General features: G+C 37.7%; 2 protein-coding genes across 9 annotated transcripts; one reads left to right on the top strand and one right to left on the bottom strand.

Annotated features, from left to right (window-relative positions):
- Positions 1–19,027: 19,027 nt before the first annotated feature.
- METTL21A (methyltransferase 21A, HSPA lysine) lies at positions 19,028–33,223 on the top strand. Of its 6 annotated transcripts, XR_010021507.1 has the most exons (6): positions 20,474–20,579; positions 20,737–20,899; positions 21,266–21,441; positions 23,252–23,363; positions 26,226–26,298; positions 31,341–31,429. XR_010021507.1 is itself a non-coding variant. In XM_063077183.1 (5 exons), the coding sequence occupies exons 3-5, from the start codon at positions 21,295–21,297 to the stop codon at positions 31,736–31,738; spliced, it is 657 nt and encodes a 218-aa protein (XP_062933253.1). In that variant the 5' UTR covers positions 20,376–20,461; positions 20,737–20,899; positions 21,266–21,294; the 3' UTR covers positions 31,739–33,223. The 6 variants fall into 6 exon arrangements, 5 of the variants coding, with proteins under 5 accessions (XP_062933272.1, XP_062933253.1, XP_062933262.1 ...); XM_063077183.1 differs by lacking the exons at positions 20,474–20,579; positions 26,226–26,298 and adding an exon at positions 20,376–20,461 and having other exon boundaries at positions 31,341–33,223; XM_063077165.1 differs by lacking the exon at positions 26,226–26,298 and having other exon boundaries at positions 31,341–33,223.
- A 5,414-nt stretch (positions 33,224–38,637) lies between these two features.
- CREB1 (cAMP responsive element binding protein 1) lies at positions 38,638–102,300 on the bottom strand. Of its 3 annotated transcripts, XR_010021505.1 has the most exons (10): positions 102,109–102,300; positions 84,918–85,039; positions 78,888–79,034; positions 78,029–78,073; positions 72,030–72,130; positions 68,499–68,641; positions 63,699–63,881; positions 61,633–61,783; positions 44,162–44,731; positions 38,638–42,895 (listed from the first exon to the last, which is right to left on the bottom strand). XR_010021505.1 is itself a non-coding variant. In XM_063077138.1 (9 exons), exons 2-9 carry the CDS (start codon positions 85,029–85,031, stop codon positions 44,587–44,589), a joined length of 1,029 nt encoding a protein of 342 aa, XP_062933208.1. In that variant the 5' UTR covers positions 85,032–85,039; positions 102,109–102,300; the 3' UTR covers positions 43,561–44,586. The 3 variants fall into 3 exon arrangements, 2 of the variants coding, with proteins under 2 accessions (XP_062933208.1, XP_062933221.1); XM_063077138.1 differs by lacking the exon at positions 38,638–42,895 and having other exon boundaries at positions 43,561–44,731; XM_063077151.1 differs by lacking the exons at positions 38,638–42,895; positions 78,029–78,073 and having other exon boundaries at positions 43,561–44,731.
- Between the last annotated feature and the right edge of the window lie 38,347 nt (positions 102,301–140,647).

The raw sequence follows: 140,647 nt of genomic DNA, 5'->3' as shown, positions 1-140,647 counted from the left end.
CATAAATGTCTTTTATTGGGTGAAGAAATTCTCTTCTATTCCTAGTTTGTTGAGGGTTTTTTCCCCCATTTTTTTTCAAAATCACTGAAGGGTGTTGAATTTTGTCAGATGCTTTTTTCTGTGTGTATTGAGATGATCACATAGTTTTAGTCCTTTATTTTTTAATATGGTGTATTACATTGATTTTTTGGATGTTAAATCAACCTGATATTCCTCAGATAAATCCCCCTTCAATATGGTATATAATCCTTCTTAAGTATTTCTGGAATTATTTTTCTTGTATTTTATTGAGGATTTTTGCATCTATATTCATAAGGGATATTAATCTGTAGTTTTCTCTTTATAAGCTATCTTTGTCTGGTTTTGATATCAAGACAATACTTGCTTCATAGAATGACCTGGGAAGTATTCCCCCATATTCTAGTTTTTGGAAGAGGTTGTAAATTATTAGTATTAATTCTTCTTTAAATATTTGGTAGAATTTACCAGTGAAGTTATCTAGGCCTGGGCTTGTCTTTGTCAAAAGTTTTTAAATTACTAATTCAATTTCTACTTATTATAGGTCTACTCAGATTTTCTATTTTCTCATAAGTCATTTTTTTCTATTTCTTCTTAAGTCAGTGGTTTGTGTCTTTCTAGGAATTTGTCCATTTAGTCTAAATTATCTAGTTTGTTGGCATACAATTGTTCATAGTACTTCCCTTATAATCTTTATTTTTGTAAGGTTGGTGGTGATATCCCCTTTTTCATTTGAGTCTTCTCTTTTCTTGGTCAGTCTAGCTTAAGGTTTGCCAGTTTTTTTTTATTTTTTCACAGTGCAATATTTTGCCTCATTGATTTTTCTGTTTTTCTATTCTTTCATTTATTTTTTATATGCTTGTTATATGTTTTTTCTATCTTATGCCTTTTTTGTTTGTTGCTTTATTCCTCAATTACTGCCTGCTTTAATGTTAAATAGATATTTTCTAGTGTGCCATTTTTATTCCCTTCTTGTTTCTTTTACTATTTATATTTTTAGTTCCTTTTTTTAAAAAAAAGTTATTGCCCTGGGGATTGCAATTATCATCTTAACTTGAAACAATCTAGTTGGGATTAATAGTAGCTTCATTTCAATGGTATACAAAAACTTCACTGCAATATAACTCTATTTCCTCCATCTTCCTTTGTCCTTTGTACTATGTTATAATATAAATGATATCTTTCTACTTAAAAGCTCATGAACACAATTTTATAATTGTTGCTTTATGCAGTTGTCTTTTTTTTTTTTTTTTTTTTTTTTTTTTAAAAGATGACCGGTAAGGGGATCTTAACCCTTGACTTGGTGTTGTCAGCACCACGCTCAGCCAGTGAGCGGACCGGCCATCCGTATATGGGATCCGAACCCGGGGCCTTGGTGTTATCAGCACCGCACTCTCCCGAGTGAGCCACGGGCCGGCCCTATGCAGTTGTCTTTTAAATCAAATAGGAAAAGGAAAGTGTTACATACCCACCCACACACACACACCTCATTTATACTGCTGTTTATATTTACCTTTGCAGTTATCTTTATTGCACTCTGTATTTCTTTGTGTGGATTTAGTTATTACTGTTTGGTATCCTTAAGGAATCCCTTTAGTATTTCTTGTAGGGCAGATCTACTAGTGACAAATTTTCTCATTTTTTTGTTTATCTTTGTTTATATTTGTTTACTTGAATGTTTTTAGCTTATTTTTGAAGGATATTTTGATGGATGTAGAATTCTTGTGTGACAGTCTTTTTGGTTCTGCACTTTGAAAATGTCATTTTACAGACTTCTTGCCTCCAGTTTCTGATGAGAAGTCAGCTGTTAATCTCATTGGCAATCCCTTGTACATTATATGTCATTTTCTCTTGCTGTTGTCAAGATTCTCTTTGTCTTTGTCTTTAAATATTTTAACTATGATGTGTTTTTGTGTGGATCTCTTTGGGTTTAAATTACTTGGAGTTTGTTGAGATTCTAGGATATGGAGATTAATTTTTTTCATCAAATTTGAGTTTTTGGCCATTATTTATTAAAATATTATTTCTGCCTCTTTTTTTCTCTCTTTGTGAGACTCTCATTATGCATATGTTAATTTTTATTTCCTCTTTCAAAATTTTTAATATAGGCATGGTATGGGCTGAATGTTTGTCATCTCCAAAGTTCATGTGGAAGACTGAACGACAATGTGGCAGTGTTGAAAGGTGGGGCCTATCGGAGGTGATTGGATCTTGAGGGTTCTGCCCTCATGAATAGATTAATTCATTAATGGGTTAATGGATTAATGGGTTATCATGGGTGTGAAGTGGCACACCTTTATAAGGAGAGCACATGAAAAAGCTCCTTTATAAGGAGAGCACATGATGAAGCTCTTGCCACTCTCACCATGTGATTGTGTTGCCACAGGACAATGTAGAGAACTTCCACTAAGAAAAAGGCCCTCACCAGATGTGTCTCCCAGACCTTGGACTTTCTATCCTCTAAAACTGTAAAAGATTTTTGTTTCTTTATAAATTACCCAATTTCAGGTATTCTGTTATAAGCAACAGAAAACAAACTAATACAAGGCATAAGTACTCTTATAGGTGTATTAATATAGGTGGAATTGCTAGGTTATGACAGTGACATTAAGAATTTTGATAGAAATTTACAAAAAAAGGATTTTGATAGAGGCTGGCCAGTTAGCTCAGTTGGTTAGAGCGTGGTGTTATAACACAAAGGTCAAGGGTTCAGATCTCTGTACCAGCCAGCTGCCAAAAAAAAAAAAAAAAAAAGAGAGAGAGAGAGAATTTTGATAGATATTGCCAATTGCCTTCTCAAAAGTTTATAAAAATACATGCTCATAACAAAAATGTATGAGCAAGTCCATTTCTCTTAGGGATTTTTTTATTTATTACACTGAAGATGCTTTTTAAATACTGGATGAGATACTTATTTTCCACTGGGCTGTAGTTCCTTTGCTGTGTCTGACCACCTCTCAGAATCTTTCATCAATGCTGCTGGGTATTAGACCTGAAACTGAGTAATTTGTAAAGAAACAATATTTATTGCTCACAGTTTTGGAGGCGATGAAGTCCAAAGTCTGTGGAACACATCTGGTGAGGGCCTTGTTGGTGGAGGGTGACAGCAACACAGGGTGTCCCATGGTGGATGGCTGAGCAGAAAGAGAGAGAGAGCTTCTCATGTGCTCCCCCCACTTTTTTTTTTGACTGATAAGGGGATCGCAACCCTCAGCATGGTGTTGTCCTCATGTGCTCTCCTTTTAAAGCTGTCAGAACCATGCCCTCAAACACCATTAAACCATCAAATGGATTAATCCATTCACTGTGGCATGGTCCTCACAATCTAATCACCTCTTCAAGGCTTCATCTTTCAATTACCATAATAGAATTTCCCACCCTCAACAGTTACAGTGGGGATTAAATACATTAAACCTCGGGGGAACACAATTTAAGCCATAGCATTCCACCCCTGGACTCCCAAATCTGGTGTTCTTCTCACAAGTAAACACATTCATTCCATCCACAAAGTCTTAATTTGTTTCAGCTCAAAAGTCCAAAGTCTCAAGGTCCCATCTGTGAAATCAAAACAAGTTATCTATTTCCAAGATACAGTGGTGGGAGAAGCATAGGGTACATATTCAAAAAGGGAGAAATAGGACAAAAGAAAGGGGTAACAGGTCCTAAACAAGTCCAAAACCCAGCAGGGCAGGCATTAAATCTCAAAGCTGGTGAGTCATGTACCTTGACTCCATGTTCGGCATTCTCTGCACACTGGTGTGGGGATTGGGTCCCCCAGTCCTTGGGTAGCCCCATTCCTATGTGTTTTAACTCTCCTGGGCTGTGTTGCATGCTAGTAGCTCCACAATTCTGGGGTCTCCACAGTATTACTGCTCTCATGGCTCCACCAGATACGGTATTGGGGTTTTTCTGTGGCAACTCCAACCTCATTCCCCTAGGCATTGCCCTAGTGAAGGCTGCCTGTGGTGACTCTGCCCCTGTGAGAGATTTCTTCCTGAATGCCAGGCATTTCCATACATCATTTGAAATAGGGGTGGAGGCTCCCAAGCCTCCATAGCTCTAGCATTCTGTGAGCCTGCAAACTTAAGCCCACATGGATGCTGCCAAGGCTTCCAGCTTGAATCTTTTGAAGCTGTGAGCCCACCCACACCTGGAGCCCATTTAGCCACAGCTGGAGCAACGGGGGTGCAAGAGCAGCATCCCGAGGTGGCCCTGGGAAGGAAGCCCATGGAGGGCACCTCAGGCCTGTTCCCCAAAACCATTCTCTCTCACTAGGCCTCTGGGCCTGTGATGGGAAGGGCAGCCTTGAAGATCATTGAAATGCCTTCAAAGTCTTTTTTCCATTCTCTTGATAACCCCTTTCTTCTGTTCTGATCTCCTTAGCAAATGGTCACTAGGCTATACCATTGGTTTCCTCTCCCAAAGACAGCTTTTTACTTTTTATGTGGCCAGACTTGAAAGTTTTCCAACTTTTTGCCCCTCTGCTTTCTTTTGAACTATAAATTCTGGCTTCACATCATGCCTTTTCTGCCATAACTGAGCATAGCCTATCACAAGTATCCATCTAGCTTTCTGAATGCTTTGCTGCTTAGAAATTTCTTCTGCCAAATACTCTGGTTCATAACTTTGAAGTTCCACATTCCATAAAACTTTTGGGCATGAACAGAATGCAGCCAAGTTCCTTGCCAGTTTACAGCAAGGGTGATCTTTGCCCCAGTTTCCAATAAGCTCCTTTTCATTTACATCTGAAACCTCCTTAGAATGGTTTTTACAGTCCGTATTTCTATCAGCCTTCTGGTTACCACCATTTAACCAGTCTCTAAGAAGTTCCAAACTTTCCCTTGTCTTTTTGTCTTCTTCTGAGTCTTCCAAACTCTTCCAATCTTTGTCCATTACCTAGTTCCAAAGCTTTTTCCACATTTTTAGTATCTGTACAGCAACATTCCACTCCTGGTACCAATTTTCTGCATTAGTCCATTTCTGTTGCTTATAACATAAGTACCTGAAACTGGGTAGTTTTTAAGGAAAATTTAATTTTAATTTAATTTAAGCAATAATTATTGCTTACAGTTTCTGAGGCTGGGAAGTCCAAAGTCCAGGGAACACACCTACTTCTTGAGTTTCTCCTAGAATCATCCCTAGAAAATAATCATGATGTAGAACACATGATGAGCATATTTCCCAATGCTTTTTTGTCTGTTCTGTTTCTCACTAAAAGGAAGTCTGTTCATTCTTTTTTTTTTTTTTTTTAAATTTTTTTTTTAAGTATTTTGTTTTTATTTTTATTTTTTATTTATTTATTTTTTTGTTGTTGTTGTTTTTTCGTGACCGGCACTCAGCTAGTGAGTGCACCAGTCATTCTTATATAGGATCCGAACCCGCAGCGGGAGCGTTGCCGCGCTCCCAGCGCAGCACTCTACCAAGTGCGCCACGGGCTCGGCCCGGAAGTCTGTTCATTCTAAAGTACCTCTGTCTCAAATGCTCAGCTGAGTTTTGACTCTTCTCTAAGTACTTAAGGCCATGAGGAGTATAATATTTTATACACTGTTTCATTAACTGCTTTTTCCCACTCAACCACCTCATGTGAATATTTTCCAGTGTTTTCAACAATACAGTTCTTAATGGCTGCATAGTAATTCATAACTGCAAAGAGAAATATGAGTTTGGTCATTTGGTTGGTTCCTGATTTTTCCCTATTATATGTAACTCTGTAATGATTATTAATAGGATTTGGGAGGGCAGAAGCCCTGTCCATTTTGTTCTTTCTTGTGTTGTAGCATCTAGCACAGAACCTGTCTCGTAAACGACACCCAGTAAATGTGTAGAATGAAAGTGTTTGAATAACAAGCCTTTATGTATTTAAATCTTTATTCACAAATTTGAGTATTTCCTTATGAAAAATCCTCAGAGGAGAAATTGACGAGCAGGTGGATATGTATATTTTTCGAACCCTTAATCAAACTCCCTGCAGAAAGATTTTGCCAACTTCCACTCCCACTGGTATATGTGGGAATGCTTCTTTCACTACCCTGGCCAACTACTGATTTGTATAAATCTATGTAAGCGATGGTTGAAAAACAGGGTATTCTTACAGTTTTAATGCACATTTCTTGTAAGACAAATGTTGAACTTTTTATGTCTTTTGCTATCTCTCTCCCTTGACCAGCAGAAGCACAGCACTTTGGGAAGGAGAGCTGGTCTTTCTGAATCCCAGGTGCCACGGCCTGGGGCTGCTCAGTGAATGAGAGAGCTTTTCTGTGACTGTCACAATCTACCTGCCTTTGAGGCAGTCTCACAGGCAGAGGTCTAATTGTGCCTTGCTTCTGGCAGGTTCTCCTTTTCCTGCACCAAGACCCAGGCAATTCAAGTTTATCTTTTGGATCTTAGGGACTCAGGTGTGGGCCCTTGCAACCACCACCTTCTTTGATGTACACCTTTCTCTAGGAAGATAGTCTCCAAGTTTTTTTTTAGCTTTGCACCTATGTTGGTAAAAAATTTTCAATCATGTCTTCCCAATATATCTCTATTAATAAAGTCTATACATGTACTATAACACTAATGTATTAAGTATATATAAATCTGTTACACAAAACTCAACATTTGAAAGGGTGAGAAGAAAAAGATACACATAACTGGCAGTTCCAACTTTTCTTCCTGCTCAGTGATATTTCCTTTTGGATTCCCCCACTTTGGAGTCCACTGCTCTAGTGTATTTGCAGAAAAGTGGGTTGTCTCCTGTCTGAGAAGATGAGTTGCATATATATTTCTTAGGGTGCTACACTTCCTCAGCCACTGACCAGCAGGCTGTGTAAACCAGCACTTTCTATGGAGTGCCATAGAAGAGTACTTTAAACTACTTTTCAGTAAACTGAACCCAGTGCCCTCTGATGCCAACTTTATAAAATGAACACATCCAGAGAAGTAAGCACTTCTGGAAGTCTTTCACATTCTCTTATTCTCCACTCTCTTAGAATATGTAGCTAATCTGCTTGTTCAAAAATTGCCACTGACGTTTGAGTAAAGGAAAGCAGCAGCATGAGCCTAATCAGGACCTGTCCCACACTGCCATATTTAGCTTCCCAATGGTCCAACTGAGTAAGATATTCACGCCACATCATAGTGTGTAAACATGTAAGGTCTCAGTACAAAAAAAAAAAAAAAAAGCAAAATAATGTAAAAATTTAAGTAAAATAATAAAAGTAACCATATAAAATAGAAGTTATGAGGAAATTTCTTTACAGAAAAATTTACTACCAAGTATCTTAAAGAAAGGGGGCTGGCTGGTTAGCTCAGTTGTTTAGAGCATGGTGCTGATAACACGAAGGTCCAGAGTTTGATCCCTGTATCAGCCAGCCACCAAAAAAAAGAAAACAAAAAAAAAACAGAAGGAAGAAAATCCTCTAATAGATTTTAGTTGAAAACTAGGGGAAAAATGGGAAAGTTAGGACCAGGGCTGACTGATGCCACCCTGAAGAACCACGCTATATGTGAAAAAGAAGGAACTTCGGATCCAGACAACTGGATTTGAACTAGCTTTGGACCCCAAGCTTGCCACGTCTTAGCAGTGTGACTTTGCCATTGAGATTTTTGGTGTAGAAAGAGGGGATAATCATCTCCTTGCCCTACAGAAGTATTATGAAAATCCAGCAAGACAATGCCCACCAAACCATCTTGCATGTGGTAGGTGCTCAATAAATGTTTGTAAATTCTTTTCTCTCTTTTCTGTTTTTTCCCCCCTGCCATGAGAAATTCTTTTATGCCTGCTTAGGCTCTAACTTGAAAGTTTGTCTCATGTTTTTTTTTCAGCACTGATGATGTAGAACACTTTTCCTAAAGTCGCTTTAGCTAAAAAAAAAAAAAAAAAAATCTTAAATGTAAAACTTCTATTTGAAAAATCTATGCTCTATTTGATCATCTCCAAGCCCATAAAGCAACCAGATGGGTTTATTTCTGATGAAGGGTCATGAGTGTAGCCTCAGGCACTTCTGCAACAAAGTGAGTGGCATCATAACCATTTTTGGCACCAGATGATTTTTTTCTTTTCTTTTTTAAATTATAGGTAACTCTGGTGTTCTAGAAATTTACATACACAGCAAAACACATACCCACACCCACTGAAAAACCTGTCTTGGGAGAAAGCTTTCCCATCTGGCTCTTTCTGTTCAAATTTTCTTTGCTCCTGATTCAGTTCTGTAAATACAGGCTTATATTTAGCCCCCTTTTGATTCTCCATATGTTCCTTCTAAAAACATTTCTTGTTAAGGAACTTTAAATAGTTGCTCTCTTAGAGAACTACTGACTGAATGTGACCCTATGCAGAAATGCGTTGTCTGTCTGTTGGTGGCCTTATGACTAATCCAGAAGTCACGGAAGCCCCTCATTGAAAGTTCTCCTGCCACATACCTCTCCTGCTTTTCTGGAAACCTTGATGACTGATGAGGGTCAAAAACGGTGTCTGAGGAGGTTGATTTTGTGTCCCCGGGTGTTCAGCCTTTCCCCACCTTCCTTCTTTGGCTAGTGTTGCTCTGTGGCATGGAGTGGGGAGTGCGCAGCCAGAGGATGAGAAAGGTCAGGTCATAGCACCACAAGCAAGAGGATAAACAGGAAGAGATAGGTTAGCTCTTGTTGGCAGGGAGAGGCCACAATGCTTAACCTCACCAGAGGCAGGGCGGGTCTTGAGTTTTCCAGCCCAAGCCAGGGCCTCGGCTCCAGACCCGCAATTCTTTAAAGGAGCCAGTCACAAGCCTCAGGCTGCAACTGCTCTCAGGGGAGCCACTTACATTTGGCTGAAATAGCAGGCAGGGAGAAGGGAAAGGTTTCAGAGTCACAGGCTACTTCCACTTTCTCTAAAGCTGGATTAACATTACCTACTTTGCAGGGTCACAAATGTGCATGACATCTACCAGATGTTCATCTCAATGAACCTGATGACCATACCTCAAACACTGGCCCTTGGACTCCACTTGGCTACCAGTCTGCACTTGGACCCCTTCTTGTTTTCCTGAATTTAGTATCTTTCTTATCAGCACATCTTGGATTCCCTTTCAGTTCTTTGTCTTTCTGTTCTCTTGCCTTTGCTTTCAGTGCTCTTCATTCCAGTTGATTTCCCCCAGTAGATGGTGGGTTCTGCTTACTTCTCTCCAGAAACTTGTTTTGTTTCCACGGTGGCTGAATGTTACTCTATTCAAATGTTCTTGAGCTGAAAGGCCCTTGAAGAGAGTCACCAAGATTGGGGGAGGACATCGGGTATTCTTTGCCTGGCATATTAGCCTTTATCACTCCAGAGCGGGGACCATGTTAGTGAGGAGTGCTCTTTCCCCTCACTGGGAGCTCTGTGTCAGTCCAGGCCTCTCCTGATGTGTGGCTCAGTACCATCCTTTTTCCTTCTGGGAGCAGGCTCATGGGCAGAACCTGCACTCTCTCCTGCTCCTCTTTGCTGTAAGAACTACAGGGAGGCCTGCCCTGATCCAGTGTTGCTGTGGCCCAGCTGGATAAGTCAGCTTGGTATCCATAGGTCCATCTGCCTGCAGGTATCAGCTATGACTTCCATCCAACTCCTCCTGTCTCCAAAAATAAAGGGGATATTTCTGCCTTCAGCTCTATTCACTGTTTTATTTCTCAGCATGTTTAGAACCCAGAGGAGAAAAAGTGAGATGCTATTTGTTGGTGCTCCCTCAGAGACTCTAGCAGTGCTGGAAATGAACGAACCTGGCGAGGGTAAGACAGCAAGGAGTAGAGAGGACTCTGAAGAGTCCTGAAGAGAGCGTTCTGCCCAAAGGAGGTGGAGCCAGCTCAGCCCCACCTCTTACTATCTGGTGGGTATTTGGATCCACTTTTGTCAGATATTTCACAATTTTCAAAGAAAGCTAGATTTTTATTATCTTTATTTTATAATCTTGATTTTTATCTGATATCTCCCTACTTTTAAATGTTGCAGGCCACAGCTGTCCAGAGCCTGCCAGTCTGGGATGCCGCCTGCGCCTGCCTGGGTCATATTTGCATGCAATTCCACTGCTGCTCCCTTACATCCCACCAGGGAACTTGAACTCAAAACGGCCTGCGCCATCTGAGAAGAGGCACTGCTGTAAATTTATAAGTTCTTTTCATTGGATGATTTCTAGTCTCCTTTTGATGATATCTTTTGGCCTAACTTAGTTAAAATGTATTCACTTTCATAATTACACACAAATTAACATAACAGTGCAAAAAGACAAATGGCTCCAACCCTTTGCTTGGAATTGTCAAAAGATAGGCAATAGTTTCTTGCCCAAACATATATCACACCTGTGGATATTACTGAACCCCAGGTTAGTGAAATGCATACCAATAATCAAAGTAAGTACTAATTGTGAGGCACCGTTGTTGGAGTCAGTAGGACTGAAGCCATACTGGGACCTAAAACTGCATGGGCTCTAAAAGATTTTGAAAGGACTCAAGTTTTTTCTTGGCATACATTTCTCTGAGTTCCCTCTTTTCCAATGATTATTTGATATTTTGAACTTTTGGTTATGGGGCAAGATGACATTATTTACATAAATGTTAAGTTGTTTTCCGGTCAGCCTGGAGCTGCAAACTTGTCACAAGACACATACTATCCAGACCCTGAGAAACCAAAGACATCAATAAAGCTATGCTGATTCCACCCCAAATCAGTACCCCGAGCTAACAGTAAGGATGGGGATGGAAACCAGACCTTGCGCCTGACTCTTAGCAGGGAGCCCCTGTGGCTCACATCTCCCTCCCTCCTGCTTTTCATTTCCCACGTTCCATTCCCTCAGAACTGTCTTTAAAAATCCCTCAGTCTGGGGGACTCTGGCCATTCTCCTTCTGGTATATCTGAGAGATGGGTTAGCCTAACATCTCTCCTCAGGTCACCAGTATTCCTGAATAAAAACTGGCTTCCATTTTCACCAACATTTGACTTGTGAGTTGTTTAATTCTGTTTGGGGCAGGCAGCTTGGATTTGGGACCAGTAACATCATCAACTCAAAGATGTCTAGTAAGTAGAATTTGAACTTAAAAACTCTTGTAATGAGGTGGGCAGTAATTTGGTGTGATGGTTTTGTATTGTAACATTCCATTCACTCAACAAATATTTATTCAGTATTTTTCATCTGAAAACCACAGATGTGATTGCAAAGTCCACCTGAACGCAAGACTGGAAACTTCTCCCCAAGCTGCTGCTTCTGTTGTGCATCAGGCATGGCTGCAGTTGTCACACAGCTGTGAACAGATGTGATTTCATCAGCAAAATGAAAAATCCAAATGTTGCTATTAATTCTGCACATTCCTTTACTGTAGTATTGAGCAGCTGCCTTGTTCTTTTTTCTGTGAAGTGAGGTCCTGTGAAAACACTGAGAAGCTAGAGAAGAACTTAAGATGATGAGCACAGTTATATTAAGACTCCATATTGTAAACTGTTATTATCCCCCCCCTAACTTAAGTGTTCCTGTTATGTATATGGTTATCTTTCTGAGGCACCAACTTGAGCTTTCTTCCTTAAGGCTTTTGTGTTTTTTTGTGGTTGTTTTATTTGGCTGGCCAGTAAGGGGATCCAACTCTTGACCTTAGTGTTATCAGTACCATGCTCTAACCAAGTGAGCTAACCAGCCAGCCGTACCTTAAGGCTTTATGAGTAGCCTTAAGACAACTCTTTAGTTGTGTATTAGTGCCACCTAGGGCCACCAGCCTCACCCTGGGGTCACCCAGGGTTCTGTGACTCACACAGAGGAGTTGGGTAGCAATGATGCAGAAATGCCTCTCCCACAAGGTGTAAGTTGTTAATGGGGTTTTGGTACATGAGAGGTTTCAGTCTTGTGTTTGACTTACCCTTCAGACTTACCTTGAGTGCCACTTCTTTGTTTATGCCTGGTCAGCTGGCAGTTTCTCACTTCCGCCTGGGGGCTTTTGCACTTTCTGTTCCCTTGCTTGGAATGCCTTTCCCCTGGCAGTTCAGGTAGCTGTTTCCTTCTAAACTTCTAATCTTTTAAGTGTCTAATCTTTTAAATTTCCATATAAACATCATCTCCTTAGAGCCTTCTCCTTCCCCCACTCCAATGGCCTGCTCTTGTATATTCGTGAAGATAGGCTAGACTGCACTGCAGTAGTGAATAAATTCCAAATCTCAGTGGCTTAACACAACAAAGATTTATTTCTTGCTCATGTCACAGTCCAGTGTGAGCTGAGTGGCTCTCCTCCATGCCGTGACGCAGGGGTCCAGCTCCTCTAGTTTGGGAGGAACTAATTGAACATTGTGGTGATAGAGAATTTGGACATATTTTCCCACTATCGAGAAAGAATAGAGTTGAGGGGGGAAAAAAATAGAAAATTGAGGCAATTTCTCCCTATCTAGGGCATGCAGATGAGGAAGAAAGGGCTTTCAGGCAGGGGCACTATGGGCCACATCCTCTGGCCAGAACCCAGGCATATGGCCCCAGTTATGTGAAAGGGGGGGCTGGGAAATCAGTCTCCCTTTACATAGATTATTTTATTTAGTCCTCACAGCAAGCTTATACAGTAAATAGTAATGTGCTCATTTTACAGATAGGACATTGAGGCTTAGAGAGATTGACTAACCCAATGTTACACAGCTAAGAGCCAGGATGAGAACCTAGGGCACCAGGCTCCAGAGCCCACCCTGAACTCACCCTCTGTACTGCCTGAAGATAAGAAAATTGGTAACATCTCAATTATAGAGTTATATTCACTGTTAGAAAATCAGAGTTTTGCAAGTATTATTATTTATTCCCTGAATAACAGTAGTTTAGACAGAGAAGATAGTTTTGCTAGGAAGGCTAAGGAACAGTTTAGACCAGTGGTTCTCAAAATATGGTCTGCAGCTTCTGGGGAACCTTGATACCTATTTAGAGGATCCATGAGATCAAAACTATTTTCATAATAATACAAAGATGTCATTTGCCCTTTTCCTTCTCATTCTCTCATTAGTATAAATTTTCCAGAAGCTCCCTGACATGTGATGATGTCATTGCTGTGATGTTAATATGTAATGGAGGTATGGGGGTTACTTTTGTCTTTCCTCTTTTGACGGCTGGCTGGTATGGGGATCTGAACCCATGACCTTTGTGCTATAAGGCTGTGCTCTTACCCACTGAGCTAACTGGCCAGTCTGGGGGTTACTTTTAAATGACGTAACAAATGGTTTATTAGTTTACGTTTTAATTTCTTAAAACTTAATATTTGTAATAAAATAAATATAAATATATATAACCCACATAAAGAAAAGTGCTTTGGGGTCCTCAATAATTTTAAAGTGTAGTGTGGATCCTGAGACCAAAAAGTTTGAGAACTGCTGCTCGGTTAGACAGTTCAAGGCAATGTGTTTCTTGATATCAGTGTAATCTCTAGCGTATAGCAATTACAAGTCTTAGTTTTAAAAAAATATTTTAAAAAATGTCTGTCACAATTTATCTTTCAAATGAGATTAAAGCACACTTACTATAACATTGAATAAAAGATTAATTTAAAACATCAATCATAATAACCTGGATTAGAACCAAGCATTCTAAAAAATAAGACAGAGGAACATTAACAATAAATTCAAAGAAATGGCCTCAATTTTCTATTTTTTTTTCCCACTACTGAGAAACAATAGAGTTGAGGGGGGAAAAATAATAATGAGACATTGCCTGAAGTACAGCAAGGCAGATTATAAAGAGAAAAATATAGCAGGTCTTTGAATTTGATGCAATGAACTCGTCAGCAACAGAGAGCCCCTGAAGTGCGAAGTTATAAAGATCATGTGCAGGCAAATTGCTGGCAGTGGGTTCTTAGGAGAGGGTGACAGAGATATAATCTGACAAGCCAGGGCACTGACCGATGGGACCACAGTGGGGGCATCCACTGTGGCTGGGAGACGACCCTCAGGCAGCCAGCAGAGCAGTGCTGTAGTGTTTCAACCACCAGCATTGGCTGCCAGTGTGTGCTGATGTTGGCATGTGGACAAGAGATCAGGTGGCCAGTCCAGAGATACTGGGGTTTGCCCCAGAGGAGGAAAGAAGGGTTCAGGGAGAAACAAAAAGGCTTTGCTATGCATTAAGTATCTTAAAGTTCAGTCAGATAAGCCAAAGGATGGCAAATAATATAAGTCCTTCACTGGGTACGCAGGTCCAATGCTGACCCACAGCAAGCAGCCTGGGCTGCAGAACACGTCAAGATAAAGGTAGAGTAGAGGGAAACCATGCGCTTCTTTCTCTGGGCGCACCCCCCTCTCTCCCAGGGTTAGTCTTTTGAACACTCCCCAGTAAGGGCAGAGGCATTTTGATCACCACAGCCACCTGGGATTACATGAGCAGTAACTAAACAGATGACAAATATGGGCACTGAAGGAGAGGAAGTGATTGTGACTCTCAGGTTACAAATCCTATTTACTAGGAGAAAGCTGGTGCAACAGACAAGAGGGAGGAAATAAGCGACAGCAAGTATTTAGTAAATGCTTACCATATGCTAGCACTATTCTAAGCACAGAATATGTGTTAACTACCTTCCTCCTCACCAGCCCATGGGGTCATGGTTATATCCCTATTTTGCAGATGAGAAATGAGGCACAGAAATGCTAATTCATTGGTCAAGGTGGTACAACTAGGAAAAGACATCCAGTCTTTTGACTCCAAGCTCGTTTTCTTAATTCTTGTGCTACATTATGTTATTCAATAATATGTGCTGCAATGTTCAATGAGATTTTCACACCTTGTGAGGTATGTAATATTGCTGACCCCATTTTACAGATGAGGAAAATGAAGCCCAAGTTTTACTGACATGCTCAAGGTCATATACTTAGAAAATAGCAGAAGAGGGACTTGAGTGTAAGACCTGCAATCTCTCAAATTCCCCACTCTTTCCACTGCAGCTGGAGAGCAGAGGACTTGGCTTGTCTTGAACTGGTACTTGTGAATATGTTGTATCTGAAGTCACAGTAAAATGTAGGAAAAAGACTGTAGGAAAGTCACAAGACTGTAGGAAAAAAAGAACAAGTTTTCTGAGAAGCTGCAGCAGCCTGGGGGAAACATAGAGGAGGAGTGCAGGTGGTGGGGGAGGTGGGGGAGGGGCAAGACCACAGACTGGTGCTTGATGTCATGTGGAGAAAGCCTGGCAGACTGAGGGCCTCCGTGATTCAGTGCATAGAGAAGTCTGGGGGTCCGAGACAGTGGCAAGCCCTGGTGTTGGTCAGGTGCAGCTCTAAAAGAATACCTCAGGAGAGCACAGAGAGCAGAAGACAGACTACAGGCAGAGGACTGGGCAGTGAGAACCCAGAAGCAGCAAGCCTGTGTCACTCTTAACATGCCAACCATGATGGGAAGGAGAAAAACAGGGTGGCAGAGACAAGAAGTAGGGCAGGAGGCTTTAGGTAACAAAGGACTCTTGTGCATGCTTGACGGCAAAAAGAAGGTGGTGGTGGGAACAAGTCAGAGCAAACCTCCTCAAGATTGGGGAGAGGACAGAACACTCAAGGCCATTTGTGATGATGGCAGGGGGCAAAAAGGGTCCACTTCTTTATCCTAGAATGGACAGAAAGATGTAGCCAGAGATCATGTTTCCGTTTTGCAGACATCTATAGAGGTTTGTGCTAACTCAAGTCATCTTCTGCCAGTGAGTGTAGTGAGGAGGCTGATGTTTTTCCGACACATGTCCATCTGTCAGGATCAGGCTGTCTGGCAAATATGACAAGTTAGCCATCATCAAATCACGTACAAGGAACTTGTAGAATGTTTATATATTCTGCCTGCATTACTTCCTAAAAACATACCATTCACTGGGACTCTGGTTGCACATATCAGGCACTCAAGCCAGCTTAAGCAAGAAAAGCTGGCTTCTCCATCTACACGGCACACTGAGGAAGTCCCCACACAGGGGTGACTTTACATCTTCTTTGTTCAAGAGACCAACCCAGACTGACTGTAACAGGATTATTTTTCTTCTGTAGGGGACAAAAACAGCAGTTCAAACAGGCTTAAGCTAATTAGAGAATTTAACAGCTCAAATAACGGAAAATCCCAGGCCAGCTGGATCCAGGTGTTCACTGGCTGCATTCTCTGCTAGCTCTGTCTTCTTGGGACCAGACAACCAACAGGTCATCCAGGTTTCTATCCTTCCCCAACAGGCTGGTTTTCTGAGAATCCCAAGAAGTCTCAGGATGGGCTCTGGTAAAGCCCAGCTGTGCTCACAGGCTCACTACTAAACCACCTGTGGCCAGATAGAAAGAGTATGGGGGTCATGCAGCTAGGACTGATGTAAGACCACCCCAAACACAGAACAATAACATCAAATGCTATATTAAATTTACTGTTTGCTAGGTACAGTTCTAAGTTGGTAAGTTAAACTCATTTTAACCTCAGGTCATTACCTTCTTTGTTTACTAATTTAATCATCACATCCCCCTATTTTATAGAAGGGGAAACTGAGACACAGACTAACACATTTCACCCAAGCCCTCACTACGGAGCTGGAAGGTGACCCAGAACTTGGACCCCAGGAGCTGGGCTCTTGACCATTAGCAGAAGGGATTTGCTACCAGGAAAATGAGAAATAGATGCTAGGCATGCAATAACGACAGATGTCCAACAGTCACTCCAAAATCTCATTCTGCAGAGAAAATTATTTACCCAGCCTGGGACTGAGTATCCACCTGGCCTTGGGGGGAGGGGGGAGGGATCAAGTTGTACCAAGGTTGTACTAAGGTGGCTGCTTCTACTATGACCTTGTACATGGACTAGTTCCAGAAAAGAGGAGGGACAAAAGAATAAGTGCCCTTCTACCATTATTCTCTGGTGAGGTGTCATATGACTGGGCAAAAGCAATTTTAGTCATGTAGATAAAAGTAAAAAGCTATTCATCGAAGGCCTCTGGGGGTAGTAATTTATATTCCACCACCCTAAATTCTACTATCCACAGGGGCTTAGTATGAGAGTCCAGCAATCTGAAGGTCCACAGGGAGTTCACTGCACTGGAGGAGATGCCCAAGCATGTTCCTTTTTTATTGTAAGGGTCCAGGAGAGGGCCAGAGAAAGGAGCCCAGTCTGCTTTTCTATAAGGAAAAAGCACAATTTTATAAATTGTCATGATTAAACTGCACTTTGGAATTGCAGACAATGCAGAAAGTAAATCTACCTTTTCACTTATCCCCAGCAAGATTGTCAGTAGAAGTGCTGTCTTCAATTCTCAGAATCACAGTTTGATAAAGGTGTTGAGTACAGTAGTCTCCCCTTATTCTCAGGGGATACGTTCCAAGCCCCTCAGTGGATGCCTGAAACAGCAAATAGTACCTAACCCCATACATACTATGTTTTTTCCTATACATACATACATATGATAAAATTTAATTTATAAATTGGGCACAGTACTCTTGCACTTTGGAGCTATTTTTAAGCAAAATAAGGTTGTTTGAACACAGACACTGCAACACCGCGCCTAAGTGACTTAACAGGCAAGGAGTGTATGCATCTTGCGTATGCTGCAGAAAGGGATGATTCATGCTTCTAGTGGGACAGCATGAGTTTTCATCACACTACTCAGAATGACATGCAATTTAAAACTTATGTTTATTTCTGGATTTTCCCATTTAATATTTTCGGACCATGGTAACTGAAATTGCGGAAAGTGACACCTTGGAAAAGGGGGACTACTGCAGTCTTAGGCTGATGCTGACACTGGGGCCCAGGTGTTGGGCAATAAAGAGTTCCTGTGAGCTAAGCAGATCTCCAAAATAAAGCCTACTTTGCTGAACAGCTAAACATCCACACTAAAAAATTCTACTTACTTTTTGAAATTTCATGGCTCTTTCACGTCTGTGTTCTGTCAGCTTCTGCTAAGTTATACTGTAGTAATGACCTGAGTGATTACCTCAACAAAGGTTTCTTTCTCTCTGACGTTTCCCGTATTTCACAGGTCAGCTGTGGCTCTGCTCCAACTGGGGACCTGGGGGCTAAAAAGCTCCCCAATCTGAGATCTGAAGTCAGTTTTGAGCAGAGGACAAGAAGCAATGGCACCGAAAGAAATAGGTACCCAATGCCCCTGCTCAGAAGTGGCAAATTTCCACCCACATTCCATTAGCCACAGCACAGCGTCTTGTATGGCCAAGCTTGACCTCATTAGGGTGACAAGACATCCCTCCCTTGGGAAGGGACACCAGAGGCAGGCCTGTAGAAGGTGGATTATTTTAAATAATATACAATCTACTACACGCCCATTTTTCTTGGAGAATAAAAAATTTATTTTAAAATCTCCATAGGGAACCACTGGCTGTTCTGGTTTATTTTTATGTTTATTTATTTTTTTAAAAGATGACCGGTAAGGGGATCTTAACTCTCGGCTCGGTGTTGTCAGCACCACGCTCAGCCAGTGAGCTAACCCGCCATCCCTATATAGGATCCGAACCCGTGGCCTTGGTGTTATCAGCACTGCACTCTCTCGAGCGAGCCACGGGCCGGCCCTTGTTTTGTTTTATTTGATAAAAACAGCTCTGCTTAATGTCTACAGTGCTATACCAGTTGCATATGTTCTTAAATATTATCTTTGGTGATTCCCGAGCCAACTGGTACCAATTAAAACATTGGTAAAGCTAAACAACTTTCTCGTCTATTACCATTGAGAAAAAGTAAATGGCTTCGAGATAAAATGTAAGTAAATATCATGAGGCCAATGTCCTGTGTTAGTAGAGCACTGGAGAGACTTGGAAAGGTTTTGTCTTGGTTTTTAAAGTCACGTGTGATTTCAGTAGAAAAGATGGAGAACAGGGAGAAGAAATGGAGGGGCCAAAACCTCTGCGCTAGGATGAGGAGTCTGGGATTCAGGGAGGCCTAGCAATTACAGCCATTTAAAGTGTGAGAGGCAGAATTAAACTTTCAAGGTTTCTCTGGCCCCAAAGCCCACTGATACTTAAAAAAAAAAAACTTTTTACTTGTTTATTTTTCTCATACTCTTTCTTGTGCTAATGGTAGCTTCCCAAAGAAAAGGGACAAAGAGAAAATAAGGGGGAAAGGAGGTTTAAAAAAAGCAAAGTTGAGAGGCAGAAGCAGCTCAGAGCAGCAGAGGAGGTAAGAGAGACAGGAGACACTGAAAGAAAAAAGAGGAAGAGAAGACTAAAAAAGAAAGAAAAAAAAATAGGTAAAAGACACTCACCCTCGCTGGTGGTCTTCCAAATTCACTCCGGAAGTCCCCTTCGCAGCCGCAGGCCGCAGCCTTGGGTTGAAAGGTAAGGAAACGCGGAGAGGCCGGACATGCCGCCCGCGGCCGCGAGAGGCCAGGAGACTCCCCGCTCCCCGGCACCAATGCTCGGGCCTCACACCAGCTGAGCCTGTCGGGTGGCCGGGGCTGACGGTGACCGTAAGGGCTGCGGCGGGGCGGGCTCGGGGGCAGGGTCCGGGAAGAAGAGCAAACCTCCCCGAGAGAACGAAGCCGGCCCCGCGCCGTCCCACTCCCGGGTGCTCACTTCAGCCGCACGCCCCTTTCACGCCCAGCACAGGTGGGCCAAGGCAGGCGCGCTAACCGCCTGCCCCAGGAGGAGGAGGAGGAGGAGGAGGAGGGGACACTGGCCTCCGCTGCAACCGCCTAGGTCAGGGTCCGGGGCGACCGCGCGTCCCTTGCCCGACCATTTTAAAATCCAGGCCCAGGCGCCATGTACCCACTTAAGTTGCGTAGGGCTTGGTACTTTGTCACCAGGCGGGCCCCCACTTTGGAGACGCACGCGTGACCACGCATTTTTCGGGGCAAACTTTCTCTTTCACCCGCTAACTGGCCACCGTTAAAACTAGAATCCAAAGAAGCAAGTCGCGCGGGCGAGAGAGCACGCCCACAGGCCAGAGAGTGGCGGGCGGGAGAGAGCGCGCCCACAGGCCAGAGAGTGGCGGGCGGGAGAGAGCGCGCCCACAGGCCAGAGAGTGGCGGGCGGGAGAGAGCGCGCTCACAGGCCAGAGAGTGGAGGGCGGGAGAGAGCGCGCCCACAGGCCAGAGAGTGGCGGGCGGGAGAGAGCGCGCCCACAGGCCAGAGAGTGGCGGGCGGGAGAGAGCGCGCTCACAGGCCAGAGAGTGGAGGGCGGGAGAGAGCGCGCCCACAGGCTAGAGAGTGGCGGGCGGGAGAGAGCGCGCCCGGCGGCAGCAGAGCACACGCAGTGCATGGTGGGCGGGTGCCCCTCACCCGCCGCCGGGGCGCCCGGGCCCTCTCTGCGTCCCACCGCTTCCTCGGCACCTGGCTCCCCTTCCCATACCCACTGTTCCCATAACACTTCGGGCCCCCACGCAGGACAGCCAGGGAGTCCCCTCCGCGCCCCGCCCCGCGCCGCCCCCGGCCACGCCCCCGGCGCGCGTTGAGCTCCTGTCGGGGGAGGGGCGGGGCGCCCGCCTCCGGCGCTCCGGCTCACGGCAGCTCGTTTCCGCCTCCTGCGTCGGGGCGGGGCCAGCGTAGCGCGCGACGCGGGCCGCCTTCCGAGCTGTAAGTATCGGCGTGACTGCGCCTCTGTCCCGAGTGGCTCGAGGGCCCTGCTTCGGGGAGTGCTGGGCGCGCCTCGCCCTCCGCCCGGTGGCTCCCTGCGCTCTGGGGCCTGCGGGAAGTAAGGGCGCGCTTGTCGGCCTTTGGAGGGGTGGGCGGGGGCAGGCTTAAGGGGGCCTCGTGGAGGCCTTCGAGCTCCGGACACCGAGTCCGCCCCGCACCCGGGCCCCGCTCTCCCCGCGAGCGACTCGGAGACCACGAGTGTTTTTCACTTCTAGGGTCGAGGAGATGGAACAGCGGTGGCCGTGTGTGTCCGGCTGGTGTCAGAAGGCAGGATAGTCAGTCAGGCCGTTACCACCCAGTCAGAGTGCAGCGTCGCTTCCATTGTTGCCACTGCCGAACGCACCGACCTGGGGGAAGACCGGCAGCTCTGCAGTCAAGGCAGGTCCGGGCGGTTAGAAAGTTCCTTCTCCTCAGCTGCTCCGGGGCCCTGGCGGGTCACCGCCGCCTCTCACTCCGCTGTGCAGCCCCGAAGCACGGCGTGGTAACAGTGGAGTGTGTTGGGCATCCTGCAGGAGTTGAAAGGTTCTGCCCCAAACATCCATTGGTACGAATTCAGAGCCGAATTTCATTTCCCATAAGACTCGGAGGAAGAGCCACGCAAAAGGAATTAGACAAAGGCTTCCCACACCTGTTTCTTTCATCTTCTTTTGGACGTGTAAAACAACCTTAGAAAGCATTTGGAGTTACTTAAGAGATAATGAATCTTCTGGCCAGAGCGTCACCCAGGATTCTTTTGCACGACAGGTCCGAGCAGAGGACTGGGTGCGGGCAAGATGGCCCTGGTGCCGTATGAGGAGACCGCGGGAATGGGGTTGCAGAAATTCCACAAGCCTCTTGCCACCTTCTCCTTTGCAAACCACACGATCCAGATCCGCCAGGACTGGAGACATTTGGGAGTCGCAGCAGTGGTTTGGGATGCGGTAAGTAAGCCGTGGGTTGGGGGTTCTGAAAGCATCTACACTTGATTATAAGACTGGTCGTTACTTTTTAAAAAATAACAGCTTTATTGAGATATGATTCACATACCATACCCATCACCTGTTTAAAGTACACAATTTAGTGGGTTTTTTAGAAAGTAAATTTAGAGTAGTGCAACTGTCACCACCTCGATTCATCACCTCCCTCCCAAACTGCCCCTGACCTCCCACATGGTTTGTATTTTAAAGGTGAGTAAATGAATGCTGAGGGAAGTTAAAGGACTTGCCAGTAATTACCCAGTGGATAAGAAAGAACACTGGATGGAAAGCAGGAGTCGCTGACGGCAATGGACGCTGTTTAAGTTAGTCTTTAAAATATTGCACAAAGAGAAATAGCCAGGCATAGAAAGAGATATATACCCCATCTCCTCACTCATGAGTGGGAACTTAAATAAATAAATAAGGAAAGAAAAAAACAGCAATCACAATAATAAATTGAACTTTCAGAGGAGAGAGCAGAACTATGCTTACTAGAGGTGGGAAAGGGGTAGGGAGAGGAGGTTAGCGAGAAATTGGTTAATGGACACAAAGAATGATGACGTTTTGTAATGATGAATATGCTAATTATTCTGATTTGATCACATCGTATGTAAGTATTGATAGTCAACTCTGTACCCCACAAATATGTATAATCAGTTGTATTTTAATAAAAAATATATTTAATAAAAAAATAAAATATTGCACAAAGAATATTGTAAAGTGAGAAAGCCCAAAGTGAAGTCATGTGTTTTCTTTTAAGTTTTCCATAGTTGTAATGGTTGCAAAATTATAATTGTTCTGTTACCTCTTCCTCTCCTAGCACTGTTCTGTCTGCTTGAGGACAGTGACTTGTGCCCTCAGCATCTAGTGCCACACCTAGGACTCAGTGGGATCTCAATTAGTATTGAATAAATGATTGGCATATATGCAGTTTTACAGTCTTAACATTGTATTAGGGATGTTAGAGAAATCTTTAGGAAAAAAACTTTAATATGTTCGAACCTAGTAATACCACTTCTAGCAATCCAGTCCAAGGTAACTATATGAAAATTATTCCCATAATGAGTAATAAAGATAAATAATAATGAGGAATGGGAAGCCTCCTAAATGCTCACCAAGAAAAGGAATTGTCAGTTGTTCTCATAGTATGTGGCTATCAAAAACAAAGTATAGTTAAAAAATTGTTACTTTTATACAATTTTTATAGGATGGTAAACAAATGCTAACTCACACATTAAGTGTCTAGAACTTTTGCCAAAACTGATACTCAAAACATATGGTAAGGGCCTCTATGGGGCGGTGACCGTGAGTGACACAGCTCAGGGAGCCTTAGGCACTGCATTGCTTTTTTCCTCTGGGTGAAGTTGTGGCATTGCTGACCTGAGCTTGGTTTAGGAACTGGACAGTCCCTTAAACAAAATCACAGAAATTGTTTATGTCCTTTCTTCCAGAATAGTTTTGTAAACCTCAAGTGTAAAAGTGCTGTGACACAGTAAAAAATTAAACTTCCCAGATTCAGCAGGACCCTGTCTTGTGGGGCAGTGTCACTGACCACTGCTGTGGGACTTTGGGTACGCTGTGTCTGTGCTTGCTCTAGGAGGTTACCTTATAGCAGCAGTTAAGTTGCTGTGTGTGTTGTGAAACTAGGAATCGAACTTTGCAGCGTGAGAGGAGGTATGCGGTCTTTTCCTGCCGGTGCGTAGCCAACCTGAACCCCTGCAGCTCCTAGAGTGCTTGTTGACCTTAATCATAATCACATTGTGTTTTGACTCAGGCCATCGTTCTTTCCACATACCTGGAGATGGGAGCTGTGGAGCTCAGGGGCTGCTCTGCTGTGGAGCTGGGTGCTGGCACAGGGCTGGTGGGCATAGTTGCTGCACTTTTGGGTGAGTGTGATGCATTTGCTCACTCTTTAGTGAGCGGAACTTGTTGACAGGTGCATTTGCTGTTTTCTTAGCACAAAATTGATTGTTGGTTTTCCCCTTACTGAGGTATTTTTTCCCCCTGTACTTATGAGCTGTGGGCCAACTACTGGTGCTCTTAACTCCAGTAAGGCTAATGGGTAATTTATTTTCTTTCTCATGCTGTTACTTATACTTTTCAAGGTAAATTGTTTTGCCCCCTTCAATTTTATGATGCCAATAATATGATCTTAAGGCAACTTTGATTTCAAGGAAAATACCAGTTTTTTACAGTTTAAAGTGCTTTCTTCCCCGTGCACTATCAGATTTAACTCTGTGAGGTAGGTAGAGCAGGGTAGTCTCTTTCCTTCATTGCTGAGCAAACTTTGCTGGTTTTTCTCTTCTGGAGAAGGTCAGCCCCACTATAGTTTATACTGAAATACTACATTTAAAAATTATATTAACAGTATACAGTTCTGAATTGATATCCAGGTTTGTCATCTTTTGTTTGTTATACAGATGTTAATTTAGCATTTTTAAGCTCCATTATTATCTTTATTATTCACCGTTGACTTCTTTCTACAACTCATGACTCCTACAGTTGAACTGTCCAATGGTGAGGATAGACAAGCTTCTAGGATATTATGTGTGATATTCACCATGTCACACATCAGCTGGGGCTCTTGTTAAAATGCAGTTTCTGATTCAGTAAGTCTGTTGTGGGGCCTGAGAGCCTGCATTTTTGTCAAGCTCCCAGTGATGAGGATTCTGATACTGCTGGTTCTCAGGCTACACATTGGTAGTAGGGATCTAGGAATCCAGAGCATTTTGAACTCAGATATTGTCTACAGATATTTGAGGACCTGCTAAAGCCCCTCTTTTGTTCTGCACTTTTTCCAGCAACTCAGTTCTTTTTCAGTATTCCTTTTTCTGTCAGGTATTGCTTTCCAAAATTTGATGGGGAGCATGGGCCAGGGTGGTGGTTAAAAGTATATATAAATTGATTTAAGTTTCCATCTGTCTAAAACCACAGCTCTTAAGTCATTGATGAGGCCCTTGCTGGTACACTGTCTTTTATCCTCCTCAGGTTAGCCTTATAACCTCACCATGTATATCAGGTATTTTAATTTTTGTTTTTCAAGTGAAACTGGGGTTTCAGGTGATTTAAGCCACTTTCTGAAGTCCTGATCAGTGGAGATCTGGTACTCAAAACCAGGTTTGTCGGACACAGCAGCCCAAGTTAGTTTCTTTTTACGATACCAACTTCCCTCTCTGCTGATATGAGAGGAGTTAACTAGAAGGGGAAATAAATTCCTTCTGTTTCCTCCTAAGAACAAGGGCTTTGTACAAAATTTTATTGGCTGGTATAGAGACATGTTTGTGTAGTAAAGTGCATAGGTTTAGTTATACCTGGTTTCAACACCTCTTTTAACTCTTACTACTTGTGTGACTTTGGGCAAGTTGCTTAGACTCTAAAATTTGATTTTCCCATATGTAAAATGAGGATAATAATAGTATTTATGCTACAGTGAGAATCAAATGAGATTGTGCATAGAAACCTGTTAGTTCATTGACTGACACAAAGGAAATGCTCTGTGAGTACTGACTACTATTCTGACCTAGAAATCTGGAGCTGTGGAGTTGGGAAAGTCAGGATAAGACATTTCAAATATGTACTATCACAGAGCAAGGGATTAGTGTTGTTGCCACAGAAGACTTGGTTGGTTCTAACAGCATACAATGTTCTTTTGACCAGGTGGTATGTGCTTCATGGCCCAGCCTCACTGCCCGCCCCCGCTTTTGAGTCCTTTCCTGTCCAACCCCAAAGAATTGCTGCCCTTCTTTTTCCCCTATAGTGTTTGGTGGACTCCCACTTGTCTTCCAGCTTTGTCACATTTCATTATAGGCAATTGTTTCGTGTATCTGTCTCTGCTGGTAGGCTGAGGCTCTTGAGGAATGGGACCATGTCTCTCATTCAGTGTGTCCTTGATCCTAATACAGCACCTGCCACTCTGTAGATGCTGAGATAGTTCTGGAATAAGAGATGAACAAACTAGATTGAAGATTTTTGAAAATCATGAAAATTAATGTTTCTGTTATAAACTGATATAACTTTTTACAAAAGTAAACCTAAAAGCAGTCTAAAGAAGAGGAAAAAAACCCACCAGTGATTCTTATTCATGACTCTGCAGCATAATTGCTATTAGTATTTTGTTGTATTTCCTTTCATTCTTTTTTCTACATCTGTAATTTTAATCATAGTTGTAATTATGATTATATATATGCATGGGTATATGTTTGTGCATGTGTGTATATATCTGTGTATACACACATACATATATAAATGATGTTTCATTTAGCATTATATCATAAGCATTTCTCTGTGCTACTGTATGATTTTCATACCATTTGTAGTTGCTACAAAGTATTAGTCTGGAGAAGTTTTGATATTGAAACCTGAGGGTAAGAAGTTAATCTCTTTAAAATAGAAACAGTGAGAACTAAGATAGGTAGTGATTTTGAAATGCCAGAAAGGGATTGATTGTACCCCCTTTAAAGTATTTTCATTTATTCCTGACTTCAGGAAGTACCTACCACATGCCTGGTGGATCACTGCAGATGGAGTGAATAGGCAGGCAGGCGTTTCAGGAAGCTTACATTCTAAGTCTAATGGGAGGGGAGGGTAAAGACAAATCACATAAAACATCCAAAAAAAAGTGGTAAATGCTCTGCAGAACGTAAATATAAGGTGATGAGACTTTCCTGTTAAAATAAAAACCAGCTGCTAATTACTGAACAGGTCCTATGTTCTGGGGGCTGTGCATTTACAGTCTCTTGTTCTCACAGCCACCCCGCAGGGTAAATAGACCTGACCTACTGAGAGCCCTCTTCAAGTGGTGAAATGCAGGCTTACCGGAGGGTAAGTAACTTGCCCAAGGTCACAAAGCTAATGGGTGTGGTTAGGATTTGAATCCAGTTCTGACTCCCAATGCCCTGGTTTGAAAATTTGCCCAGGCTTTGTGATGCTTGAGAACTATTCATAGAAGAAAAATATCCCATCTTGAAGATAGGATTCTATAAATCGGGGTGGGGTCAGGGAATCTTGAATTTTAAAATCTTCCCAGTTGATTTGATGCCCAGCCATGCCTGGGCACCACTGTCTTAAATATAATGCTCAGGAAGAAATTGTATTTTACTTTTTTGTAATTCTAGTGCAAATCTCTGCTGAACTTTTGACTTGTTTGTTTAACTGAAAGCTGGATATCTCTGTCTGGCACAATACACATTTAAACGTGAACTCTTCTTTCCTTTCCACACTTGTTCTTTCTCCTTTGTTGAGTTGGTATCACTGTCCAAGTAGTCACCCAAGCTAGCTGATTGACTTTCCCTGTACCTCCCCACATCCCCTGAGCCCTGCTGACTCTCTCTTTTAACTATTTCTCGAGTTCATTTCTCTCTACTCCCACTGCCCAGTTTGAGCTGTCATCATCATGTCTTACACATGATCACATCACCTCCCACCTGGACTTTCTGCCTCAGTTTTGTCTTCTTAAACCCACTTTCTCAATAGCTGTCAGAGTGGCCTATTCAAAAAGTAGAATTGCAAAATTATGGGGTGACCTGTGCTTAAACATTTCTGTGCCTTCCCACGGCCTGCACACAGGTGAAAATCCCAGGTTTCTTAGCAAGGCTTTGTAATCTCATCATGTACTGCTTGAAGTTTCTGGTATACACCATCCTGCTGCTGTTCTGTCTCTTCTGCCTTAAATGCCTTTCTTCATCGCTTTCTCCAGGTTCATGCCACATCCTCTAAGAGTAAGCTCAGATTTCCCTTCCTTTGGGTGTCTTTCTTTGACCTCTGCTCCTCTTGAAGAATTTCTCCTTTGTGACCACATGATTTCCTGAGCACACCCATGCTCCTATTATTTTACTTCCCGTACACTAAGTGCATCACAACTATGTTTATTATGTGTCTCTCTTTTTCATGAGACTCTGAGCTCTGGGTAGGGACTTCTTTACTCATTTTTCTATGTCTAGCACATAGTTTGTGCTTGAATATTTGGATAAATTAAGGTGTTGCTTACAAAACTGAAACTAAAAGTGATGGCACATGTTTACACATTGTTTTTCCATTACTGAGTGAGTGACAGCAGGCTCTGTTGTCTTAACTGGATCAGTTTCCATTAGTCTTTTACGGACTAAATATTATCTCATCCAGAATAAATTTCACGGGCAGTCATTTTTTATCACCATCTTCAGTGCCCAACCCTTCTTTGCCTCATCTTATTTGCTAGGCTGAAAACAGCCCAGGCTTATGCCTGTGCAGCTGAGCATGGCTGCAGGAAACACTGCTGCTGGTTCTCACTTTAAATTCATGATCAGGCACCTCAGGGAGCTCTTAATGCTGCTGGGAAGTCATGCTCTACTTCCTCTCTTCCCTCTGCTAAGTGTCTGTTTCATATTTTTTCTCTCTCAAACCTCCAACCTTTCTTCCTCCATTCTCACTCTCAGCTAATGACATTTCTTATTTCACTGAGAAGACTGACGGAATCTGAGGAGAACTTCCACAGCCTCCCACCACTGCCTTTACCCCTACCTGCGTTTGTTCTTGATGTTGTAGATGACATGTCTGTCTTGTCTCTGGTCAGCCCTCTACTTGTGCCAGAAATCCTGTCTCCTCTCACCTGTTCAAGGACATTGCTCCTGCATTGCCACTTTTCCCCCTCTCTACCTGATCATTACCATCAGCATACAAAGTTGCTGTTATGTCTCCCATCTTTAAAAAATAAAAAAATAGAAACCTGCTAAATGGCTGGTTGTAGGTCTGTGGCATGAAATGTATAAGATGAGCCTAGAGTATCTTGTCATACCAGATAGCAAGGAAGCTATGAAAGATGACTTAGGTTGTCTCAGAGGCCCCAGGCAAACGATGGGTCAGTTTGAACATTAATAGTAACTGCTGTGGATTAAAAATACATCAAATATGTTTAATCCATGAGTTCACAACAACAAAATAAACCTAATTAGTCATCTTTGGATGATACTGAGAAGCCAACTATTTATTTTGAAATCTAGTTTATGGAAGAGGATGAAGAAGCAGAATTTATCTTGCATTTCCTATTCAGACAGTTCCTATACAAGATGAGTAACCAAACAGTAATTGTGAGAAGCATCTCTTTATAGAAGTTTCTCAACAAATGCAAAAGGAATATAATGAACTAAGGATCTGGGCATTGAGTATCAGTAGCTGCTCATGTCACAAAAATAGAGCCTACCAGACATTACGTACCACTTTGATGAAGAATATACCACTACCTCTGAAGTGGTCCTGTTCAGAAAATCAAACAAATTTGCAGGAGCTACAGAGAACAGAGGCACATGCTAAACTACACAAATGATGCAAGTAGTAAAATACAGACTGTGAGAAACTAGAGGACAAATGATCTGTTTCTTCTGTAAATTGCAAGAGAAAAAAAGATGGAAAGCAAACTGATTAAAAGATAGACTTAAGACATCCTCCGCTCCCCCCACCCCAAACAAGCAAAAAACCAAAAAGCCATAGGCAAAGCTATAATGTTCGGGGATGAGCATTTGGGGGGTAAACTCGAGTGAATAGTAGGGGAGTGATTCCCGGGAAAGGCAGGAGAGTGTTTACTCATGTGCGGTTGCATTTGGGAGCTGGCCTGGGGAGGGTGTCTGGGGATGATTGCAGCAAGGTGCAGGCCACCAGCATCCTTCACCTGGATCACTGTGGCCTTCTCACTGGTTGCATTGCTTCCGGCCTTGTCCCACTGTCAGAAATTCTATAAAAACCTAAGTCAGACCATTCATACTTCTGCTCAGCACTTGCCAGTGGCTTCCCATGTCACTCACTAAAAGCCAAAGCTTTTTTGGAGCATCACCTATGAGGTCCTAGATGATCTGCCTCCTTTCCCATGACTTCTCTACCCTCATCTTCAGTGACTTTCTTCCTTATTCAGTCTGTTCCAGCCACTCTAGCCTCCTTGCCTGCCCCCTCCAGGCCTTTGCACTTGTTCTTCCGCTTGCCAGGAATGTTCTTCCCCCTGATATGCGCTTGGTTATTCCCTCACTCCCTTCGGGCTTTTACCCAAGTCACCTTCTAAGTGAGGCCATCCCTATCTATCCAGTCTAAAATTTCACACCCATACCCCTTCTTGACATTTCATGTCCTTCTTTCCTGCTTTATTTTTTTCCTTAGCAAGTATCACCAACTAATATACTGGATATTCTCCTTTTTAAAAAAACATTGTATTGCCTGTCTCCTCACTTGAATAAGCTACTCATTGAGTAAGCTCTATGAGGGTAGGGGTTTTTGTCCCATGGCCACTCAGAAATTTGTAGAATTAATGGATATTACAGGGGAATGGTTAGCTGACAGTAGGATCTTATTCAAACTTCTGGAATACCTAGCAGGTTAGAAATAGCCTCCATTAGCTCAGTTGGTTAGAGTGTGGTGTTATAACATGAAGGTCAAGGGTTCAGATCCACTTATTGGCCAGCTGCAAAAAAAGAAGAGTCTCTGAAATCCCTGAGACAGGCATTAGAGAAGGTCTGTACCTAAGAACTATTAAAATGAATACCAAGGTGATTTGTAAAGGACTAGAGATCACTCTAGTATTGCCAGCAGAGTGCTGTTAAGAAATCCAGAGATAAAGTTCTAAGTCAGACCAGGAAAAAGGCTGTCTGCAATTTTTACTATCAGAAGAAATGAAAACTATCATTGAATTTTGCTCATTGGGTAGCACATTCTCTAGAACAATAACAGTGGTAGGTCCAGGCTTATAAAGTCTAACAACTTCAGCATCTCCGTCAATATCACGTACCAGAACTGTAAATGTCAAATCGAATTATGTACATACTGTCCTAATGTTATGAGTCAAGATAAGAAACACTTAAGGATAAGCTGCTGCTGAAATGGTGCCTATTACAGCTGGTCTGGAATCCTGCTAGGGATTATCTATGATGATTACAAACTGAAGAAGAATGCAAATGAGAAATAATTTTAGAAACATAATTTTAAATTTCAGAATTTCTGGGGCCAAAACTAAATAGGATTACACTTATTGTTCTTGCAATGTGTGTGTATTAGAGCTGACCTTATGTGGTTGCTTCACGTTTGGGTAGCTATAGTTCAGTCTTCTCCCACCCATATTGTTTCAAAAAATTAGATCTTTTAGTTCCTCGTCAACAACCCATGAGAAACAGATTAATAAAATATTGCCTCATTAATTTTTTACACTGCATGTAGAAACTTGGCATTTAAAGAACATGAGCTAGCAATTAGTTACACTAAATATAATCCAGTAACTTTTAAGTTTACAGTTTTTAACACACAGTTTGGCTGCTTCACAACAGCATAATGAGTGGTGGATTGGGATTTCTTAGTAGCCAATTTATCTCTTCTGTGATTCATTCTTAAACTTTAAACTCACGAAATACTCTTTCTTTGGTTTAGATATCTTGTCATCTTAATAATAATCTTCCCCCAGATTTTTCATTCTTGGATTCCATTTTACCTTGAGATTGACTGACTTGATTGAAGATCATGACCTAATGAATGAAGTATAGTGGTAGATACTGTGGAGTGTAGGCCAGCTCTGCTTGTACAATTCAGAAACATCAGCTTGTGTCACTTGATGGCTCTGCAATTTATAGGCACAACTTCAGCAAACAGCAGGTGTGTCAGAGAGGCAAATCAGAGGTTCGCTTTTAGCAGTAGGAAGTGCAGGAGGAGCTATTAGTCATTGTTCTGCTCTGTTACACCTGTCCATGAAGGGCATGATAGTCTGCCTTACATGGAATATTTAGTCTTCTCTAAATATTCATCTGTTGATCAATAGATGGAATATTTAGAGCTACTCTATGTTTAACTTGACTCCCTATCTACCTATTAGAATTGTACTGATGTGCACATTATTTTCTCTTTGTCCCACATTGTAGGTGCTCATGTGACTATCACGGATCGAAAAGTAGCATTAGAATTTCTTAAATCAAACGTTCAAGCCAACTTACCTCCTCATATCCAACCCAAAGCTGTTGTTAAGGAGCTGACGTGGGGACAAAATTTGGGGAGTTTTTCACCTGGAGAATTTGACCTGATTCTTGGAGCTGATATCATATATTTAGAAGAAACATTCACAGATCTTCTTCAAACACTGGAACATCTCTGTAGCAACCACTCTGTGATTCTTTTAGCTTGCCGAATTCGTTATGAACGGGATAACAACTTCTTAGCGATGCTGGAGAGGCAGTTTACTGTGAGTAAGGTTCACTATGATCCTGAAAAAGATGTACATATTTACAAAGCACAGAAGAAAAACCAGAGTGAGGACTTATAGTTGGTTGTTATTGAGTGTGTCAATTAAGGTCTTAGACTGGGAATCTAATCATATTTAAATGAAGTGGCTTACTGTACAAAAAAGTCTTAACCAAAGGTTCTCAAGGGACAGAACATATGTACAGTTTTAGAACAAAGCTTTTTCACATTGCTGTGATTTTTAGTCATATTTTACTCACTCTGAAGTTCAATTAACATTAAAGGAAAGTGTGAGATTTTGGTTTGTGTTGTTTCTGTATCCCATGCTGTTCCCTCTTGATAAATAATACTCATTGATGATAATGATGAAGGACTGGTATAAAGGTGTCTTTCAACTAGTGAGCTTGTGTTGGTGAGGTTAAGTCATGCAAATTATTTTAAACACATTCTGAGATATATCTTGTTTATCTCGGTTTTCAAATTTTCTGAATATAAAACAAGAGGATTAACATATGTTCCCTGAGCTGTTAGTGCTATTGGAATGAGTTTTCTGGGGTCTCATGTCATGGTTTTTGGCTTAATTCCAGGTTTAGGTATATAAACAAACGAATAAGTAAAAATAAATTTTTAGTTACTTTTTGAAAGCATCTAAAATCTTGGACTGGAATCAAGTCAAATGCTATGGTTTTCTTCAAATAAAATGCTATGGTTTTCTCCTTCAGCTTTACCCTTTCTCAAATATTTTTGTATATTTCTTTCCTAGCTTTCCCTGCCTCCTTTTAATGTACTGATTGACATTTAAAAGAAGTTTTAAATCTCATCCCTCCACGAGCGGTTAACTCCCCAAGTATAAGCTCCTTCTGTAGTGTACTTGTAATTGCTCATTCATTGTCTGTATTCCCCAGTAGTCTGTAATCTTATTGAGGGACAGGAATGCTTCGGCCTCTTCCATTGTTGCTTCCCCAGTACCTAGTATATCATAACCAAATAATGAAAAAGATACGTGCCATTTAGAGGGTATTGATTTTGGGGTTAAGTGATTGCTACACTGTTTTATGATTTCTTTGATAGACTTTATGAATGAAGTCACACACACATGAACTTTTCTTTTTATAATACAAAAGTTTAAACAATAGCTTAAACAAATTTAGACCAAAAGAATATTATAATCCCAATATGGTATTTGTTACTAGAGATAGATTTATTTCACATAACATTAAAAATAAGACCTCCTCCTTTTTAACTTTTTTACTAGTATCTCAGATGTGAAAATACCCACTATGTTATTTTCTGATATATTCAAGTAGCAGTTTTACTTTAATAAAGGTGAATTAAAAGTTGTAAGTATTCTGTAATGTACCAGTTCAATGTAATTCTAATGCACATGAAATAAAAATATCTATAGCTTACTGAATCCATAAAATACCAGTACTACGCTATGAACATGGAAGGCATATCACCAACACTATAATGAAAAACCAATCCCATTTAGATATGTAATTAGAAATGAATGTATTTTGGAGCTGGCTGGTTAACTCGGTTAGAGTGTGGTGCTGATAACACCAAGGTCTAGCGTTTGACCTCTGTATCAGCCAGCAAAAAAAAAAGAGAAAAAAATAAATGAATATATTGAGTGGCATTCAGTTCCTTTAAGATCTCTAACTTTGGAGACAGGTATTAAAAATGGATGCGGGTGGGGAAGAGGTGGGGAATGTCAGTAAGACAACTGGATGCTCTACCAAGTGATGTTGTATTATTGGGTTATGTTTTACATTTTCATAAAATATTTACTAAGAATCAGAAAAGGCTGAAGGTAATTTTTTTTTTCTTGTTCTGCAAATAGAAGAACAGGCAAGAAAAAAAATCAGCAGAAATAGTTTGGTTGTTTAAGTGAAAACAAGTGATTTTCTTGGCTTTGGGTTGAGAATGTTGTTGCAGAGCAGACACAGAGATGGAGATGAGGGTGTGGAAAGCTTAAATAGAATGGTTTCCAAGATCAACACTCTTAGGCAGTGAAGAAGCAGGACTAGCAAAGAGGGAGAAATTGGGCTGGGGTACAGTCAGGAAAGCCCTCAGCTAATTATTTGGAGCTGGGATGGCCCTGCAATTAGGCCATGTTGAGGCAAGGGGATGGGCCTTTCACATCTGTGTGGATTAGTCATTGGGTGCAAGGGGCATAACCTTGGGCTGAAGACAGTACCTGGAGAGGCACTCAGTTGAGAGCCATTGAACAGCAACATTCCCAGAAGCTGGGGAAGTGAGTGCTTTGGGGTGTGTGTGTGTGTGTGTGTAACTACCTGGGCAGCACACCACAGTGTCCACTTCAAATGCCAATGAAGTTGTGACATTTTTTACTTCTGTTAGAAGTATTAGTTTATCTCATAAATGTACATTTTTTTAAAAAAAATTTTATTTATTTTTTATTTATTTATTTTTTAAATTTTATTTTGTCGATATACATTGTGGCTGATTATTGCTCCCCATCACCAAAACCTCCCTCCCTTCTCCCTCCCCCCCCCCAACAATGTCCTTTCTGTTTGCTTGTCGTATCAACTTCAAGTAATTGTGGTTGTTATATGTTCTCCCCCCCCCCCCCCCGGTTTTGTGTGTGAATTTATATATTAATATTTAGCTCCCACCAATAAGTGAGAACATGTGGTATTTTTCTTTCTGTGCCTGACTTGTTTCACTTAATATAATTCTCTCGAGGTCCATCCATGTTGTTGCAAATGGCAGTATTTCATTCGTTTTTATAGCTGAGTAGTATTCCATTGTGTAGATGTACCACATTTTCCGTATCCACTCATCTGATGATGGACATTTTAAGTGTATTTGTTTTGCCAACTTAAAAATAGAAACCTAATCCAAACCTACTGTACTAAGCCTTGATTCTCACAGTGCTGAGTTTCTTTAAATACTTATACAGTTAAGTAATTCAGTGGGTATCAGTAACCTTTTCCTCAATTAATATCAAATACTGTTGCCAGGATGCTATGTTAAAATACATATATGACACCAGGTTCATAGAACTACACTATGAAGAATGCTGATGTTTTCCAAGTAGATTACCTCTTAAGGGTAGCTTGCTTCAGTTCATGATAGAACTATCTGAAGCCCATATACCATTTTCAGATAGTTTCTAGTGGACATTTATTCCTTCATACAAACAGATCTGAATTCTGATCAATCAAAATACTTTAAGTCAATTGAAAACCAGACTGAAAACTCTTTCAGGGCAGAATAACAACATTGTCTGAAATGTTTTATCTTAGCAAATAAAATTTATGCTCCTAGAAGACAGGGATGATACCTTATCTTTATATTCCAGATGTTAACACTGTGTCCTGTTCAAAAGGGAGCTAAATAAACGCTGACTCATGACAAATACAGATTCCTTTACAGATGAGTTACCTTATTAAATTTCCTAATTTCTGTGCGTTATATCTCCTTGCACAAGGTAAGGGAGAAACCCATTGTCAGGGATATTAAAATATCAAAGCATACTTTCAGTAACAAGATTACCATGAATTTATGTAAGAGATTCACCTCCAGCAATCAATATTATTTAATCATTATACTTTTAGCTTATGCAAAGCATTTCCTATCAATTCTTAAATGAACAAAAATCTTAAAGTACTTTTAGAAATCACTGTTGAATGTTCCCAGTATTGGTAAGTGGTCCTAGATAAAGGGCCTGACTTAATGGTTGGTGAACTAGATATTTATTTTAGTGTTAGAGAAACTGTCATAATCTTACTGCTCCCCAGAAACTCTACCTAGAGACAAGTAGCATTTTCAAGTTCTTTAACAAGAATGAAGCGAGTCATTGCAGTGAGTAGAGAGAGCCTTGCTTTGGGCAACTGGAAACTTGTGTTCTCTTAGCACTGACATGAACAGCATAGCATCTGGGCAGTCCTCAGCTCTGTTTTACTTTAAAATTTGAGGATTTGATTGTTAGCTCTAAGCTTCTTTCTGCTCTAAAATCATGTTACACTTTTCTTTCTACAACCAGGGAAGTGTTAAATATTTAATAACACTAGAAAAGATGGCATATTGAAAAATTAAGTTTTTTAAGCTGAAAATAGTTGTTTCTGGGGAGATTAGAAGGGAAAACAGTATAACAGAGGTGAGAAGAGGAAATCCTATCTACTTTATAACCTTGTGTAAGGCTGGTTCTGATACTTCTAATTTTTATTAAAAAAAAATGCATAGATTGTGAAGTTTGCCATTAAAAATACTACCCATATGATAAATTAATAAAAATAATTTAGCAGATTCTTAAAAATGCTTAGGAAACAACCTCCAAATGTGAAGAAAACCATGCTTCAGAAATAGTTTCTACTTCTCTGTATATCCAGGAGATAAATACTAGCTTGTATATATTTATACTAACTTGTATATATCTAGTTACTACCTTGTGTATATGTGTAACAGTCAAAACTTCAAACAACCTAAATGTCCACAAAAGAAGATACTGCTTAAATAAAAACTATGATATATCCATACAGTGGGAACAGTCTATAAGCCACCATTTGTGTAAAAATGGAGGAGGGAGGAGGAGGAGGGAATATACATTCCACATGTGTGTGTATATGCACAGGTTGTCACTAAAAGGATACACAAGAAATTGCGTTTTACTGTTTGCCCTTCTGCACTGTTTACATGTTATACATGTTACTTAAAAACCCCCTCCCCCCCAAAAAAACCTAAGTTAAATAATGAGGACATTATCAAGAAAGTGAAAACTTACAGAATGGGAGAAAATATAAGGGTCTAGTATCCAGAATATATAAGGAACTCAACAACAACAACAAAAACGCCCAATTAAAAAATGATTAAAGAACTTGAACAGATATTTCTCCAAAGATATGCAAATGGCCAACAAACACATGAAAAGATGCTCATTAGGGAAATGCGAATAGAAACCACTGAGAGACCATTTCATACCCATAAGGATGGTTATAATTGAAAAATGGCAAAATAAGTGTTGGTGAGGATGTGGAGAAATTGGAACCCTCCTACTTTGATGGTGGAATGTAAAATGTTGCAGCTGCTGAGGGAAGGTTCCTCAAAAAGTTAAACAGAAAATTATCTTATGACCCAGCAATTCCACTCCCAAATATATACCCAAAGAACTGCAAACAGGGACTCAGACAAATACTTGTACACAAATATTCATAACAGCACTATTCACAATAAATAGTCAAATGGTGGAAAAAACCTAAATGTCTATCAACAGATGAATGTATACACATGTAATGATATTCAGCTATAAACAAGAATGAAGTACTGATATATGCTACAATGTGGATGAACCTCAAAAACAGACTAAGCAAAAGAAGCCAGACACAAAAGTCATATACATGTTGTATGATTCCCATTTGTATGGGAATAGGTAAATCCATAGAATAGGTAAATCCATAGAAACAGAAAGCAGAGTGGTGGTTGTCAGGAGCAGAAAGGAGGAAGAAGTGGGGAATAACTTTAATGGCTACAGGGTTTTATTTGGAGTGATGAAAATGTTTTGGAACTATTAGTGATGGTTGCATATTGTAAATTACTAAATACCACTGGTCAGTGTATTTAGAAAGATAGGGAGAAATTAAAATACACAGTGAGAGGCAGGATAACACTGATTAAGGCAGTGCTTTTCTGTATTTGCTTTAAGCAATTTAGTGGATAGTGGCACCATTTACGAGATGGAAAAGACTGGTGATGGAAGAACAGATTTGGAGGAGAAATTAAAAGTTCTGTTTGGGACCTGTGTTTTCCATTCTGAGTGGAAATGACAAATATGAGTCTAGAATTCAGCAGAGAGGTCAGGGATAAAACCATAAACATATCAGAATTATATCTTTGGATGTGTCTTAGAGCTTCTTGAGGACAGGGACTTCTGTCACCTCAGTGGTTAGAAGTGTGTCCTAAATTATTTGTCATGACAGCATAGGTGTGGGTGAAGAGAAGCACTCTTTTACTGAAGATCCAAACACCTGACCATGACTTATAAGCCATGTTCAGCACAATCCTGGTTTATGCCTGTTGTCCCCATGTAATTAACATCACCCATTCACTCTCAAAAATGTGTTTATATGATAAATTATGTGCTTACTCTTTGAGAAGAAAAAGATGAAATTCATGTAATTCTTTCTATATAGTGGCAGGTAAAGCAGGCTTAATAAACACATCTTGGCAATTAAAAAAGAACATACTTAGGAATAAATGTAACTGCTTATTTTCATAAGTTTCAGGACTTATTTCAGAAGTTCAGTAGTACAGGACAGAATCTTTTTATTCTTATTCCTTAAGCAAATATTAACCACATCCCCTCCCTTTCCCTTCCATTTTGTGATATGATTACAGAATTTTACAGTTGTGAGGGGACCTGAGAAGTTATCTATTCTGGTTGTTTTTTCAGTGCAAATTTGCATTTTATGATGTTGGAGACAGCTAGTGACATGTCTTCATTAGTTATCTCAACAGGTCAGTAACATCTCCAAATCCTCAAATAAGTACCGTTCAATCTTACTGAAAAAGAAGTCTTGTAAAACTTAGGAGTACAGTAAAATTAAGTAACTGGAGATATGTTCTTGTTGCTTAAATCACAGTTCTCTTTTGCTATGCTACACAACCTTGTGATATCATAACTTTTGCTCATTTAAAAAATTAATAAACCTAAGTTCCAGAAAATATGGCTTAACACTACTAGCAAAAAACAAAATAAAGATTTTTTTTTTTTTTTTTTTTTTTTTCCGTGACCGGCGCTCAGCCAGTGAGTGCACCGGTCATCCTTATATAGGATCCGAACCCGCGGCAGCGGGAGTGACGCCGCGCTGCTAGCGCAGCACGCTACCGAGTGCGCCATGGGCTCAGCCCGCAAAAAACAAAATATAAAGAGATCCCATCCCCAAAAATGAGACTTAACAGAGTTTTTAAAAGCATGTTTATGTGACTGCACATAAAATGTTTTGTGTAAAAAGGGCATTATGACAGTTGATACCACAAAGATTACAGTAAGAAAAAGTACTTTATGACAATATTTCACAAATTCACAAGGATCACTTTAATATACAAAGCAATTGCTACCATTCTGAACACAAAGCAGCTAATATGTACATAGTGTTAATAAAATGCATTGTAACTCAGTACATTTTTTTCCTTTATACATATAGCACAAAAAGATTCAGGTAAAAAAATTTAAACAGGGATGTTTCTAGAATGTAGGGAATTTAATTAGAAATGTATTTCCCTCATTATAGTTATTTAGTATTCAACTCCAATAGAAACATCAGAGTTAAAAATCCATACCCTGTTTTGTGCTAATAGTTTTGGGGGAGGTATTCTTTACCCCAATGCTCCAGGAAAAACAACAACAAAAAACCACCTTTCCAGGAACTTCCCTGATTATTGTTTCTAAAAAGTTTCAAGTGGTAACATCTGGATTAGAAATAATTCATTTTGTGGGGAAGAGGAGGATTACAACTGACATGGGACAAATCAGTCAAGGACAACTTTACATGGAAAACTGCTAACTAGCACTCTTTGCCACCCCTAATCTAAACTCACAGAAAAATGTGGACAAATTATTTCCCAATTTCAATATAAATAATTTTATTACATACACAAATTGGAGTGGCACCTGGATAAAAATATGTCTATAAAGCATTTACCAATTCAATTTTAAAAATGTAAGAAAATAAAACCTCCCAAACAATGACAGACCATTTCATTTGGCCAACAAACATAAGATCATTATCTGCAGGGATTTTCTTCCTTCCCTACCAATTTTTAAGCCATCTCAGATTTACTCTCACATTTCTGAGATGCTCCTCAGACAGAAGCTTGGAAATGCTGTACTTCTATAGGCAAGTATTAAATAATGCCTTATAAAGTAAGTAAAATTTGAATTTCCTACTGGTTGACCCTTTTCAAAGACATTTTCTGAAGATTGTTCATTCTCCTTTTACTTGCTGGTGAGAATAATTTAAAAAGTATCATGTTATACCCAGCTGGGACCTGTATCCACAGTACCAGAATGCAGACAGGTCAATATTCTCTCTGTGCTAAACAACTGTGCCTGTTTATAATATCAGCTTGTTTTACAGGCTTTGTTCTATTTTATTTATTTTTTTAATTTTTCTTTTTTTAAAAAATAAATTTCAAGCTAAAACACCTGAAATATAATCCCTCCATTCAAACGTTATCTGGTCCCTCTTAAAGTTTGTCTGCCCCCTGAGGACACATACAAAGGCTTAAGCTACATTCACTAATCAATAAGAACTTATCATAAGCAGATGAGACAGATGGAACTTCAGCACCCTGTTTGATTTATTTGAAATTCTTCCATACTGACTCAGCTTTATGATATGTTCGACCCCTTAAGGATTATTCCTCTCCTAGCCATTGATTCTAGAAAGTCAAGGAAACCAGTTCCTAATGACTGTGTAGTCAACTTAAAAAAGTCAACATTAACATTAAAAGTATTAAAGATGTATGTAAGCCACCCAACAAAAAATTCTAGTTGTGCTTTGTACAACTGAACAAATTTATTCCACAACTCTTCACCTACAGGCTTACTAAACACACTTCACTTTCCCCCTCTCCTCATCTGAAATCAATCAAATTTAGGCATTTCTTTGATGTTAATACAACCAACCTAAAGTGAAAATAATTTGGTGAAATGATTATTACATGTGGTCTCTGTGATGACAATAACTATTTAAAAAAATCTTTTACTACTCTGGACAAATGAATGGATATTTTGGCATATTATAGACAGTATTAATGTTGGGGTGAGGATAAAGTCTCACTTAAAATTGGAAATAAATATTATTCACTTGGTTTACTTTTCCTTCAGTCTCCATGATGAAAGAATAAGGTTTGAGCCCATTTTATAATGAACTGGGCTAGGAAAATCTAATTTCCAGATATTTTTCTTTTACAGCTATTTTTAAGGCTAGTTTTTAGGTGATAAAATATTTTAATCAATGAAAAATTTTCATTAAAAAAGTCACATGATTTGAAGAGAGGAGGAGGACCCAAAGTCAGTCGATAATTAATTGATGAGAGGATTTCTTAAGTTGCTAATACCCAAACTGGGTCATTTAAAAAAGTGCAAGTTACACCAAACATTTACAAAGAATATAATGCAAATATAATTTGAATAAATATACAACTTATGTACTGGGTCAATGGGAAACAATATACCAAGTTTTCAGGGCTACAAAGGCAACAAAATAAAGCCTCTTGAAAATAACTGAAAAAGGGATGTAACCACTGTTTCTAAAACCCACTTTAATTCAAAATCTTAAATTTAAGATATATTAGCTTTATTTAATCCTGGAAAATGAAGCATCCTTCGATCTTCAAAATAAACAGAGACCAATTTACCTTAATAGCTGACTGTAGTTGATCACAATTAAAAATCCGATAAATGTGAAAAGAAGAAATCTAGACTGAAGTCAGTTCAAGTAAGTAAAAGCATCCTGGTTTAAGCAAACTTGTTTCTTCCTAAGCCTTTGTATGATTCCACATGTCACCTCAAATGGTTAAAAAGATAGTGGGGATTAGTCCTGAGAGACAGAGATAAACTTCAGCCAGATGACTTCTGATTGGACAGCCTGCCTGACTGGTATTGTGCTTTCAGATACTAGCACTGCTGCTGACCTACCGTCAAAACACATTTTCTGACAAAATCCCTGCTCAAATGAAATTCCTCCCCCAGGATGATTTTTGAAAAATCAGTGGTTCCTTTCAAAAGCTATCTTCAAAATGCTCTAACCACTGTTATAGCTGCCAGAGACAAAGCATAAAAACCGAATAGTTTTGGGGGGAGGAGTTTTCAAGTGACTAGTAACAGCATATATAAGAGTATCAAGCCAAAGAAAACTAATGAAAAATAAAATACTGGACGAAAATTAGAAGATAAAAATCAATGAGTGCTGGAGTAATGCAGTCAGAAACTACAAGAAGGGATGCAATAGAACACACAAAATGTAAAATTTTATCTGATCTTAATATACTATAATACTCAGCATTCCTGACTTAAGAGCTCTCAGAGCTTTAGATTATATACTGTATGTATATATATATGTACACATATATTATACAAATGCCATTTCCCTCCCCCCCCAAGAATATCTAAATGAACAGAGCACCTATGACAATATTATGGTTGCCAATATGGTACTTGAGTTTGAAAAAGAATGAACTTAAAATTGTATCTGATATCATTTTTTTTTTTAATAATGTGAAGACATTGGATCTAGCCCTTTCTAAACCACTTTTCAGTTAAACACTATCAAAGCTTGAAAACTCACAAAAGTAATATATCAAAAATAAACTCCTCCCCACTTCACTTTTATTAGAGTTAATCTGTCCTGTAGATAAAAGTGCCATGTGGCCCTGTATCTGCAAAGTGAGCAATACCAAACTTGCTATTTCTAGGGAAAATCAGTAGCATATGTACAGATTCCTATGATGACATTTTCATTCCCTTTTGGCCAATATGAAGAAAAAAAACATTACTGGTAATGTGGCCACATATGTTCTTGGCTACAAGATTTTTTAAAAAATTATGTCATTTTCTTTAATAAAGGTTCTCAAAGTTGCATGCTTAAAAACAAACACCTTTTTTTCCAATTCTTGTGTTTAAAAAAAAAAAAAAAAGCCAGCACAAAAGATGCTTGATTTCTATCTGTAGAGGGTCTAAAACAGATTTAGCAAAAGAATACATTTCTCACCTCATCATTAAGTAAGTGACTTCAAACCAGGGCAATCATCCTCAAGGACCAGGTTTTTATAACTTACAAATCTCCAGCCAGCTAATGTGAATGTGATTGCCTTCATTTATGAGGGACTAAGAGGACCACCAACTTCCTAATTAAGTAGAAAGCCTTAACTTCTGAAAAAGACTTTAGAGAATACAACTCACTAGACAATTTTTCACTTACAACGCTGACGACATTAAAAATGTTCAATCTGACATTTTGACCCAATACAAAATAATTCCAGTTTGTGAAAAGATTTGTGATTTTCCGTTAAACCAGTTTTAGAAAATGACATTAACTATGCTGGTATACAAACAATTTGTATACTATAACTTTCCCCATTAGGTCAGCAGGACAAATATCAAACTTTACAGTCGTTTGAAAGCCTTCTTGAGAATCTGGTGAATTGTCCAAATATAAAGACTACATCACTCAATTCTTAGAATGATTCTCCTTCATAAACTTTGTTCATCCTTGAAAAAAGACAACGGTTTGTTATAAACAAAAATATACCATTTACAAATATTAATTAAAAATCTTACTTTTAAAAATGGACCCAATAATTAACACTCACATCTGCACATTTTATCATGTTAAACTTTCTTAAATAACCCATGACTTAATATAAGACATTAATTTTCTAAATTTCTTGACTTTTTAAAAAGGAATTTCCTTCTCAAATGAGAGATTATAATCTAACGTTATGTCAGTCTCCAATTTTTAAAATCCACTTAGTCTTATTTTTCTTTTAAAAGGTAACATTTAGATCAGGCTTAATGAATAAAAGGAGCAATTAGTAATTAAAAGTAGTATTAGAAACAATGTATAATACACACAAATGTAGACTGTTATAGTCAGGAGTTAAAATAGGTAGCTCCTTTATAAAATGACAAAGGCTATATAGCATATTGGAAAGCTAAAGCAAAATTACTCTTTTTAGAAAACTGTTTTGCAAGAATGACAATCCAAATACTGTAGTACAGCAGTCATTCAAATATGTTTGAAGAAAATTCCTTGTACACTCTAACAGTGTACTTTTTAGAGCCATATCCTTACTTCTTTCATTTAGAAAATCCAATAGAGATTCTGTTAAAGTATGTTAATATGAAAAAGATTTAAAGTCAGTATTTTTCTACAACATATAACATTTCATAAACAAGTATCAAGTCGCTTTATTTAACATCCTGAAGGCTTTCCATTGGTGGTACAATGTAAGTGCAAAGGGCAACAGTAAATTAAATATCTTTTTAAGTAAATGAGTGACAATATAAGTATTTCTGAAGGCAAGGACAAAAACATTTATTTAAAAACCTTGTTATATAACTCAAGGGGTTGGTTTACTAATCAGCATCTTTTTACTAAGAATTTAGTACTAATTAAAATAAGCTTTGTACTTTAATTTAAAATTCAAATACCATGCTTTTTCATTCAGTTGGTTACTTCTTTTCATGCATTCAAAAAAGTTGAACACATACAGAACTGAATTAAGAAGCAACAACTGCCCTATGGAAGAGCTGTAGTTAATACAGAATGATTTTAGGAATCAAAGATAAATTTTCAGTATGGAAGAAGATAAATGTACACAGAAAGCACTCCGAATTCTTTCCTAATTTCTTCAACACCATACTAAAATTCTTTTTTAGAGGGTGTATCTCAACAATTTTACATAATCACAATGAAAATGTGAAAGAAAACATGTCAATTTGGCAATCAACACTTCTTCATTGCACCTTACTTACTTTATGCATGCGGCCCACACATTACTTCAGCTCTAGAGGCTGGGGTAATTCTGTCCCTAAGGCAATCAAGGAGCTCAGCGCAAACCTTGAAATCATTTTTTAAAAGGTTTTCTTTTCCTTATTTCCCCCATCAATTTACAAGTAAACAGATTATTACTTCTTGAGGAGGGTGGGGGTTGAAAAGCAGAAGTATCTTCATGATTCCTGGCGCTGAAAATTTCTTGAGGGGAGAAGTGGAGGCAGGTGTTGGAACATTCACAGTTTAATGCAAAAGCACAAATGAATGAAATTCTGTAGTTGCTTTCAGGCAGTTTTGCGCATAGAAAAACAGAAATGTTTAGAAAATAAAATGTTTATTTTGTCTTTCTGATTGTGGCGAAGCCAGTCCATTTTCCACCTTAACAGATGAAAATTTAAATCCCAAATTAATCTGATTTGTGGCAGTAAAGGTCCTTAAGTGCTTTTAGCTCCTCAATCAGTGTCTTGTTTTGGTTTTCAAGCACCGCCACTCGGTTTTCTAAACATTTTACATATTCTTTCTTCTTTCTACGACACTCTCGTGCTGCTTCCCTACAAGCAAAAAAGGATGGGAAAATGATGAAAATGATTTCTATATCCTTTATTTTGGATTACTTTTTGCTTAAAGAAATAGTTCAAAACAAACATTTTAATACATATTAGGCATTTGGAAAGATAATGACTTGGAATTTGTCTTATATCAAATTTTGATTTTAATATATCACAGAAGGTTGATAAAAAAAACATGAAAACCCCACAGAGATAAATGATCACTTAAAAATGTTGAAAATTTATTAAAATGTTCTGCATCATATCTACGAAACTTGAAATTATATTCATATCAATAACTAAGAAAATATTAATGCTAAATTTCAGTGTGAAAAACATCCTTTATAGAAAATCTGACAGCCAATTTAAATCTTCAATAGGTACAAGAATGAAGTTCTCTCCACTTTAATCATTACACAAAAGAGATAGCCTGAAGTAATCTGATGTTATTTTTCTTCCTGTCCCCACCTGACAAGGAAAGTAACTTTGAAATGACCAATCCACATTTTGTTCTTTGTTTCTACTTTATTTAGCTTATTTCTGTCTATAGAACCAACCTCCTCTGCTTGGCTCGTTGGAACATTAATTCTATTTTACGGAATAACATGTTGCCTGATTCTAGAATAGCAATAAAGCCAATAGAGTTCAACTAAAAAAGAAAAAGAAAATCTTACAAACTCATCATTTCAGGGCATTTAAAAAATCTAACACAATAGTCTCTTCAACAAATGGTGTTGGTTGGGCTGGCCGATTAACTCAGTTGTTTAGAGCACAGTGTTACAACATCAAGGTCAAGAGTTCAATATCGGCCAGCCACCCCCACCCCCCCAAAAAAACCACCCAAAACCCCAAAATAAATGGTGTTGGGGAAACTGGATATCCACATGCAAAAGGATGAAATTAGACCTTTACCTTTTATACCATATACAAAAAATTAACTCACATGGATCAAAGACCTAAATGTAAGACCTAAAACTATCAAAACTTCCAGAAGAAAACATAGGGAAAAAGCTTTCTGACAGTGGATTTGGAATGATTTCTCGGATATGACACCAAAAGCATAGGAGACAAATGGAAAATATACAAATAGGACTATATCAATCATAAAAACTTCTGCACCTCAAAGGACACAATGAACAGTGAAAGGCAACCCACAGAATGAGAGAAAATATTTGCAAATCGTATTAATATCCAGAATATATAATGAACTCCTACATTTAACAACAAAATAACCTGATTAAAATATGGGCGTAGACATTTCTCCAAAGAAGATATACAAATGGTCAGTAAGTATATGAAAAGATGCTCAGCATCACAATCATCAGGTAAATGCAAAACAAATCATGACATATCACACCTCATAACCAGGAGAAGAATGGCTACTATCAAAAACCACCACCACAACAAGAAAATACCAATTGTTAGTGAGGATGTGAAGGAACTGTAACCCTTATATACAGTTGGTGGGAATGTAAAACAATGCAGCTGCTATGGAATACAGAGTGGGGGTTCCTCAAAAAATTAAAAATAGAATTTACTGTATGATCTAGCAATCCCACTTCTTGATACGTATCCAAAAGAATTGAAAGCAGAACCTCAAAGAGATACCTGCAAACCCATTTTCACTACAGCATTATTCACAACAGCCAAGAGATGGAACTAATGTCCATCAACACATGAATGGAGAAACAAAATGTGGCATATACAGTCATGTGCCACATAATGTTTCAGTCAATGATGGACCACATACACGACAGTGTTTGGAGCAACAGGTTATATACCATATAGACTAGGTGTGTAGTAGGCTATAGCATCTAGGTTTGTACAAGTACACTTGGAGATAGATGTTTGCATAAGGAATAAATTGCCTAATGATGCATTTCTCAGAATGTATCATGATCATAAGTGATACCTAACTGTATATACAATGGAATATTACTTAGCCTTAAAAAGGAAGGCTACAACATGGATGAACCCCCAGGGCATTATGCTAAGTAAAATTAAGCTAGTCACAAAAAGGCAAATACTGTATAATACTGTATCTTAATCAAATTCATGGAAACAGGACTTAGAATGGTGGCTGCTAGGGCAGAGGGGGAAATGGGGTTGTTGTTTAATGGGTTTAGAGTTTCAGTTTTGGAAGATGAAAAATTCTGGAGATCTGCTGCACCACAATGTGAATATACTTAATACTACTTACCTGTATACTTAAACATAGTTAAGATGGTAAATTTTATTTATGCTATACGTTTTTTACCACAATTAAAAATAAAAAATTATTATAAAAATCTAACATATTAAAAATAATAAAAAATTATTCTTTAGCAAGATTCTAAGTCTAAACAAATAAACTCCTTCTTAGCTACATGTGGTCAAGGGCCATATCTTATTCTTTATATCCTCAGCCACTAGGCACAGGGATTAGCACAAGGTAGGTTCTGATTGTTAAATGGACATAAGACTTGAAAGCAAAAAAGATTCTAAATCTTTAAAAGATGAAAAACACAGCAATTTAAAATCATTTACAACAGGGGCAATATGGTATAGCAGTTAATAGTATCTTCAGTGCCAGATTCCTGGGTTAAAGTGATTCCACCCCTTACCAATTTTGTAAGGCAAAGGCAAATTACTTAACCAGTTTCCTGACTGTAAAAAAGAGATGATATTATCTAACTCAAAAAGTTTATGAGGATTAAATGAGTTAATATAGGTTAAGCACATGAAATAGTACCTGACATTTTGTTAACATGTTGGCTCTTATTATTTTTAGATAACTCAAATGGCTGTATACTATAATTCCATTAGTATCTTCATCTGCATATAGCCTATCCAGAAAAAAGGAGCATTTGCTTCCAATGCAAGATGATTTCTGGAATTAAAAAAAACCCCTGCATCTAATGTTGTATTACCCCTGATAGAGAGATATGGACAATATGTAATCTACTCCATCACTTTACCATTGGAGAAAATTTCTTTGGAAATGGGTTAAAAATGACCCAGCATTCTACTGAATAGTGAAAAAGACAAGCCAAGAGGTACTTTGGGGCCATAAGGAAAAAGGTGATCTAAAAAAATATGACAGTGGAAATAATTCAGAGATAAATTTGGATGTTCTATACTTGGTGAATTCTAACAATATAGAAAAACATGTAGGATGTATGTACATTTACAAATCTAGTTTCAGCCAGGGTTAAGTAATCTTATTTCTCTTGCTTTTTCCTCTCTATTACCTGAGAATTTATGGTCCACAAGTACAGTACCCTCACAGATGCTATATCTACACTGCCAGTTTGGAAAGTTAAGCTAGTATGATCCTATAAGGTTAGTATCTCAACTTTGTTCCATGTTAATCAGTATACTATAATGTTGTAAAAGATTAAAGTGTGTTTTCCTCAAAAGACAAAAACAAAAACCACTGGACCGAGAAAATTAACTTATTTCTTCAAAGCAAGACTTTGAATCCTTTCAGTATACTAATGTGAATTGTGACTTTCCAAAGAGGAATTCCATGTAGCATGTCTCAAACTTAATTTGAGTATATAATACTTTTTTTAGGTGGTGGTGGGGGGGAAACACTGAATAAATTTCAAATAACACTAGCTTGTAGAGTGATGCTCAAATTAGTTATAGTTTAAAATAAATAAATTTGAATACAAATTTAAAACAATAGGATATACCAGCAAGAGTTCTAAACTGGGGATCAGGAAGTTTGGGTTCAGATCCCAGCTGTGACACTAACTAGCTATGTAGCTTCCAGGAAGTCCCTTCCCATTCGAGGACTGCTTCTTCATCTGTTTAAAAAGGAGGGAGAAAAAAAAAAAAAAAGGACTCACAAGCATGTCCCAAACCAAGGTATAGGTTAGCTTTGTATTAATGAGTGTGCAAAAAGCCAGGGAACAAAATGTGGCATGTCATTCTAAAGCACTAATTTTAATTAATGGGATGGCAGCCATTTTCATATTAAAATAAACAGTACTACATACTTTAAAGTAGAATACAAAATTCAATAAGTAACAAGTAAAAATTATAAAGAAATCTCTAGCTTGGAAAGTACCTCTTAAACCTCAAAAATTTCTATCTAAGTATTTTTAAGAACAGAGAGAATGAAAGGATCTCCCAGTGGATTGGTCTGGTGACTCAATATGAAGATTAAGTTGATCTCTGATGTTTCTTCTAATATAGAAATAGGATTTTATGATTCCAAACATTCTTGCAAACAGATGGCTGATAAATTCTGAAATTGATTTGACAGACAATTTTAGAAAAAAATTTCTTTCACATGTTTCAATATCTGTATCCTCTTCCTGCATCTACTGAACTAATTCTTTGCCTCTATATGATACTCTTATTTTGTTTTACTTATTCCTTCATTTTATCAGCATCTTCAATCCTTCCATACTACCTTTTTTTCTTTTCCCTTTACATTTATACAGGTCTTTCCAATCTTTATTTACAGAAATTATATTAATTTAAAAATAAGTGTATTGGTTCTGTCTTCTGTCCCAGGATACAGAAAACTAGAAAGAATGGTATTCCCACCCTTATAGTGAAAAAGAGGACTAGCTTCAAATTCATGAATGTTTTAAAACCCATCAGAGAGCTAAGGTTGCACAGCAGACTAACCCAAAATCTTTTTTTCTTTTTCCTTTTGGCTAGCCAGAGTATAGGCTGGTGGGTTAACCTCTGGGGGCTGCAGAAACTGGGAGAGTTTTCATGCTCTTGAAAACTTTTCTTTTTCTCCATGAACCCCATTGGACATTCACAGAAAAGACTGCAAAGTGTCTCAAGAAGTATCCATTGTGGTACATACCTGGGGAAGGGGAACAGCAGCTGATGGGAAGAACAAGAATATTCTATAGAAGCCTGTCTCCACTGTGGAACAAAAGTCTTAATCTGTGGCAGGAAGGGAACACTGCTGGCATTAGGACATGGATGAACACTCACTGTGGTTGAGGGAATCATGTCAGGCCCTACTCTGCAGAGAGTGGCAAGAGAACTGAGAAGACCACACTCTGAGACCAAGAAATTAAGTGCATACTTAATACTGAGCCTTAATCAGAATAACAGAGATCCACCCCTTCTCTACCAAAAAGCTCCAAATAAGTAACGGCAGAAAACTGCTGTTGGGAGGAGGACAGGAGAGAAATAAGAGCCTAAAAATAGAACCTATCTAAGGTACAGCACAAAAGGAAGACAGGAAATTCAGAATCAAACAGGTATTACTCTGGAAACTCCCTCAACCCTAGAAACAAGCTAGTGCTCTCCAGGTGTTTGAAGCCTGTGGTACCAGAACCCAAGTCCTCCCTTAGATTATGGCAAACTGCCTTCTTCCCCAACAGAAGTCCTCATAGAAGGAAATATTGGGCCCCTTTCCAGGCATAAAAACACATACCTCACCTCAATATCTACTGTCCTATGCAATACGTCTGGCTTTCAACTATGCACATGCATAGGCAAGAGAATAAACACTCCCAAGAGACAGAGCAATCATCAGAACCAGATTCTGATATGATGATGTTAGAAATATTTGATAGAAAATTTAAAATAACTATGATTAATATGCTAAAGGTTCTAACAGAATAGGTGAATAACATGCAAGATCAGATGGGTAATTTCAGTAGTAAGATGGAAAACTGTAAGAATCTTATGGAAACAGAGATAAAGAATGTCTTTGATGTAATCATGAACTGAATTGACACATCTGAGGAGAGAGTCAGTGAACTTGAAGACAGGACAATAGAAGTTATCCAAATTGAAACAGAAAGAGAAAAAAGTACAGGGTCGGGGAAGAAGAACAGAACACCAAGAACTGTGGGACACTCTCAGACATTCTAACATATGTGTAACTGGAATTCCAGAAGCAGAAAGAACAGAGCAGAAAAATATTTGAAGAAAGTATAACAGAATTTACCAAAATTAATTTCCAAAACTGGCCACAGATGCAAGAACACCAAATAGGATAAATATTTTGGGGAGGGAAGAGAGAGGGAAATCCTAGGCATATCATATTTGAATTGCTGAAGATCTAAGGCAAAGAAAACCGTGAAGGCAGGCAGAGAAAAAGGAAGCATTATGTACATGCAGACTTCTTGTCAAAAACCACACAAATCATAACACAATGGAGTGGCAACTTTAAAGTGCTATCAAATAAAACAATAATCAACCCAGAATTCTATACCCAGCAAAAATACCTTTCAAATATGATGAAAAAAAGACTTTCTCAAACAAAAATGGAGGGAATTCATTGCCAGCAGATTTTCTAGGAAATGTAAGAGTTTTTGAAGCAGAAATAATATAGCACCAGACTAAAACATGGATACACGAATGTACAAAAGTGAAATAAAATTTTTCCACTTGTTCTTAACTGCTCTAAAAAATTGACTGTTTAAAAGCAAAGGTAGGCAAGGTTTTTCTATAAAGTGCCAGATAGTAAATATTCTAGGTTTTGTTGTCCCAAAATAGCCTCTGTTGTGTGTACGTGTGCATGTGTGCACAAATAAATAAATGAAACAGGCTATACGCTAGATTTGATCCATGGGCCATAGTTTGCCAACCTCTGTCTAAACTAGTTAAAAGAAATAAAACAGAATAAAAAAGCAAGACCTAACGAAATGCCATCTAGAATCCTACTTCAAATATAAAGACACAGACAGATTAGAAGGAAAAGGATGCAAAAGGATATAACGTGCAAATACTAATCAAAAGGAACGTGGGGTAGTTTTATTAATATCAGGCAAAGCAAGCATCAGAAGAAGGAATATTTTCAGGGATAAAGAAAGACAATATATAATAATAAAAGGGTTAATCCTCTAAGAAGACATAATAATTCTAAATGTGTATGCTATTAACAGTGCTGCAACATATATGGGGCAAAAGCTGATGGAACTAAAAGGAGAAATGGACAAATCCATAAATAATAGTTGAATACTTTAACACTCTTCTCAGTGATGACAGAGTAAGTAGAAAATAAAAAAGGCTATAGAACGCCTGGATGACATTATCAACCAGCTACACCTCTTTGATATTTATATGACACAAATTTAAGGTATGTTCTTGGACTATAAATCACCTGGGAATATCCTCTATTATGTGGGATTAAATAAATATTAAACATTTCTAACTCTATAGGTCAAAAAGGAAGTCTCAAAGGAAATAAAAAAATTTTTGAACTGAATGCAAATAAAAATTTGAGAAATAAAAAATTGTGGGATGCAACTAAATCAATGCCTTAAATACTTATGTTAGAAAAGAAGGTCTTAAGTCAACCATTTATGTCAGGGGTTGCCAAACTGCCTCATTGCTTGTTTTTGTAAAGTTTTACTGGAACACAGCTTTGCTTATTTGTTCATGTGTTTATCTGTGGCTGCTTTCGTTTACAATGGCAGAGACAACTCAGTCCACAAAGCGTGAAATAGTTATTATCTGGCCCTTTACAAAAAAGTTTGCCAACCCCTGATCTAACTTCTACCTTAAGAACTAGAATGAAGGAGGGGGCATCCCTGCTCACCACACATATGTTAAAAGGATAATAAGTAGTATAAACAACTCTATGCCTGTAAATTTGTCAACTTAGAAGAGATGGACAAATTCCTGAGAAACACAAACTTTCTTTTTTTTTTTTTTTTTTGGTTATCTGTAGCTTTATTGTAATATACATTTTGTTTTGCAACAAGAATAGAATTATATATTGCTTGTATAATTGCAAATAAAATTTAGAGCAATCCTTGAACCTTTACCTTTGCAGTTAGATTTCTTGGAAGCAGGTAAAATGCTCACTGGGCCCCTGATCCCCGGACTTCACTCCTGATCCCCTGACTATGTCCTCAGCCACCTGCAGTCCATTTTCCACTCCCATCCTGCTCTACAGAGTATTCTTTTTTTTTTTTTTTTTTTTTTTTTTTTTTACATTTTATTTTGTCGATATACATTGTAGCTGATTAATGCTCCCCATCACCAAAACCTCCCTCCCTTCTCCCTCCCCCCCTCCCCCCCAACCATGTCCTTTCTGTTTGTTTGTTGTATCAACTTCAAATAATTGAGAAACACAAACTTTCAAAACACACTGAAGAATAGTCTGAATTGTCCCATACCTATTAAAGAAACTCAATTTGTGGTTTAAAAAAAAAAGAAAAACCTTCCAAAAAAAGAAAACTCCAGGCCCAAATGGTTTCACTGCCCAGTTCTACCAAACATTCAAGGAATAAATAATACCAATTCTACACAATCTCTTCCAGAAAACAGAAAAGAAGGGTACACTTACAACTCATTTTATGAGGCAAACATTATCCTAATGTCAAACCCATGAGAAGAAAACTAAAATCCCATATTAATCATAAATGTAACAGTGAAAATCCTCAACAAAATATCCAGCAATATGTAAAAATGATGATGCATCATGACCAAGTAAAGATTCATCCCAGGAATGAATGTATGTCTCAACATTGGAATATCAATCAATGTAATTTGCTCTATTAACAGACAAGAAAAGCCTCAACAGACTCAGCAAAAGCATTTGACAAAATTCAATGATCATTTATGAAAAAAAAAAAAAACTCTCAGAAAACTAGAAGTAGAAGAGAGGTTCCTGAACCTAATAATAAAGAGCATTTACAAAGAACCTACAGCTATTATATTATTTATGGTCCCTGAAAGATGTCCACATCCTAATCTTTGGAATATGTGACCTGACACAGCAAAGAAGAATTAAGGTTGCAAATCAGCTGAGCTTAAAATAGGAAAATTATCTGGGATTACCTGGGTGGACTTAAGTGTAATCACAAGGGTTCTTAAAAATGGAAGAAGGACGTAGAAGATGGGACTATGGAAGGAAGACACAGAGAGATTCAACACTACTGACTTTGAAGATGGAGAAAGGGGGCCATGAACCAAGCAAGTTGGGTGGCCTCTAGAAACTGGAAAGGGCAGGTAAACAGAATCTCCCCTAAAATCTCTAGAAAGTAATGCAGCCCTGCTGACACCTTGATTTTAGCCCAGTCAGACCCATGAAGGCCTTTGATCCCACAGAACTGGAGATTTATGTTGTTTGAGCCACTGAGTTTGTGGTAATTTGTGATAAAAAGCAGTAGAAAACTAACTAATGCACTCCCTAAGATTAGGAACAGGGCAAGGGTGTTCTCTCCCACCACTCCTATTTATTATCATACCAGAAGTCCTAGATACTGCAGTAAGGAAAAAGGAAATAAAAGGCATACAGACTAAAAAAGAAGAACTAAAACTGTCCATATCTGCAGATGACATGATTGTCTATGTAGAAAATCCCAATTCTACATTCTATATACTTACTCCTAAAATTAGTAAGTGAATTTAGAAGGATCACAGGATAAAAGGTTAATATACAGAAGCCAATTTTATTTCTACATACCAGCAATGAACTATTGAATATATTACTTCAAATAGTACCTGCCCCAAAACCAAACCAAACCAAACCCCAGAAGTATTTAGGTATAAATTTAACAAAATATATGCAGGATCTGTATGTTGGAAAACGAATGAAGAGTATACTATGTTCATGGAGTGGAAGACTCAGTATTGTTAACATGTCAGTTCTCAATTTGATCTACAGACTCAACACAGTCCTAATAAAAATCCCAGCAAGCTTTCTGTAAACATCAATAAGCTGATTCTAAAATTTATATGAAAATGCAAAGGAAACAGAACAGCCAAAATAATTCTGTACAAGAAGAACAAAGTTAAAGGACTCACACTATCAAATTCAAGACTTACTGTGAAGGTATTGTAATCAAGACAGCGTGGTATTGGTGAAAGGAAAGACACAGATCAATGGAACAAGTTAGATAGCCCAGAAATAAACCCACACAAATATGCTCAATTTTTGACAAAAGAGCAAAGGCAATTCAATAGAGAAAGGACAGTCTTTTTAATAAATGGTGCTAGAACAAAATGGATGTACATAAATAAAAAAATGAATCTTCACACATCCCTCACACCTTATACAAAAGTTAACTCAAAAGGGATCACAAACCTAAAGGTAAAACAAAAAAGTATAACACTTCTATAGAAAGCACAGGAGAAATATCTGTGTGATCTTGAGTTAGGCAAAGAATTCTTAGATAAAATACCACAAGCCTTATCTATAAAACGAACTGATGAATATGATCTGTAAAACAAACTGATCTACACCTCATCAAAATGAAAATATTTTGCTCTGCAATAGACAGTATTAAGAAAATGAAAGACAAGCCATAGTCTAGAGGAAAATACTTGCAAATCATGTATCTGACAAAGAACTTCTATCTAGAATAAAGATCTCTCTTGGGCCGACCCCGTGGCGCACTCGAGAGGGTGTGGCGCTGGGAGCGCAGCAGTTCGGATCCTATATAAGGATGACCGGGGCGTTCACTAGCTGAGCGCAGTGCGGCCGGTCACAAAAAGACAAAAAAAAAAAAAAAAAAAAAGATCTCTCAAAACAAAGCAAACAACCAAATAAAAAAATAGATGAAAGATCTGAATAGATACTTCACCAAAGAAAATATGTAGATGGCAAATAAGCACATAAAACCTGCTCAACACCATCAGTTACTAGGGAAATACAAATTAAAACCGCAATGAGATACCCGCTATGCACCTTCTCGAATGAGGGTGGGGGTGGGGATGAGATATGAACCTGACAATGCCATGTTCTGGCAAGGATGTAGAGCAAATGGAACTACCATGCATTGCTGTGGGAATGCAAAATAGTACAGCCACTTTGGAATAAAAGTTAAATATACACTTACATTCTACCCAGCCATCCCACTTAGATATTTACCCAAGGAAATTGAAAGTTCATATAAAAACATGTATGTAACTGTTTATAGTAACTTTATTGCTCCAAAACTGGAAATAACCAAGATGAATGGATAAACAAAGCATAGTACATTCATACAACAGAATACACAGTGATAAAGGCACCTACCAATTCATGTAACAATATCAATGAATCTTTTTTCCCCTTTCCTTATACATTGTGTTACAAGAATCAATGAATCTTAAATGCATTTTGCCAAGTGAAAGAAGCAGATCTAAAAAAAATGTTACATACTGTGATTCCATTTATATGAGGGTAATTCAAAAAGTTGATGGAAAAATAGAATAAAAGATAATATGAATCTTTCCGCAAACTTTTTGAAATATTCTTGTATGAGATTTTGGAAAAGACAAAACTGTAAAGATGGAAAACAACTAAGTGATTTCCAGGGCCTGAGGGAAGGGGCAGAGGCTGACAACAAAGACATATCACAAGGGAGTATTTGTAGGATAGTGCACCTGTTTTGTATGGCACTGTGATGGCAGGTATCTAACACTATGCATCTATCAAAACCTATAAAACTATGCAGCACAAAGAGTGGACTTACCTATATGCAAATTTAAAAATAAAAAATGGGATGCTGGGGAATCCCAGAATTAAACGAAGATGGTGACAAACCTAACTGTACTAAAATGTATATAATCTCACTGAAGGAGGCGGAGAGAAAAGGAGTAGATCTAAACTGTTTCCATTGAATACTATCAGGCTAAAAATAAAAAGAAATGTTCATAAGCTCTGCACTGTAATTGGTAAATTTGTTTCTCACGAGTACACATTACCAATTCTGAAACTATTTTATATGTATACTAGAGTTAAACAAATACGTAAGCCAAGTTTCTGTCAGAGAAAGAAGTTACAAATAAGCAAAGTGGGGAAGGTGAGAATGGACCCTGTAGTTATAGAGTCAGAGATGTTAGTATGAGTTCAGATTTATCTTAGTGTATACATTTACAGATACAGAATAAGGATATGTGCATATATGAAGATACATACATCTATTTCCTAGTTCTGTCTCTGTAAGAGCCAAGTGTGAAAGTCCAGTAGCAAAGAGCCCACTTAGTGCCAGTTCTTTATTTCTAAATAACATTTTCCAGTAAATGGAACTAGGGCTGATTGGAGAAATGGCTGATTCAAAGGCTGAGGAAGGGAAAACACAAGATGAGAATTTGAGCCTGAACACTCAGAAAGAATGTATGTGAAAAAAAAAGGGGCAGGGGGAAGGGGTATGTCAAAAGGACACAGAAGGCAATCTGTAAGAGTTCCCAATGTCCAAAGCTGGAAACATTTAAACAACTTAATAAACAATGATAGGATTATAACCCAAAAAATAAATATCTGTGAGTCCATATTGATATACATAAATAATGGGTAGAAGAGGCAAATCTTCCTTATAGAATTCCAGTTAATAAATGTAGAAGGGATGGGGGAAATAGAAAATTCCCATTAGAATATCACAGTAATAATTACAGTAGACAATATTCACCAGTGAATACTAAAAATTAGTGGGCAAAACTTTTGGGAAAGAGGATATTTGCATAGCCTCTAAGTGTCTCCCCCAAATATACCAATTACTGTGATGGTTTTAATATATGACCACAAATTCTTTGATATTCTCCCTTCTAGGAGGTGGAGTTTAATTCTCCTCTCCTTGAATGTGGGCTTGACTTAATGACTTGCTTTTAAGAAACTGAGTATACAAAGAGAAAAAGGATAACCCTACAGTGGAACCACTTGGACAACACTTTAACTGAGTGATCAAAGTTGACATCACCAGTAATATGTCATGCTGGTATGTGTTCCCTGATATGATGTGACGAGAAAGGTACACTACACTTTTGTGGTATTCTTCACCAAAATCCATTACCTCAATCTAATGATAAGAAATCATCAGACAAACACAAACTGAGGGATATTCTAAAAGAAACTAGATCACTACTCTCCAAAAGTCACAAGGCCATGAAAGACAAGGAAAAAGAAACTTTCACAGACTGGAGGAGACAAAGGAGACATGACAACTAAATGGAATACAGTACTTGATTGGATTCTGGATAAAGGAATAAGTAAAAACTCTGGGGAAATCAGAATAAAATGTATAATTCAGTTAAAACAGTATTGTACCACAGTATTTCTTAGTTTTGATAAATGTACCCTGGTAACGTAATATGCTAAAATTAAAAGAAGCTAGGTGAAGGGTACCTGAAACTCTGTACTAACTCTGTACTATTTTATAACTCTTTGTAAATCTAAAATTATTTCAAAATAAAAACTTAAAACATATATAATAAAAATGTATATTTATCTTTCTTTGTACTAGGGGAAAATATACTCTAGACTGTTAATATTTTGGATGGTGCAATTAGGAGGTGATTTTTAGCTTATGTTTCCTAATTTAATGAACATGTTTTACTTGTGTAATGACAATAAATTCTAAAAACTGACAATATTTACTCTTTGGTCCACCAAGAACACCTTCCCATCTCAATAAAAATATATCTTCATTCTTAATGGCTAGTTGTATATGGTTGAATGGATGTACTCTGATTTCATCAAATACACTTTAATTATTTGCAATTTTTCAAATTTTTTACCTTATTTATTTTCTATGTATCTGCTCATTCATAGCCTCAACTCATCAATCTTCTGAAATTATTTGGTAAGATGTTTCCAGTTTGCTTGCTTCTCTATCTTTTTCTTCCCGAAACAGAGGTTTTATATTTTTGTATGGCCAAATCTATTTAACCTTTTCCTTTATTACTTCTGCTTTTAGGACATCTGCTATTAAAATCTTGCATTCTGAAGTTATACAAGTGTACTGCAAAAAGTTCATAGAAAGATTCATATTATCTTTTAATTCTATTTTTTCATGAACAAAATTTTTGAAGTACCCTCATATAAAGACAAGGGTAGTAGACTGTATTACTTTCCCAATTTTCCATTCCTCCCTCCCTATGGGAAGAGTGTCTATCCCCACTCCACTGACTTTGGGCTTGTCTTTGCCTGTGCTGTGGCCAATGAAACATGAGTGGACCTGATGTTCACCACAATCATGTAGATGCTTTAAAAAGCACTGCCCTTTTCCTATTGCCACAAGAATGGCATGTCACAAAGAGGTGCTGCTCCTTCGGCCAGGTTCCTAGAACCAGAAAGCATGTGAAGGAGAGCCATGGCAACTGACTTGCAGATGTCAAAATAACATAATTAAGGGAGAAATTTTGTTGCTCTAAGACACTGAGATTTTGTGATTGATTGTTAATGCAGCAACATAAATTAATATAACAACCATCTTCACTTTCTTTTAGAATGTTTTCCACTTATCTTCATTTTGAAATAAATGGCAGTTTGGATAGTATAGAATTTTGGGATCATATACTTTTCCCATCAAAGTTTAGTTTGAGAGGTTGTGTCTGATATGAATAAGGAACAGTCATCCTAGTGTATATGTTCAGGTGGAGAGTCTTTCTCTGTCTCACCAAAGTACCCATGATGGCAGAGGAAACTATGAGGATTCTGTAGGCACAACCCGAAGCTGGTGTGAATTTCTTTTAAATATCTTATTTTACATTTTACCTTAAAAATAATATTTATTTCTCTCAAATCTTTCAGCAAAATGAACATTCAAGGAAAGCTTCTCATGTTTACTTCCTGGTGCTATGTATCCCCAGCACACTGCCATGTGTTCTGGTTTGAGAGGCCTAGCAGGAGATGGTTACACACTGGAATCTGTGAAGTAATATTTTCACAGGCTTTGGTGCCAGACACAGGTTCAAGTCTCAGTTCTACCAATTTCTAAAAAGGTGTGATCTTCAGCAAGATATCTAATTTCTCTCTGGTATTTACCTTCTTCTCCTCTGTAAAGTGTGCATAAGCTTTTACTACATTGTAGGTAGAATTACTAAAAATAATATATAATATGTAAAGAATACATAGTACCTCAGGAGAAAGATCAAAGCCAGAATGTGCAGAATTAGGAGGTATCGACATATAGGTAATGCATGAAATATATGGGTATGGATTAAGGTTTCAAAGGAAAATCTGAAAGTTAGTCTGAAAACCAGTTGAGTAAGCCAAAGAAGTGTTTAGGGGAATGTGCAGTCAAAAGTCTCAAATACTCCATAGAGGCAAAATTACATGAAAAGAGAATACTAGACTTGCCATGTGGGAATCTATACCTTTTTATAGACATGAGTGGTACAGTGGTCACAGAAGCCAGATTCCAGTGAACGGAAGCCAAAAAAGTAAAAGCAGCAGTAATCTGGTAATGAAGGGAAAAGGGAACTACAGTAGAATCAATGGGAAGTTTCCTTTTCTAAGGATAGTGTTAACTAAATCCAAGCAAAAGTATTTTATTAAAGAATCCGTGGTAAATGAGGTACTTTCCCTGAAGATCTCACGCACACAAAGGTTGTTAGAAACTACAGCTAGGTGTGCCCTGTCCCAAATTTGGTGGAGGGCTGGTGGGGAGGAGATCATACATCTAAAGAAAAAATAAAGAGGAAATTTGGTCTGCCAGTCAACTTGTTTTCACAAATGAGCAGTGCTCTGGGCTGGCCTCTATATAATGGAACAGATAAGAAGTAATAGTGTTGCCTTCTCACGCACTATAATTACAGCACCTCCCTAGTCTTTTCTGTTTAAGAGGGAAACATTTTTATTTCACAGAGCCAAACTCCACGGACATAATCTGAAGTTCTTTTGTTGTTTTTATAATAAAAAGGATTTACTTTCTGATTGCTCTGCTATGTCTCCTGTTTTCTTTAATAAGTGCTGTTGTCCTATATTAGAACAGTTTAATTTATATTCTAAAATACACTTAAATATAAAAGCAGCTGTGATGCTTCTGTTTAGTATTATAAAAAACACTTAAAATCACAGATTGATGGAGCACAAAAAAATAATAAAACAAAAGTCACTTGGCTTGTTTCCAACTCTTTTCCTAATATCCTAGAAAAGCTCTGCCATATCTCATGGCTTAGATATAATTTACTAACACTGTGACAGCCAAAAATATTTTAGGAACAAAAAGGTTGATAGAGGTGAAACATGAAATCGCACAAAAAAGAAGCACTTCAACAGAGCACTATGGTTGCAAAGTGCTTTCAAAGGAATTATCTTACTTGACTACTGGAACAACACTATGGGTGGATTGTGGAATCCCATTTTACAAAGGAGAAAAAACTGAGGTTTAGAAGATTAATAAGTTATCCCAAAGTCACAGCAAAACAGTAAAGCCAGGACCTGATGCCAAAAAGTTCATGGAATCATTCATATTATCTCAGTTCTCTATGTTTCAATCTCTATGTTTCTCTCATCACAGTGTTTGAAGAATCTTGGGGTGAACAGCAGAATATTTTTATATCTTTATACATCTTTGTTTCATTTTCTTTTCTGTTTGTCTTAGTCATTCCATATTAAAATCCTAAGCTAAATATTTAGTGACTTTACTCTGTTTTTTGATGGCAAAATGATTTATAGCAATAAATTTCCTTTTTGAAAACTGCTTTGCCCACATTTCATAGATCTTGATATGCGGTATTTTCATTGCTGAAAACTAAGTATATCTATTTTAAGGCTTTGTCAGTAACATGGTATTCTTAAAATTAATCTATTTTTGAAGAATCTTTAGGTTTTAGTAAAGATAATGTTCATTGAAACATGGACTGGCCATCATACATTTATTACAAATAAATTTAATATAAATAAAATTTAAAATATTTAATGTTAATATACATATATGAAACTCTTGATCTTCTTGAACAATACTATTCAAGAAAAGAAACAATTTTAAAACAAGCTAGCTAGTTGGTTGGGGCAATTGCAAATGTAGCAAAGTTGTGCATTAAATCTGTGGGGAAATTGCATGGGAAAAAACTATGATTGGAGATTGATCCATAATCCCATTAGCCATTCTGTAAGTACAGCTCATTAAATAACGAAGTTTTAGCAAAAGCTTATAATTCTACCAGAAAAAAAAATTCAGTGCAAATATCCTATTACCAGTAGGTGTAAAGACACATGTCTGGCAGAATTTGAGGACATACTTGACTCACAACAATCTAAGTAAATGCAATTTATGTACCTGTTCTTCATTAGACGAACCTCTCTCTTTCGTGCTGCTTCTTCAGCAGGCTGTGTAGGAAGTGCTGGGGAGGATGCCATAACAACTCCAGGGGCAATAGTGCTAGTGGGTGCTGTGCGAATCTGGTATGTTTGTACATCTCCAGAGGCAGCTGAGAAGAAGAATAGTGAGCAGGGTGTTAAGACACAGAAATACTGCAACTTGATTAAACTATGTGTGTCAATCATCAATCTAAACATTTTGGATCAAAAGGGAAACAAAGGAACAGGCGATTCTGGCTAAAATGTTGAAACAATCAGCACTCTTTGGGTCATTACTGATAAATAATTCCCAATTTAATGAATTATTAGTATAGGCACTTGGGTGAAAAAGGTCTTAACCTACATCTGTTGGTTCTTATATTTATCTTTCACTGGAATGCAGTTCTATTCTGTTAACATGCTTACCAACCTTAAGTCTAAAAGGTAAGTAGGGCACAGCTTTGATGATCTTCCTAGATAGAGTATAGTCCTCAATGTCTTCCTTTGATATTGGTAAATTCATATTAAAAAATTTCAAGTAGACTCTTGCCACGACATAAAAACGACCATGATTTTTCATAAAATAGCAAAATGGAAGAGAAAATAAAGCATTATGGTCAACTATTGTAAATTTCTAGTTGAAACAAAACTGAAAGTATGAAAAAGTGTACCAACTGATGTCAATTATATTACTTGTAAGCATATTATTTTAATGTAAATGATAATGGGTAAATAAACTGAAGTTTTATTTTTCTAACTAACTGATCCACCATTTGTGAAAAGAAACACATCAATATTTGTCAAATTGCTTCTAAAAACAGCTTAATAATATGCTCTCCAAAGAATAAGGAACCTAATATTATTTGAGAGAATTTGAAAGTTGTTTATAATATTATCCATATTAGTTATTGATGTCAATTAAAATGGGTAGTTTGAGCGGAAAAGATTTATATACTAAACATGTTACCATCTTCAAACTGACGTTCAGAATTCAAATTCACTGACATCCTGTTTACAATTTTTGAGTACCTGCATGTAAAGTGAAAAGGTGTTTTACTCCCATTAATAAGCAAAATATTATCTTTTTCAAATATTATTTGTTTAGTAACAGAATATATTCTGTAAATACATTAGGGCCCTTTAAATAAATTATGACTCTCTCTAGTTTGGTGTTTTAGGATTATTCAAAAGTTATTATCAATGGTGAAGGGATACAACTGTCATTACCTAACAGGCAAAGTGCATTATTATTAATAAAAACATTTTTAGAAACAAGTTTCTTATTTCCTCAATCTGCAAATTTCCAATCTGGCACAAATTATATTTTTAAAATATTCAAATGAATTAAAGAAAGATGGCCAACTCCTATCCATAAAGATTCCTGAAATATAAGAAAAAAAAATTTAAAAAACAAATCAAAAACTAGAAAAAAGCTATTTCAACAGTTAATCAAGGATTTAACTACAACTTTTTTTCTAAACACCAGCAGGTTTGCATACTGGTGTAAAATAAGATCTTTTGGAAATAATGTTTTCTTGTGAAATAAAAATGGATGATCTTAGAAAAAAGGACCCACATTTCTTTTGAGTTAAAAGCAGGGAAACAGAATTCTGAAACTCTGAAGATTCTTACCAGTGATTTAACACAACTCTCATTTGACACACAAGAAAAAAAAAAAAAGAGGCCTAGAAAGGCTGTTGCTTGCTCAAGGTCAGATAGCAGATCCATGCTGAGTTAGATCTAAAATGTATCTTTCCTAACTCCTGATTTCATTGTCTTTCCTTCTAACCTATCCTGTTTCTCCTATCCCCACTAAAGGTGTTAAATTAGATGTTATATTTTAAAAACTGAAAATAGTTGTTTTTATGCCATGACATTTTGGTCCAACTGGAATAACGGAAGAGTTCATGTTAATACATTATCTATATTAAAGAAAAATTCACTATACTTTAACAGTGCTTTATAATATACTTACTTTTCTGAAAGCTTATAAAATTTTAATCTTTCAAAGAACTTACCACATCTGTGAATTCTCAATTTCCTTACCTTGAACAACAACTTGGTTGCTGGGCACTAAGATCTGCTGTCCATCCGTGGTCTGTGCATACTGTAGAATGGTAGTACCAGGCTGAGTGGCAGCTGCATTGGTCATGGTTAATGTTTGCAGGCCCTGTACCCCATCGGTACCATTGTTAGCCAGTTGTATAGCTCCTCCCTGGGTAATGGCAACTAAAACCCAATGGATTTTATTGTTACAAGTTTAATTAATACCATATAAGACTTTTTAAACATACTAAATTCAATCTAGATTGATTTGCAAGACATAATCTAGGAGAAATTTTTATAGCAAGTAACCAGGAAGGATTTGGTATACTCAAGTAACTTTCTGCTCAGGAAACCCACATCCAATTTCTACAGCAGAAATGTGCTTTATGAACTATATAATTTATAATAATGATGCCCGTTAATTTTTTAAAAACAGGTAAGTCGGAAAATGTTAAATTTCTTTTGAAGTTATTTGGTTCTGAGGAGGTTCCACTTTGTGATACATACTCTCCTTTATTCTAGCATTAACTACGTAATATATTGTTTGTTGCCCCACTAGTGAAAATGTTTCTTGAGGGTAGGAAATGTAATTTTTCTTCTCTGCTTTCACATACTTGGCACAGTGGTAGGCATGTAACAGGTACTCAATAAATATTTGTTAATAAAGCAGTTCATCAGTGCATTCTGTTCTCTAAGTTTTCTAGCAATTCATAAACTATATCAAAAAGTCAATTCGATGAAACAACTGAAATATCCCATGGACCTTAATTATCACATTCTCTTGTGGAGTTTAAAATTAGAACTCAAGATTATCATTTAGAAAAAAACATTTACTATCATTTCTAAGTTATATACAAACATTCTCATATAGGATCCTTTGTTGATTATTCACTAATTAACCACACTTGACATTCATGTTACAAAATAAACTTTTGCTCATTCTAATACATATTTCACTTTATAAAAAACTGAAACCAACTTTATGCTACAGTATGTGGAAAAGTTAATAAAAAGAAATAGATTGTTATTTGGAAGAAGTAATCCTTCAGATACCAGCATTGAGATAGGTGGTTGGATCCTCTCTAGACAACCTCCGCACTAAGGGTCAAGTTTTTCAGAAAGAGAAGGACCAAAAACCACAGTATTACATATAAAACTGCATAATGGATTTTAACTGAATAAGAGAAAAGCAAAAAATGTAAGAAGGTCAACATGTCTGACTTAATCATGTTACTGTCTATTAGAAGGAAATTGGGATGAATTGTCAGCAGCTCTGGGAAACTACAGTATCTTGAGTCATCTGTACATGAAAAATGATGATTATCCAGTGCTCAATCAAGAAATAAGAAGAGTTAATGGCTATGATTTGGTTAGTTTAGCAAAATAATACTTGTGGAATTTAAGACACTGGCAAATACATATTCATCCACTTTAGCTAATCCCAGAAGTTTTATTTTAGACCAAGGGGAAAAAAGGAATGTATAAGAACTATTCAAAGATTAATTTTCAAGATTACTTGAAAGAATCAGAAGGTTACCATAATCAAACCACAATTTCACATATAGAGTTAATAAGTAAATGCCACTGTATTTAACACACCACTTTCTTCTTGGCTACAAACCAATGAACTGAGCATGGGAGGAAAGAAGTAGGAAACTACATATGAGAAGATTTAGGTTCTAGTCCAAATTCCATCACTAAGCTATTTTCTGATTCTGTTACCTCTTCTGTTAAAATAAAAACTGGTTCTAGCCACTAAGTACTATTGTTGTAAACACCAAATGAGGTCATGTATATGAAAACAGTACTTAGAAAACTGAAGTCTGATCCTATTGAACATAATTTTGCTATATATTTATTTATACAGATGATTATTCCAAAAGGATTTGAGCTAGCTTTCAATAAAACTGAATTCATTAAAACAAGAATAAAAAGATAAGTCAAGTAACTGACGTGTCTCCAGGTCTATATAACAATTCTACCAGAAAATCTAAACTAAGAAAAGAAATAAAACTGAGCATGAACTTAGTTGAGATTCTGAGTAGCCAAAATAAAGAGCAAAAACATCATGAGTTAGTTTTATTTAGTGAAACAAAAATTCAAGTTCAAAATGACAGAAACATATTTTTCTACCTAGGAGGAGAATCTCTCTAACAAAACTTTACTATTTAGGACAGCGAACCAAGTAATAGATAAAGCTAGTACCAGCATTAAAAAAAAAAAAAAAAAAAAAAAAAAAAAAAAAAAAAAAACCAACCAATTTATGGAAGGAATGCAAATTAATGCATCCACTTGGAAGGGCAATTGGGCAGGATATGCTTCAATTCAACAATTCTATTCTTAGGATGCTATCCCACTGAGACACTACCACATATATAGATGTTTATGTGATGTTGTTTGAAATAGCAGGAATGTCCTAAATATTCATCAGCAGGAGCATGTTTACATAAATGTTATATTTATACAGTTGAAACATGATGCAACTGTTAAAGAAACAATATACATAACTATATGTGTGTATATCTATATGATATATAAATAATGTAGTTCTTTTTTTTTTTTATTTTACTTTATTTTGTCGATATACAATGTGGTTGATTATTGTGGCCCATCACCGAAACCTCCCTCCCTCCTTCCTCTCCCTGCTCCCTCCCAACAATGTCCTTTCTGTTTGTTTGTCGTATCAACTTCAAGGAATTGTAATTGTTGTGTCTTCTTCCCTCCCCACCCCCAGGTTGTTTGTATATTTATTTATTTATTTTTGGCTCCCACAAGTAAGTGAGAACATGTGATATTTCTCTTTCTGTGCCTGACTTGTAGTTCTCACTTGTGTAAAAAATATAACAACATGTATATGTACATGACAACATGTATATATAAACACAATGAAAAAGAAGGGGAAAAAGAAGGGGGGGATATACATACCACTCTTATTACTGAGGAGGGAAGAAGACAATTTTTACTACTTATTAATGTTATAAACCTCTAACGTTTGAATTTTGACAACTATTTGTTTTATAAGTTAAGAAATATATAAATATTGCTGTAGGTGTGAGTACTCAATTGCTTCTTAACTAAAATCAAGAACATAATGTTAAATCAGTTCCATCAAAGCCATGTGTGCATATATAGAGAGGTGAAGGGAAAAGACAAAAAATAAAGCTTTAAAAATCTCAAATTATTAATATCTTAAAGTTAGCAAGGAGGAGAAGGGTGTGTCAAATTAAACATCTAAGGGGATGGTGGTACTTCTCTAAATTTCATTTCCCTCTTTCAGATTCTGCTATGCCTCTTTCCTGAAGAGCAGGCTCTAGTTCAAGTGAGAATCTCTGTTACTGACAGGAGTATGTTATATCCCTAGGTATGCTGAAGTACAGGAAAAAGAAATGTCACATATCAATGTCTTCGAACACACATCTTGAATAACTAAAATTATCTGGATCTGAGGCTATCTAAAAATATAAACACACACAAACATACAGGTGTAGAGATTTACCTCTTTATATCTGACAACAAAGGACTTATGAAGGAAAAAGATGGCTGAGGTCATTGAGCTTAGACCGTTGACAAGAAGTGTAGTCAAAAATGCCTTCCTTTTACTTACTGTCAAAAGCTTCATCTTTAGGAGAGCTAAAAAAGTTAGCTATTTGGGAATCTGTTTTTAATACAGTTGGAATGCAAATTAAGAGTTACGCAAACCAAGGTTGAGCTGCAACTTAAAAACTAGTAACCTGGGAGTCAAACTTCTTATATATATTTCTAATATAGATTACATCAGAGCATTAGAAAACTAATGAAGCAAAGGAGTTTCAAGATGAGGGTACTTCAAAAAGCTCGTGGAAAGATTCATATTATTTTTTAATTCTATTTTTCCATGAACTTTTTGAAGTACCTTTGTATGTACACTTAATTTGTAATTAAGGTGGAGAAAGGGAATACTATATATTGGGCAGCACTGTGTATAATGAACAATCAAAATGAAGAAAACAATGTATGAGACACTTTGAAAGGCAAAGTATAGAGAAAAGAGAGAAAAAAGTACCATTCACACAAATGCCTTTGATCAAAAAGCAGAATTCAAAAGTAACTTATAACAGATTTAAGTGAAAGATAAGAAGAGGTAAAAGAGATAAGACGAAAGACCTAAGTGCCAGACAGAAACTTATAGAAATGGAAACTTTAATAATACTACAAGAGAAACTTTTGCTTTCTGTGAGCCAAAAGGCAAAGTGTCCTATTAATTTCAGCAGTACTTATTGTTTACGTTATCATAATTCACTATACTACCTTTTATATGAAAAGGAATAATAATTGAATGTGCTGGAAGACTGTAACCAAGTCACTCCTACCCTCACTTGAATCATTATTAAATACAAAGATTTTAAAATGCTACTTTTAGAAGGGAAGAGAAATTATTAAAATAGATGAATGAGACCATTTTTAGCTTTAAACGTATTCAAAGAATGATTTTTTTTTTTTATCTGAAGAAATTTATGTTCTCTCAATGTCATACATACGGAGTAAAATCTAGAGTCTCAATTAGTGGCTCGAAAAACTTCAGACTCTTCATGCATTTGCACGAAACGAAGGGATGTCTACAGGGCTTACGTACTTGCCTAATCCTAACTAAAACTGAAGAAAATACTTCCATTATAGAGCTTTGCATATTGAACAGTAAAGGAAATATTTAATAATGGCAGCAAGACTGAGAAAACACTTGGCACTTATATGATTCCTTTAAACAGAATGCAAGCATTAGTTTTCTTCTCACTTTTCAAAACAGAAGTATCTATTACTTACTATACTGTCCACTGCTAGTTTGGTAAATCGGAGTTGGCACCGTTACAGTGGTGATGGCAGGTGCTGAAGTCTCCTCTTCAGACTTCTCTTCTTCAATCCTTGGCACTCCTGGTGCATCAGAAGATAAATCATTCAAAATTTTCCTAGGAAAATAGAGAAATATGTTAATTAAAATATAAACAAAATTTACTGGCAAGATACAAATAATAGTTACAAATCAGAAAACTGGCTGAAATCTGCTAGTGCTTAGGACAGAAGTTTCAAATGTATGAATTACAAGAATAAACTCCAATAGATCAGGGATCAATCTATATGGCAAAATGTAACCATACAAGTACAGTTGGCCTCCTGTATCCATGGGTTCTGCATCCATGGATTCAACCAACTCTGAATCAAAAATATTCAAAAAAAAGTACACCTGTACTGAAAGTATACGAGAAGATGTACATAGGTTATATGCAAATACTATGCTGTTTTTTATGAGGAACTTGAGCATCAGTGGATATTGGTATCTGAGGGAAGTCCTGGAACCAATTCCCCACAGATTCTGAGAAATGACTGTATTACAAAATACAAAGATGAATTCTCTTTAACCTGAATGTAAGGAAAGGCTATGACTCAAAACCCAGGTGCAAAAAAGAGATCAATAAAACTGACTAAAAAAAAAAAAAATCCTTTTGTATTGCAAATACCGAGTTAAAAAAAAAAAATCAACAATACTAGGAAAAAACGACATATATCACAAATAAAAGGGCTACATCCCTAATAAATAAAGAACTCTTACAAACTGAGAGAAAAAAAAGACCAAAAACCTGATTTTTAACTTCTCAGTTCTTAGATTGGTAAAAGTAAAAAAGTATACAAGATATTAGCAAAGTTGTTGAGAAAACAGACACTCTCATATACTGCTGCTCAAAGTATAAAATTGGCACAACCCCCCATGGAAGGAAGTTGGCAACATCTAAGAAAACTTCATGTGTTTATCTTCAAGAGTCCCACTTCTAGGAATTTACCCTACCTCCAACAACATGAAAATACACTTGCCTAAGGTTATTCATGGTAGCAAGTATTTGTAAGTGCAAAACACTCAAGATAATCTATATGCCCACATATAGGAGAGTGCTTGAATAAACTATGGCACATCCAAATGAATATAGCATGGTATCATTTATGTAAGAAAATATACATGTATCTGCTCATTTGTTCAAGGAAAAAAATCAGGAAGGATAAATCAAAGTTTAATAAGTTTAGTTGTCTACTGGGGGGTGAGTAGGAAAGTGGTGAAAAGGATAGAAGGATGACGGGGGCACTACTGCGTACACTTTTTTGTACAATTCTGAATTTTGGATTCATGTGAATGTTCCACATACTCAAGAAACTAAAATGAAGGGGCTGCCCAGTTAGCTCAGTTGGTTAGTGTGGTGCTGCTAACACCAAGTTTTGATCTCTATATTGGCCAGCTGCCACAAAAAAAAAAAAAAGACAGTTAACAAGGATGGGTGAAAAATTCAAATGGAACAAAAATTCATGAACCTTACCATATTTCAAATGAATAATATAATCACACTGAAGAGGGGGAAAAAACCATAAGCGAAGTAATTTTTGATATCTTAAATTTATAACAAACTAGTGTGAATTAATATTTAGCTTTAACAGTCTACCAAAACTTTGACCCTTTGTGGTGGTGTTATCACAAATGAAATCTTCACACATTGTGTGCTTATTAACATAGCTTTATAGTAATATTGTTTTATGCCTTTGTCTTTCAAATTATATAGAAAAAAAGGAGTTACAAACCCAAACTATATAATTTTGGCTTTTATATTTACCTGTGTAATTATCTTTTTCAAATGAATTCTTAATCCAGAATCCTGTATTTAAATAACTGGTTTTATTGTATACTCAAGTTCAGAAACTTTACAATTACCACTTCCATTTCATCCTATTTGTTTCAGTCTCTCTCTTCTTTGGCTGCTGTGATCTTTCAAAGTTCTTATTCTCCTATCCATCAGGGTACTTAACCCTTTAAGGTTCTGTCACTTGCAAATTTGATAAGCATGACTTCTACGTTTTCAGCTAAATTACTGGTAAAAATACCAAGCTAAACGAGACCAAATGGAGAGCCCTTCAAGAACTCCTTCTGGATATAAATGAATCACTATAAAGGTGGGTTGTTCCAATAAAAACTCATCTTGTATTATCAATTAATCCCCATTTCTCCAACTTTGCAAGCATATCATAAGTTTGTTAAATACCTTGTTATAATCAGGACACAGAGGTTAGGCTTCAAGAATTAATAAACTTAAAATAATGGCACCCTAGTGTGGAAACTGATTCAAAGGGAAGATACCATTATTTTTCATGACAACAGTCCTTTCTCTACATATGTGTGGTCTCACAGCATCTTTCATTTGATTATTATGGTGTCATTATTTAAATAACCTTTGCTAAGATTTAGGCTACAAGCCAATTAAGGCAATTAAAAGATGTTTTTTCAATATAAAGCTCGTATAAGGCCTCCACTAAAGTTTGCCTAGAATTTATAGAGAGAGAAGCCATGTAGTATGTTTCTTAGTACCTGGTTGGATTTGCTTCATGATCAAATGTGTTATATACTAACATGAAATATGGTTCAAAGTTAAAATCTAACACTAGCTATATTTCAAATGAAAGAAATTATGAGTATAAATGCATACAACATAAACCTGGTAACATAATACTTCTTAAGACCACAATATCAATTTATTGATATTCACTTAGGATCCTTAATTTAATTATAAGAATAGAGAAAAGGCTTAGCTTAGTAGCTAAGAGGGGAAAAAAAAATCAACCACCCCTTTGAAAAATAGAAATATACATAGATAGAAATAATTTAGATTAACAACAAAGAGGATAATTATAAGCCTGAAGTTTATTATACTCTGAAGTAAGCCTACCAAGATTTGTGGAAACACTCTTCCTAGAGATACTGAATATGGAGCTAATTTCTACATATAAAATGGTTTTTTGGTCCACACTAGAGGCAGGGCATGGACTAGGCAACATATATAGCTATAGCTAAACACAAAAACTATAGTGAGGTGCCCCTAAAATTAGGGGATGTTAGCAAAGCATCACCGTGAAACAACTATCAAACTAATAGTTATCTGCAGAGTACCATGGCATAAAAAATGGTTTGCAAACATGCTGCTAAGCAGATTAATAGCATAGCCTCAGAACTGGCATATAACTAGAAATGCCATAACCTTATCAACATAAAGACTTATTAACATAAAGGCAGCAGCCAGCAGTCTACAAAGACAGAAGCAGAAAAAAACATCAGTGCTTATCTAGGACTATTCAGAGTAAGAAGTGCTCTCTTTCTGTATGAAAGCTTCGACTTATTTGAGAGAAATAACTCAAGATGAACAGAATCAATCTGTAAAATACTGACTGGAGCAGCTAACTGGTCTTCTGACATCTCTTTATCTGCATCTACCTAAGGCTTCCTGTACATCTTTGATTCTAAACTCTCACTATTAAATTCCATACCTGTAGGAAGGCCTCCTTGAAAGAATTTCCCTTCGTTTCTGGGAATCAGTTACACTATCCACTGATTCCTGTGAATCTTCACTTTCTGCAATAGTTGAAATCTGAAAATAAAGAAGAACTTTATCTTGATAATCAAATTTAGTTCTAATAAAATTTTTATGAATTTTAAGAAAAAGTCAAACACAAAAGGACATATATAAACCTTATACATGCTTCAGTATAAAAAAAATCAGTTTTTATAAAAGACAACCACACTAATCACTCTCCACTCCCCTTTAATAACCCTATAGACTATTTAAGATGAAGTCAGAGAATCTAAAATGTCTGCAGCTTAATTTCTTTTAAGACTTCATGTAAATAATCCTGAATGCATCAGTATTACTTGTCAATTTTTTCTTATAGTTAAAACAAAACTACCAACTAAAATTAGTTTTCTGACAAGTTTCTAGCAAGTTGGGAAAAAGTCCTGTGCTATGTCTAGACATGTTTCAAAGAGAGCATTCTGTAACTGTTTTTAAGCAAAAATTCAAGGTAAAGAACCATGCATTTCTGGTAAGTATCCCTAGGCTGAAAAGTAATGAAGATAAGTGAATAAAGATTTTATATAGGATAATAATAATAATAGTAAGTTTCTATCTGCCAGGTGCTATGCTAAAAGCACTTACATACACTTACGTATATTACACTAACTTAATACAGTAATACAGGTGCTAGATTGGTACTACTATTATATTCATTTTATAGATAAAAGAACTAAGGCACAAAGAGGTTAAGTAACTTACTCAAGTCACAAAGCTAGGGAGTAGTGGAGCCACTGTCAATACTTAGCATCTCCATTTTAGACAGCCTTGTCAGCATCAAAATCCTTGTGGTTCCAGTCTCAAACCAGTTTTATCAGATGCAGCAACCTGGTGGCATTTTTACACCACTTCTAGACTAGAAGTTTGCTCACCTAAATATGCCTGTCAAATTTATATTGCCAAGTTTTGCTAGTCTAATCAGCAGCAGCAGCTAGGTACACATGATGTTGTTGGAGTGAGAATTAGATTTAACCAAGAAAAAGCATATTCAGAGGTACTTGAGAAATTCCAAAGGTATTTTGTATGTGGTCTGAGCCTAAGAGTTCTGGAGAGAGGGCACTCATTTTGATGGTGCTTTGTGATACGTATACTCACTTTAAAATGAAATCAAGTAAATCTAGCAATGTTTCACAAAATATACCTATAACAATAAAATAATGCCCCATCCAAACCCTTTAAAGTATAGTCTGAACGACCTAAAAGTCAGCAGGCAACACTTAATGGATCCAGAAATGACAGATAAAAAGATGGGCAAGGCTGAATTTAGTATGTCACTCTCAGCAGAGTAATAATGCTATAGTTACTGCTAAAGAAGCATGTGGAAAAATCAGTAGCTGCTGTAACTAGCCCACTCAACATAGTTAGGAACTGTGAAAAGGCCTTCCCAGAGGGTCAGAAATGCAAGGGATAACAACAAGTCTGAACTCAAAGTGGACGGTACTATGACAGGTGTTGATTACCTTCATTAATACTCCCCTCAGAATCTACTAAGTTCCTCTGTAGCTCTTTTTCTCTCTGCCCTCTGCTGGATTCTTATATGACCCATTCTTACAACCTTCTCTTAAGGACATACAGTGATTTAGGAACACTACACTCAAAGTTGAAACTGACTAAAACAACATTAAAACATGCTACATAAACAGGATAGTTCTGAAGAAAAGTAAATTAATGTTACTTTTTCATATGTGGCCTTTGATTTGTTTTTTCTTCTCAAATTTAGTGAGTCTTCGGCCCTTAGTAGAAAAAAGGTTGCTCTCCTCTGATCTAAAAGATTTTGTCCGTCCAGAACTATTCAATACCAGGTAATGAATGTCACATTTCCTCTTTGGGAATACTATCCAGGGAGAAGAAAGAAATATGAAGCCAATTCCTATGGACTCTCTAACAACAACAACAAAAAAACAACACAAAAAAATCATACCTGTTACAGAATGTACCAACACCAAGAGTAAACTATAGACTTTGGGTGATTATAATGTGTTGATGGGGGTTCATCAATTACAACAAATGTACTGATCTGGTAGGGGATGTGTGGGGGCAGGGGATATGTGGGAATCTCTGTACCTTTCTCTCAATTTTGCTGTGAATCTAAAATTGCTCTAAAAAAATGAAATCTTAAAAAAAAAAATCATACTGGATCCACATTTCTGTGACTAATAAAAAATAATGTCAAAAATCCATTTCATAAATAATTATTAATTATAGCTCAACGTATATTTAACAGGCTATTAAAAATAACTATAAAAATTACATCCCAATGATAAATATCACAGATTACTATCACATTCCAATGATAAAACCCCTTCCTTGGTCCTCATTTCCTGTCACCTCTCATATTAATCTCTTCCTGAGTTCCTTAAATAGGTCTTTGACTTTGGCCACTTGTAAGTCAAGAAATTTTCAAAAAGCCAATCCACCACTTGTAGATGGAAAAGTTTTAGATATGTATTTCTCATTTTTGCTTTGTTTAAAACCCATACCTCCTATTTATATGGGGGGGAAAAACTCCCTGGTTTTGATTATTTGAAATTTTAAAATAAACCACAGTGACTAGAACTAAATTAAAACAATGGCAATATTAGATGTTTTCTAAAACTATACATGTTCCCCTGGACACTTAAGTAATTTCCCTGGGTGAAGCTCAGATTCATGGTTTAGATACAGTTTTTTACCCATTGGACCCAGAAGCTTAGTAAAAGTCTACAGCAATGATCTTCAAACTCCTTTCATTTGCAGATTCCCCTTATAAATACAAAAATTTTACATAAGCATATCTATTCCTATTTTTAAATTTATTTATTTTTTTAAAAAGATGACCAGTAAGGGATCTTAACCCTTGACTTGGGTGTTGTCAGCACCACGCTCTCCCAAGTGAGCTAGCCAGCCATCCCTATATAGGGATCCGAACCTGTGGCCTTGGTGTTATCAGCACCACTCTCTCCCAAGTGAGCCGCGGGCCAGGCCAGGCCCTTCTATTTTTAAATTTTATGTGTGTTATTTATATGATAAGAGTTCTTAAAGAGATAGGTAAAGTATAAATATTAAAAATTAATTTCTAAATTTCTTCTTAGAGATAAATCATTTAATTTTTCACTAGTAGTGAAAATGATATGATTTAACATGCTTCATTAAAAAATCACTTAATATGTTATAACAGTGATTCAGAAATCTGATTCTAAGCTTGGGTTTTCAGAAATGTGATTTAACACCTGCTAGTGTTGAAAAAGAGGACTTGTAACTTTCGATACACAGATAACAAAAGTGACCACATTTTAGGCTGTGCTTACTAATTAAAATAATAATTTTTCAATTGCATGGAACAATTATACAAACTTTTGATGAGATTTATCTAATGTGTTTACATCTCCTTGGCTGTAAGTCAGTTACTGCTTGCTAATAGGATGGTTTCACCTACTGAAACTCTAGAAGACTTCTGAACAGTTTAGAAAATTCTGTTTCTAGTGTTTTTAAAGTGTACAGATTTGAGTTTTTAGAGGAGACAAATTTACACTGTAAATCTCATCTCCAACTACTCTCTTCCTTGCTTACTCTTCCTGCTATTTTGATATCTTAGGCATACTCTCACTTCCAAACCTTTGGATTTGCTTTTATTATCTGCATGACTTAGCTTCGTTCATTGCCTTCTGGTTTCTGTTCACTGTGTTTTCTGACCACCTCACATAAAATACAACACTGTTCCCTCCACATAATTCTCTATCCCTTTCCCCAGCTTCATTCATCTCTCAAGTACTTATTCTCACCTGACATATTTTATTTTTTCATAGTCTGTCTCTCTTCTCTCAAATGTGATCTTCAAGAGAAATGAAAAGTATTATTAGTTCATTGCTGTCTTTCATGGCACCTAGAACAGTGACTGGCGCACAGCATGTGATCAATAAATATTTGTTGAAGGAATGGATATAATAATTTAAAGCAGTATAATCTATATAGCCTCTGTGTGGCACATTTAAATTGCACTATATTGAAATAGGGCCAAAACTAATGAATGAAAAGTGAGGCTGCCAATCTCAACCCTAATACACTGTGCAACTCCCATTATTTTTGTGAGGATTCTCACATAATCTGTGAGATGTGACTTATACATATACATAAAGAAAAAGGGCACCAAAGTCAAGCCGTATATGAATGGTATAGCTGAGTTTCTAATATTTTTTAGATTAAAATATGTAAACAGAAATCCTAATATCTTATTCTCACATCAGGAGATATATATGGCTGGCTGGCTAGCTCAGTCGGTTACAGTGTGGTGTTACGACACCATGACCAAGGTCAAAAAGGAAATATGTACTTTGTACATTTCAGAAACTTTGTTCTGGAATACTAATATTCTCCCATCTAGAAGCTTGGGGGACCATTCCTCTCCTTATTTGATCACCTCTTCTCATGTAAACTACTTCCTAGTTATTAATACTAATCACTGTTAACCAGCTAAAATAACCATTAAAATTTAATAGATTATCGATGGTTCAGGTCCTTTAAAGAAAAAAAAAATACTATATTTGTGTTTATATTTGTAGAATCTAGGCTTCAAGAAGTCCAACTTTTCTTTTGAAAATACACATACTTTAAATTCTAAGCACAGCTCACCTTAGTGTAAATGTGTTCTTAAAAAGATGAATACCTATTTTTATAAAGTTAATGGCCATACAATCCCCAGTTCCAAATTATGTTGCCCCAAAATAAAGAATAAAATTAAGAATACAATCAGCAATTAAATATCACATATTACAAACAAGAATTGTAATCTTAGCAAATTTGTAGCTGTATTTTTGGTAATTTTTGTGTGTTCTTTAATAGAAAGGTCTTCTTCTATAAGTGAAAAAGAGAACGTAAAGGTTGATGTGCCCTAGGTCACTTATTAAAGCTCAAGCTGGGTCTGGAATCTAGGTCTGACTAGCAGGTCAAGTTCTTTCCACTATTATCAAGAGAAGGATATGGATATTAGCAATGGCACAGTATGAAGAATGGTAAGGGAGCATTCAATGAAATAAGAGCTGAGGCAAAGGACTATGCTCAGTCATGGTGATTTCACAGAAATATCAAATTCTTAGGTCTCCACATGGACAATACTATCTCCTACTTGTTAGCAAATTCCATTACTAGTATCATATGAAAATTCATACAACTTGGTGATTTCACATGAAAACAGTTTCTTTTCTTTTTCTTTTTTCCCACTTAAGTGTTTAAGCAAACCAAAAGTACAAGAACAGAATGAAGGAGAGGTAAGTAACAGTAGCTCAATGAACAAAAAGTATAATATGACTGCCAAAATCTAAACTATCCTCTGATGATATTAATAGAATGCTTCCAGGACAAAGCGGGTACTTCTCCCTTCTACAAATACCAATCAGTTCTGGCTACCATGCTCAAGGAAAACATAACAGTTCTCACTCAGAAGAAAACAACCAGGTAGGGGAAAAGCTATACCCTATAATAAATGGCTTAAGAAAAATAGAAATTTCTTTAGTCTGGAAATTTTCTTAAAAATAGGAAGGGTGTGGGGGATGAGAAAGAGGAAGCAGTCCAACAGAAAAGGAATTAGACTTTCTAATCTAGTTTCTGAGGACAGAACTGGGATCATCAGGTAAAAGTTTTAGAAAGATATATTCTGGTTCACCATGGGGAAGAATATTTTAGCAATCACCCCTAACTGTAAACAGAGCTTCCTTTCTCTGAAAGTAATTCTGGACTACCATTTGGAAGAGGGGAGAAATGTTACATATAAACAATAGACAAGGGCTGGGTAGGTAACAAGTTCAGCCTAGACCTAGAAGATCTCTAAGGTTTTTATACAAATCTTGAAATTTCATGTTTATAGAGGAGAAGGACAAAGACATAAAGAATAATCTCTCACCTTCCTAATAACAGTTCTCTCCAAATCTAGGACCTAAGACTCACCTGTGTTCCGGAGAAAAGTCTTTTTAAGTCCTTACAGGAAGATGACTGTGAAGCAAAAAATATGAAATGGGAGGCTGGGGTTATGGCCTACTTGAATGAACATTCAAGTCTTTTTTTTTTCCCAATAAGCTCAACTGCAAAGATCTATACTGCTCTTGGTTCCATAGTTATGTAGAGTAGTCACCTTCAGAGGTCTACAGTGCCTTCATTCCCTTTGGATCCAACCCAAAGGAATAATCTCTCCAGAGAATAAGTTAACATGTGTAGTATAATCCTTGACCCTTAAGATGCACCTTAAAAGTATATTAACTTTGAGATAATAAGTTATATACTTTCTACACTGAAAGTTATATACAAAGTTATATACTTTCTAACTGAAAACCATAAACAGCCAATTTCACAAATTACTTATGGGATCTCTTGTGATCTCTAAGCTCAAATAATATCTTAGATAAAGGTTATTTATTAATTTTTCATGGAGGGTTTATTTTTTTTCAATTACAAATTTAGAAAGTAATTATAAAGCTATTATTTTTAGATCTCAATTTTCCTTAACGGAGGTACATCAGCCCTATACAGTCTCTCCCAAACATTTCTACTTTATCCCATGTACTTAGCTATTTTCCCCAATCAATTCTTTTCTTCTGCAGCTTAAAAAAAATCATGTTCTTTTATGTCTTTTTTGTGTATATACGTTCCTATAAATGCAGTAACTATACAGATGTGGCATATTCCTTTACTGTCAAGTAAAATAAACTCTGAACTAGACGTGTCCTTATTTTCATAACTAAAGAAAGGAGAGAAATATGGCTATAAACAACAGTTAAGAAAATACATGCAGAACTTTTTATACACATACCTGAACTGTCTGGACTTGTGGAGACTGAATAACTGATGGCTGGGCGGCCTGAATAACTCCATGGACTTGAACTGTCTGCCCATTGGGTAGCTGTACTAAAGTTACGGTGGGAGCAGATGATGTTGCATGAGCTGCTGGCATAGATACCTACAGTGTTAAACATGGAAAAAAATTACCATCACAGATATCTCCTTGGGAGTTCTCACATTTAATATGAAAAAACTTTTTAGAAGCAAAAATATGAACTTTCTGCTAGATAAGTATTTCACTGATGTGAAAGAAAGTAATGATTACATTTAATATTTCATTTATTAAAAAATTACAAATGCTCCTCCACCCCAGAATTTTCAACTCTTTCTTCAAATGACAAAAAAACAAAAAGCTATTTTAATGTAATGCCAAAATATGTAACACGGACTCCCTCTGAATACTAAATACCACTTTACTTGTATGGTGCTTTATTTTCTCCCCTGCTTTCAAATCCAATTTCTCATTTTTCTCTTTGAAGAACCTGAAGACTGGGGTAATAAGGATTATCTCCATTTTAAAGACAGAAATGACAACTGCTCAAAAAGATTATGTAGTTTATCTGAGGTTAACAGATATTCTACCTTTGAAGAAACAAAAGTTTTCAGAGTATCACATGTTGAATAAGTCATGTTCTAACATCTAATTGCTTCTAAACTTGGGCAAAACTGACCTAGTTAGTCTAGAACAAATATATACCTTACAACATGCAGTTTAATTTTCTCTTTTAAAACAATTACAAGTATGCCTCTTCATTAATAAGAAAGTATTACCAGGTATTATAAATTGAAAATTTCTATTCCTCCCCTTCTCAAAATCACTAAACACTTAATGTTTTAAGAATTTGTTTTTGTCTTGAATGAACAAAGGGGCAGAACTGAAAGAATGTTAAGAGAAACGAATTTTTCCGTAAGGCACAAAGAAGGCAATTTTAATGAGTCAACATTCAGATTAAAAGGGCCCTTAAGTCATACATGTCTATCAGATGGTATGAATGTACTGCTGAATACATTCAGGGGTACGAATTTTATTTGCTCATTTGGTATAAACAGTTATTGGAGACCTATGTGCCAGGAACAATGTTAGAACTGAATCTATAAAAATGAGAAAGATATGGGTCTGACCTCAAGGAAATTATTGGTGTGTGTGTGTGAAGGAATGGGGAAAAGAGGCACCAAGTAAATACAATTCAGTGGAGTAATGAGGTCTGTAGAAAAAAGGACACACTGAGGAGAGCTACCCAACTCAACCTAAGAGCAGGGAGGCTACCAGGGAAGAATGTGGATTTGAAACATGAATACAAGTTAGATATGTTGTTATTATGATTTGCAGGGGAAAGGAACAGAATTTCAGGCAGAGATGGTAGTATTGGCAAAAGCAAAGAGAAACAGCATAGTCTATACATGGCAGAGAGGGATAACCAGCAGTTCAATACTACTGGAGCATATAAGTGTGTTACTATATGATGTAGGAAGTAGGGAGAGAGAATATAACAGAGGTAGTCTGGGACTAAATGACCTGGTCATTAAAAACCTTGTATATGTCACATTTAAGAACTTGCATTTTATCCTCAAGGTACTGGGGAAGCCACTGAATAACATGGTGAGGTTTCTATTTTAAATAGATCCTATTAGTGGTAGTGTGAAGGATATATATTTCAGGGGGGAAAAAACCTGAAGGTGGAGAGGCCAACTGAGAAAGCCTATGCAGTAAAAGTGAGATGATGAAGGCCAGAAATATGGCAGTAGTAGTAGTAGGAATGGGAAGGAGAGAAGCAATTTTATGAAAATTTGGAGGCAGACCATGAAGAGCTTCATGAATGATTGGTTGGAGGAGATAAGAGAAAAATCAAAGATGATTTTTTCATGAGAGAGAATTGGCAGACTAGATTGTCATCAACTGAAACAGAGAATGCAAGAAGGACAAGCTTTTGGGTGGTTGGGGTCATGGTGGAATATGATAGAATTGATCTGACAGCTGAATTTACAGAGATATTTAGCAGGCAGTTATATATTTGGCTAGGAATCTTGGGGGAAAAGATCACACTACCAAAGACAGAGTATTTGGCACCTAGATTAAAACCATGAGCTTCCATCTTTGTAGTCCTTAGGAAGTCCTTCCTTATTTATCTGTTTGGCCACTGTAAGTCTTGCTTTGTTTTACCTGGTTCTCAAAATGTGGTTCATGCACTGGAGTCTACCTGCATTGGAGTCACACAGGATGCCCTGTTTAGAAAGTCAGACTCTAAGAAGGACCCAACGATACTTACCTTTAGACTGAATTTTGAGAACCACAACTTTAACGTTATTCAAAGTATCTCATCTCACTTCCATATAAAAGCACTTCTGATATTTGAAGCAATTATTATGTCCTCATCCTTTAGTCTTCCCTAGGCTAAATGTAACAAGCTAACTCAATGAATAATCCCTTTTCTACCCTGATCATTCTACATAATGGCTCCTTCTCATGTTAAGTTTATAAAATACAGATACACAAAAATAAAATAAAAATCCTTATTCTGACCACCCAGAACTAATCACTTAATATTTTTCAGTAGATCTAAATGTTTTTTAAGGCACATATGTACACTCTACTTTTATAACACGCTATCATGGAACCTATTTTATCTTTAAAATCCATTATAAATGTTTTCCCACACCATTAATTCTTCAGTGGTTTTACTGACTGCATAATAGGAAAAATTACATAATATAATAAATTCCTTGTATTGGACATTTAGGATTTCATTTGCCTATTACAAGAAAGTTACAACAATTATCCTTTTATCTAACTTTTTACTTAAACCTATAAAAATTTGCATTCTCATAGACAAAACCAACAGTTTTTTCTTCCACTTTAAAAAATTTCTGTAAATTCCAAAAGTAAAATAAGATATCTCATTATTGTTTTAAATAAACTTTCTTCCTTTACTACTTAGGCTGAATTTGTTTTTCCCTGTTCACTGACCAAATCATAATCATCTTGGATTTGCTTGATAATTTTATTACATTTTCCTAGTATTTAAAAATGACATTAAAAAGTAACAGAAATCAGAATTATGAGAGAAAATTATGTCAAAAATATATAATGTATGTATTAAGGAACTTGGATGAGCAAGTGAAAAAAACTCCGTAACTGGGAATAAAAAGAACTAAAAATATATAAATGGGAGTAGATACTAGCTTTCCTAAATCTGAAATCTGATCATGTCACTCCAATTAAGTCTTTAATACCATTGAGTTGCCTGATAAAGATAAAAAATTGAACATATGTATATAATTTTGATCCCTCTTGAGTCCTCAATTAAACTGCACAAAATTGATTTTGTTTTAAGGCATATCGCACAAGTGTAGGAGAATGGAAAAGGAGATAACAGCAATAGAGTTTTGGAGGCTGGAAAGCAGGTAGACAATGGTAATGAACTGGATAGACCTCAGAAGGCCAACTCATTAGCTTGAGGCAGGGAAAGCCTCATTTGCACCACAAAATCCTCAAGAGGCTCAGGATCTATGGCACCCTAGAAAGTGGAGTGAAAAGAGAAGCTGAAAATAAGGAAGGCTGGTCGATGGCTCTTTGAGAAGCAATTGGATCTCCTCCTCAACTCCCTGTGGAAAAATCTATCCCACCCTGACAAAAAAATGGAGATTTATTTTCTGGATAAGGGGTATCTTGACTACCTAATAGCAGGCATTGCTGAAGGTGGGTCGTACCAACCCTCTTCTCTCACTTGGCCCCCAGGCCTTTACTCTATAAGCAGGGGACTAGTGAAGGCTTCCCTAGGGAACCTGACCAATGCTAAGAGGAAAGACCTAAAAGATACTTACATTGGGATCATGACAATCACCCTACAGTGAAGCTCACAGATCATAGCTCTTAGGACCCAAACACATACACGGAATTTCCAATGCAGCTTTTTGGTCTCCTACTTTTAAACCTAAGCAGACAACCACAAATTACCAAACATTTGAAGAAAGTTTCTAATATGAAAGATAGAGACCAAAACAAATGCACGTGTGCATGTGTGTGTGTGTGTACACGGGGAGGGGGAGCTATATGGAGAAAAATCTCTGTGGGGAGAAGAAAACTAAAAACAAAACAAAAAATTCTAATTAACATTCTCATAGATAAGAGAAAACACTGCCTTTGTGAAACACAAACAGGATGCTATTAAAACACAAAAGGACTACTCAGAGAACAAAAGCAACTCTTGGAAACAGAATAGTAGAAATAAAAAATTCAACAGATGCGTTGGTTGGAATGTGTTGAGGAAATCTCCAGAAAGCAGAGCAAAAAGGTGGAAAACAGGAAAGATCAGGAAATTAGAGAAACAGTCCAAGAGGTATAACATCTCCCAAGGATCCTAGCGAAAAATGAAAGGAGAGAGGAAAAAAGAAATCATCAATCCAATAATTTAAATTACCTGGAATTGAAGATATGAGTTTCCACTACACAAGGACCCACTGAATACATAGCACAGATAAAAACTGATCCAAACTAATGCCCATGACTCTGAAATTCTGGAGCACTGTGATCAAAGGTAAGATTTTATAAGATACTAGAGATACAAAACAAGAAATAAGTTTAGTCTTTTCAAATAACAACACTAGAAGTTGACTGGATTAATGCTTTCAAAATTCCAAAAAAATGATTTCTTTACGAAGAATTCTTTACCCAGTCAAACCTCCTTTCTCAAGAAACTATTAGAAAACATGCTATACTATATCAAGAACACAAACCCCACAAGAAAAAGACTAGGGTGAAAGCAATTCCCAGAATGACACTACACAGCAGACTTAGAGGACAACCAGACCTGACAGAATAGTGTGACCCAAGAGACAGACATGTTGAGGACTGTCATCACCAAGATGCCTTCTGACATTGCATCTTTTTTTTTTTTTTACCAGAGGGCAAAATGCCTAAATAAGCCCAGGTTCTTAGCTGTGCTTGCTTGCCTTGACCCTGTCTGTACTGGTTAAATCCTGGTTCTCTCCCCTTCATTCCTGTAGCCTTCCTCATCTGAGTACATTCACTTCATCTCCAAGTGTATTCAGCTTTGTCTGACTCCTGAGAGTTGAAGGCAGACCCTGGTGATCTTAGGAGAAAACACAGCAGCCCATACCTGACTATATTCCTGCTGGAGATCCAGTATCTGGCCCATACTTTAGCTCAGCCAGATATCCCAACTATGGTGAGCCCTCTATTTTCCAAAATTCATTTTTGTTCAATGACTCCTCTAGGAACTTTTAAACTACCGGGGAAACTGAGGCTAAACATACTAGAGTTTGTGCTAGGATTTTTCCTGGAAGTCTTTATCTGAAAAAGGCAGTATCAAACTCTTACCTAGCAGGTTTATATTTGCTATTTGGTTTTTATATTAACTACTTTCTCACTCATATCTATGTAAATAGTTGTTAATAAAATATTTGAGAAAAAATACATGAGAAGAAAAAAATAAGGATGAGAGAGTATACCCTTAAAGATAGGATGTTTAAGACAAAGACAGAAAGAATCAGGAATTATATTTAAAATATATAGGAAACAAAAACTACTACCATACTTAAAATTTACTTGTGAGTCAATTTATTTGCTTATCTTATTTTTTAGTTTAAACATATATAACTAACCTTAGGCTTTCATATTATCTGCATCCCTATCCCAAAAATAAATCTGTGTGATACGAAAAAAAGCAGTTGTCATAGCCAAGGTTTTCTTCTCTTGTTTGAGATAGCCCATTAATTTACCCATCAGTTAAAAATATAATTATTTCTGGATCATGTCACTACAAATACTGTATTAGTGTTTAACAATACATTTTACTGTTACGTTACTGAATTAATACTATACCATAATTTCTAAACATATGCTAATACTAAGTAAATAGGAATTTTGATATTCTAAGAACATCTCTGCTCATTCTCTGTATATCTGTGTAATAAAAATTAAATTCTCTTGGAAACATATTCCTCTTGGAAAAGACATGGAATCTCTCCATGTATTTTATACCTGGGCTAATGTGGCAATCTGTGGCTGGGCTTGAACTGTCATTTGTTGGTTTTCAGCTTCTGTTACAGCTGCATCTCCACTCTGCTGGTTCTCTGCTCCAGATTCCATGGTCATTTAGTTACCTACAATAATATGGAAGAGTGTTACAAGCACTAAAGTGCTTTGTGCTTTCGTGACTTTAAAGGCAACTTTATAAATATAATGAAGCTGAATTATTGTAAACCTTACCCAAATTTGCTGTAAAAAGTTCTAGTCCCTTCAAAAAAGAAAAAAAATCCTTTCTTTTCCCTTGGCTATTTCTTCCCAATGGAATATTATCCCATCTAGAAATGAGAAGGGATTCCTCTCTTCCACGAATCTACCCTACTAAGAAGGACAGGAGTGGCAGCAAAATTATAAGTTTTCCAAACTGTACCAATTGGGTACAGAGGGAGGGTAGAGAACAAAAGTGAGCTGATGAGTCTATCAGATACAGTTTTATAGTACCTCCTGTAAGACTATTTCCTTCTATAAGGAGGAAAAAGCTGAGAAATGGTGAGCTACCTCCACAGACTACTGGTGGGAGTACAAAATCAGCCCAAGTTTCAAGAGCTCAAGTTGTGGGATATCAGGGTACAAAGTGGAATGATCACAGAGCCATAGTGGAGGCCCCAAAGATGAAAAAGTTATGGTGTTCTGACTCCTCATCCCCTGTATAATGTGCAACACTACACCACACACACATACATACACCTTTAAACATTTTTAATTGTAAAACTCTGGGTAAGTTTATCAAGACAGACCTTTGTTATTTTCTCAACTCTACTTTGCTAAGAACTTAGTATATTTGTTGAGTAATCTGGCACCGGAGGGCAGCAAAAGTAAGTGATGAGCAATTCCTAGTAGCAATAGCTACATGGAGGTTAGAGAAATTTTTGCTAACTAGGGAAGCAATCCTGTCTAAACAATTCAGGTAAAAAGGGAATGTTTCTAGTGTCCCACTATTATCATTCAATGCCTAGGATGTGTCCTGTCAAAATGAATTTATTAATAGTGAGGGACTATCTATAGTGATTCCATGAATAATACAAAAACCCCAATGCCTTTCTAGATTATGTTACATTTATTTCATAAATCTAAAATTGATAATCTAAATGGTCACTGATCATTACATGATAATTACACACCATCAAAATGTATTACATCAACAATGTATTCACATCTTGCTATCATTCACAGGGTTCTATAAAAAGAAAGTGTTTTACAAGAGACAGTTAAAAATGGAAGTGAAAATGAATATAAATAGTTTAGAAACACCAGAGTCCACAAAACACAGATGACAAAGGAAAAGATCAACAGACTTGACTACATTATTACTAAAAACACTCATATAGTCACCAAGACAAGTGCATTGGGAGAAAATATCTGCCACAGATAATCAACACAGTAACATCCAAAATACAAAACAACTACCAGTCAATAAGAAAGTCTTATTATTGACTAGTTCACAAAAATATAGTTAAAGGTAACCACCGCAGAATTTTTTTTTTTTTTTGGTTGTTGACCTTGGTGTTACAAGGCTGAACTCTAACCTACTAAGCTAACTGGCCAGCTCAAGAATTTTTTTATAATAGCAAAAACCTGGAAACAAATATCCATCATTAGGAAGATCACTTAAAAAATTACAGCAATGAAAAGAATGAAGTCCATCTATAATGTAATGACACATTATAAAATAGAATCCCATTTATGTTAAAAAAATAAATGTTTACTTAAAACAAATTGTATAACTGTATGAAGTTAACACTAAACTGTAAGCAGCAGCTCTGAAGAGAGGAATAGGATTTGGTAGAATTGTACAGGATGATAACTTTCATCTTTTTACTCTTTACATACTTCAGTATTTTAGTATGATTGAGGTTTTTTTCCCTGTGAGCATGGATTCAGGTTTACTTGTACAATTTTAAAAAACTTTATTGTCAGTAGTCATGTATAACATTTTAAAACTATGAACCAAAACTATGCTCATTTACAAAAGTTTTTCAAATCCCAGATACTTTTTATATGGAATTACTGGGGTTTTTTGTTTAAATTGTCTAAATTGTTTATCCTATATTTCCAAACAGTAAAAAATAACAATTAAAAAAACCCATCAAATAACTTTGTTTATTATCACTTGTCATAATTCATTGAGTTGTATACAATAATCTGTATTCTTTTAGATTAAAATATTTTATTATTATTATTTTTTTTAGATTAAAATATTTTAAAAAGACATCAAACATAAGAGAAACAACAAAGAAAACAGTTTACGTATCCTAAAAGTTATCCATACTTCGGGTCTGGAAGAAAATGGCATGTGAAAGCAAAAAACCTATCTCAATAACAATAAAATGAATCCATTCAAGGACAGTACTGAGTCAAGCTAAATAAGAGTAGATCTCCACAAATTTTTCTCCATTTTCTCCCCTAAATCATTTTAACTAGAATGAAGATAAATACAAATTTATTTATCACATGTAGTTTCTCTCTACCATTTGATTAAAAGCAATCTAAGGCACAGATTGATCATAGTTATCTTATTTTTGTTTATGCTACAACATATTAAGACAACTTAATTTTTTTTTTTAACATTTCAGATATAGGGCATCATCACAACTTTTTGTTTCAGTAAATAAAATATTTATTACTATGTTATAAAAGAGGAACAAAGCCATTAGCTAATATACGTAATTATAGCTGCAAAGACATACTCAAAACAGGAATGCAATTTTCATTCTTCTTCCCTTCCCAACTGAATAATATTCTTTATTTTTAAAACAGAGTGTGGCATTTCCATTGATAGACCCCATCTAAACTGCCTGTGTTTTATTTTCATTTCATTCAGGCGGCCTACAACAGCCTTCTTAATTTTCATAACTCTTAGTTTGAGTAGATACCAACCACTTGGGCAACAGTACGAATACAGTCTTTCATCAGAAAAGACCTTTCTCAAAGTGCTGGTGAGAATTACTTAAGGAAGAACGATGGTATCAGATGAGAAACTCATTAACCCAACTAAAACATACACCCTTCTTTTGGTTTTCCCTAAAGGTATAGAAATAGTCTCCCAACTGGACTAAACTAGCATTTAAAGAGGATATAATTATTTTGGACTTTAAAAGCTTTTGTTCTTTTTGTTTATATCCTCAGATGTGGAAAGAAGAGATGGTAGAGTATCATGAATAGAATCTTCAATTTTTCTACTAACCCAGTATTGGTCTAGCCAGTGTCGTATCTAGACACAGGATTTGACATGAGAGCCAACACATGGGTTTCCAAAGTTGTCTGAAGAAAGGAGATTCCTAATTTACTAAACAAATGTAAGTTTTTTGTAGAAGAAAAAAAAAAAAAGACAATAATACTGTAAAATAAGAAAAATACCAGGTATATATGAACTCAGAATGTTGCATGAATATTGAGCCTGGAATATTAGAAACAGGCTGGATCTAAAAAATCACTTAAAATATAGTATCAGCTCAACAGTTTTATGATTCTTGCTCTTCCAATAATTCTAAATTTTAGAAGTTATTTGGGATTGATGTTTAAGATTTGGGGATTTTCATGATTTATCATTAAACATTAACACACCACCTATCCGTTGAAAACTATGAACTTATAACAAATTTCAAAATAGTGCCATGTGTAAAAGAAACAATTTTTAAAACTAATTCACAAAGTTACATACCGTTTTGCTATAATGGTCTTCAGAATTCTATCTCTTAATATGAAAAATAAAAAGCAAAGTGAATTTGTGGTCATCCCATTTTGAGAGAAACGAAGAATACTTCTAAGTAGTTGGGGAAGGCAGCTTAATTCTTGGTGAAAAACTGGATTTGTCACCAAGTGGCACTGTTACCAAGTGCTTGTAGAACAAATTAAAGGTTTTGTGTTTCAGCTTCCTCAACTGTAAAAACAAAAGGGATGGAATAAAAGATCTCTTCTAATTTAAAATTTTCTGATCCTAGGAACTGAGACCACAAAAAGACTTATACACACACATAACTATACAATTGGCAAAATAAAATAATATTTATGGTAAAGAAAGCATTTCCTTTTACTATACACTAATATATATAGTAAAGACAGATCAAATAAGAACAGGTCACCTAGCCTCTTGATCTTGGGCGAATACAGAGATACTACCATTCATTATATATATCAGAAAAATGCAATACAACTTGGGCAGTTACTACATTAGCAGTATTTTTTAAAAATGCTACAAGACCAGACAATAAAATGAAGATTCTCTCTTTCACATGGTGAACACTGTCTCATACACATTATGTTGCTCTGGTCATAATGTTATAGTTATTAAATAGTTCAATAGTTCCTTTTCTTAATTTTCAAAGAGGATAAAGTAGTTTTTCCTTTCCATCTCAGAAAGCTTCAAGAAAATTATTTGATTAGGTTTTCTAATAGTAAAGGGCTGTATCACTTTTGTACCCTTTGCACAGTAAAGATAATAGCAGATATTAAAAAGTTAAAATGCAGTTTGGGTACACATACCAGTAAAGTGTTAAATGAGTGCTTCCATAACATTTAAAAGAGAGTATGCTCTGTAATATTCAGGAGAGTGGTGGAATTCTAAAGAGATGTTAAGTATTGATAAATTTGGGGAAGAGTACTTTTCTGATAAGAAAAATGGTATGGGCAAAGGCTTGAACTACGTGCCTTCAGAGAAATAAGTGAGTTAGTGGCTAGTGTCAGACTTTGTTTAGAAAGCAAGGAAAAAAGACAGATGATGACACAAAATGATCACTCTGAAGCAAATGGAACTACTGGGGAAAAATGAAAGTGAGAATAATGTCTCTTAAAGTAAGTTAATAGGTTTAGAATTTTTATAATGCAATGTACTTTACTTCTACTCTAAATAGCAATATACCCTGTGGGAATGCAGCACAAATGAATAACCCACTTTTCTAAAACTAACAATAAAGTCTTAAATTTTATCAATTTACATTATATGTTATACTTGTACTACTATAGTGTCATACCTGAGCACTTATTATTTTATGCCAGATGGGGTGTCTACTGTTCAAGCTACTGGGGATAAGGCAATGAACAAAATAAAATTTTTAAAAACTCTGCCTTTATGGAGCTTATATTCTAGTGTGTGAGAGCAGGAGAGAAGTAAATACAAGTAAAATGTGTAACAAGGCATATGATGGAAATTGTATAGAAAAATAAGGCTGAGAAGGATACTGGAGGGATTTTCAGTATTACCAAGGCTGACCCACAGTAGCATTTAAATTCACCGATTCAGCTCCTATACTGACCAGGGACAAATTCTGGCAGTGCTACTTCCATAACTATCTGCCTATAGCAAGTTAACAAAAACCTTCAGCAAACTGCAAATGAAAGCTCATCAGAGAAAGTAAGCCCCTACCACTTTGGCTAATAATCACTAAGCAAAAAGAAAAAATGCTGTATATCTTCACCTTGTTCTCTTCCCTAAAATATTTTCACCTTTAAGGAGTGCCCCAGTCCTTATGATCCTCAACATTTCAAGTTCGAGTTTATGAAGAATAAACCCATTTTCCCCATAATTTAGCTAACTTTTTTTTAATTCCCTAAATCTATGACAAATTTAATCCTGTTTAGAACGAGGTAAGTATTGAGAGAAATGAACTGTGAATTTTGACTATGAAGAAGAAATAATTCATTCACAACTAACAGCATACTAACAACTAACTTTTAAAAAATGGAAATAACCTTAATTAGAAATGAGGAAAAAAACATTCCTCTACATGCTAGCAAGTGGGCAATTCTTCCTGAACTCCTGCCAATCCAAAATTCCAGGGATTTAAGAAAAATCACATAAGCAGAATTCCAAAGTCTGCAGGGTAACCATAGCAAAAGGCATATTTTGGCACGATTTTAAAACTAAATGACTATTTAGTTGTCACTGTCAAATATATCACTAAAAATATTTTGCAGAAGTGTACCTAGAAATACCTATGTGTGATTCACAATAGTTTGTACATGCTTTGCACCTGTATTTAGTTTTTAGGATGACTGAAAGCCTTGCTGACACATCCTTCCACCTTCCACCTGTCTTGATTAATTTTCTAAAGCGTTATGATTAATTAATTAAAGAAAGTGGCAAAATGTTTGGGTGCTACACAACAGACTTTAGATTTCCAGGAATCAATAACCATGTTACACTGCTTCTTTCCCTCTACGGTTTTTTTTAAAATTTTTTTTTTGGTTGTTAACTTTGAAATACTTGTCATTTATCTTTATTGTATGTCCAAATCTAGCAGAGCTGAGATGTATACAATCAGTACTGGAAATTTAGAAATGCTCCAGGTTTCTAATGCTAATAATAGCCTATTAGTGTTAAATACAGCACACCTTCACTGAAACCAGATAGGAAAAAAGCATATTCAAATGTTGTATATGTATACATATTTATGTATATATGTATACACCTCCAACTCAACAGTATAAACTTTAAATTAGATTAAATTAGACTGATCACACTCTAATAAAATGAGGTTATATATATTTTAAGGGAACAAGTCACAATAGACAACGTGACAGATAATGTAAATTGGTATCTTTATAAAAGCTAACTAAATTCTGACAGTTTTCAGAAACAGTTTTCTCTATGCTCCTACCAAGGTCTTTCTTCCTTAAAGAAAGAAAAAACCCATATTTCAGCTGCTAATATAGATATTAGAAGCCAAGAAGAAATTTGGAACTCTGTGATTAACTATGTGATTCAAATTTGATGAGATTTAAGTTATGTATAAGACAAAAATAAAAGGCTTGAAAATTTATATACTTTTATAAATTCTTTGTATTAATAGTATCTTTGTTTTATGTTGCTGTAACAGAATACACAGATTGGGTAACTCATAAAGAAATTTATTTCTCACAGTCCTGAAGGCTGGGAAGTCCAGCACCAAGGGGCTGGCATCTGGTGAGGGCCTTCCTGCTGCATCATCCCATGGTGGAAGGCAGAAGCGCAAGAGAGTGCGAGATGGGACCGAACTCCTCCTTCTATTAGAAACCTACTCCCTCCATAATGGCTTTAATCCATTTATGAGGGCAGAGCCCTCATGACCTAATCACCTTTTAAAGATCCTACCTCTCAACACTGTTGTATCAAGAATTAAGTTTCCAACGCATGTACTTCAGTGGACACATTCAAACCACAGCAAACGGTAAATACCAGTATAACCTGACCACTACCACCACCAAAAAGGAATCTTTTCAATGTTATTTAATGAGATAAATTCCTTTTGGGGGGTTAGATGGCCAATATGGGGATCTGAACCCTTGACCTTGGTGTTATAACACTGTGCCCTAACCAATTGAGCTAACTGGCCAGTCCTCAATTCCTTGATTTGTTTATTGGATTTAACTCAGAGAACTGTTAAATTTGAACTGTTTAAGTTCAATATTTATATTTGATCATTTATTGCATTTTGTGATTACCAGGGTATTTGAACACCATATTTAATAAGTGAATTTATTTTTAAAATATGTAGCATACAATAAAAGACACTGTCCTCAAAGGAAGTATTTAACAGAAATGAATTAGAAAAATGCTATTTGATTTTACATTGCATGATTTATGACAGCCATCCCAGAATATGGGACTAAGTCTACAGTACCATTCAACAAGAAAGCTTTAGTGCTTTCTCAAAACAAAATTTTTGTTCCTCTTAAAGTACTGGCAAAATGTACTTGTCTTGTTTTTCTTCAGGTAAGACTACTAATAGCTCCAAAATAAGCCTTCATGTATCTGGTCACCAAGAGACAAACAGTGCTGCTTAGCAAAGCAGCAACTATGACTATGCATTATTTTAGATGATAACATTTTTATCCCGCCTTTCCAATAACCAACTAATACTATGTTCACAGCATTTTATACTTTCAGATTTCAAAGAAGTGATCCTATAGAAATGTCTATATATGAAATGCTACTAAACAGATTTTAGGAACTGATTTTTTTTTTTAAAGAAAAAAAAGATTATACACCTACAAATCTACTTTTATAAAAGGAATTTTTATGTTGACTAAAGAGTGAAACTGTCTTCAAATTTTAAGTTCTGTTTCATAAACTAGCTCCATGCTGAAACTGTAAGGACCCAAGAGTTATGCCCTGAAGTTAAATATTTATAGCCTTCTCTTCCATTTACTTAACAAAACCTAAGTGACTATGTGAAAATCATTACATTCAAATGGGAAACGAATGTCCAAATGTTTTCTAAATTTATGAAGTAACATTTCTTATTTTGATAGTTCTGTTTTGAATTCAATTTTGAAATGCTATTCGTGGTCAATTATTTACAAATTAGACATGGAAGAGTGAAAATTCAGTTTTCCTGAAGTGAGACAGCACATGTTATGGCAAGAGTCATAAGACAGGAATTCTAGTTTAAGCTCTGACTACACAGACAGAGAACCAGAAGTGTTAAGAGATTTATAAAGAATTTACAAGACTTCAGGACTATACCATATAGCCTCCAATATTATAAAAAGTGAAGAATTCTTTGTATATTTGGCAATGGAAGTGCATGTACTATTAAGCAACATGTTAACCATTTAAATTTTATTTTGCTTACTAGTTAGGCAGCAAAGGAAAAGGCCCAAGAACTCAAAGGTACCTAGTATATACTGGACTATATTTAAAAACTGGCCATCATTAACCTACAAAGCTGATAAATGACATGCAGACAACAGCACAAACTTTATGAACTTTTTTTTGTTTGTTTTATTGTACATTAGGGTTCACTCTTGGTATTTTACATTCTATGGGTGTGGACAAATGTATAATGACACATGTCCACCATTATAGTATCATTCAGAGTATTTTCTTTTATGTACAGTTTTGATAAAAGACTTGCTTCAAGTTCAGGAATCTTTATCTCTAATTTTGAAAGAATCAAAATCAAGTCCAACCTTTCAGGTAGATGTACTATTTTTTACCAACGTCGTAGTTATTTCTGGCAAGGTCATTTGGATTAATTTCTTTTATGTCTCAGGGTAGAGAGTATTGTATCGGTAAGGCATCAGAGTTAATGAAAACTCAAAGTAGATTTGGTGATGGGGAGCAATAATCAGCCACAATGTATATCGACAAAATAAAATTAAAAAAAAAAAAAGAAAAGAAAAGAAAACTCAAAGTAGAAAATCTTTTTAAGCTATGGAGAATGAGTATAATTTCCTCAGTTAAAAAAAAAATCTGTTATTTCGGTAATATTGACTAAAACACATATATGTCTGCTTCCTTTAATCTGCACAGCTCTAAAGATTGTTTTTAACCCTTTAAAACTGCTTACTACATAATAAGCGGTCTGCTGAAAACTATAGAGATTACAGTATAAAGCACACAAGAACCTTTCTCTCAAAGAGCTTACAATCTAAGAGATAAAACATGTATCATATGTGAAAGAGCTTGACAAGTATAAAGTAATCTTTATAACCAATTTACCTATAAATTCCCTCCAAACAAGTATTTAATAACAGTAATTTAAAACTATAAACTTCAGGGTAAAGTGGCTGGTTAGCTCAGTTGGTTAGAGCATAGTGCTAATAAAACCATAAATTTCTATTTGGAAATAACAGAAATACAGTGAATTATGGAAAAAAGGAAAGCATGAGCTTGCCATTTATGGTAATCTTTCTACTGATGCAGATCTAATAACATAATGAAATCAATACATATTTTTTCACAACCTGGGCTAGAATATTTCCTCTAAGTGAGCTATATATAAACTAAACTAATATTGCTTAGGGATAAAAATTGTAGTTACCACAAATAAAAAACCTTGAAAACTTTCTTCATAAAGAGATAATGCTACAAAAGATGATGAAGACTATGTCTTACTGTAAGGCTCTACACAGCAAGTATACTGCTTAAATTCTACAGGGCTGTGTTTAGTCATTTGTAACAAAATGAAAGTTACTCCTCCCTTTATGGGTAAAAGTTTATAACTGTGAATTTCCCTAGTGCACTCACACAGACATCATAATAAATTCTCTCATAGTAAATAATTCTCAAAATATACTACTTCAAATTAAAATGTTTCACAGTTGTCATTTCTTGATTTTTACCTTTGCTTCTTTTTATAAGAAACTTCACTTTATGGCAGCTGGCTGGCACAGAAATATGAACGCTTGACTTTGATGTTATCAGCACCATGCTCTAGTGAGTGAGCTAGCTGGCTAGCTTCCTTTTCACTTTCTTGAGGTTGTCCTTTGAGGTACAAGTTTTCCATTTTGTTGATTTTTCAGTTATTGTTTTTTCTTTTGTTGCTTGTGCTTTTGGTGACATATTTCATACATCATAAATTCTTGTTTACTTATTACAAACATCTTCTAAATATCTCTGTGAAGGCCCAGGCAAACAGGATACCATTATTTAATGAAAAATAACTAAAGCCACTAATGTATATTTGGAGTTATGCTCTGCCTCCTCCGGTCTGCCCCTTATTCTGTGTCCATCTTTCTTAGTTTGGAGTGACTGATAAAACTTTCTTGTGATTTTTTCAACAACTATAATAATGCTGATGGTCAATAAATGTTCACTGAATAAATAAGAATGATTAGATTGATAAATGGCAGTATATAAAATCAAGGTATTAATTACTATATCTGTTACAGCAAACAATGAAACCTCTATTATAAGAAAGTGATACCCTTTTAAGAGTACAAATAGTTCAGAATAAGCAATAATTTTAACTTCAGTGATGCAAAACAAGATATTTCTGAGTCTCCTATTGCCAACCACTTATACAAACAAAAATAACAAACCTCAAAAATAATGGTTATTCAGTCTTGGCTAAATTACAAACATTTTTAGTTGCATCTATATTGTCTTATAATTACAACCAGAAACTCATATGCTCATTAAGATACGCTTAAAGTTGATGAAAGAAATGTCTTAGTTTCAGAGCAGATTCACTAATCTTTGGGAAAGACACTTTCTATCACTATGGTGGTAAGTCAACTTTCAGACCCACCTTCCACTCCTACACCAAGGTCATTCATTACTTAGATATTTTAACTTCCCATTTAATTCTCTCTTCTCCAACCAAATGTCTTCTCTCCTTTCAGAAAACTCATCATCAATGCCTCAGACCTCCTCCTCTCCAAATCTTGCCCCTTTTTAGATTATTTAGAGATCCTAGATTAATCCAACAGTAGGAAGAAAACTGATAGGTACTTTTTATCTTTGTTCATATAGCCCATTTCATTTATGGTAAACTCCTTTGTTATCTTACCTCAACCCAGAGAAAAAGCAACTTAGGCACTTGAAAGTTTATCAAGGTGTACTACAGGTTTTGCTTTTCGTTTTTTTTTTTTAAAGTTGACATTTGTGTAACCAGCCTCAGGAATTGATTAAATATATGGTTTAAATAATTTCCATCACTGGAGATGTATAATGTATGTAAAAATTATAATTATTTGTCACTGGAGACACTATCTACTCCTTACCTGTTCTTTTTGGTAACCTTGAAGGCAGTTAAGCAAAAGTCTGGGCAAAATATAATAAAACATACCTTTACAGGGCCTTGTCTAGCAGAGCTAAGAAAACAGAATAATGCAAAAGAAAAAACAACCAGGAAGTGAGACATGAGTGTGTACATATTAAGGAGAGAGATGCATTCTGAATGTGAAAAAAACCTAACAGTTATTCTTATCCACGTTTTATCTCAAAAACCTACATTTATAGATATGACAGTGTGGAATAAGTTTAGATCGATACTTTCTTCTTACAACTTCAGTAAACTGACCAAAGTCAAGACTTTTATATAATGATTGAGCTAGCGTATATATTAAATTGGCAGAGAAATAACAAACAGCCATTTTCACATTATCAGATTGTTGCTTTGGTTCAATAATCTTTACCTCTATCCCAAGAGGCAATTCACTCTTTCCATGACTGTGAGAAATGATTTAACTCTCTGGTAGCCTGCAGATATGTTCCAGAAGGAAAATTTTCTACCTTTACAGATTTCAGTTATCTACCCCACCCCCAAATCTGTAAAGAAAAGTGTTCTGTAAATATTTTAGTCATTTAGCAGGTAAAAACAGCACATTAATATTTTATATTGAATACTAATAAAACATCAAAATAATAGTAAAATAATTTTCTTACAATAAAAACTTTAGCAAATACAACCCCAACATGTAACTGTCAACTTGAACATACACAGAATGAAATACCAGCTTTATTCAACAAATTTTTTTTTGGTATAAAGAGACCTATTTGTGTCCCTGCTGCTAGATTATTAGTCATCACTTTTCAAGTATAATCAACTTAAAAAACTTATAGCATGTGTATTTTAGGGGCTGGCCGGTTAGCTCAGCTGGTTAGAGCATGGTGCTGATAACATCAAGATCCACAGTTCCACCCCTGTAATGGCCAGCCGCCAAAAAAATAAAAAATAAAGAAGATGATATTAAATGTACTATAGCTTAATGCTGCTTTCAAGAGCCAAGAAATAAAAACAGTAAGAGAGGTACTGAAACTTGTTTTGTGCTTTAGATGAAATGCATATTACTTGGTCCAATGGTTGACCAAGGACTTCCCCACTTAAAAAAAAAAAAAATCATCTAAGCAGTAAAGTTTATAATCTTTGTAGACAATCATGTAGAAGTTCACTATTTTTAATTTAGGTACAAAATATAAAACTCACTGATAATTACACTAAGAAATATTAGAAAGTCACCAAGGTAAGTTAATGAATGTGTAAAAAAATAAATAAATGCAGGGAGCAAGCTAGGACACTAATCAGCCTTACTGGGTAATAATATCATAGGAGTTCCCTGCTTAAAAAACAAACAAAACATACAAACAAAAAAATCTTAAAATTCTTCATGAAATTTTCTTTCTCATTAAGATAAAATTACAGAATTTTGGGGGGCCAAAATAATAACTGAAGGAAGCCATCTGTTCATGACTGTAAGAACCTCAAAGAAAGTTAGTTAAATTTAGACTAAATTCACTTTCTGAGTTAACTCTTACACAGCTTGCTTGCTTACTCATGTACATCTTGATCATTTTACTAAAACTTTTAAAAAGTGGAGCTAAAAAGGAAATGAAGTAGTTCAAATAATATTTTCATCGAAATGAAACATTTTTCATCTAGAGACATAAAGGCATAATGGTCATATAAGACATTTCTAGGTCTTATATTTTCTTAAGTTTTTATAAAATCAGCTCGCTGATGGTTAACGATAGAAGTACATCCATATAAATGTTTTCTAATTTATAAAAAGAATGGAACTCTTCATGTATTGATACAAACCAACTGCTAGCCATATTAAGTGGGAAAAAGGTAAGATATAGGATAGTGTGTATAGTATGCTACCATTTGTATTAAAAAGGGGGGAATACATACATATGTGCTTGTATATAGATAAAATACCTCTGAAAAGACAAAAAATTGGTAACACCTGGGTGATGGGGTGGGGGGAGGGGAAAAAATCTTGTTTTGTGCTGCATTATGTATGTTTTGAATTATGAACCATCTGAATGAATTACTTATTTGAACCCTTGACCTTGGTGTTACAATACTTTGCTCTAACCAGCTGAACTAACCAGCCAGCCTCCCCCCTTTTTTTTTTACTTATTTTTTACTTTTGAATTACTTATTCAAAAAATGAAACTGAATTTATAAAAAGTATACTCCTTTGATTACTTTCTTATGACACATATTGTACTTTATTAGTCACTATGTCCCCAACAGTTCCTCTGTGGTACAGATGAGACAGTTTAATTCATCTTTGGATTTGCTGCAGTTTCTGGCCCAGTGTATAAAACATGGTAATAACAATAATAAATAATTTAAAAACTAACCGGCAACACTTCTGGAGTACTTGTAAAATGCCTGGCATTTAATATGTATTAATTTGTTTAATCCCCACAATTCTGAGGTAGCTATTACACATTTATCACCAAGGAAAGTGAGGTATGGAGACATTAAGAACCTTGCCCAAGGTCCCACAGGTAGGAAGTTAAGATGAATAGCTATCATTAGTTCAGTCCCTAAAGTACCTTATCTTACAACTCTACACAGTAGGTGGTATTATTCTAATTTTACAGATAAGGAAATTGAGACTGAGAAAGATTCAGAAACTTCCCTTAGGTCACAAAATTCATTGAGGGTAGTCACCTGACAGTAGTGGATTCAAATCAAGATATGTGATTACAAACCTTTCAACTCTTGATGCTCTTTCAACTATATTCCATCACAGTTAAGTGCTAAATAAATATATGAATTATATTGTCTCTAGTAATAGTGCAGTAGAGATGAGTTCACACAAAGGCAAGAAAAAAAAATTACTGCATTTTTCATTCCCTGACGTCTACTACATTCTTAAATTGTTTTGAGCTCTAACTATTCAATAAAGAAACCATCATTGAAAGTTCCACCGTACATCAAGAAAGATGTCTGCAAGATATGTCACAGGCTGGCTATAAACAAGTTTATGTAACTATACCTGATAAGATATTTATGGAACAGACAAAATTATACTTTTAAGTGGTACACTGTGAACCTTAAGTGACAAGTAAATAATTTTCTCTACTGTCAAAAAAGAGAATTTTTATATGAGGCGAAGTGGAGGACACATAACCATATTGTACCCAAACAAACCAAACCAAATGTCTTAGATTGAGAAATAAAATAAAGTGACTTCTTTATGAAGACACCAAAATTTCTGTTAATCCGATCTAATAAAGAATATGAGTTTCAGAAAGAAGAAAAAGGAAGGTATGGTTTAATGGGTCAGGTTTAAGTTTCTTAATTGTGAAAACAATCCATTCAAAAGAGGTAACATTAGAGTTTTAAAATGGAAAAGAAGTGCTCTTTTAACATTCTTCAGGCAAATTCTGTCAGAGTTAATCAGCTTTCTGAATGTATGTGCCCATCAAAAAAAAAAAAAAAAAAAAGATCAAGCTGTAATTTTTACTGATCCCTGGGTAGGGTGCAGAAGTACAATTTAGTACCAAGTTCCAGGTGAACATTCAAATATTAATGAACATAAAATTTTGAAAAGTTTCACCTGGAATTGCTAAGAATCACAAATTATGAATCTATAAAATAAAATAAAATTTAAAAGACCTTTTGGACAAGTCAAGAAAGAACACAACAGAAACCTTTTAAAAAATCTTACAAAAGAAGAATTATAGTCTAATATTCTCTAAAAAGGAAAAAAAGAATTCTACTCAACTGAAGCTGGCTTACAGAAAATCTTTCTTAAGGAAAAACAGTATAATCTACCACCATCAGTACCATAATAATTTCCCCAGTGTTTGGGAATAAAATCATTTCCCCAATCTTTATAGAAAAACTCCCTTTCCTGCATCTTAGTTTTCTTGGCAATGACAAATTGCTAACGTGGTCTTTTAAAGACTAGCAATATAGCAAAAAAGGTTTTGGAAAAGTGAGATGTACACGGAAAAGGCAGAAGACAGTGCTTCTATTACCAATTAATATTTAATCCTAACCAGAAGCCTTGTATGTATCAATCACAATTCATACAGTGACCGATAAGTATTTTTAAAATAACCTGTTCATCTTTGGAACCACTTAAAATAACCGTTTTTGGCTTTACTTTTCAATCAGGCAATGAGCATTAAGTGTAAAAGATTTCAATAGGCTGCAACCCAAAGTATCTTATACTAAACTTGTAGAAGGTGGATCTGATGCAAGCGGAGGCTAGAATGAAATCCTAACTTGTTAAAAAGGTATGAGAAACTTAAATAGATCGTACTCTAGGTCCTTTAAAAACTGTCTTTTAATTTTAAGTGCTTAAATGTGTCGACGACTTTTCTGCTGTACCCTTTTTCCAACAGGCAAAAAAAAAAAAAAAAAAAAAAAAAAAAAGTCTTGTGACTTAAATTGTCAGTTTCAGACTGGGGTTACCTACTGCATGGAAACACATAATAGATACTTTCAATGCCTATTTTTAGAATTAGTATTATATCAATCTGTCATTAAAGTTTATACAGAAATATGTGGGAAACGTGGTAGGGGGTAGACGGAGGGGTGAGGGGAGACTATCTGGTGATCCCGATGACCCGAAACCCGTTGGCAAAGTTGCTCCCCTCTCCGCCCCAGAAAGTGATATAAAACAAAAGTACGTCGGCCAATATTTGTTTCAACGAAGTGTTTCAGAATGATAGACCTCAAATGATTATTACCTTATTGAAAAGGGTTAAAACCGAAACTGTTTTCAAACACCAGCTTCCCTTTTACAAGATCCCAACAGTTTTTTAAAAAAGTTATTACAAATACGTTTTTCTTAGCAACCCCTTCCTCCCACAAAGAATGCATTTCCATGCCTACTGACTTTTTTTTTTTTTTTTTTAACAAGGGGGGGGGTGAGCAAAAGAGTCAAAAATTCCCTAAAAAAGCTCTCCTTTTCTCAACTAAGCACCAAAGGGCAGAAAACACATTTCCCCAGCGGTAAGGGAGCGAGAGGAAAGGGCTTGAATAAAATACAGCACAAGTGGAAACCTTGGATTCCGAACTTTATTGCACAAAGAGAGCGGAGAAGAGCAGGTCAGACGCTGCAGCTCTTCCCCTCGCGAAGCCGGCGGGGTAGACACGGAGGCCACCGGGAAGGCAGCAGGCACCTTCACCTCCTCTGCCCTCCACCGTCGCCTTCTTCCTCCTACACCCCCCACGGACACCCTGGCGGCCGCTGCCCCGGCGGATGGCCGGCCGAGTCGGCGGCGGGCCGGGGCGAGGCGGGAGCGGGGGCCGGGCGGGCGGGCGAGCGCACGGCACGGGGGGCAGCGCCGGGCCGGGCGGCCTCCCCCGGGGCGGCTCCCGGCTCCCGGCTCCGCGCCCGGCCCGGCGGCGGCGGCGAGAACGCGGGCGCCAGCTCGCCGCGGCCGGCCACCCGCACACACCCCCGGCCACCGGCTCCCACCCCGCCCGCCGCCCCCCGCCATGAGCGCCGCCGCTGGCTGCAGGCAGAGTCGCTGCCGCCCCGGCCGCCGCTGGCTCCAGTCCGCCGCCATTATTCTTTGTTCGCTGCGAGCGGCGGCGATGTTGTGGGGCTCGGGCGGAGGCTCCATCTTTACCGCGGCCCCTCCTGCCAGGGGAAGGCCCCGAGCGCGGGTGTCCGGCGCCTCCCCGTCCCCCTTCCGTCCCCCCGGCTCTCTCCAGCTCCTGCCTCCTCCTCCTGCTCCTCTTACCGGTGGTACAAGCTCCTCCGTCACTGCTTTCGTTCGCGGCCCGGATCTCGCTGGAGTTTTATTCTCTCCCCCACGTAACACACCGCGTCAAACTACACCTCCGCCGCGTCACTCACCAACACTCCGCTTCTCCCAGCCGCCCGGGCCACAGGCAGCAGCAGCCGCCGCCGACTGAGGAGCCGCAGCCAGGGAGCCAGCCAGCGCCGCCCAGTGCCGAGTGCGCAGCGGCCGCGCACGGAAACAGCCGAGCTCGGCCCGGAGCAGCTCGAGCGGCCCCGCCCCTGCGCTGGCGGCGGAACTTGCCGAAGGCCTTCGGGCTCCTTCGGGCGATGCTAGGGATTCGGCGGGGAGAGGGGAGGCGAAGGTGGGCTGGGACCGCGCGGGGAGGAGGGGTCTCAGCCCCGCCGGGGCGTTCAGAGGGATAACTTCCGACCGCGCGAGTTTGGAGGAGGAAGCGGGGGTTGTGTGTGGCGGGGTGGGGAATTCCCGAGGGGTGTCGGCGGCTTGACGGAAACCCCCGCGCAGGCCTGCCCTGCGGCGGTAAGCGGCGGGCTCCAGGGCGGCTGCAGCGGGCCCGGGAACTTTGAAACGCTGCCGGCCGTGGGAGACGCGCAGCCCGGGCAGGGACGCGGCTGGAGTGCGGGGGCGGTGCGGGCTGGGGAGGAAGGCGCTGCGCTTTTCAAACGCCCCTGAGGCCCAGGCCCGGGGTCTGGGCCGGGCACTACCCCGGCGGGGCCCCCGCGGGGACGGCTTTCCCGGACTGCTCCGCCCCGAGAACCAGTGGGGAAACTTGGCGGCCGCCGGCGGGGCTTTTCTTCTCCGGGGGGCGGAGGCTCCGGAGCTCCTGGCTCCTCTCGGGGTTCAGCCCAGCAGCGCGGGCAGCCAGGGTAATGGGTTACATGAGCGGGCCTTGGAGACCTCCGAGCGGTGACCTGCCCTCACCGAGGTTGCTCTTGGACACAAGAAATGCCCCCATTCCACCTGCCCGCCTTTCTTCAGGCAACATCCTGTGTCGCTGTCTGTTCCCAGCGGCGGTTCGCACCCGCTGCGCCCTTCCCTCCCCACCCGCCCCACCCTACCCCTGACGGTGTGACTTCCGCGGCCTCAGAAGCTGCTAAAACTGCTCTCTCAGAGGTCGCCCAGGGCCAATCACTGACTCTCCATCCTCCTTTTTATTGAACTCTGCAGTCCTCTCCTCAAGTCTTAAATTTCTCTTTCTGCCTGTGTTTAGGAAGCAGACAGAGATGGTTCAAATCTGACTTCTGTTACAAAGAAAGAGTTGCCCTTCCTTTTACTCGAGATCCCATCCCCTCCTGCTTTCTCAAGGACTTTGGCTGAAGGGTATCCCACTTTTTTTCCTGTTATTTTCAACCTTTCCTTCCCTACAGGCTCATTCCAACAAATATTTGAAACATGCTTAAGTCGCTCATTGCTTTAAAAATATTTGTCCTCCCTAAATCCCTCTCCACCAAGTCCAGCTGTCTGTCACCCCATGAACATTCTCTCATACTCCATTCCTCACCCCTCTCCATCCTAGCGTCTGTCCCTACCACTCACCTGAAGCAGCTCTGAATTGTCACAAACTTCATGTCTGTAAATCCAGTGGATGGTTTTCAGTCTTCATTTTACAAGAAGACCTCATCCCAGCATTTGATGCTATTGACCACATCCTTTTCCAAATATATTCTTTCCCCTGCTGTTATGTCACAGTTTTCCTCTTACGTCTAACAGCCAGCTCCTCCTTCTTTATTAAATTCTTATGTGTCAGAACCCTACTGAGCAGAGCTGTGGCCCTTCTTTTGAGTCCCACCATATACATTTCACTAGGTGGTCTTATCCTCTCCGAGTAGCTTCAAATACCCTCTGTCAAAAACTCACCAATCCATAACTGAATCCTAGATCTTGGTCCTGAACTCTAGATTCATATTTCCCTACTGTCTTTGCTACACTTTCATTTGGATGACTGGAGCATTTCAAGCTCAACCTGTATATCATATTCCCTTCAAAACCCTCCTCCTAAAGCTCCTGGTTCAGTAAAGCCTATCCTATGCATGTACTCAGTTCAAGCCATAAATCTAGCACACCTCTGACACACATCAAAATCACCTGGACCTGTCTGCTTCCTGAACAGTTAGATCTGTGTCCTCTCTCTGTTCCCATGGCCATTTTTTTCATTCCCATTCTGACCTACTTTCATCTCTTGCTCGAAGTCATTCTATAACCCTATGCAGGTCCTCCAAAACTGCTCTTGCCTCATTCTAATGAATTTGCCAAAGTACTGCCAGAATAATCTTTTAAAAATATAAATCTTTGTCATGAATGAATGTTGAATTTTATCAAATGCTTTTTCAGCATCTATAGAGATGATCATATGGTCCTTGTGTTTGACTTTATTAATATGGTGTATCACATTTATTGATTTGCGTATGTTGAACCAACCTTGCATCCCTGGAATGAATCCCACTTGATCATGATGAATAATTTTACGTATGTGTTGCTGTATTCTGTTTGCTAGTATTTTAGTGAGGATTTTTGCATCTATATTCATCAAGGATATCGGCCTGTAGTTTTCTTTTTTGGTTATATCTTTACCTGGTTTTGGTATCAGGATGATGTTTGCTTCATAGAATGAGTTTGGGAGATTTGCGTCCGTTTCAATCTTTTGGAATAGTTTGTAAAGAATCGGTGCCAATTCCTCTTTGAATGTTTGGTAAAATTCTGCTGTGAATCCATCTGGTCCTGGGCTTTTCTTTGTTGGGAGCCTTCTGATAACAACTTCAATCTCCTTTATTGTTATTGGTCTGTTCAGATTTTCTACGTCTTCATGGCTTAGTTTTGGGGGCATGTGTGTGTCCAGAAATTTATCCATTCCCTCCAGATTCTCAAACTTGTTGGCGTATAGTTGTTTATAGTAGTCTCGAATGATTCCTTGTATTTCATATGAATCAGTTGTAATATCACCTTTTTCATTTCTAATTTTTGTTATTTGAATCTTCTCTCTTCTTTTTTTTTGTTAGCCATGCTAATGGTTTGTCAATTTTATTTATCTTTTCAAAAAACCAACTTTTTGATTCATTTATCTTTTGTATTGTTTTTTGGGTTTCATTGAGTTCTGCTCTGATCTTAAGTTCCATCTATACCTATAAGTTAGGTATAGATGGAAAGTATCCCAACATAATTAAAGCAATATATGATAAACCCACTGTCAATATCATCCTGAATGGGGAAAAGCTGAAAGCTTTTCCTTTAAGAACAGGAACTAGACAAGGATGCCCACTCTCACCACTTTTATTCAACATAGTGTTGGAAGTACTAGCCAGAGCAATCAGAGAAGAGAAGGAAATAAAGGGCATCCAGACTGGAAAAGATGAAGTCAAACTGTTCCTGTTTGCAGATGACATGATCCTATATATCGAACAGCCTAAAGCCTCTACAAAAAAACTCTTGGAGTTGTTAAATGATTTCAGCACAGTAGCAGGATACAAAATCAACACACAAAAATCAGTAGCATTTCTATTCTCCAATAGTGAACATGCAGAAAGAGAAATCAAGAAAGCCTGCCTGTTTACAATAGCCACCAAAAAAATAAAATACTTAGGAATTGAGTTAACCAAGGATGTGAAAAATCTCTATAATGAGAACTACAAACCACTGCTGAGAGAAATTAGAGAGGATACAAGAAGATGGACAGATATCCCATGCTCTTGGATTGGAAGAATCAACATAGTGAAAATGTCCATACTACCCAAAGTGATATACAAATTCAATGCAATCCCCATCAAAATTCCAATGACATTTTCTCAGAAGTGGAAAGAACAATCCAGACATTTATATGGAATAACAAAAGACCACGCATAGCCAAAGCAACGCTGAGCAAAAAAAAATAAAGCTGGAGGCATAACACTACCTGACTTTAAACTATACTACAAAGCTATAATAACCAAAACAGTATGGTACTGGCATAAAAACAGACACACTGATCAATGGAATAGAATAGAGAATCTAGAAATCAACCCACACACCTATAGCCATCTGATCTTTGACAAAGGCACCGAGCCTATACACTGGGGAAGAGACTGCCTCTTTAGCAAATGGTGCTGGGAGAACTGGATATCAATATGCAGGAGAATGAAACTAGACCCATACTTTTCACCATACACTAAAGTCAAGTCAAAATGGATTAAAGAATTAAATATACACCCTGAAACAATAAAACTTCTTAAAGAAAACATAGGAGAAACACTTCAGGAAGTAGGACTGGACACAGACTTCATGAATACGATCCCAAAAGCATGGGCAACCAAAGGAAAAATAAACAAATGGGATTATGTCAAACTAAAAAGCTTCTGCACAGCAAAAGAAACAACAGAGTTAAAAGACAACCAACAGAGTGGGAGAAAATATTTGCAAAATATACATCTGACAAAGGATTAATATCCAGAATGTACAAGGAACTCAATCAACTTTACAAGAAAAAAACAAGCAACCCAATTAAAAAATGGGCAAAAGAGCTAAGTAGGCATTTCTCTAAGGAAGATATACAAATGGCCAACAGACACATGAAAAAATGCTCAACATCACTCAGCATCCGGGAAATGCAAATCAAAACTACACTGAGATACCATCTAACCCCAGTTAGGATGGCTAAAATCCAAAAGACTGAACGATAAATGCTGGCGAGGTTGCGGAGAGAAAGGAACTCTCATACATTGTTGGTGGGACTGCAAAATGGTGCAGCCTCTATGGAAAATGGTATGGAGGTTCCTCAGACAATTGCAGATAGATCTACCATATGACCCAGCTATCTCACTGCTGGGAATATACCCAGAGGAATGGAAATCATCAAGTCGAAGGTATACCTGTTCCCCAATGTTCATCGCAGCACTCTTTACAATAGCCAAGAGTTTGAACCAACCCAAATGTCCATCATTGGATGAGTGGATACGGAAAATGTGGTATATCTACACAATGGAATACTACTCAGCTATGAAAACGAATGAAATACTGCCATTTGCAACAACATGGATGGACCTTGAGAGAATTATATTAAGTGAAACAAGTCAGGCACAGAAAGAGAAGTACCACATGTTCTCACTTATTGGTGGGAGCTAAAAATAAATAAATAAATTCACACACACACAAAAGAAAAAAAACCGGCGGGAGAAGAAGACATAACAATTACAATTCCTTGAAGTTGACGTGACAAGCATACAGAAAGGACATTGTTGGGTGGGAGGGGGGAGAGGGAAGAGGGAGGGAAGTTTCGGTAATGGGCCACAATAATCAACCACATTGTATATTGACAAAATAAAATTTAAAAAAAAAGAATGTCACAAAAATGAAGTCTATGTAGTATGTAATCTTTTGAGATGGGCTTCTTTCACTGAGCATAATGCCTTTAAAAAAATAAATAAAAATATAAATCTGATCAAGTGACTCTCCTGCTTAAATTCCTTCAGCAGCTGCCTTTTGCTTACTGAACACTGTCTTAAGCTCCATTATCTGTGCTTGTCTTTCTCCGTAGCCTCTCCAGCTTTCCCCTAGGTAGTTCTCTGCACTTCAGCCATGTTAGTCTTTTTAATTTTTGTGAGCTCTCTTCTCCCTTTTTTTCTCTACTACAAGATCTCACCTCAAGGCATATATACAAGCCATTTCCTTCCCCTGGCATTCTTTTCTCTCACCCAATCCTCCTAATTTATCACTTTATTTTTCAGTTCATCATACTTGTAATTATTTGTGTAGCGTCCATGTAGTGTCTCTGCATGTATGGACCACATCTGTCTTGTTCACCACCAGCTTTTCCTCTGCCTTCTAATTCCTAGCAACAGCACAAAGTCTAGAATATAGTGATGCTTGTTAAATATTTATTAAATAAGTAGTGGATTTCCATGTGGTCCCAGGCAAAGTTTCTTAACATTTTTGGCTTCAAATCTTGGCTCTTAGTGAATTTGGCTGCTATTATAAAGTGTCTTAGACTGGGTGGCTTATAAACAACAGAAATTATTGCTCACAGTTCTGGAGTCTGGAATTCTGAGATCAGGCTGCCAGCCTGGTTAATGAAAATGTTGCCTATTACCAGTGTGGTTGGGTTCTGGTGAGGGTCCTCTTCTTGATTGCAGATGGCCATTTTCTTGTAACCTCACAATGTAGAAGGAGGGCAAGAACTCTCTGGGGTTCCTTTTACAAGGGCACTAATCCCATTCATAAGGGGTCCATCATGAACTTATTACCTCCTGAAGACCTCTTGCCCTAATAACATCACATTGGGGGTTAAGATTTCAACATATGGGGCCGAGCCCGTGGCGCACTCAGGAGAGTGCGGCGCTGGGAGCGCAGCGACGCTCCCGCCGCGGGTTCGGATCCTACATAGGAATGACCGGTGCACTCACTGGCTGAGTGCCGGTCATGAAAAAAGACAAAAAAAAAAAAAAAAAAAAAAAAAAGATTTCAACATATGAATATTTTGGGGGGGGAGAGGGGACACAAATATTCAGTTCATTGCAGCGGTTCAATCACATACTAGCTAGTAACTTTGGGCAAATTGTTCACTCTTGTGCCTCAGTTTTCCCATCTGTAAAATAAGATGATAATAGCACCTAACTCATGGTGTTATTGTGATGATTAATTGACATAGTAGATGTAAAGTGTACTTGGAACAATGTTTGGCATGTAATAGTGTTAATAAAAATGTTGCTTATTACTAGCTTTTACTTGGATATCTCATCCTTGTGTCAAATATATTTCTAAAATTGAGTTTATCTTCTTGTTCTTCTTACCCTGGCCCTATACATGATATCAAAGTCTTGGAATTACCTCATAGCCTGTATTTATCATCCACCAAAGATGGTGATTTTCTATTTTAAAGTTTTTTCATATTCATACTCAAACCTGCCTTGATTTAAGCTGTATCTCCTCACTTAGTTACTTTGTTAACATCCTAGGTGCTTTTTAACTGCAGGCCCACTTCACCTATTCATTTGTGCCTTACTGTCAGACCAGAGGGCCTCAAAAAGTTATTCAATTATTTTTTCTCCTTGAGTTCTGCTCTAGTGGCCTCTCTTCCCACCTAACTTTGTTCATTCACTCATTCATTTGATCATTCATTCAGTGCAAGTTGTTTAACTGAACATTTTGAATATACTCCAGATTGGAAATCCAGTCTCTCGATTTCATATATTCTAGGGTAGCATCTCCATAAACCACAGACATGAACTGGAAATGTCAAACTTTCAGCATTCAGCATTTGTCTCTGGGACTTGGAAGCCACCTCCATTTTTGACCCAGTTTTCTAATTGGACAATATGGTCAGTATCAGGGATATGAAATGGAGATAAAAGTAGAGGAAAGCATATGGATATAATGGTATAAGATAGGTAGTGGTATAAGATAGATAAGTATCTTGAAAGAGGTCTAGAATAGGGGGAAGGTCCCATGAGATTAAAGGCTTTAAGAAGAAAGTGGTATTTGAGAGCTTTTCTCTAACCACGCTTCCTTTTCCTGTTATTTTTCTCTCTTCCTTCTGCTGTTGAACCTAATTTTCATCCTCACTATGAACTCGGGTTTCATGAACACTGCCACTCTTTGTAATTCATCATCTCTCCTGGCTTGATTGTCTTTTCTACCTAATCCCAAAGCCACGGTGACCTGTTTCATTTGTTCTAAAAATACCTGTTGAACACCCACTTTGTGCCATGCTCTCTTCCAGAAACTGGGGATATAGCAGTGAACAAAACAGATTGTGGTCTTAAAGGTACTGAAAACTTCAGCCTCTCCACTTTCTGACATTTCTCTTTTTGCTCACTCCTTTGTGCTCTCATCCAGTTCCATGACTGTAAATACTGTGTCTATGCTGACAACTCTCAAAATTATATCTTCTCCCAAAATCACTTTCCCAAACTCCAGACTCATTTAAACAACTACCTACTCACCTCTCCACTTGGATGTTGTCTTAGCCTGTGTCTTCCCAGAAAGCAGAACCTGAGGCAAAAGTTTCTGTGCTATTATTTTTTAGGGAGTATAATCTCAGGGAAATGAGGGTAGGGAAAACCAGTGATTCAGGGCAGGAGGTTAAAACTCAGTCAAAGGAAAGCTAATACTACTTTCCCCTCAACCACCCCAACACATGCATATTCCCATTTTCTCTGAGCAACAAACAGACTCTTGTGAGACACGTAGTCTGGGCATGAGGCAAAATACAGCTAGGTGGTAACTGCTTGAGGTTTGTTGGCCCGTGGCAGTGGGGCAGAAAAGTGGCCAAAGGCCCCACAGGCAAGTCAGGCCAAGAGGATCTGAGGTGCTTTAGATGTCTACTAGACATCTTGAACTCAGTGTGTTTAAAACGGAACTGATTGTCCCCCTCACATCTACACCTGCACCCTTTCCCATCTTAATTGCTGAAGTTAAAAATCTTGGCATGATTCTTAGTGGATTTCTTTCTCCCACATCTATTCCATCAGGACATTTTATTAACTATGCCTTTAAAATACATCCCAGCCTGACTACTTATTACGATTGCAAGTGAGCCAGGTCTACAGTAGCCTCATCTCTCACTTGGATTACTGCAATAGCTTCTTGAGAAGTTTCCCTGTTTCTTCTCTTGGCACACACCAGCCACACTTCTGCCTTAGTGCCTTGGGGCTGTTCCAGTGTTTAAAATGACTTTTCCCCAAATATCCAGAGAGCTAACACCCTCACCCTTTAAATGTTTGCTGAAATGTCACCTCACTGAGGCCTTGACAACACTACTTAAAATTGCAATTTGACACCCACTTCAACCACCCCCATACACATCCCAGTTTTCTGGAATTCCCCTACCCTCTTAATTCTTTTTCTCTATGGGACTTATTACCTTCAAACATACTATCTATTTTGCTACTTTTTATGTTTATTGTTGGCTGTTTCCCCCACTAAAGTACAAGTTCTTAAAAGTAGTATCTTTGTTTTTTTCATGGATGTATCTCAGACACTTGGAACCATTCCCTGACATACATGAGTATAACAAGTTGATAGAGTTTGGATGTGCTGTCTCCACCAAACTCATGTGGAAATCTGATCCCCAATGTGGCAGTGCTGGAAGCTGTTTGAGTCCTGGGGGCAGATCCCTCATGAATGGATTAATGCTCTCTCTGGGGGGTGGGGGTCCTGAGTGAGATCTTGCTCTCATAGTTCCCACGAGAACTGATTGTTATAGGACCCTGGCACCTGCTCTCTTGCTCTCTTGCTTCCTCTTGCCATGTGATCTGTTTGTACCTGCCGGCTGCCTGCCCCGCTTTCCGCCACGAGTAGAAGCAGCCTGAGGCACGTGCCACATGCAGCTGTTCCAGAATCGTAAGCCAAAGAAACCTCTTTTCCTTATAAATTACCCAGTTTCAGGTATTTCTGTCATAGCAACACAAAACAGACTAATACACAAGTGCTCAGTATATATTTGTTGAATGAATTAACAGTGTGCCTATCTTCAGTCTTAGGTGGTTTACACTGTTCAGATTTATTTTCTTGGTTGCTCTTTCAGTTAAAATGAGGAGGTGTATAATGTGTTTTCTTCTTCTTTGGTAAGATTTCCTACAGACTTCATATAACTGATATTAATAAATATTTCTGGATGAGGAATCAGTTGAAATCCTTAATATCCCTCTCTATTTATAATGGCAAAAAGAATGACCCAAATGTCCCCAACTGAATAGTTAACGACCTAATTCGTTTTTGTCCCTTGTATGTACATGTACCTCATAACACATTTAACATTGTAATTATTCATTTGCTTGTCTATATCCTTTTTTGAACCATGAGCTCCCTAAAGGCAAAGTTTTGTTTTCTTGAACTGGTACCCCTAGTAACTGGCATATAATAGGTGCTCAATAATATTTCTTGAATAAAAGAGTGAATGAATGGTTAGAGTCTGAATGGTTAGATTTTCTCCAGCACTGGTCAAGGGAATGTACCTTGCCCAGCTGATTTAAGCATCTGGTCTACTCAGCGGTTCTTCCCTGAGACTGGGCAGTGTCAAGATAGATGCTTGAGACTCTTCGTAGTTGGAATCCGTGCAAGAACGAGCTGTTATCAATGCTTACTAAGTAATCTTGTGATTTTAATTTGACTTCCCAAATACAGAGAAGAGAAACCACTGATCTATTCACAACTACTCCTGGTCTGATTACCAGTTACAGTTCTCCATGTAAGTTAATATATTGCATCTAAAAATTTAATCTAAAAAAACCCAGAAAAACAAAAAAACTCTTGACTTCTACTTCCCCCTCCAGCTACTGTCCAATTTTTTTTTTTGCTCATCTTTATAGTAAATATCCTTGAAAGAGTTCTATATTAACTGTCCCAATTCCATTTTCTGTTAAATCTACTCCGACTAGTTCTTGCCCCCGTCATTCCATGAAACTGCTCTCCATGTTGCTTAATCCAGTGGCCTGTTCTCGGTCTCCATCTTGCTTGACCTATGCATTAGTCCATTTCTGTGGCCTATAGCAAAATACCTGGAACTGGGTGATTTATAAAGAAAATAAAATTTATTGCTTACAGTTTCTGAGGCTGAGAAGTCCAAAGTCCAGGGAACACAGCTGGTGAAGACCTTGGGGGTGGCAACAATGACGACCTTGTGAAAGTGGTGGAGCAGAGAGAGTGAGAGAGTAACCTCCTCATTCACTCTCTTTTAAATTAAAGCCCTCCAAACCACACCCATGACCACCATTTTTAATCCATTCACTATGGCAGGGTCCTACAATGTAATCATTCTTCAAGGCCCCACCTTTCCATTACCATAATGGGATTTCCCACCATCAAAAGTTACAGTGGGGATTAAGTTTTGAGGGGACATTCAACCCAAGGCAGCCTGTCAGCAACATTTGACACAGTTGGTCTCTCCCGCCTCCCTGTAGCCCTTTCTTTACTTAGCTTATAGGACAATTCACTCTCCTGGTTTTAAACCTACAGTACTGGTCATTGTTCTCAATCTCCTTTGCTCATTGAATTCCTAATATTGGAGTATCCCAGGACTCTGTCTTTGAGCCTCTTCCCTTCCATTTCTATACTGTCTCCCTTAATGCTCCTATTCAATCTTATGGCTTTAAATATAAATATGTTCACAACTCCTTGGTGTTAAATCCAGATTTATATATCCAAGTACTTCAGCATCTCTACTTGGATGTTTAATACACCTTTCCATTTTATTACATCCAAAACTAAATTCCTGATCCCCCTTCCCCTCAAAAACCTTTCTCTACTTACAGCCTTCTTCATCTCGGTTAGTGGCAACTCCATCCTTCTATTGCTGAAGCCAACTCTGACTCTTTTACATCCCACATCCAAACTGTCATTAGACCCTGTTGGTCTCTCCAAAATATATGATGACTCTCCCCATCTCCATTGACAGCACCTTGGTCCAAGCCACTGTCATCTTTGTTTAGGATTTTTGAGTCAGCCACCTTTAACCTTCATTCTGTTCTCAATGCAGCAGCCAAAGTGATCCTTTTAAAATGTAAAGCCTACCATACCATGATGTCAAAACTTTCCTGTACCTCCATATCTCGCTCAGAGTAAAAGCTGAGATTTTTATAATTAGTCCTACAGGACCGCATTACCTCTCTGCCCTCACTCCTGCTATTATTCCCCCACTGTTCTCTGTTCAGTCCGTTGGCCTCCTTGCTGTTCCTCAAACACTTTGCACACACTGTCTCCTAAAGGACTTCAAATTGCCGTTCCCTCTGCTCAGAACGCTCCTCTTGGACATTTCTGTGTCTTCCCCACTTCCTCAGGTCCTTGCTCAAATTCCCCCATTTCTGTGAGGGCTTTCCTTACTGCCCTGTTGAAAATTGTTCACCTTCCACTTCCCCTCTGTGCTCTTGCTCTTCCTTTCTCCCTTTACTGCTTTGTTTTTCTCCATAGCACCTGTCTCTTCCTGGTATACTATATATTAACTCTTTTATTGTGTTTATTGTCTGCCCCCTCTAGGGCAGGGAGTTTCGTCTTTTTTTTTTCCCACCACTGTATCCTTAACATCTAGAAGAGTGCCTGGTACATAGTTGGCACTCAAATTTTGTTGAATGAATGCAACCGAAATTTGCATTAATCTGCTGGGCATTTGGTTAGCATAAACAGGTCTCCCTCAGCCTGACCATCTCTGCATACCTCTGTAAAGACTGAGTTTCTGTGTTGCAGGCTGAATCATGGGCCTCCACCAAGATACTGTCTTCTCATGGGGCCTGATTTCTACATGGCTACCGTCTCTACCATTTCTGTCTTGGCTCTATATAATAACTTGCTTCTGGTCTTCCCACACCCCAGAGTCAGAACTGAAGAACTGATCTGGGAGATTCTGATTGCTTTTAATTACTTTCAAGGATCAGATGGTAAGGTACTAGTGCTACTGCATTCTCTGTCATCTCTGTGTCTGAAATCAAGGCATTTGAACAAAGTCAAATGGACTCTTCTGCCCTAGAATTTGCAAAAAGGCCAATGGTTGGCAATTAAAACCAGTATAACAAGTAACGATTTAATGAGTGCTTACTTTGTGCCAGACACTGTTCTAAACAATTTTTGTTGTATTAACTAATCCTTATAACAAGTCAATGAGGAAGATATTGTTAGGAACATTTTACAAATGAGTAAACTGAAGCCAGAGAAGAAACGTGTGTGAGGTCTTAGAGCTGGTAAGAGGCAGAGTTAGAATATGAACCCAGGCAATCTGGCTCCAGAGCCTGCATTCTTAACCACTGTGCTCCACTGCCTGCCTGTAGAATGAAAAGGGATGGGGGAGACTTTGCTTTGGAAAGAAAGTAAAGTAATTATGACTCCATCAATGTAATTCAACCATTCTAAAAGCACCATAGTAACCCAAGCACTTTCTTCTGGCATCAGCCCTGTTGTTTTCATGCATGACACAAGAATCAGGCGAACTGGTTTCCAAGATACATTTTCACTCTTCCTAGGCAAAGGAGTGGCTTTCTTGAAACACTCTGCCAAACCCCTCCCCTCCATCTTTGCTTCACCAGTTCTGGCTCTTTAGCTGAGCTCTGAAGGGTATTTTAACTCTGAGAGCCCTACCTAACTCTTTCTTCCCCCTCTCTCAACGCCAACACTCTAGTCTGCTTTAGGTGCCTGAACTCTCAGTTTGCATTTCCATCAAAACACCTATCACTCTTACTTGTCATTGTTGGTCTGATTGTCTATTTCCCCACTAGACTGTAACCTCTGTGAAGGCACAGATTGTGTTTGCCTATTCATTGCTGTGTTTGTACTGCCTAGCATGGTGCTTGGCACATTGGAAGAGCTCAATAAAAATTTTTTTAATGAGTAAAAGTGGTATTTCTATAGAATATCTTCAATCATATCCATGCATTATGGTGAATTTTCTGGTACCAGGCTAATTCATCTTTTAGAAATGGAAAAGATGGTTTTCTTTTAATCTTCCTTGTAGCTGTTGGGTTTTCATGTTATGGTATCATTGCTAACGCCATAATGTTAGTTTTCAGTTAGTGCCTCTTTCTGCTACAGATTCAACTGACATTCAGCTGCTGTGTGGTAGATGTCTCACTAGGGTTTTTCACATATACGTGCTAATTTAAATGGAGATAACTTCTCTCGGTTTCAATTTCCTCTGCTGCATAACCAAAACACCTAATTGACTTGTACCAGATCAAACCATAAGTCTAAAAATTGGGGTCCGAATTTAGAACTTCTAATTCTAAGTTTAGCTTTCTTTTTTCATATAAAATCTTGCCTTTCCATTCTCATCTCTGATCTTTTACTAGTCCATGGATCACAACCATATGCTAAGTGACATGCATGTTTCATAATCTTATCACATCTTATGTACATCCTTTAAAAAAAAAACTTGTTCCCCCCCACCCATTTTTTCTCTTTTTCTCTCTTATTCATATTCTTCCCATTTTTACTTTGCCAGCTCCTTTCCCAAACTGTGACAGGTTTATGAAAACATTTCTGGGGTCTCTTCTAATATCACATAGGGACCAAGGGCTTTAGTGAGATTTGGTTATTTCTATTGTTATATCTATATCAGAAATAGATGATGTGAGAAGAGTTCCAGAGATTGGAACTAGGACACATACTATTTGGGTTCCCAATCAAACAAAGTGATTGAACACTTGCTTTTTGGTCTGCTCTTACCTGACACTCCACAGTGAAGGAATAAGAAAAGTATAAACCCTTATGTTAGAACAGTGTCCCCACCCCCACCCCAAAGATGTCCATGTCCTAATTCTTGGAACCTGTGAATATGTTATATTACATGGCAAAAGGGACTTTGCTGACATGATTAAGTTAAGGGATTGCGATGCAGAGATTATACTGGGTTATAGAGGTGGGCCCGATGTAATCACAAAGATCCTTATAAGGAAAGAGGGAGTCAGGAGAGTGAGTCAGAGGGAGAGGGAGAAATTGGAATTTGCTTTGTTGCTGACTTTGAAGATGGAGGATGAGGCCATAGGCTAAGGAATGCAGACAGCCTCTAGGAGCTAGAAAAGGCAAAGAAACAGATTCTCCCCTAAAGTGTCCAGAAGGAAAGCATCCCTGCTGACACCTTTTAGCCCATTGAGACTTTTTTGGACTTCAGAACTACAAAATAATAAATTTGTGTTGTTTTAAGCCATTAAGTTTGTGGTAATTTGTTATAGCGACAATAAGAAACTAATACAACCCCTCACCCCCAAGTACGGAGACGAGCCATTGAGAGAATTCAACACATTTGGAAGATGGGAAGTGAATGGAGGAAAAGTAACTGACTTGGCATAGCAGAGGAATAGCTAAGTGCCTGCAGGAGGAACTGGAGGCTACACCTTCTTCATCCCATTTGCAGAGGCCAGGAAGAGTACAAAAGGAGGCCCACAGAACATTTAGATAAATATTTTAAAATTGTAAATTCAGCCAACCAACTGCTAACCTCCATATGGGGCTACTCCAATACAGATGACTGCTCATTTTCCAGTCACCTTCAGTGAAGCCTTTCAATTGTCAAGTCCTATTCATGCACACAGAGCTTTCCTCTGTTGTTTTAGTGCCTCTTTCTCAAATATGACTGGAATATCAGGGTTAGCCTACAATTAAGGAAACTGTTCAGCGTGAAAGAGAGAAACCAGCAAACTGTCCAACCAACTAACCAACCAAACAAAATCTGATGTGCATGAATGTATTGAGATGAGATTTGAACAAGTGATAGAGAGTTTTGAATTAGTGATACATGCTTAGAAAACAAAGTAAATGAAAGGTACAATATAGTTATTAACTCTAAGGAATACAAAAAGTTGGGTTGTAAAGGAAAAGTAATCATAGTTTATTGTATAGCTCAAATCTGATTAAAATACAAGGTTCTAATACTGTAAATACTGATTATTAATGTAACTAAAATAATGATACACAGTGAAAGGTGCATGTATGTGGTGGGCATGCAGAGTGGGAGGAGAATGGACCCTCATTTCCATCACAAAAGGTCAGTAAATAATGCCTAAAGCAGAAATATCAAGTTGCCATAATTAACACATATTGTTTAGATATATGATGGTCAACTCCAAAGAATCAGCTAAGTGAATTCACAGTGGCTGTCTCTGGGGAATTGTAACTAGTCAGTGAGAGAGCTGTTGACTCTTCAAATTATGAGCATGTACAACTTTGATAAAACTGAATTCCTAAAAAAAAAAAAAAAGGACTAAAAGATTATCTTAAGGGGAAATAAATTATAGGAGATATTTTCCTGGATTTGAAATATTTGAGTTAAGACTGAGATATTCAAATCTCTTAAAGAAGACCCATGTGAAACCATATGACCATGCAGTTTTAGAATACCAGTTATAAAAAAACCTTAAAAGCTTGTAGGTGGGGATTCAGGGTCACATACTAGGGTTGAGGATGGCACTGGACTGACTGCTCAACAGCATCATTGGAAGCCTGAAGACAATGTATCGGTGCTTTCTAATTCTGAGGAAAAATTATTTCAAATCCATTATTCTCTTATTTTCAGACGACTAGGTTTTTGCCTGTCATGAACATTTTCTCAGGAAACTACCAGAAGATATGCCTCACCAAAATGAGGGAGTAAACCAAGAAAGAAGATCCAGGAAACAAGGGTATATCTATCAGTTTAGGCTGTGATGCAGTTACCAACCTACACCAAACTCTCCATGGTTAACAACATAGGTTTACTTCTTACTCACCCACTATGCCCATCATGTGTAGGCTTTAATTCTGCTCCTTGTCACCTTGATAATGGGACCCAGGCTAATGGAGTATGTTCTGTCTGTGACGTTGCTAGTCTTGTGGCAGAAGGAAAAGAGATAGTACATGTCTTAAGCTTCCACCTGGAATTGACAAGTCATTGGCCAAAGCAAATCACATGGTCACTTCTGAGTTTAACACGGCAAGGATGTAAAATCCTAAGGTAGGGGGCGGATATCACAAGTCATGGCCAAGTCTAACAGCAGTGGGACTAGAGAGTATAATCCACCCCAGTGCAGGAGCAGCAAATATTTTGAACAATAATTTTATTGTATTTGAACAATAATTTATCTCCAAGGGAACCCGTGCATAGAAGGGAGGAAAGGGAACCCGTGAGACAAAACTTGTGCAAAAGGCTCAGAAACAAGTTGGGATTGAGGAGCAGGTAGGACAGCTCCAGGAGGAAAGTCAGGCTTGGGGAGGCGGAGGGGAAATTGGCAGCTATTGCTTTTATGGCTGCCTCTGGGTGGGCACTAGAAGATAGGGAGAGGTGGGGTAGGATACTGCTGTTTTCTCATCAGCCTTTTTTTTAATGAAGTAAGTTTTTTAAAAACTATGTAATGTAATAATTTAATAATAATTTAAATGTATCCATTTAAACTACTTTTTAAATGGATACAAATTTAGTTCTACTTTGTCTGATGTGTTTGTGTGTGTCCTTGTGTGATGTGTCTGTGTCCTGTGTTTGTGTATATGTATGACTAGGCATTGCTTCTCAGACTGTAGTTAGGAATAGTTTGTTACTGGTCTGCAACAGGTAAGTACAGAAATTGAGAGTAAGCTTTTATAAACTTTAATAGTAATATGACAGTGTTTTATGTCTGTTGAAATCACTAACAACTTTTTAGCTTATATTTTGTATTCTCTGCTTTTTCAATTTTATTTTTCTAGTAATTCATTTTTATTGTATTTTACAAAAGCAGTGGTCAGTAATGGATTGGAAATTTAAAAATTTTGGTCCTTCATTATAGATAGTTCTGGAAACACTGGTTTAGGGTATGATAAAAATATTTGAAAATTATTATGCTAGAACAATCAGTAAATGACCAATGCTACATTTTCTGACCATCCTTTCTCCTCCACAAGCATATTCATAAAATTTATGTAGAAGGAACAGAAGCATATTGAAGTCAGCACTCCTGTCCTTCCATAATTTAGTTTTTTACAATGTTTTCCTCTTCCTCCATCTTGCCACCTCAGTAAAGCGCCTGGAAAGGACCCAAAGAAAACAGTGGTATTTTCCAAGAAGCCGTGGGAAAACAGCATTAGTAACCCTGAGAAGGTGGAGACTTTTAACTTTACAAGGTTCCAAGCTTACTTTTTTGTAGTCTTATCCAAATTCTGCAGTTTCAGCTGTACTACTCTTATACTAATGTTCATAGTCAAATATCTAAGTGATTAGTAGTAAAAAGGCAAAACAAGAGGGATTCTCTTGCCTTTTTAACTGGTTCATTAGGTTTTTGCTCCTTTCCTTTCAGGCTTTATGCCCCTGCTACCTGACTCTAATTAAAAGAAAGCAAAGAAAAAGTCCATACTGAATACCTTCCATGGCTTAAAACCTGGTGCTTCACTGTGATAAAGTAAAATACAATTTATCATAGGATGTATTTCAGAAGTACCAGAGAACATTTCTTGTTAAGAATAGTGATATTTCTTTCAATTTATGAGGAAAAGGGTCAGTAGTTCTGCCAATCTTAATACCGAAGTTCACATGCATCTCATTAAAATTCTTGTGTTGTATTAGTTGTGGTTCATTGATGAACATTGTCTTGGTAACACAGAAAACGGAACACAGCAGACTCATGCCCTAACAGGTATAAGATACAGTGGTTCAAACCACGCCCTGAGTATTTCATGTCTGCATAATAAATGGCTGTCATAACATGGTTAGCTTATAAGATAGGAGTTACTGTGTTTCCTAAAACTAATCTTATGAATGTATCTGACTTGTGTGTTCACATACTTAATGAGTGGTTCTTAAGTTTTCTCTCTTTTCCACACACAACACTTTTTCATCAGTAACATCCAAAGATGGAGCAAGGAGAGGGACTCTATTTTCAAAAGCTCCTCCCACCAAGACTTTTATTCCCTCCCTACCCTCTGCCCCCATTTGCAAGGATTTAGAAAGGGATTTCTTGTTTGGGTGTGTAAAAGTGATGGAGAAGGAGAGAATAAGTTTTTTGTTGTTTTTTATTGTTGTTGTGTTTTGCGACTTAAGTAAGTTTATTTTCTTTTACAATAAGCTATAAAGTATTATATCTCTTTTCAGGACTTCCCCTTCCCCCAGCTTTATTAAGGTATAATTGACAAATAAAAATTGTGTGTATTTACTGTATACAGTGTGATGTTTTGATATATGAGGGCGCTTCAAAACGTTTTAAAAGATAATGTGAATCTTTTCATGAACTTTTTGAAATACCTTCATATGTATACATTGTGAAATGATTAAATCAAGCTAATTAACATCTCCATCACCTCACAAACTTATTTTTCTTTTGTGGTGAGAACATTTAAGATTTACTTTCTTGGCAATTTTCGAGTACATGATACATTATTATTAACTATAATCATTAAGCTGTAAAATAGATCTCCAAAACTGAGAATAAATCTTTTCATCTGCTCACATCCCTAGGCAGCATATGAGAATAAGAACCCTTAAAAAATTCAGTGTCATGATAGCTAGTGTCCCTTTTCTGTGTAGACTTTTCTTAGCAAGGAGTCTAGTCCTGTTAAGTTCTTATATTCTACTATTCCACATACTTTCTTTTAAAAGGGTCTGTCAAAAATGACAATGATTTAGTTTTTGTGTTTGTTCCATTAACTACAGTGTTGCTTCTTCCAGGAAATAGCTTCTTGCCAACAGAATTTAGAGGAGGACGCACATACCTATGCCTCCCCTGCATGAGTAGATTTTATCATTAGGGTTTTGCATTTGTAGATCAGAAAAATTTTTTATTCCATCCTAATCTGTTGGTTGGAGCAGATGCATTTACAGTTCTGAGATCCTTTGAAGATAAAAAAGTCCCTTAGAACATATACAAATATTCCCAAACTATGAGAGTTATAAATGGTGAAACGAAATTGAATTTTCTAGAATTGGCATGCTTACAGTCCTGGATCTTGACAGTCTAGTTTCTTAATCAAAGTTCACAGAGTCTCCTTAACTAGACTGTGATCTTCTTCCAGGATGGACTATATCTGTTTTGTCCCTTTCTTCTCTCAGTACAATTACCCTGTGCAGATTCATGCAAATGTTATTGTCTAATAAGGAAAAAAAAAATAGCAAAGTACAAAAATTGTACAGGACCTAGAGAAGACAGAAATTTTCATCACCGTTTTGAGCTTTTTCCCAAAAAAGGGGGAAATAATGGTAACTACATTAGTAATAGGTAGGGGTGAAATAAAAAGATCCATTTATATGGCTTAGCACTGTCCCTGGCACACTGTAATCTAACGTAGTCTAATATGTTACCATCTAATGCTCTGTAAATGTTAACTGTCTAATACCTATTCTATGGCACAGTGCTAAATAGTTTTTGTAACTGTGGTTTTGAACTGAACCAGTGGAATGCTTTTGTAATTGTGTGTCAGAGTTTCTTGTACTTTTTCCAGGAAGCTGGAACTGAATCATTTTCAAGAGTTTTATATAACCTAGTATATCAACTTTAATCCAAGATTAAGAAAAATACCATATGTTCTTGTGGCCTACATGATACAAGATGTGAAAAGGTTATAAACAAAACACTCCCTAAGCAACTTGCTGCAGCTCAGGAATGCTTATTGTTATCCATAATATATGTTGAAGCCAAAGGAGTTTAAAAAATACCTTTTCTTGCTTGCCCTGAGTTGTCCCTTCCCTGTCAGATCTTGCTGCACACACAGAGGCAGAGCCCCTATCATGTGTTATGAGTTGTATTACCCACTCCTGTATTTGTCAAACACGATAGACTGTAAATACCTCAAGGCCAGGATCAAAGTTTTACTCATCTCTTTAGCCCCACTACCTCCATCTATGCCTTTTTATTGACTTGAACAGAGGGAACCAAACTCAGCACCCCAAACACAGGACACAGAGACTAGAATTAGAGGTCTGTGGGGAGCAGAGATAGCAGCCACACTTGGGTAACACATGGAGCAAGCATGGAAGGCCCATGCCAAAGACGTCATTCTTAAAATTCTTAAAGGTGAGGAATTATTAAATAAGAGGCTGATGACTCTTTTCCAAGGAAAAAAAATAGCAAAGTACAAAAATTGTATGGGATATACAGAGACATAAATTTTCATCATTGTTTTGAGCTTTGTCTGAAAAAGCAGGAAACTGGTAAATAATAATGGTAAGCAATTAATAGTGGATGAGGGTGAAATGAAAAGTTCCATATGTATGGATTAGCACTGTCCCTGGCACATTGTAAGTGATTAGTAAATATTAGATATTACTATTATATTTCTTTGTGTGTAATTAAATTGTCATTTTTTTTGTATCACTAGGAAAAAAATTGCCAGTTAAACTATGACATAATGATTTCCTGTCACCATAATTATATTTATTGAAAAATTTTTAGACTTAGATTTTTTAAATAATTCATTCTCATGCTATGTATAAAAAGGCAAATGTAAACAAATCATTTCATGTATTTCTAGGACTTTTTCATGGTCAGAGTCTAATTCTTCGAAATCAGTTTTCAACTCAGAGACATTGTTTCTGTTTTTTTTCCCACTGTGTTGTTTTCCATGATATGCAAATTAGAAATGCAGCATTTCTAAAATGTGCCCCTCTGCTGAATTCCAGATTTTCTTTCAAGCCACTGACACCCACTCTCCTTGTGTTTGCTCCATCTTACCAGAAAGTGTCAAGGGAAAGTTTTCAGACAACAGCCAGATTCACATTCTTTCCTGAATTCCTGCTCTTTGTGTCCTAACCTGTTTCTTCCATGGTCTTTCTCCCCTTAGTTTATGATAACTCTATTGTAGTAGGAGTTTATATCAAAATCCCCAGAGTCACCTTTGGCTTCCTTCTCTCTTAGACCCCACATCTAACCCACCAAGGTTCTAAGTCCACAATCTGCCCTCCTCTGTGCAGGCCTGAGGCATCCTCTTCTGTCACCTATAATTACCTCTTAACAGGTTTTTCTGCTTCTGTCTTGGCCTCACTACAATTCTATTCTCAATATAGTGGCCAGGGCAAATCTTGCAAAACTAAGTCAGATCATGTCTCTCTTCTAGTCAAAATGCAACTCCTTTGAGTTGCATTTTTCCTCAGAGAAAGAGCCAAAGTCTTCGTAATGGCCTACAGTCCCTACAAAATTAATGCTCCCTGCTTCGCCTCTTTCTTAACTTGCTTCTGGTGCACATTGTTCCAGACTCACTGGCCTCCTGGCTGTTTCTCAACCTCACCTCTTCTGCTAGAGGGTCTTTGCTCTATTTGGTCCCTCTGCCTGGAATCCTTCTCCAGGATCTATTGAGTTAACTAACTCACCTCCTTCAAGACTTTGCTCAGATCTCATATTCTCACTGAAGCCTACCTTGGCCACTCTAATACCACAACCTGAACTTCCTCTGTGCCCTAGTCCACTCCATCCCCTTAACCCTGTTCACATTTTCTTTTTCCATAGCACTTATCAGTATAACATGCTGTAGAATTTACTTATGTATTATAGTTTATTGCTTATTATCTGTTTTTCCTCAGAAGGATTGGCATCTTTGATTTGTTCATTGATGATTTGCAAGTACCCAGAATAGTATCTCATAGGCATTCATTCAATACATCCTGAATCTTACTGAATTATGGTAAACCCTATGACCCAAGGTCAGAACAAGGTGCCATGGGAGTGTATAGAAATGGACCACACTGAGCAAGTTAAGAAAGACTGTAGGAACTCAAGCAATTATACAGTAAAAAACAAACAACGCAGTTAAAAAATGGGAAAAGGATCTGAACAGACATTTTTCTAAGGAAGACATACAAATGGCCAACAGATACATGAAAACATGCTCAACATCACTAGTCATCAGGGAAATGAAAATCAAAACCACATGAGATATCATCTCACCCCCGTTAGACTGACTATAATCAAAAAGACGGAGAACAACAAATGCTGGTGAGGCTGTGGAGAGAAGGGAACACTCCTACACTGTTTGTAGGACTGTAAATTAGTACAACCACTAAGGAAAACAGTATGGAGGTTTCTCAAACAACTACAGATACATATACCATATGATCCAGCAATCCCACTTCTGGGTATATACCCAAAGGAATGGAAATCATAAGGGATGCCTGCACTCCCATGTTCATTGCAGCTCTGCTTACAATAGCCAAGACATGGAATCAACCTAAATGTCCATCAATGGATGATTGGAGAAGGAAACTGTGGTATATATATATACCATGGAATACTACTCTGCCATAAAAAAGAATGAAATTCTGCCATTTGCAGCAACATGGATGAGCTTGGAGAAACTTACGCTGAATGAAATAAACCAGGCAGGGCCGGCCCCTGGCTTACTTGGGGGAGTGTGGTGCTGATAACACCAAGGCTACCGGTTCAGATCCCTGTAGAGGGATGGCTGGTTAGCTCACTTGGGAGAGCGTGGTGCTAACAATACCAAATCAAGGGTGACGATCAGCTTATGGGTCATCTTTTAGAAAAAAAAAAAAGAAGCCAGGCACAGAGGGAAAAGTACTGCATGTCCTCACTCATAATTGGGAGCTAAGAGAGGAAGAAGGAAGAAAAGACCACAGTGGTGCGTTGGACCTACAGAGGGAGAGAGCATACCTAGGGTTGTGGAGTAGGGTAGGGGAAAAGGGGAGGGGGAGGAAAGTCAGGGATTAATTGGGTGGGGGACATGGTATAATCGCAATTTGTGAAAATGGGCATGCTGCCAGTATTGATCTGGCCATCACATCCTGCTCACAAGTGGTGATGGTCGGCTTTGTACCCCGTGAGTATTCATAACCAATAAAACAAACAAAAAAACCCAGAAAAGACTGTGAAGGAGTTAATGCCTCAGCTGAGCTTTTAAGAATAAATGGAGTGGGGCAGGTGAAGGAACCATGAAAAGCAATGAAATTATAGATGTAAAGTCCTCCCTTTGCTATCATAGTCAGCTTGGGCTGTTATGACAAAATGCTGGATGGTTTAAACAGCAACCTATTTCTCACAGTTCTGGAGGCTGTTGGGAAGTCCAAGATCAATGCACCCACACATCTAGAGACTGTGGGTGTACTCCCTCTAACTGGTTTGCAGATGGCTGTCTTTTCCTCTTCTCGTTGTATTCTCACATGGCAGAGAGAGATCTAGAGAGCTCTGCGGGGTCTCTTATATGGACACTAATCCCATTGATCAGGGCTTCACCCTCATAACCTAATCATCTCCCAAAGGCACCACCTCCTAATACCATCACATTGGGGGTTAGGATTTCGACCTGTGAGTTGAGGGGAACACAAACATTCAGTCAATTGCACACGGGTGTTGTTGCAGGTAGATATTTGGATTGAATACTACCTATCGATTACGGTTCAGAGTACAGAAGTCAAACACCATGGGTAATACGCTTTGCAGAATATTTCTTCCACAAGGCTTATTTCTGTCTGTGTGTACCACATTGTTATAGTGAGCACTCATAACATTTCATGGTCAAGTTGCATTGCCTAGGAATTTCGGCTTGACCAGCGAAAGTGCCAAATCTTTGTTTTAGTCAAGAGGGTAGCAAGCAATGAAATGCTGAGGTTCTGCTAGCCAAAATAGTAGTTAAGGAAGTTTACAGTGAATATCTTTAGAAAGGAATGCAATGACAGAGAATTTTCTCATTTGAGGTGTTCTTTTCTCATAGACCAAGGATTGTACCTTGACATAGAGCCTTAGCTATATTGCTACCTAGGACACAAACCCACTCTTAAATCAGCTTTGTAACTTATGATGTATGATTTAAGTATTAACAATACATGCCATCTGGTGGCTTCATATTTGAGTAATTATTCTTGATAATTAGATATGTCAAGCTCAGTTGTTTCTAGCTGTTGGAGGAGTATATGTACTAATTTTAGAACTGTATATTCTTGAAAGTGTTTGCTTGTGCCTTTTAAATTTCAGTGGGCTGGTTGGAAGACTCTCTGCCCTCCCAATTTTGACTCTGCTGTCCCTCGCTGGCACGCAGTAATCAATACATATTTAAATTACTGAATCAAATACAACCTTATCTGGAAGAAACATATAGTGTAAAACCTTGAGCATTTGGGGAAACAGAACTTAATGTACTCTCTTGTATCTGTACAATGGGGCTCATCATAGTTCCTGTCTTAGTCTTTATGAGACTATATATATATATATATATATATATATATATATAAAAAATATGATTTAATATATGTAACAGTCTTTGGCATATTTCTTTTATTAATAGACTTTATTTTTTAGGACAGTTTTAGACTTATAGAAAAAGTGAGCAGGTAGTTTCTATATATCCTTCCTGCCCTACCCCATACACAGTTTCCCCTATTATTAACATCTTACCTTGGTATGGTACATTCATTCTAATTAATAAACCAATATTGATAAATTACTGTTATTAACTGAAGTCAGTAGTTTATTCAGAGTTTTTTCATTTTTACCTAATGTCCATTTCTGTTCCAGGATCTGTTCCACAATAACACATTACATTCAGTTCTCATGTCTCCTTAGGCTCCCTTGGTTGTGACAGTTTCTCAGACTTTCCTGTTTCTGATGACCTTGACAATTTGAGAAGTACTGGTCAGGTATATTGTAGGATGTCCCTGTATTGGGATTTGTCTTTGGCACATTTTAAGCCTTCTAAAAGTGTTGGTTTCTATTATTGCTTCATATTCAGATTAAAATGTGGAACAGAGGTGGGATGTGGGCAGGGGATGGTTTTGTTGAACATTCAGTACTTAGAGAAAGATTTCTTTTGAAGCTTGGTCAGTTTATCAGTGCTGAAAAACTGTCTAGACAAGATTTGGTTTGCTTACATTCATCCTTCCATCTGTGCATTTGATTCAGTAAATATTTACCAAGTCCCTATTGTAAGGGTAGAAATGTGTTGAATGCTTGGGATTCAATAATAAAAACAATCTGCCCTCATGGTGATTCTAGTTAAATAGGGAGACAGTTAATAAACAACTAAAGAAATAATCTAAAAGATCATTTGTAACAAAGAAAATAAAATATTCTTATATTGAATACCTCAGTTGGTGAGGGGAGGGAAGACTCACTTTACTAAGATCATGTGTTAGTTAGGATCTAATCTTAAGTGTGAGAGACAGAAAACTTAAAGTAACAGAGGCTTAACCAAGATAGAGATCTCTCTGTATGTTCAGGAAGTCAGGGAGTTAGTCCAGAGCTAACCTGGCAGCTCCATAGTTTCGGGGTCCTGGGTCCCTTCCAACTTGTTGCTCTGTTGTGGATGGATTCATTTCCCAGGATCACCTTTTGGTCTGAGACAGTTTCTGGGGCTCCAGCCTTCACATCTGAATTCTAGCCAGCATGAAGGTGAAAGGGAAGAGAAGAAAACTCCCCTTTACCCATTTCTTCTTACTTCTTGCTGGCCAGAATTTAGTCAAGTGGCCTTACCCAGCTGCCTTACGTAGTTTTATCCAGGTGGTCATGTGTACTAAACAGCTAAACATCAGATATCTTATCATTATAGAACAGTGATTCGTAAACTATAGCATGCATCAGAATCACCTGCCAGACTTGTTGAAATACAGATTGTTTGGCCCTGCCCCTAGAGTTTTTCTTTCAATAGGAGACCAAGAATTTGCATTTCTAACAAGTTCCCATGTGTTGCTGACAACGCTGGCCCATGACCACATTTTGAGAACCACCGCCATAAAAGAAGGTGAACATGGATATTGGGGGAACAGTCTCTAATTTGGACTTTAATCATTTACGTTTTTGTACTGAGAGAGATTGCGTTTTCTGAGATCAAGGCTCTCATCTCTGACATGTCCATAATTTAGCTGTACATAATTTAGTCATTTTTTTTATAAGGTCTACATTTTGATTATCTTACTGCTATCTAATAAACTACTCCAAAACACAGTAGCTTAAAGCAGTCATTTGCTTATGATTCTGTGGCTCTGCAGTTTGACGCAGTGGAGAAGGCTTGTCTTTGCTCTACATGTGTTGGCTGGCCTTGGCGGGGGCAGGAGGACCCAATGTGGCCTCCTGCACATGTCTGGGGCTGGAAGTCAGCTGGACTCTTTGGTGCTCCTCCAGGATACTCTCTCTCTAGTAGTGCAGCCTGGACTTCTTTAGCTGGAGGTTTGGGGCTCCAAGAGGTTGCGATAGAAGTTCTAAGGCTTCTTAAGGCCTAAGCCTAGCAATTACACTGAGTTCCTTCTGCCAGATTCTGTTGGTCCAAGTGAGTTACAAAGCCAGCCCAGATTCAAGGGGAGAGGAAGCAGATGTCACCTACTGATGGGAGGAGTGCCCTAGTCACATCAGAAAAAGAGCAGGCAATTGGGAGGGATTATTTTTTATCTATCTCTGCAATTGTCGACCACAGTCAGGAATGAGAATGCCAATATTATTGTAGGAATCCCTTATAATTGTCATATGGACATAGACATGTCATTCATTGGATTTTATCCCAATTAGGATCAGAATGTGCTTTGAATAAAAACACTTCCAAATTTTTTTCATGTACTGATAGAAAAGACGTGTGGTAAGATCAAAGAGGGTTTTAGAAAGGTTTGTTGGTTACTGAAAAAACTTTCCCATGCCTTCATTGATATAAACATTCCAAAATGAGGATAAAAATACAAATTGGAAATAAGTTCATAAATGTCTTTCTGCTAGCCTTCTTTAGATACATGGCTATTTTGAATGAAAGTATGTGATCTCAACTTTTGAAAGTCAGCATTTTAAAAATAATGTTCTCTCACCCATACAATGTGAATTGCCAGTATAAAAGAGGTCATGTTTATAGTATATTTTTATATGTGGTATCATTAAGGGTGTGAGGAAGAGATTCTTCTTTCCCTTCCTTGCCCCATGAAATTTCTGCTAGTGTCTGAAATCTTACCAGGAGTGATTCATTATTTGTTTCAAGCATTGCTCACTTTCACTGGATTTTAACATAGCAAATACTTCTGAGAAGAGAAGGACAGGAAGTAAGTAGCACTGTAACATGAATAATTTAGAGGAACACTGTTCTCTGGTAGCATTCTGAGAGTCCTGGGTGCCTTTGGATTAAGGGGGTGCTGAAAGGCAGGAGGTGGGTGGCGTAGAGTGGGGAAGATAAGGAATGGTGAGATAGAGGTACTGAGCTCAAATTTCTCTACCTCCTACTAATTGCTACTTAGGAGGCATGAATTTGACTTACGTGATGTTAACTAATTTTTCACTCACTTTATTTTGTATAGAATAGTTTGTTTCTATAATATGATATTCATGCTTTCTTTGTGTTTTTTTCCTAAACACTTCTCCCCAAAGAGTATTTCTTTATTCTTAAAATTTTATATCCACTAATTTGTTTTGGGGCCCTTCTGCTATAATAACTTAGCTTTTGTGATTTTCCTTTGGAATGGAAATATCCCTTCCAGGTCTTCCTTCTCACCCTTTTGCCCAAGGTATAAAAGTCAGTCTTGGCATTCTACTGGACCTCTGAAGTTGCCAGTCCGTGGTGCAAAAATTCCAGCTTGGGCAAAGACTCTGTTGTTTTGTGACCAGGTGTTGAATAAGCTGCAGAGTGGAGCTGCCTCATAGCCTGTGTTTTCCTGGTTTGAACTGCAAGCTTATTTACTTCTTTGGCTTTCTTAAGGGTACCCAATCCCTCCTTTTAATTTATGCCTTTACCCATTGAAAACTAAATCCAACTCAGAAACCCCAAATAGTTACATTCTAGGAATTTACTTTTATTTGAGGAGCTAATATAGTACAGGACTGTGATTTTATTATTCTCACAGAAAGCAAGAGCCTGCTCTGTGGTTCAGATGAAAAGTTCTGTGAATAACAGGATTCTTTCTTCCTGTCTTTCTGTTTTCACATTCTATTTCTCTCATTAGCTGCCAGGTCATTTCATGGCAGTTCTCCCAGCTGAAGTGATTTATCACGTAGAGTGAAGGAGAGGTGGGAACTGTCTGGTTTCCTTTTACCCCCTGACAGTGGGGCTTCTCCTCCTGCCATCCAGGCAGACCCACAGCCCACTGCTTAGGTGTTGTGAGCTGAGCAGAGGAAACCTGACTCGTAACTATTGCAGTTCTGGAGAAGTCCTGGCATGTGGAGCAGTGAGTCAGTGGATGCAGTCTGCCTCCTGGCACTCCCTCCTAAAGACAGAGGCTCTTGGAAGACAAGACTTAGTTTTGCAGCCAAACTAGAGGTGGGGGTCCTTCTGTGGTAGTCATGGGGACCTACTCAATATGGATTTTATGGTTAGCCAGAGCCTGCCGTAAAGTAAACCAGAACTAGAGCTGACCAGGCATTTTGCCTTTTTTAAGCTTCTGCCTGTGATTCATCCTCCACCCTCCAGCTGGTTGGCAGGATCCCTGGGGATACCCACAGGCTGTTGAAGGCACCTCAGTGTTGAAGTGTCCCATCTTGCCCTCCTTAGTCATTCTTTTCTCCCCAACCATTTCATATAGACAAGCATGTTTTTGAAAGATGTGGCAGTTTGACAAATCAAAAGCTTACTCTCACAACAATAGCTGAAGAACCAGGTGATAAAGCCATCTCTAGTCTTGACATCTTTCAGAGGTCCACCTGAAAAATAATTGAGCCATAGGCAATGGATGAATTGGAGGAAAGTGCTAATTTGCTAACAAGATGGACCAACAAGATGTCAACAAGTGGAGGACAAATGTAAACACAATCCCTGCTAATCTCTTGAAGAAACCTCTGCTTATGGGTCCTCCAGCCACTAGTCTCTGTGCACGGATGGGGTCCATCTATATGTGCCTAGAATCACCCCAGTTTCTGAGTCGGTCATGACACGTAGGGAGTATGTCAGTATGTTAGAAAAGTATAACTGAGAAAAGAGAAACCATGCCAAGGACTTGAAATAGAGAAAATTTAATGCAGAGAATGGGTTATACAGGAGATGGAAGAGATGAAAATCAAACAGTGGATGGTGAGATAACCTAAAAAATAGTAACAGCAGGAAGCCACTACTGCTAAACTGGTGGTTAACAGGGATGTAGCCCTTTTTCTTTTTAACCATAGAGGCACTAGTGTCATCTGGTTGATCTGTGTGTTGTTGGGAGCTAGAGCCACAGAGATGTCGAGAAGTAGAGATGGAGGGGGAGTAATACCCTGGGAAACAGGGCTGCCAACAGTCTTCTGGGATCCAGAGCAGAGCACCAGAGGACTGGCCCAGGAGGGGAGCCCCAAGCAGTGTGTTTGTGTGGGAGGGAGCCCAGAATGAGGTCTTTCTGGGAGTGGGCCTTATGTCTATAATTCTAGGGATGTCTTCTGTCTGCTGTAAAATCTGCCAGTGGCAGCACCTCCCGTCACCACATGGTCTAGGAGAGTGCGGTGGTTAAGAGTACTGTATAGTTCTTGGTAGGAATGTGGGTCACATGGATGTACACATTTATTCAAAACTCATCGAGCCTATAATATGTAAATTATACTACGAATATATATATTAAAATACACAAGAGTATTGGGCTCTGGAGTCACACTGTCTGTGTTCACTGCTTACTAGCTATTATGATCTGAATTGTGTCTCCTTCAAATTCTTATGTTGAAGCCCCAACCCCCAGTGACTGTATTTGGAGATAGGGCCTTTAATGAGGTAGTTATGGTTAATTGAGGTTATAAGGATGGGGCCCTAATCTGATAGGGCTGGTGTCCTTATAAGAAGAGGAATAGAAACTAGTGAACTCTCTCTCTCCACAAGGTACAGAGTGGAGGCCATGTGAAGATGCAGCAGGAAGGTAGACGTCTGCAAGCCAGAAAAAGAGGCCTCACCAGAAGCTAACCCTGCTGGCAGCTTGATCTTGGACTTTGAGCCTCCAGAACTTTGAGAAAATAAACTTCTGTTGTTTAAGCCAACCAGTCTGTGGTATTTCTTTATGACAGCTGGCACTGACTAATACCTGGGCTTTGTGACTTTGAGCAAATCACATATCTTCTGTCTACCTTAGTTTCTTTATCTGAAAAATGGAGATAATAAAAGTTCCTTACTCACAGGGTTTTGGGGAGAATTAAGTGAAATATGAATTTAAAGCACTTGCCATGTAGTAAGTATGCACATGTAACTCTTACTATTCACAACCTTAAATTTTTGCCTCAGTGTCCCTACCCAGAATTCTGAGTTCCACCTACAATTGAACACTGCCTCTCAACTCCGCAGCCCCACACAAAATCTTTCTAGTCCTCTCCCTTGGATTCTACTCCTGGCCCTCTGCAGCCACTTCAGGTCCTGCTGGCATTGCTCAGAACTGTCACCTGCTTTTCTTTTAGCTGTCCGTGCTTCATTTGCCAATACCATCTTCATCCTGAGAACGTCATGTCCTTATGATTATGTTCTTTGGTCCATCCACCAAGTGGCCATGGCTGAGCCAATATCTGTATCCATTTCCCATAACCGCATCCTCTGGTCCTGGCTCCATCCCATCAGCCTGTGTGCTTAGGTTGGTCCAGCATACTTTCTACCTCCTTTAGCACTTAGGCTTTTTATACAGACTCATTACCTGTGGCAGGTCTAGATTTTCCCATCTAGAAATGCACTGGTCTGGAAAGGGGTGAGTTGATAAGCTTGTTTGAAGCTGCATTTGCAGAATGACATGCTATTTTAGGTTTTGCTTTTTAAACAGGTTTTGGGCTTATTTGTGTTGGATTCTCGGGGAAATTGTATGTGTGGGGGGGTCATGGTTACATGCTGTGGTCACAGACCAATTGGACACAGCTTCCCAGCATCAGTCCTTCTCTTGGCACACTGTTGCTAGTTTTATGCAGGCATTGGGATCTGTGGTTGTCTAGCTGAGGGTTGTTCGTAAGCAGTGGTTGTGAAGTTTAAATGACTCCTTGTGTGTCTTAGTTTTCTATTGCTGTACACCTCAAACTTAACATAAAGAAACACATTTATTATCTCAGAGTTTCTGCAGTTTTAATCTTTTAAAATTACAAAATGATACAAGCTGATTATAACAGATTTAAACATTGAGAATTTAGAAGGTACAAGTGATACTATGTCCTTCCTCCCCTCCATTCTGACTTTCTCCAGATATAACCACTGCTGACTGTTCAGTATCCATTCCTATATTTTTCTATGTGTAGATGAACACATATTCACACACATGCACCCACTTCAGTGTCTACTTTTGTTTTTTTAAAAAACAAGAATGGCTCATACTTAAATTAGGCAGGACTCTTATTTGCAAGAGATAAAAACCTTATGTGAAATATCTTAAGCAAAAAGAGGAATTCAGAAGAATTTTCACCATAGGACTCTTTCTTCTTTTGTCCGCGCTTCACTCAGATGAGCATTCTCTACAAGGTGGACCTGTGGTCACCAGGAACTGCCTGTCTCACACCCTCTGGCTTCCCCACGCAGATGGCTTGTCCTTCTGCCTTCAGTTCTAAATAAAATATTCCCAAGAAGGACTTTGATTGACCTCATGTATCATTTAAAGTACTTTTGGCTGCAAGTAACAGAAAACCCACTCAGAGTGACTTAAACAAAAGGAGTTTATTCTTTTCGCAGAGCAAGATGTCCAGAGGTAGGGGGAGTTGTTCTGTGGCCAGTGATGTCAGTGTTCTGGGTCAGCTTCTCTGCGGTTCTCTAGGTCTTGACCCACAGTTGCAATATGGATAAGGCATCTCTAAACACGAGGTCTTCACTTGACCTTTCTTAACCTAGCTTCTCTCAAAGGCAAATCCTAAGACAAAGGCTTGTAAGCAGTGACTTGGGGGAGGTGATTGCAGAGTGCAGGAGCAGGAACCAGTGGGGTGAAGCAGGGAAAGACTGACAGCTAACAGAAGGTTGCTTTACTGAGTTGGACAGTGCAAGGGTGACTGGGGCTGGATCCTGCTGGGACCTCTGCCTTATGAAATGTATCTCAGAGCTGTCATCCTGTGGGACCACAGAAGGAAGCATTTTTCTATCAACACCCCCCTCCCACTAAACAATATGACAGTAAGCATAGTATCCAGTCAGTGTGTGTGTGTGTGTGTGTGTATAATACATGTGTTATTTTATATATATATATATTATACACAGTTAATAGCTGCATAGTATTTCGTTATACAGATGAGCTACACTTTGACTATTCTACTATTAATGGACATTTATAGGTCACAGCCCTGGTTTTATATCAAGTTGCTATAGCATTGAAAGGGGCATGGCTTTGGTAAAGGGATTGATTCCAGAACTGGGGACCCCCTCCCTTTTTAAATCCCATTTCAAGACTTTGGCACATTAAAAAATACAGCAATATTTCATTTTGCCCGAACATAGTAATCTCACACTAAGCTATTCAGAACAAAAATATAAAAGAGGTAAAAACAGCTTCTAAGAAGCCAAGCAGATGATAGACAGCCATGAATTCCAGATGGAATGGGTGGTACTGTGGGCACTGTCAATCTGGTTTTGCCTTAAATCTCACACACTTCACTTGTAAGTGCGATCTTTATTAGGATCCTATTTAACCTAATTTTACTTACAATTTGAACTAGATTGGTATCCTAGTTACTATTTCCACAGCAAATGAGAAGGGGAAGGAAGTCATTAAAGGAAGTCACACTCAAAATCAAAATCAAAAAGTGACCACCAATAGCAACAGAGGAGGCAAAACCTAAAAAGACGAAACAAAACAAATCAAAACAACAAAAACCTTTTAAAAAATGGCATAAACATGCAAAAGATTGGTGTTCTACCTACTCTACAGAACAGTAAAAGAACTGAAGTTCTCAACCAAAGAGAATTGTTAAAATTGCATTCAGAGTATTCTTTAAAAGGAAAGAAAATTAATAATTTGTTTATGCTATTATATCTTTTCATGCAATATTGACTCAGTATGATTATTCTTTTAGTGCAATATATTTTAAAGAGATTTCCCAATAGGTAGGTTTTAAAAGATGAAAAAAGTTAATTCTAAAAACTCTGGGAAACTACACTCTCCAAGCAACCATTTTTCTTGGTGTTTTAGCCAAGAAATTTCCTCCAGCAAGACAGATGGGGAGCCATGGAGAATGGCTTCTCTGCCTCTCTGCACCAAGGGGCGATGTCTACCAGCCTCTTCCTCTAATTCAGACCGGGGGGGGGGGGGGCGCACTTTTACAATCACCATCAGCCTTTGCATGTTGATGGTTTCAGCTGGGAAGGTAAATATTGAGACTTTCATCTACCCCCCTAAAAATTGTTGGAAATGTTAGACGTGAGCAAAAATGGAAGTAGAAGAAAAATAATTCCTTTCCAGGAAGAAAGGAATTTGGGAACTTTTTTCTACAAAAGCTCTACAAATAACAGAGCTGCCTTTCATTTCTTGTTTAGTTTTCCCAGCAATGGCAGCAGCTAACCAGGATATTATTCTCTGTGTGTGTGTGTGTGTGTGTGTGTGCGTGCGCACACACACACACACACACACACACACATGCACATGCATGTGCTTGAAATTAGCTAACAGCATTGGACAGAGAATATTTTTTGCTTTGTTACAGAATATTGTAGTCCAATGCACCAATCCTTGTATATCTCTAGTCTTGTTACTGTTATTAATGCTACCACTCCATTCATTGTCATTTCTCCCTTTATCCTTTCTTTTAAAAAAAATCTTGCATGTGCTGTGATAGACACAATAACGGCCCCCCCAAAATGTCCATGTCCTAATCCTCAGAACCTGTGAATATGTTATGTTACATGGCAAGGGGAATTAAGGTTGCAGATGGAATTATAGTTGTTTATCAATTGGCCTTAAAATAAGGAGATTATCTTGGGTCTTAAACGGGTAGGGTGGAGGCAAGAGTTAGTAACAGGCGAATGGCATTGTAAGAAAGAATTGCCATTGATAACTGTGAAAGTGGAAGGGAGTCCCAAGCCAAGGAATGTGGCAGCCTCACGAAGCTGGAAAAAGCAAGAAAATGGATCTTCCCCTAGAGCCTTCAGAAAGAAATGCAGCTTTGCTGACAGTTTGAGGTTAGCCCAGTGAGACCCATTCTGAACTTCTGACCTCCAGAGCTGTAAGATAATAAATTTGTCTTGTTTTAAGCCACTGAGTTTGTGATAATTTGTTACAGCAGCAATAGGAAACTAGTATACATGCTCATAATTTTCATTTAAGATGTATTTACGAAGTTTTTACTATGTGTTTAACATTGTACATGGGGAGAAGATATAAAAGTAATACAAATGCTGTGACACCATGACACCTTCTCAAAAGCTATTGATATTTCAGAAGATGAAATTGGACTTTATTTTTGTTATGAAGACCATCAGCTATCATTATGGGATGCTCATAGTTGCCTAGGTCACTACTGACTTATCTATTCATTTATCAATTGCATTCTCTTCTTGTGCCAGGCATTGTGCATACAAAGGTAAGTGAGATATGACAATAAACAAGATACATTTACTTAATGTGACAAAGTTCACTACCACCCAGTCAGCTTCTCCTGCAGTTTTTTCCCAATCACCCAATTTCTCAGACTCCAAATCTACAAAATAGGTGAAACTGAGGTTTTCAACCAGTGGGGTATGTGAGAGTCATTGCTGTAGTGTGTGTGAAGGGCAGGTAAAAAATACAATGCCCAGAACTGCTCCTGCAGATTCTGACTTGGTTGTCTGAAGTAACATTTGGCCATAGATTTTTGTAAAAGCTCCCTACATAATTCTTCACCATACTTCAAAGAGTGAGGTAAATATAGCAAAAAACAGGCCACAAAAGAAATCTCAACAAGTTAAAAAATGTTTGATTTCCTATGTCATGTTATTTGATTACAATGTTATTATGATGTTATTTACAGTGATAAATTAACAATAAAAGTGAGCCACTCAGAATCTGTACATTTGGAAATTAACAAAGCACATTCTTAAATAATTCTCTGGATAAAAAGAGAGTGAAAGTAAAATTATGAAGTGTTCAGAATGAAACCACAATGAAAGTAGTATATATCAGAACTGTTGAAAGCAGCCAAAGTGGCATTCAGAGGGAAATTTATAGCCTTAATCTTTTTTTATTAGCATATTAATTGTTACAAATCATACTTGTTCTTTATGCCCCTCATCCAATCTATAGCCTTAATCTTTTATTAGCAAACGAGAAAGCTTGAAAATAATGTACTCAACTCAAGAATATAGAAAAGGAACAACAAAAAAATCCAAAGAGTAGATGAATTTACAGTAGATTAAAAATAAAGGCAAAATTAGTGAAGAAAAATGAGCTTTGTAGAATTGATTAATAAAACCAAAAGTTTGTTCCTTGAAAGAAAATGAAAAAAGCAAGCAAACTTTGGTTGTCACAATTACACAGTTTTAGTATTAGCAGTAACAGTAGTAGCAGTAGAAATAAGAAAACATGTATATAATGCACTATGTTAGAGGCATTTATTACTCACTGAATATGCGTATGCTTCCCTACATTTCCAGATACTTGTGGTCATGAGCCTGATGCTGGCCACCGAATAGTAAACAGAGTGATATATGTGGTTTCTGAACCAAAGCGTTTAAGAGTCTGTGTGCGAGGTTTCAGCTCCTCTCTTCCTCTGCAGCTGTGATCTTGAAAGACATGTGCCGAGCTAGTGAAATCTTCAGTGGAAGCAGCCTGGATTACTAAATTCCCAAAGCAAGGACAGATGCTGGGGAGTTGCCCAATTGACATAGCACTCTGTGTGAGCAAGAAATTAAACTTTGGTAAGTCACTGGCTCATGTTTTAAAGTAGCATAGCCTATCTTATCCTGACTAATTTATGTTTTATAAAATGTGTTCTTTTGAAAGTACCTCTCGGTTGTTAGATAAAATCTATAACTTACCAATTTAGCATGAAAGTACAGGAAGAGAATCGAAAAGGAGAGATAAGCTGAGCTCTTCTAAGTTTATTCTTTTTTCTATTTGTTGCCAGACAAAAATACCTAAAGTCCCAATCAGTTACCAAGACCTAGTAGCCCAGGTTATGTATATAAACAATACATATTTATCCCAAAGTCTGTAGAAGGAAAGGGTTTCCAGGTACCTCCTTTATAATTTTCTGTTTAGAACGTTTCTCTTATTTTGTTAATTCACTATCATTTTAGAAAGATAGTGTAAGACTGAGCATTGGCTCTTTGTAATTTCTTTTTTTTTTTTTTTTTGGTGGCTGGCTGGTATGGGGATCTGAACCCTCAACCTTGGTGTTACAAGGCTGCACTCTAACCAACTGAGCAGACCAGCCAGCCCAGCTCATTTTAATTTCTAACTCCAATAGACAATTAACACGATTTATCGCAATTAACCCATTACAACGTATTTTCATCAAAATGAGAAAATGAAAATAAAACAAAAGCAACAGGAGTCTGCATTAAGTTACCTGTAACTGAATTTGACCTAGTTTTGATGCTAATTCTCATGTTCAGAATTCAGTAGAGCAAGCCATTTATTGACATTTATTGAAATGCTAGTTCTATGATATTTGTATAGGAGTGTTTTAAAGTGTCAGTCATATTTCTGAAATGTGCAGAATATTGAAGCATGCAATGGTTAAGGACATGGAGTCAGCTTGTCTGAGTTCATATCCCAATCCTACCACTTTTCTAGCTTGGTGACCCTGGACATTATTTAACCTCTGTGAGCCTCAGTTCCCTATTCTGTAAAATGGGAGTAACAATAGTTATCACCTCAAGGGGTTGTGGTGGGGATTACAAGTGATAGTCTATGTAAATTACTCATAAGTATTGTTGCGGCTGTTGGTGGTGATGATGATGATGTTCAAGACTGAACGGGTGTGAGAGGAGTCTCGGAGCTGTCACTGATGAGCAGGCCTGCCTCTTTCTGTCTTTGAGCAACTCTCTCTTCTTCAGGCTTTTTGTGTATGAATGGGGATAATGATAGTTATTTTGTAGACTTGCCAGGAAGACCAAATCAAATAGATATTACAATGATGCACAAAGGTGGGTACCCAAAGCACTCAGTGAATTATAGCTATTATTCCTTTTCCTTCAATCCTCCTTCCTTTGCTTCCTTCCTCCCTTCCTTCTTTGTAATTATGTATACCTCCAAACTGTTCCAGGAAACTCTCCATAGCACGAAGGACTAGATATGTTTTGTGGAAGAGCAGCTCTGAGATTGTAACATGAAAGCTGGCACTGACTTTTTTGGTTTGCATTTGGCATACATCTAAGTGATTACCTACCCTGCCACACAAAGGCTGCCATTGCTCTAGTTACTGCTTTTACTCTCACTTCTGCCTAAACTTTACATTCTCCAAAAGCACTGATTATTAATTTCAGGTTTCAATCATGTGCTCATTTTTAATCCATGCTTCTTTTTAAAATGCTACTGTAAACTTTTTAGTTCTTAAGTTTCTATTGCTTACTAATTTGAAGTCCATAAGAAGATGTGAAACAATTAAAATCTGATCTAGTCTGACAAAATACCTCAATAACATAAAATGGAATTGCTTTACCATCAAGTCCTGATCACACAAGGAAATTGTTCCAGGGAAAGCAAACAATTTCATCCTTGGATTCCAAGACTATATCTATTTGTTTGTTTGGCACCAAGCAGGGGAAATTGAACTATCCATGTTGTTTATTGGAGGACAAAGAGGATTCTCACTTTCTGAAAATGTTAAAGCACATGAACTCTTTTACGATTTGTGTATATTATTAATATTTTGTTTCTAAAGAAGAAAAAGTACCAATGAGTATTAAGAGCTATTGTGTGGGGCTTATGATCTCTTCTCTGAAGACGGGAGGGTCATTGTGAGATTTGGAGAGGTTAGGGAGAGAATCACTTTTCCAGGCATGTTTGACGGGGCTCTTGGAAGAGCAAGGGTGGGATAAAGGACTACCACAAGCTTGTAGCTGAGGCAGATTTGTGGTCAGTCTTCTTGGCTCTTCTGGGGAGCAGGGGCACAGTTTTGCATACCCATTTTGAGGGGGCAAGATTGCCTAATGGTGAAGTGCACAGGCTCTGGAGGCAGGCACAGCTGGCTTCAAGAGCTAGCTCTGTCATTGGCTGGTTGCATGAGCCTGTGTAGATTACTTAACTTCATGAAGTTTTGATTTATTCATCTGTTAAATAGGGACAGTAACGATAGCTTTCCTTCAGGGTTGCTGTGAAGACTGAGTAAGAGGATGCGTGGAAAGCATTTAGCATGGTGCCAGGCACATGGTCAACTCAGCCAATGTTTGGTATTGTTTTGGATGTTTTAGT

This window comes from Cynocephalus volans, chromosome 1 (genome assembly GCF_027409185.1).
Source record: "Cynocephalus volans isolate mCynVol1 chromosome 1, mCynVol1.pri, whole genome shotgun sequence".
NCBI lineage: Eukaryota > Metazoa > Chordata > Mammalia > Dermoptera > Cynocephalidae > Cynocephalus > Cynocephalus volans.
Note: the sequence above shows the minus strand (reverse complement) of the source record. Positions and strands in the feature narration are given on the sequence as shown.

Coding starts and splice junctions, on each gene's coding strand:
- METTL21A (XM_063077202.1), top strand. CDS start 21,295: ATGGCCCTGGTGCCGTATGAGGAGACCGCGGGAATGGGGTTGCAGAAA. Junction 21,442..23,251: donor CAGCAGTGGTTTGGGATGCG/GTAAGTAAGCCG, acceptor GTTTTGACTCAG/GCCATCGTTCTTTCCACATA. Junction 23,364..31,340: donor CATAGTTGCTGCACTTTTGG/GTGAGTGTGATG, acceptor CCCACATTGTAG/GTGCTCATGTGACTATCACG.
- CREB1 (XM_063077138.1), bottom strand. CDS start 85,031: ATGACCATGGAATCTGGAGCAGAGAACCAGCAGAGTGGAGATGCAGCT. Junction 78,074..78,887: donor CACAAGTCCAGACAGTTCAG/GTATGTGTATAA, acceptor TTTGCTTCACAG/TCATCTTCCTGTAAGGACTT. Junction 61,784..63,698: donor CAACCAAGTTGTTGTTCAAG/GTAAGGAAATTG, acceptor TCTTCTTCTCAG/CTGCCTCTGGAGATGTACAA.